Below are 119538 nucleotides of genomic sequence, written 5' to 3' on the forward strand. Positions count from 1 at the left end.
ATTACACTGGGAGGGACTTTAGAGAGTGAACCCAGATCCCTCTTCTTACATAGAGAAAAAGAGAGGACCAGAGAGAGTTAGCAGCTCACCCCAAGTCTCACAGACTGAGTGGTAGAGGAAGGTCAAGGTCGCCTGCTTCCTAGGCCAGTATGCTATCTTCCACTAATTCATGGAGTCATTTATTTCAAACATCTTAAAGAGGCAGAAGTATGGGATGGATCAGTCCCTCCTCAACTGAACTCCCCATCTCCTCCTGGTAGGAAGATTTGGTTTCAAACCCTAATTTGGCTGCTGATGCCCTCTTCACTCTCAGTGGCCTCAATTCCCTTTTCTGGAAACTTAAGGTTATGGAATTAAGGGTTCCTGTGATCTCTTCCACTTCTAAGGCTATGCCATTGGCAAGATCAATAAGCTCCCTTGCCCCCTTTCCTATGGCATTGTCAAATCAGGGCATACCCCAATTAGAAATGCCCCCTCCAGGCAGCAGTGACTTTGATAGGGAAGAATTTTGTTATGGGGGGGAGGGGATAGGGGAGGGGACTTGGGATTTGCCACTTTGGTTCTCCAGTTTTGCTCTGAAACATTTAAGAACAGAGAACTATGAGCAAACCAAACATGTCTTGGAACTGATCACCACGAGGATGGGTCCCCACCTTGTCTTTGGAGACCCGGGTTTGGTTACCCTCAGCATTCCGAGCTTCCCTGGCTACAATTTTCCTTGTTTTCTGGGAAGGGGGCCAATGGCTGCGAAGTTATCTGCGGTCTCTGGGCTCCTCCTGCTGATCAAAACTAGAATTTCTCGATTTAAGCAAAATGAGGTCACTCCATTGAGAGAGTCAAGAAAAGGAGAAGCCCAAATGCGAATGAGCTGTAGTCCCCATTAAGACAGAAGGAGCTAGAAATGCATTAAAAATGAAGTCCCTCAGAAGACCATTTCTCGTCAGGAACCTTCAAGAATTTGTTCCCTGGTAACTTTGACTACAAAGATAGATCTAGAAAGAATTCCTCAAGGTGATCATTTCACCAGCCACGAATGAGCCTCACTTCTGTCACTTTTCATTATTTTTTGCCAATGGGGTGGATGTTGTTGCCGTTGTTCAGTCCTGTCGGACTCTTGGTGACCCCAGTTGGCGTTTTCTGGGCAGAGACCCAGAGATGGTCTACCATTTCCTTCTCCAACTCATTTTACAGATAAGGAAGTTGAGGCAAAGTGAAGTGATTTGCCCAGGGTCACACAGGAAGGCTGGGTTCGACTCTTGGTGATCTTATTTGGGGTTTTCTTGGCAAAGACACTAGAGTGGTTGGCCCTCTCCTCTAGTGTAAAGTGGTACTTTCATTCTATTTTGATTTCCCCCAATTTGATTATTAGTGAGGTTGAGCTCTTTTCAAGTAATTATTAACACTGTTTCTTCTTTAGAAAATTATCCATTCATATCCTTTGACCGGGATGTGATCGAGAATTTTTTCGGGGTGGCTAGGTGGCGTAGTGGATAAAGCACTGGCCTTGGAGTCAGGAATACCTGGGTTCAAATCCAGTCTCAGACACTTAATAATTACCTAGCTGTGTGGCCTTGGGCAAGCCACTTCACCCCATTTGCCTTGCAAAAACCTTTAAAAAAAAAAGAATGATTTTTTTTCATTTTTGTTTTTGCAAGGCAATGTGGTGAAGTGACTTGCCCAAGGTCATACAGCTAGGTAAGTATTAAGTGTCTGAGGCTGGATTTGAACTCCAGGGCCAGTGCTCTATCCACTGTGCCAGCCCCCAAGAGTACTTTTGTAAATTTTTTAACAGTTTACTTTGTTTTCAAATAGATGTATTTTATTTTAGATGCATTTCTAATCTGACCCTCTTACTGCCTCCCCCTACAAACACATTGCCCATATAAGGGCAGATTTCAATTCTGGCTCACCTCTTTGGCAGAAGGCGGGCCATGTCTCATCATTGATTAGAGTTCGAAAATTTGTCCAGATTATTTTTCTCTAGAAAGTGGTTTTTCAAAGTGTTTTTCTTTGTCATTTTATCGATTGTTCTCCTAGTTTTGCTATATCAAACGCAAAGAGATATTCCCAGTTTGCATTGAAACTCTCCATTTTTTCATTTCTTAGCACAATGATATTCTATGACATTTGTAGCTCACATTTTGTTGATCCATTCATTCCCTGAGAGGATAGCCCCTTAAACTCCCAAGTTTTAGCTGCTATGAAAAAAGCTGAAACAAATATTCCAGTAGACGTGGATCCTTTTCCTCTTGCTCTCTATAGAGTTTAGGCCTAATTGAGGGCCTTTCCCTTCCCCTTCACCCCACTCCCCATTAGCCTAGGAGGGGTCCAGCTAGGTCAAAGAATATTCAAAATTTAGTAACTTCTGGGGCATAGTTCCAAATCTCGTTCCAAAAATGACTGGACTTATTCATGACTTGCTATTTTCCTATTCTGTCATTTTTGCCAGATGCCTATGAGGTTCCACCTCAGAGTTAGTTTAATTAGTAAATCTCTAAGTATTAGCTGGGCAGCTAGGTGGGGTAGTGGATAGAATACCAGGCTTGGAGTCAGGAAAATCTGAATTCAAATCTGGCCTCATATACTTCCTAGTTGTGTGACCCTAGATGAGTCATTTAATCCTGGTTGACTCAGTTTCTTTATCTGTAAAGTGCTCTAGAGAAGGAAATGGCAAACTGCTCAGTATCTGTCAAGAAAATCCCAAATGGGATCCCAAAACGTCAGAACTGAACAACAACTTCAGTTATTTAGAGCTAGATAGCTCAGTTTATACAGTAATTGCCTTGAAGTCCGAAGGCCTGGATCCAAGGACTCTTATTAACTGTGTGACCCTGGACAAGTCACTTAACTTCTATAATAATAGCATCTACCCCCCCGGGCTATTGTGAGGATCAATTAAAATAATATTTGTAAAGCACTTTATTGCCATAAACTATAGATATTTGAGGTTTTTTAAAGATTTTATTTATTTTGAGTTTTACAATTTTCCCCAATGTCAGCCTTTCCATTGCTTCCATGGCCTACATTGATCCAAATTGAGTGTGATGAGAGAGAAATCAGATCCTTAAGGAAGAAACATAAAGTCTAAGAGATAGCAAGATCAGACAATAAGAGAGCAGGTTTTCTTTTCCTAAATAGAAGGTAATAGTCCTTGGTCTTTGTTCCAACTCCACAGTTCTTTCTCTGGATACAGATGGGATTCTCCATTGCAGACAGACCCAAATTGTCCCTGGTTGTTGCCCTGATGGAATGAGTGAGTCCATCCGGGTTGATCATCACCCCCATGCTGCTGTTAGGGTGTACAGTATTTTTCTGGTTCTGCTCATCTCACTCAGCATCAGTTCATGCAAATCCCTCCAGGCTTCCCTGAATTATTTGAGATTTTTTAAAAAATACATATGTGTGAATTGCCTATTGCACTTTAGGTCTCATATTTTTATTTAACACAGGGATAAGGACAAGACCTGGATCTGTGATTTTATTGGAATGGAGGTTTCTGGATGAGGAAATTTCTTCTCTGCCTTCTTTGTAGCTCCATCTTGGAGAGAGAATGATCAGTGTAGGGAGAAGGGACATGATTTTCAGGGCCCCAGAGCCCAGATTTGGCAAAGGCAAGACCTGAGCTTCAATCTTCTTGACTCCAAGGCCAATAGCAGATTGGGCAGAAAATTTCCCCAATCTCTTCTTTTTTTTTTTTCCTTTTTCTTTGGATTGTACATATTTTGGTGTAGATTAATGTTAACTTTTTGTAATTTTGCAGTTGGGTACGTCTACCTTGTCCTTGGTAATTCCTCCTATTTATTCAATGACAGGGGTGAGGGATGATGTGTATGTATGGGAGAGTCATTGTCTTTCCCCAACTAGGCTAATCACATGATTCCTTTTACATTTCTCCTACATTTGTATTTATCATCCAACTGTAATTCATTGAGGCATATGTATGCTAAGTGGGTCAAAATCCAATCAAAGAGGGGCGGCTAGGTGACGTAGTGGATAAAGCACCGGCCCTGGAGTCAGGAGCACCTGGGTTCAAATCCGGCCTCAGACACTTCATAATGACCTGGCTGTGTGGCCTTGGGCAAGCCACTGAACCCCATTGCCTTGCAAAAAGAAATCCAGTCAAAGAGACTAGGAGTTGGCTTCCTGAAGTCCAGTAAAGTTAACAAATTATTATTGAATTGTATACACAAAAGTCTAATGAGCAAAATTTCCAGTGAGAGAGGAGAGATGGCAATCAGCGCACCAAAAGTCGGGAACCTTATGTGAGAAACACATACTTGGACACACACACGCACACACAGCGCCTAGCAAATGGGAGACATGAAAGCACAAAGATGATTATCTTCAAACAATGAGCTAAACCCACTTTAATAACTTAAATAGGCCAATCCTAAAGGAAGCCATAAGCCATGGCAGGAGAGAATTATGCAGCCCAAAATAAACAAACAAGCCCCAAACCTGGCCCATATGGTTTCAGAGAAATGCTTTCAGATTTTCCAAGAACAAATAAATCTTCTCATTGTTACATAGAATAGAGATCAACATAGAGGAATATGGCTCGTTGCCCAGTAACTCTTGAGAGACATGCGTGATAGTAATCTCAAAGCCTGGCAAGGAGAATATGAATAAAGAAAAACTGCAGACCACTTTTGCTGATGGATAGGGAGCAAGTGGCATAGAGAAGGTGGATGATCCATGGGGAAGGTACAAAGATTTATGAGGCTTCCCAAGATCACCCAGCTATATGTGTCAGGGACTGAATTTGAACCTTGCTCCGCCTGGCCCTGGTCAGCCTGACTCCAGGTCCAGGTCTAGCTAGTACTCTGCCTCCACACTGCCTCAAAAATGGGAGGGAAATACAAAAGTGACAGAAAATAGAGGCTAATAGAGCATGCTAATAATCTAAACCATATCTAGCCTGACCAAGCAGGACCTCATCAGATTTGCAGTTGCGATTGTTCAGTTGTTCCTTTGTTCCATTGTTTCAGTTGAGTCCCCCGCTTGTGACTCTTTGGGGTTTTCTTTTCAAACCAGAATACTCCCATAAACCTCCTCTTCTTCCTTTCGAGGAGACTGGAAGCTCCTTAAGGACCAGGAATGTTTCCTTTTTGTCTTGGGATCTATGACTTCTGAGGTGTTTTTTGTTTGTGTTTTGTTGCTGTTGTTGTGTTTTGTTTTTGCAAGGCAATGGGGTTAAGTGACTTGCCCTAGGTAATTATTAAGTGTCTGAGGTCAGACCTGAACTCAGGTCCTGACTCCAAGGCCAATGCTCTATCCACTGCGCCACTTAGCTCTCCCAGATCTATGACCTCTAGTGATATTTCTGTGCTGTAAATGTGGATTAAATGTGTAATGTCTAATTTTAACCTGATTCCTGAACTAGCTGAAAGCATATCTCAATCCATGGAGTCCATCCAAAGACACTGGATCGACTGGGAAAGCATTGGCTATAGACAAGAGATATGTTCCAATAGTCTGGGGGGGGGGGGTAGCCTCAAGTTGCTAGAACGGGGAGTTTTCCCAGAAACCCAAACTTGTAGCCTCGGAAGGGCTCCTCCCTGCCTCCTCCCGTTCAGGAAAGGAGGACTGCCCACTTCAGAGTGTCTGGAGGTGCTGAATTTCCCATCTTCCCATTGGTCCCTAAGCAGCATCCCTGGCTCTGCAGAGCAATGTCTGTACCATCTGGAGCCAAGGACGAACTGGGCCCATGGCTCTCTAAAGAGCCCAACAAAGACATTGCACTATATTCAAGGAAACCTTTCAACTCACCATAAATAGGGAGAGAACTTTCAGCATCCAGGAAGAGGGCGTTACCTCTTTGTCACATGTATTCCTTAAACTTGGGGATCTTTCCCCCTTGACTCCGTAAGTCCTTGTGGCAAAGGGCATATACACCTTTGGACTTTTGGATACCAACTGATCATAACTTCTTTTTGTAAATACCCCTAAAAGCTGACTGATGAAAGTGATTCTCCCTTGCCAGTCTTGGAGGAACCAAGCTGCAGGGGTTCAATGCATGGCAGGAGAGAATCACCTCTGACTCCTAGGGGAACCTCTAGAACTTGGGGGGAAAATGTGGCTTAGTTTGACTGACAGACCTAGTTTATCAGCCAGTGCCTCGGAGCTTACACGGGTTACAAATTACATAAGAAAAACCATCAAAAAGAAATCCAATTTGGGGGCCGCTAGATGGTGCAGTAGATAGAGTGCCAGCTCTGGAGTCAGGGGGACCTGAGTTCAAATCCAACCTCAAACACTTAATAATTACCTAGCTGTGTATCTTTGGGCAAGTCATTTAATAAATAAAATTAAATTAAATTTAAATTAAATAAATAAATTTAAATTAAATAAATTAAAAGTAAATTAAAATTAAATTAAAACTAAATTAATTAAAATTAAATTAATAAATTTAAAATTAAATTAAATTTAAAAGAAATCCAATTTGTAATAACACAAAATAAAATAAATATTCGGGGAGCGACCCAAAAAGAATCACATAGGAACCCAATCAGGGCATCCATAAAACTATAACCGATAAAAGAAAAAAGGGCCCAAATTATTGGAGGCCAAATTTAGTGTTCAAGGGTGGCTTAAACGGATGTAAGAATGGCAATACTCTCCTCACTTTCTTTGTCTAGTCAGGGAAATGCCAGCCCAGATTCCTGACTATGATAGGACAAATCATTGAAGTCACACAGTTGCCTGAGAAGTATAGAGAAAACTAGTCCCCCCATTCTACCTCATTTAGGATTGGTTGGTTACAGAATCAGGGAGGAGTAACCAGGACATTGGACTTGGCATTAGGAGCCTTGTATTCATATCCTACTTCTGACACTAGTTGGGGCACTTTGGCAAGGTTGGTCAAACCTACTGAGTCTCAGTCTCTTCATCTGTGAAATAAGGATAGTACTTCACAGGGAAGTACTGTGGAAATAAATGAGATAACAAGACGAGAACAGGTGGGACGAGAGGCACTATGGCCAAGCCTAGAGTTCTGCAGATTCTGCTTCTGCCTTGCTTGGGCTCTGTTCTTTTGGGGAAAGCAGAGGGTCTCTGGGGAAAGAAGACTGAATCTGCAATGGGAGGTCATATACTAGATCCTGGATCTGCCACTTACTACCTCTTTGTACCTCAGTTTCTTCATCTGTAAAATGAGGGGCTGGATCCAAGGACTTCAAAGGTACCTTCCAATTCTACATCTGTGAACCTAGATCAGTGATTATTCCTTATTTTAGAGCAAAATGTACCTTCCAGGCTTCCCTCCCAATAAGGAATCTTTATTTTTAAGGTTTTATTTATTTTTTTTGGCAAGGCAATGGGGTTAAGTGACTTGCCCAAGGTCATACAGCTAGTTAATTATTAAGTGGCTGAGGCCACATCTGAACTCAGGTCCTCCTGACTCCAGGGCTGGTGCTCTATCCACTGCACCACCTAGCCACCCCTCAACAAGGAATCTTAATGTATCTTGATAAATACCCTTTTTTCCGAATGCCATCCAAGACTAACAACTACCTAAATAGTCCAAAATCAAAATTCACTCCTAAATAAATGCTATACTATGCTAAGCTCAATAGTTGTAACTTAATTCATTTGAAATGTTCTTTCTCTCCCACAAGATCTATGAGAATAAACTTAATAGAGTCATGCAGAGCAGTTTAGTATGAGGTCTTGCTAAAATCCTTATAGTGTCCCACATAGAATATTCATAATTATTTTATAATTTTATATTTAGTTCCCACAGCGACAGGCAGAATTTTTTAATTTTCTAATGATAAAATATAAACTTGCATCTGGAGTTTTGGAGGGCAAATATCATCACTTATGTGAGAACTTAATGAACGAATCTAACAGAATATTATAAATAGTAGATTCAAGTGCCCTGAGGATTCATAACATTTTGTCATTGTTAAAAGGGTTTGTGGAACAAAGTCCTTCAGGACCCACAGACAGAGATCGTCTGTCCCATTATCATCTCCTCCTCTCAGAATTTTCTTTCACCAAAGATTGGGTGTCATTTCTCCATGAAGCCTTCCCGAGCCCCTCTGGGTGTGATCACCTTTATCTTATATTTGCTTGCCTATGAATACATTAAATCCTCTCAATGGATGAAAAACACCTTATGTAAGGTACCAACTGGGTCAAGGAATCACAACATCCAGGTTGGAAAGAGAGGCAGAGGCCTTGGGTCCAGAAGTGCTGACTAAAATTCCCACCAGTGAACATCCGGCCTGGTCTGAAGCCTCCAACATCTCCCAAGGAAGCCCCAATGACTAGGGCTTCTGCCTTTGCCCCATGCTTCCTTCTTCCTTCTCAGGCTAAACAGAATAAAACTAATCCCTCTTTAACTCAATGACCCTTGAAGGACAGCTCTTAGGTCTCCCTCCTTCCCTTCCTCCCCCAGTCTCCTCAGAGAGTGTCTGCCACATGGTCTCCCTTGGCCCAGTGTCCAGGCCCTTCACCTCATGAAGCTCTTTAGCTGATCAGTACCCTCCCTAAACCCTGGGGACTGGAATGAATGATCAGTCCCCTGGCCTGGAAAGGAGGCAAGGGGACATTCACTCCCATTTCCAGGAAGCTCAGTATCACTCAGTTCAGCCCATGTTCTAGCCCTATGGGCTTCCATTCTGTATTTGGGAGTTGGGCCTTTAAATCCATAGGAATTGGAATTTGGGAAGGTTCATTTAACAAGAAGGCGTCCACATGGGAAACACCAAGGACCTGCCTCTAGGCAAAGACACAGCTCACATCCGCAGAGAAAGAACTTGACGGTTGCTGAAAACAGACCGAAGTACACTTTTTACATTTTATTTTCTTGGGGATTTTTTTTTGCCTAAATTTTCTTTCACAAGATAACTATTATGGAAATGTTTTTCATGACTTTATATGTGTAACTTGTAATGAATTATTTGCCTTCTTAATGAAAGGAGTGAGGAGAAGAAAGAAGGGGGGGAGAGAATTTGAAATTCAATGTTTTAAAAAATGAATGTTAAAAATTATTTTACATGTATCTGGGGGGAAAATACTAAATAAACTTTAAAAAAGAGAAGAGAAAAAGGGACTATGCTCCCCTACTATGTTTGGGAACAGCTTGTTCCCACTGGCCACACAGCAAACAGGCAGTGTCTTTAAAATGGCAAACTGGGACATTTGAACTAGGTCCAGAGAAGATGCAGGTTTGGTTTGCCTGCAGATGGCTGAAAAGACATGGACTATCTCCACCACCACCACCACCACCACCTCTTTTAGGCCTGGGGACCCCAAAAATGAGCTTGGGGTTTTATCTTCATCTATTTGGTCAGTACTTCCTTTTGGGTCCTAGGCACAGGCCAGGATCAGAGCAATGACAGTCTTGGAAGCAGGCTTCCAGGTCAAGTGTTCCTATCAGCCTAGCGGGGAAGTCCTGAAAACCCAGAATGTGGTGGGATGGGCTTTGCCCTGGTAGTCAGGTGAGAACATGCTAAATAAGACTTAAGTTAAGCTTTGAATTTAATCTGCTTCCTTCCCCAGAGGCTGAAGTATGCAGGGGTGGGAAAAAAAGGGATTCCCCCCTACCCCATGTGCTGAGGGGGAGTTGACTGATTCTTTATTCATAACATGCCTTTGAAATAAATATTCCTCTGGTAAAAGCCAATTTGACTGAAAAGTAGTTAAATGGAACTGGGGTGCAGGGAATTCCTGGCATTGGTTGAGGAGTGGAGTCAGCAGAAGATAGATCAGATCCCCTTAAAGGTACCAGAGAACCTGGGGGGAGGGGTTAAATGTAGCATGCTTAGCCTTCAGGCTTTGGGATCAGGGTATTCACAGTTACACAAGGATAAGACTTCATTTATTCCGATTTAATTTCATCTTCTTAAATCCAGCCCAATATCTAGCCTGCTGAGAGATTTTTGTATGTTGACTCTATCATGCAACTTGTTGGCTCCCTTCCAACTTCTAATCTTCCTCATTATTTAAAGAGCAGACCTCATTAAAGGGCCAAGCTCAAATTCCTGGCAGACTCCACTGGAGACTTTCTTCCAAGATGTTTCTGATCTGTTAATGGCTGCTTTTGGGGTCCATCTTTCAGTTAGTTCTGAAGCCACCTAATAAGAACTATTATCTCTATAGGAACTGTATTGGATGATCTGACTGGTGGGGTGGGCAGCCAGTGGTGTTCATCATGGTGGCAGTCTCTCTGCCCAAGGAAGGGTCCCCTCCCTTAGGATTCAAGAGAACTGGAGGCAGGAGGTCTAGAGGCAAGATGGCAGAGTAAAGGCCGGGAATGACTCAGCTCTCCCCAATTCCCTTCCAATCAATGCTAAAATAATGCCTCAAAATGAATTCTAGAATGGCAGGATCCACAAAAGAATAAGGTGAAGCAATTTTCCAGCTCCAGACAACTTAGATGATCAGCAGGAAAGGTCTGTCTCACTGGATTACTCCCTGGCAAGCTAGCAGCAAGCCCTGGGAGTGACTGCGGCAAAAGGTCAGGGGATTACTCATTGCTGGCACCAGGAGCAGGACTCTATTGTGTAACCCATGCACATTTCTGGGTCAAAGTCTCAGAGTGAGGAGAAGCATTAGTAGGAGCAAGAATTCTGGTCATATTCCAGAACAGAAAAGAGTGCTTGTGATCACTCACAGCAGAGAACAGATCAGGAGAGCAGTAATCACACCTTGTCTTATATCATACCACCTTGTAAAAAGTGAAAACTTACAGACCTCCATAACTAGCTCTGAAAATAGAAGCATGAAAAACATTAAACATGGGACAGGGACTCCTCGAATCTGGGAGCAGAGTTCATCTTTAACATAAAGTTAAAAGTCAAGAAAAAAAATTAGCAAACAAAAGCAAAAAACACATATATATAGAAAATTACTTTATAACAGGGAAGATCAAAATGCAACTCAGAAGAAGACAATAAAATCAAAACTGCTACATGTACAGCCTCAGAGAAAAATGTGGATTGGCCTAAGCCTCCCCTCCCCTCAAAAAAAAATCCTGAAAGAGCTCAAAAAGGAGTTTCAAAATCAAATAAGAAAAATAAGAGAAAAATTTGGAAAAGGTGTGAGAGCAATGCAAGAAAATCATGAAAAAAGTCAACAGCTTGGTAAGGGAGGCACAAAAGAATACTGAAGACAATAATACCTTAAAAAACAGAATAGGCCAAATGATAACAGAGGCACAAAAATCCACTGAAGTGAAGAACTCATTAAAAAGCAAAACTGATCAAATGGAAAAACATGTGCAAAAGCTCATGGAAAAATAAAAAATAGGAGCGGCTAGGTGGTTCAGTGGATAGAGCACTAGCCCTGGAGTCAGGAGTACCTGGGTTCAAATCCGGTCTCAGACACTTAATAATTACCTAGCTGTGTGGCCTTGGGCAAGCCACTTAATCCCATTTGCCTTGCAAAAATCTAAAAAAAAAAAAAAAAAAAAAAAAGGATGCACTGGGAGAAAGGAGGAAGAGGAGGTAGAATGGTGTGAAAGAGGCATGAAAGCACATTTACAGTGAAAGGAAGAGTGAAGGATGGTGGGCAACACTTGGACCTCACTGTCATTAGAATAGGCTCAATGAGCAAATAACATACACACTCAGTTGGGTATAGAAATCTTACTCTAGAGGGAATCTGTCTTATAAAGGGAGAGAATAGGGGCAGCTAGGTGGTACAGTGCTTAGAGCACCAGCCCTGGAGTCAGTAATACCTGAGTTCAAATCCAGTCTCAGACACTTCATAATTACCTAGCTGTGTGGTCTTGGGCAGGCCACTTAACCCCATTGCCTTGTAAAAAACCTAAATAAAATAAAATAACATAAAATAAAATAAAATAACATAAAATATAAAATGAAATATAAAATAAAATAAAATAAAATAAAATAAAATAAAATAAAATGAGAGAAGAGTGGTAGAGAACTGATAGAGGGCAGATTAGGGGAGGTGGTGATCAGAAGCAAAACACTTTTAAAAAGTGATAGGGTGAAAGGGGATAGAAAGAAAAACAGGGAAATAATAGGATGAATGAATAATAGGAGGAAGTGTAATACACAGAGTAATCATAATTGTGAATGTGAATGCCATGAATTTACCCATAAAATGGAAGCAACTAGCTGGAGCTGTATTATGTCTTGGTTGAAGAGAGCATAAAGTTAAACATCAAGAAAAAATTAACAAACAAAACCCAAATACATAGAAAATGACTGTGGTGACGGGGAAGATCAAAACACAGCTCAGGAGGGTTGGCAGTGTAGGGTTAGGAATCGTGATCTCAGACCAAACAAAACCATAAATAAATCTAATCAAAAGAGATAATCATCAAAACTATTTTTTTGCTAAAAGGTACCACAGACATTGAAGCAATATCCAAAAACAATTACAAGTTTCTCTGAGGCCTCATTTCTCAAATAGAGTTTTAGTATGGACCTAAGTCAGATTTCTAAAAGCTATTCCCCAATTGGCAAATGACTACAGGATATGAACAGTTTTCAAAAGAAGAAATCAAAGCTATCAACAGTCATAAAAAAATGCTTTAAATCATTGTTGATTAAAGAAGTGAAAATTAAAACAACTGAGGTATCACTTTACATCTATCAAAAACGACAAATGCTAGAGTGGATAAGGGAAAATAGGAACATTGAAGGAAAATTAATGTATTGTTGGTGGAGTAGTGAGCTGATCCAACCATTCTCCAACCATGGTGAACAATTTGGAACTATGCCTAAAGGGCTCTGACACTGTGAATACTCTTTGATCCAGCAATATCACTACCAGGTCTACATCCCAAAGAAATCAAATAAAGTAGAAAAAGATCCACAGGTACAAAAATATTTCTAGCAACTCTTTCTGTGGTGGCAAAAACTTAGAAATTGAGGGGAATGCTCATCAGTTGGGGAATGGCTGAACAAGCTGTAGCATGTGATTGTGTGGGAATATGATTGTGAGCAATGATGAGAGGGGCTGTTTCAGAAATATATGACCTTTATGAAGCAAAGTAAGAAGAACCCAGAGATCATTGTGCATAGTATCCGTATATTGCAAAGGTGATCAACGGGGAAAGATTTGGCTGCTCTGAGCAATTCGATGTTTCAAGACAACTTCAAAGGACTCTCGATGAAGAAATGCTGTCTTGTCCATTGAGAGAGAGAGAGAGAGAGAGAGAGAGAGAGAGAGAGAGAGCCAGAGACAGAGAGAGAGAGAGAGAGAGAGAGAGAGAGAGAGAGAGAGAGAACAGATAAATATTGTAAATTGAAATAATTTTCTTATTTTCTTGATGGGGGTGACTACTATGGAAATATGTTTTACACAGTTTCACATGTATAATTGACAGCCTAGTGCTTGCCTTCTCAGTGGATGAGGGAGAGGGTGGGAAGGAGGGAGAGAATTTAGAAACTCAAAATCTGAAAAGAATGTTTAAAAAGATAAATAAAATGTTGTTTTTAAAGAGGACTAGGGACTGAATGGATCACTGTAAAATACCATCCCAGTGTCCCACAAGAGTCAGGGATGAGACCCGAAAGCTATGCTAGTCGCCTTCTACCTAAAGCAGCCCAGTTTGGCCAGGGCTTTTCAAAACTAAGGCCCCAGAACTGACTCCTCACGCGGTACGGCAGGGCCTCGAATCTGATAGACGCGTAGTGTGTTGACTGTTCCAAGAGATGCGTGCTGGCCCTAAGAGGACCATCAAAAGGAAACGATAAGAACTGATTCCCAAGCCATTTCAATCCAACTCAGTGAGTCCTTAGTAAATGCCTCCCGGGGCTGATGTGCTGCTGGGGGCTAACCCCCACATGAGGACATTCACTGGGGCAAGGGGAGGCTGTTTCATTTCTTTCTCTGCATACCCATCCTTTGGCACAATGCCACATACAGAGTAAACATCCTCTCTAGAAATATCTTGGAGTTGAATGGAATCGAATGAACCTTGCCAAGAATAGCTAGGGCTTGGTCAGCGTGGTCAAGGTCCCTCTGATCCCAGTCTGGGGCTGGTGCTGATTTGCCTGTGGCTGGGATGGCCCCGATGGCAAGGCATTTCAGGGGCAACACCTGGCCTCTGAGGGACGTCCCGAATGTGTCATCTCTAAAGTCTTGGCCGGTCCCATCTGGGCTCAGGAGCTTCTCCCCAGGCCCAAGTGAGTCACGGGGCCCAAGGGCTGGAGTTGCTTTACCAGATCTCCCCCCGCCCCCCCAGATTCAGGAAGTTACCAGCCCACGTGTTCAGTGCCAGCAGAAACAAAGCCCCAGGAAGGAGCTGTGGCTTCCTGCCCTGACGACTCAGGGCCATCCTGGAGTGGTCCCTCCTGTCACAAGTGAGCAAGCCAGCCAGGGGGCAGCTGACGGGGGACCCCGGACCCTGGCCCAGGTGTGTAGAGACTGTCTGTGGCAGGCTGGCCCCGGTTGGCTCCACCTTCCTTTCCCTAGCTTCTTTCAGTTTCCCTCTCCTACTTCCCTTTAGAGGCTTGGAGGGTTCTGCTGACACTGGGGAAGCGCCCCAGGAGGCCTGGATCGGGACATTAGGCCCCAGTTTGGGGGAGAAGGAAGGCTGCTAATGCTCCATTGGGTCTCACATGGCTTGGGGGAACAAATGCTGCCTCTTGAGTCAGAGGAGCACAGTTCAAATCTCAGCTTTGGCGTTTTGTGGCACTGCTGCGTCTCAGTTTCCCCCCTCTGTAAATGAGGTGGTTGGATGAGGTGGCCTCTGAGTTCCCCTCTACCTCAAGAGCCAAGACCCTGAGATACCCTGTAATATTAGTAACAACAACAACAATTGATGCCTATTTGGGGCTTTAGGGTTAACCCGAAAAGGGTCATTTGGAAGGGTTCCTCAAGCCAGGGTCACCCCAGGGCCCCCCTACCTGGTCTGAACTTCCAGATAGTGTATGAATTGTGATGTCCAACTGGGAGACCTTTCCTTCATGCATCCTCCTTTTGCTAAGTGAGCCCCACCCTGAGCCTCAGTTTCCAACCCTGTCATAATGTGGACACAGCCTTCCTCTCAGGGTTGCTATGAGGATGGAAATCGTGGCTCTTAGCAGGGTGCATGAGAAGGGAAAGGGTTTCAAACAAGATAGTATCTATGAAACATACAGATCAGCGCTTAGCACCTCACCGGGGCTTACTCAATGAGTGGTTCCTTGCCCCTTTCTTCTCAGCCCATCCCCCACCACCCTATTGACCTCTCCGGGGCCCACCAGGGTTCCCAGATCCCAGCAGCCAAGGGACTGGACTGTTCCCAGCAGGTCACATTTCCTTGGCTGCGTATGAACAAAGGCAGCTCCAGAAGGAGCAGAGGTGGGGCAGGCAAGGGTGATTGTCTCAGGTAAGCTGAGGAGGAGATTGGAGCAGGGGATCCATGAGGCCCTCCCCAGTCCCGTCAAGGTCTGACCCTCTCTCTGACTAGGGAAGAAATGTGCAGAGTGTTGCCGGTGATGTGGGTTCAAACTCCCTTTATCGCCTGTGGGAGCTTAGAGAAGATATCTCCCTTCTCTGTGCCTCAGTTTCCTTGTCTGTAAAATTAGGGGATTGGACTGGATATTCCCAAAGGTCCCTCCCAGGACACAAAGTTCTATCTTCATGTCAGCCCAAAGGAATTCACCCAAATGCAGGTTCCAGCTGCAGGGTGGGCCAGACTGCCCAGACCTCCTGAGGGATATGACCCACCTGGGCTTCTCTGCACTGGGTTAACCCCCTCGTGCTCGGTCCTGGGCAGCCCAGGGCAGAGGGATGTTGAGTGACTGGAGATGAGGGTGACAGCATGGGAAAGGGCCCTGGGAGCTCACGGCCAGGCAAGGGAACTGAAAAGGTAGCCTGGAGAAGGGGGCACAGGAGAACTGTCCCAGAGAACGGGGAATTGGAGCAGAGAAGCAACTTTGGGCTTCCCTCTGGGAAGAGCGTTCCAAAATGGAGCAGGTTTCCTCAGGAGGTAGTGAGCCCCGCCTTGCTGGAGGTATTGGAGCGGAGGGGAGCTGACACTTTGTTGGGGGCGCTCCTGGGATAGAAGGGTGGGGTTTCAGGCATGATGACTGATTAGTGGAGGGCAGTGAGCCCACCCTTCTTCTCTTGGATCCGTCCTTACAAGCAGGTCGCAGTTCAGCCCAGTGAGGGCCGCAGAGACAGGGTCTAACCCTCTGGATGCAGAAGGCCCTCGGAGGCCTCAGCCTGAGCAGGGAAAGGAAGGGTCACACCTGCCTGGGGCCCTGTGTGGGTCCTCTCCTCTTGCCTGTCCTGCAGGTTGGAAATTCCAGCCCAAGGGGACGCCCACAGCAAGCCCTGGCTGCCCCCCTTCCCCCAGTAGTGGGCCTCAGTCTTACTAATAACAAGGCCACACGTCCCATGCTGCCCTTCTGCCAGCATAGGATCCCTATGTTACTATTAAGGTTTAATTTATAAGAACAAGATTCCTGGTATTCCTATCAGAGAGCTTTTGTCCTCACAGCAACCCTGGGATATGGCTGCTGTTAGCCCATTTTATAGATGAGAAAATCGATGACACAGAGGATAGACTTAGTGTCTGAGGCAGGATTTGAACTCACACCCCAGGTCCAACACTGTCATTGTGGTGGCCCCCAGCTGCCTGCTCAGGAAGCCAGACTTTAGCAAGGGCTCCTCCCTCCTCTGCTTGGAGACCCTCTGAGGCTGCCTTCCTGACAAAAGTCATCTCTATTCTCTCCTGACTGTTCTCTGGGATTGCCAACCAGGCTCAGTCCTCCCCGCAGAGCAGCCCCAACACCCTCAGAGATAAAGAAGGCACCCCCCTCCCGTGCTCCCTTCCTCTGCTCCCTGGACAGAGGGAATTTCTGACCTAGGGGCTGGGGGCTTGGGAAGGGCCTGAGGGTGATAAGATGTTGATGGCCCTATATTTTGATTATTTATTTTATATTTTTAATATTTTGATAGTTGCATTTCAATAGAATTTGTTTCCTTTAATTTTGTGAATCTGAGAAGGGCACCCTTGGGCCCTGGACTGTGGCAGCCCAAAGTCTAGGTGGAGCCTGGTTGTCCAGTGATAGGAGATGACCTTTACCCTCTTGATCCCTCCCTCTACCACTTACCCCCACCCCAGTGACCATACCCAGAGGAGTCCTCCAGAGGGTCCTGGCTCCCCGGGGCCTCCTGCCCTGGTCTGGCGCACACATCCTGCCCACCTCCAGCCTCCTTCCTTTTCTTTTCCTCCTGTCCCTGGGGAGCCTCAGTCCCCGCCCAGCCCAGCACCCTGCAGGCAGGTGGCCCACAGTCAACAGGACTTTGGCACCTTAGGTGGCCCGCTGCCACCAAGCCGGCCCCTCTGCTGTCTCCCCTTGCCCAGATAACCTTCTGCGGGTCTGGGCCAGAGGCCAGGCCCTCAGCCAGGCCATGATGCGGGCAGGAGCCCCTCTCCAGCAGGGGGGCAAGGCCCAGGGAGGCCTCCACAAGGAGACCCCAAGCTCTCCAGGACACCCGGGCCGGCACTTTGTCCTCCGGATAACCTATTTGCTGACAGCAGTGGAGCTCACCTGCCTCTTCATGCAGTTCTCTATTTTGCCGGTAAGTGGTCCTGTTTGGCGGGGGGGGGGGGGGGGGGGGGGGGGGGGGGGGGGGGTGAGGGGTCCCAGTCCCAGGGATCTCCCAGAGGGCAGCTCTTTCTGCACTAGCCCAGGCTCCCTCCCATACACCCCTGAGCAAGGGCTGGAGCCCAGCCAGGGCTGGTTGTGGGGGGAGGGAGGCCAGTCCTAAGCAAGGACACAGCGGACAGAACCCTGCCCCTTCCCCTCTGGGCCTCCATTTCTTCATCTGTATTTTGAAGGCAATGCACACCATGGTCTCCTGGTCTCTGAGGTCCATGACCAGCCCAAGGCCTCTGTGGACTGCAGACTATCTGTCCACATCCTGTTCAGGTGCAGAAATAGCGGAGCCTCTTAGAGGACTCTGGGTCACTCAAGCACAAATTGGCTGATTGACTTTGGGCAAGTCACACTCCCTGCCTGGGCCTCAACTTCACCTGTTATGGGGGATCATGAGGCCTGTCCTCTAATGTTTGTGCTCCATTTCTGAAGACCACATCAGGGAGGTGATGCCAGGACAAGAACATAAATTGGATTTGAGGTGGGGCTGCACTAAGTCCCCAGCCTCACTCTCTCTTGCAGAGCCACCTGAGACCAATGGCCAGATATAGATCTGGACCACAGGAGACGGCTCTGGTGTGAGGCAATGGGTAAAGTGACTTGCCCAAGGTCACACAGCTAATAAGAGTCCATTGGAATTCCAGTCCTCCTGACTCCAAGGCCAGTGCTCTATCCACTGCAGCACCTAGCTGCCCTCCCCCGTCTCAAGGTTGCTATGAGCTGCAAGGGAGAGAAAGATCCTGAAAGAACTTTGTGGATGAAACATCTCCCCCTCCTTCTCTTCTCCTTCTCTTCTCCTTCTCCTTCTCCTCCCTTTCTCTTCCTTCCTCTCCCTTCCCCTCCTCCTCTCTCCTCCCTTCCTCTCTGCTCCTCTCCCTTCCCCTCCTCCTTTTCTTCTTCCTTCCCTTCCTTTTCCTCCCCTTCTCTTCCTCCTCTTCCTCCTCCTCCCCCTGCTCCTTCCCCTCTTCACCCTCACTTTCTGGAGGGATCCCCTGAATCTAATGAAAGGCTCAGCCTGGGAGCCCCAGGAGTGGGAGGGTCCTGGGAGATGGCAGAGTCCAACCCTTTCACTTGATAAAGAGGGCAATCGAGTTCTGGAGAGTGAAAGGAACAGGACCAATGTGCCAAGCCGGCTCTCAGCCCAGGTCTCCTGATGCCCCAGCTCAAGGGACAGCAGCTGGGGCAGAGCCCGGGACCCAGAGGGAGGCCTGGAAAGAGTCCCTGGGAAGAGTCTGAGGCTCTTCTGTCATGACTTTTCCCCAGAGCAGTGAGTGAAATGGCCCAGGCCCATTCATTCTGGGCTAGCAGAAGCTTGGCTGAGTGACCTTGGACAAGTCCCAGAGGCCTCTCTTGGAAAGATGGCCTTGGAGTGATTGGGAGTGAAGGAATGACAAAGCAGCTGTGTGACCTGCATCCTGGTCTGGCACTGAGCCATCGGTCCATCTCGGCCGGCCGGAGCCCCCATTCTGAGACCAAGGCAGCTCCTAAGGCGGTTTCAGCCACAAGTCAGAGGGAAGGTCCCGTGGTTCTGCCAATGGACAGGCCTTGACTTTAAAACCACTTTAGGGTGTCTAGGTGGCGTAGTGAATAGAGCACCGGCCCTGGAGTCAGGAGTACCTGGGTTCAAATCCTGTCTCAGACACTTAAGAATGACCTAGCTGTGTGGCCTTGGGCAAGTCACTTGACCCCATTTGCCTTGCAAAAACCTAAAAAAAAAACACTTTAGCTTCTTCATTGACTCACTGACTGTGCCAAGGACATTCATTTCTGGCTCTCCCTGAAGCTGCTGGGGCACTCCCAGAGGGAGGCCTTGTCCCTTGTCTACAGGGGCTGCTTCAGATGTTGGCTTCCCAGGCTTCCTCCATTCAGGGCTGGTGGTATGGAGATGCTCGAGGCCAGGATGCTCCCCCTGCCCCCCCACTACCACCACCCAAATCTGCTCCCACCTGCCCTGCCCCTTGCATTCTTGGAAACCAGGCCCTTCCCATGCTTGATCTTTCCTCAGACCCCCTGAAAATACCAGTGGTCTCATCCCCACCCTCTTCTCCCTCCTCACCTCTTCTGCCAGGACATTAGTCTACCTTTGATGTTCTGAGAAATATCTGGACTGCCCAGCTTTCATGGGTGGCTGGCTTGGAAGATCATGACCTCTCACTGTTCCACAGTGAGGAATTCCTCTCCTTGACCACAGTCTCTACCCTTTCTGCCTTCTGGCCAACTCAGTGCCCCCATACCCAGTCATACCCCTCCTGTGACCTCCCTGTTCTCCCAGCCTATGTGCCCTGCGTTGGCCTTTCATCCCCTTCTAATATTGGCCCTTGGGCCCAAAGATTCTAGGATAATAGATTTAGGGATGGGTGGAACCTCTGAAGGCCTCTGGTCCTACGCTTTTACTTTGGAAAAAAACTGATTCCAAGGATGTTGAGTGACCCAGGGTGCCAGTGTGTGAGCTGGCATTGGACCCCAGGTCCATCACTCTGCCCACTCTCCCACACTGCCTCAGGTTAAGCAGTTCAGTCCTAGACTTTCATGGTCTCTTAAAGTCCTTGTGCTTTGTCACTGGCATCTTGCCAAGCCTTAATCCTATGGTGACCCCAACATTTGTTCTTTTTTCCAGTTCTCAAACTGTTACTGAGGTGCCCCCAGGACATGTCTCAAGGCCCCTCAGAGTCCGGCCTGAGAGAGTCCCCTCGCCCACTCTCCACAAGTGCCACCCCAAGGCTTCTCCTCTTCCTAAAGCTCAGATACCACCTTCCCAGCAGAGAACACCACATCCCACCTCCCCAAGACAGTCCACAGAGGACCCCTCCCCTCCCATCTCCATCCGGTTGAACAATCTGGCCATTACCCCCATTGTCTCCCCCCCAAGGTTAAGGTCTTATCTGTGCTCTTCAAACTAGGCCTCTCTCTGCCTACTTTATCTCCCCCTCTATCTTGACCACTCCCCTGGCTGCCCACAAGTTTGCCATCTTCAGCTTTTCTAGGTGTTCCTTCCCCCTCTTCCTCTCTCTTTCCTCTCTCTTTTCTCTATCCCCTTCTCCCTCTCCTTTCCTGTCCCCTCTGTACTTCCCTCCCCCTTTCTTTTCTCGATCTTTCTCTCTCTCCCTCCCCTCCACCTGGGATCACTCCACATCTCTGTGCCTCAGTTTCCTTACTTGTCAGAGAGGATGAATGACTCCTACTCAGTCTTTCTCAGAGGTCATTGGAATAGTTTGATAAGAGAAAGGATACCCTGATGCCATACAAACAATAAGACATGGGGTGTTTTCTGGATTTCAGTATCTGGCGAAGAACCTGGGACTGGACTCAGTGGGCTTTGGCTACCTTCAGACCATCTTTGGGGTTCTCCAGCTCCTGGGAGGCCCTATCTTTGGCAGGTAATATAACTCTTCCTCTAGAGATAGGGGAGTCAAGACTTCTGAGGCCCCTTGTTGCCTGCCTCCCCTGGGAAGAGAGAGCACAGAAGCACAGGACTGGGGAGCTGGGAAAGAGGGGGTGCCCTCTGAACTTAGACTCAAAAGTCTTTGGTTCTTAATCTCAGCGTTGAGGTGAATTTGATGGGTGACTTGGGTTACATTTCTGCTTGTGAAAGGATGGGATTGGACTCTGCCCTGAGAGGTCTCCCTGCTGTCTACTAGGGGGAAGAGCCTGGGCTTTAGGTTCGGGCCTGAGGGGAGGGTTATGTCTAGGACAGGTGGAAAGAAGTCAGCCAACTGGAACTAGTTAGGACGCTCCTCCCCCTTCCTCCTTCCTCCTCCTTTCATTCCTCCCCTCCTCCCCTTCCTTCTCCTCTCTCTCCTATCCTCCCCCTTCTCTTCCTCCTCCTCTCCTACCCTTCCCCTTTCTACTCCTCCCTACTCACCTCCCATTCCCTTCTTCTTTTCTCCTTCCCTCTCCCCTCTTCCCCCTCTCTCCCCCTCCCCCTTTCATCATTTTGATCCCCCCAGCTCTCCCTTTCCCTTCTTTCCCTCTCCACCATGATCCCTCCTCCCACTCTTTCCTTCTCCCTCTTCCTGCCTTCTCAGGACCCAGTTTCCTTCCTTCTGCTGTGGTCAGCCGAGGGTCTAGCTCTGATGCTCACTTGATGTGAGACTTTGGAGAGGTCACTTTCTAGGTCCTAGGCCTTTGTCAGATAAGAGGGTTGGATTAGGTGTCTCCTAAGGTTCCATGGTCCCGTGATCCTAGAACATCCCTGGAAATGTCAGAGTAGGAGACCTTAAACCTCCTAGGGGAGCCTCTAGGGAACAGGTGTGAGGGCTTGCTTGATGTTCCTGAACAGGGAAGTCTTATGTCTCTGTCTCCTCCCAGGTTTGCTGACCAGTGGGGGGCTCGGGCAGCCCTGACCCTCTCCTTCTTGGCTGGTTCTGGCCTCTACCTGCTTCTCTCTCTTGCCACAAATGTGCCTCTCCTCATGGCATCCCGGATCCCAGCTCTGTTCATGCATGTGCTCCCAGGTACTGGGGCTCCTATACTGGCCTAGGGATACAGTGTGGAGGAAGAGAATATCATGTGGCCTGGCCTTGGGATTTGGGAGAGAGGCATAGGTGGGGGTGGAGAGGGATAGAAAGATTTGGAAAGGAGGTATTGGAAGGGGCCCCTCATTCCTTGGGATAGTCCAGCGCCCACCTTTCCTGAACAGCTCCAGCTAGAGGGAACATGGGCCCCAGGCTCAGAAGATTTACACCCAGATTCCTTTCTGCCACGTACTACTTGGGTGACCAAAAACAATGACATCCCCTTCTCTGGGCTCTATTCCCTTCCTATAGAAACAAGAGCATTTGACTCTACAGCCTAATCTGTCAAACAATCAAACAGCAGGCTTCATCAAAGCCTTTTCTAGATGTTAGGTGCCAAAAATCAAAGTGAAAGGACACCTGCCTTCCAAGACGTCACAGTATTATGGTCAGAAATGTGATCTGTCTTTGACCATGTCCACAGTACCACTTGCTTGCTGGGGAGTGAGGAACCAGAATTCTCCACAAATCTGTAGCCCTGCCTCAGACTAGTCGGAGTTCCCAGGGACCCAGGGACCCCTGGAGACCAGCAAGCAGGTTGTGCTTTAGACATGGTCAAAGGTAGGTTACATGAGTAAATATAGAATGTATGCCTAAGAAGGCCCCACTGGAGGTGAACGGAGTTTTAAAAGGAGCTAAGAGTTCCAAGATGCAGAAGTGAATAAAGTGTGTATTCTATACATAGGGAACAACCTGATCAAGGGTGAGGGGCTTTCAGAGTCAGTCAGAGAAGTTTATATTTTATCCAGAAGATAAGAGAGAGCAATGGGGCTTCCTGAGCAGGGGAGTTTCATGGTCAGACCTATACTTTAGGAATATCACTTTGGCCCCTGTGTGGAGGATGGATGGGAGACAAAAGAGACTGGAATCAGGGTGACCAGTTAGGAGGCCGTTGCAATGGTCTAGACAAGAGGACATGGAGGCCTGAACTAGGGCAATGGCTGCCTGAGTGGAGGTGGAGGCAGATAGTATAGGGATCAAACTAATAAGATGTGACAACCGATTGGCTATGGCAGCCAAGTAAAAAATGGAAATGAGAGGAATTTGGATGATTTAAAGACTTCAACAGAAAGAGGGAAGAGCTAGGAAGGAAATTATGAGTTCTGTTTAGACATTTCAAGTTTTCAGTGACTTTCATGACATCTTACTGGAAATGTCTAATGCATAATTGTGACATGTGACTCAAGTTCAGATGAGAAAACAGGACCAGAGAAATTAGAAATTGGAAATCATTTGCATCCAAATGATTATTGAGCTGGTGCAAAGTGATGAGGTCCCTGATAGAAAGTGTATATGTAGAAAAGAAAGAAACAAACCTCTGGGTAGTTTGGAGATAACCACAGTTTGGATGTCATGGAAAAAAAGTTAGCAAAAAAAGACTGCAAAGGAGCAGAAAAAAGCAAGAGTTGTACTATGACACCATCCAGGAGAAGAGGATGAACAGTAGGATCAAATCCTGAAGTGAAGGAGATGGTCAAAGATCAGGAGCAGGAGGAGGAAGCAAAGCAACTCATATCTTCCCAGAAACAAAAATGGAGGAAGCGATCTATGTGAGACATGATGGAGAAATCCAAGGATCTGGCCAACCTCCCTGAGTTCTTTTCCAGCCCAGGTTTACATAAAAAGTCCAGCCTTAGAGAGTTGGGGGCTGGAGGGAGATTTGTACAAATCAGTACAGTGTAATGGAAGCAGTACTGGGAGAATAATTTATACAAAACAACAACACTGAAGACAAATTCTGGAACTCTGTTCAAAGAATTAGGAACTTGACTAGTCTGAGGCAAGACCACAATTCCACAAGGCCCAAGATGAAACATGCTAACAATCTCCTGAGAGACAGGGACTGGACCTGGCACAGTTTGGGATTTCCAGCTTTGAACATGGACAATTTAGGAATTTGTTTTGCTTGACTATTACAAAGGTTTTTAGTGTTCTCCCTTTTTAAATGGGGAGGGAGGGAGGAGAAAAGAAATGCTTACTAATGTAAAAAATAAATTAAAATGAAAGAACATAATGAAAGGAAGATCTGTGATAATGGTCTAGATAAGAGAAAGAAAAGAGCTATTCATTGAATTAAGTCCAAAAATGCATGCTCCTCTCTCATCACACTTTTCTTCTCTGTAAACAATGGGTGGGGGCACCAGCCCTGGAATCAGGAGGACCTGAATTCAAATGTGACCTCAGACACTTAATAAATAGCTAGCAAAGTAACTTTGGGCAAATCACTTGACCCCATTACCTTACAAAAACAAACAAACAAAAAAGAGAATAGGTGGGAATCAAAGAAAGGAAAAAAAGTATAAGAGAATTGGTGGAGGAAAATATATAATTAATATCACATAAATGTCATTGGGATTAGTTCATCCATAAAACAAAAGGAGATAGCAGAATGGATTAGAAAAAAGAATCTCACAATAGTTATTTAAATTAAATACATTTGAAATCTGAACATTTGCAGGTTAAAATAAGCAGCTGGAACAAAATCTAATATACCAGATAAACTTTGAAAAAGAAATTTTAAAGTTAAGGGAAACAATCATAATCTCAGACAAAGGAACAACAAAAATAGATTTGAATAAAAAAAATAGAAGAATTATATTATGTTGAAAGATACCTAAAATACTGAGTTAACATTACTACTTAAATTGATAATAAAACTAGAATAGTGGTGAGCACCCTCAATGTATCCCTTTCAGATTTAGACAAGCCTAAGGAATTCTATTAAAGAAATCAAGAGTAGGGGCAGCTAGGTAGTAAAATGGATAGAGCATTGGCCCTGGAGTCAGGAGCACCTGAATTCAAATCCAACCTCAGACACTTAATAATTATCTAGCTGTGTGGCCTTAGGCAAGCCACTTAACCCCGTTTACCTTGCAAAAACCTAAAAAAAAAAAAAAATCAAGAGTGAATACTAGAGAATCACAGAATTTAAGAGCAGAAAGGGACCATCTGGTCCAATCTATAAATGAAAGAAATCCCTACTATGGCACACAAGATAGCTACATTTAGCAATTAAGAAATCATTGAGGGCAGCTAGGTGGCATAATGGATAAAGCACTGGCTCTGGAGTCAGGAGTACCTGGGTTCAAATCCGGTCTCAGACACTTAATAATTACCTAGCTGTGTGGCCTTGGGCAAGCCACTTAACCCCATTTGCCTTGCAAAAACCTAAAAAAAAAAAAAAAAAAAAAAAAAGAAATCATTGGTAACTCTGGAGAGGGCAGTTTAAGTTGAATGACAAAATCAGAGGTTGATAACAAAGAATTGAGAGGTGAGAGGGCAAGGAGGTTCTGCAGTTTTTTCTAAGAGTCTGAGAAAGGGGGGAGGCTAGGTGATGCAGTGGATAGAGCACCAGCCCTGGAATCAGGAGTACCTGAGTTCAAATCTGGCCTCAGACCCTTAATAATTACCTAGTTGTTGGCACAGTGGATAAAGCACTGGCCATGGAGTCAGGAGTACCTGGGTTCAAATCCGACCTCAGACACTTAATAATTACCTAGCTGTGTGGCCTTGGGCAAGCCACTTAACCCCAATTGCCTTGCAAAAAAAAAAAAAAACCTAAAAAAATAATCTGAGAAAGGAAGGAGAGTTGCTTGACAATAGTTTAAGGGATCACAGGGTCATGTGAGGGTTTTAAGGGTGGGGAGGCAGGGGTGGTGTGTTTATAGGCAACAGGGAAAGAACCAATAGATTTATTAAGAGAGATTAAAAATGAGAGACACAGAGAGAAAGAGACAGAAATGGAAAGAGAATTAGAGAAACAGAGACATAGAGAGAAACAGAAAGAGAAATATAAAAAGGAGGGGGGAGATTATAATAATAAAGACAATCTATTAGAAAAGAGAGTATAGGATAATGCTGCAAGTATAGAAGTTTGCTTTGTCAAGAAGGGTCACATCTTCATAAAAGAGTGTAGTAAAGGAAGAGAAAAGAAAGAGTAATATGAAATCAGATTGATTTCACAGTTTTGCAATGTAGGGAAGGAGAGGGAGCTTGTGATGAATGATTTCTATTTTCTCAGTCAAGTATGAGATGAAGTCCTCACCAGAAAGGGTGGGGTTCAATGGGAGGTGCAGAGCAAAGAAGCTTTGGGACAGTTGAGGAGAGCAGGATATTATGGAGGAGTAAAAGGATTGCCTTGCTACAGGGAGGGCTCAGTTTAAATAAGATACCATAAATTTGTAGTGACCCCAGTCAACACATTTCATAACTTCTTTCAGGTCTTGTCAGATGAATAGGAGCAGGGGAGATAGATGATGGAGGCAATCCACAATTGAAGTTTGTTGAGGTTTAAGCAGTGCAGGAATTGAACAGATACGAATGGTGAACTGTTTAATTATGCAGTCAAGATTGAGGAGGGAGGTTAATGAAGCCAAAAAGGGGGAAAGGTCTGAGAGAGCAAAGGAGGATTGAGGAGTTGGGACCAAAACGGAATTTCAGAGAGAGAGACATAGGGAAATAAAGAATGATAGGGATGATTTTCTAACCCTAAATCTGTAATTCTATTATAGAAAACAAGTCAAGAAATATTTATTGTTTCCAAATCTGTCTTGGTTAGACTGCAGAGGAGAGCATACCTGAAGTCTGCACTAGCAGACCAAGGTCCTTCCCTCAGGGAGTTTACACTCTCCAAAAGATAGAAAAGAAGCAGCCCCCTAGCCTTGGGGACTTGGGTCTTTAGGGGGACAGGAGATACAAACCCAGGCTCTCTCCTTGGAATTGACTTCAGGGAGAAAGACAGAGGAGAAACATCCTCAAGCCCTGGCCACAGGGAACTTCCAGTCTTCTGCACAATATTGAACTGACTGATTCTATTCCCCTGTGTTCAGCCGAGATAGTGGAATAAGGCAAGAACTTGCCTGCCAAAATTCACTTCCAAACAACTATAGAATAATACCTCACAATGAATGCTGGAGCAGCAGAACCAGCAAAAAGATGGAGTGAAAGAGTTTCCAGCCCAAGACAACTTGATAGGTCAGCAGGAAAGTCTTTCTCACTCAGGTAAAAGGGGAGTGCAGTCCAGTGCAGGTGGTGTCTGGACAAGTCATCAGAGAGACCCTGTGGTCCTGCAATGGCCAGTGACTCGAGCCCCATGGCACCAGTTCAACAGGTCAGTTGCATATCAAGCCTCTAGCACAGCATGCCAATGGCCAGACTCCATTGCCCCAGTTCAGCAGGTAAGTAGCCAAGAAAACAGGCCAGTGGTCAGATCCCTGGCACCTGGTGCAAGAAACTTCATACAGTGCCCTCTACACCCCAGGATCAGCACTCAACTTTAAAAAACACAAAATACACTGGAAAAATGAGCAAAAAAAGGCCAAAAACAGAACTTGACCAAATCATTGGCATTTCTTTTTAATACCAACAAAGTCCAGTAGCAAGAGATAGAGAAATTCTTAAAAAACTGTAAATATATGGTAGTAGAGAAATACCAAAGGAGGGAGTTGCGATCAGCAATGGCAACAGTGGAAAAATATGGAAGTAACTTTTGTGATGGACTTATCATAAAGAATGTGATCCAGGGAGGCCAGGTGGCATAGTGGATAAAGCACGGGCCCTGGAGTCAGGAGGACCTGAGTTCAAGTCCAGCCTCAGACACTTGATAATTCCCTAGCTGTGCAGCCTTGGGCAAGCCACTTAACCCCATTGCCTTGCAAAAACCTAAAAAATTAAAATTAAAAAAATTAAAAAAAAAGAATGTGATCCACCCATGACAGAGTTGGTGGTGTTAGAACACAGACTGAAGCACATTTTTATTATTTGTATTATTATTATTATTAATATTATTATTATTATTATTATTGGAGGGGGTGCAGGGCAAATGGGGCTGGGTGGCCTGCCTGGGGCCGCATAGCAGGGTAACCATTGGGTGTCTGAGGCTGGATTTGGACCTGGGTGCTCTGTCCGCCACCCAACCACCCCTACTATTATTATTATTACTATTTTATTTTATTTTGGGTCTTTTTTTTTTTTTTTTTTTGGTTTTTGCAGGGCAGTGAGGTTGGGGTGGCTTGCATGGAGTCACATAGCTGGGTGATTTTTGAGTGTACAGGGCCGGATATGGGCTTGGGTACTCCTGGCTCCAGGGCCTGTGCTCCATCCACTGTGCCACCTGGGGGCAGCTAGGTGACGCAGTGGATAAAACACTGGCCCTGGAGTCAGGAGTACCTGGGTTCAAATCCGGTCTCAGACACTTAATAATGACCTAGCCGTGTGGCCTTGGGCAAGCCACTGAACCCCATTTGCCTTGCAAAAACCTAAAAAAAAAAAAAAAAAACCACTGTACCACCTGGCCATACCTACAATTATTACTATTTTTTTATTTTAACTTTTTCCTCTCCCCTTTACTTTATCGCTCAAGCAATTCTATATTTTTTGGGGGAGGGGGTATTTTGTTTACTCTTAAACAAGAATATTTTATTAATGTATAAAAAACATTATTTGTACACAATGAGAATAAATAAATATTAAATTTAAAAAACTGTAAACGTATAAAAAACTATAAACAATATAAGATACTTGGGAGTCTACCTACCGAGACACACCTAGAAACTATTTGAACATAATTACAAAAGATTTTTTACATTTATACTAGTCAGATCTAAACAGATCTAAAATTAGAAAAAATATAAATTTATCATGGATAAATTGAATCAACATAATAAAAAATGAAAATTTAACCTAAATTATCAGTGCCATGTCAATCAAACTACCAAAAAATTATTTCATAGCGCTAGAAAAAATAATAACAAATTTTATCTGGAAGAATGAAAGGTCAAAAATATCAAGGAATTCAATAAAGACCTAGTTATAGATGTCTGACTGTTTTATAAAGTGCTCATTATCAAAATTATTTGGTACTGGCCAAGAAAAAGAGTAGTGGATGAGTGGAATGGATTAGATACAGAAGACACACTAGAAAATGACCATAGTAACCTGGTGCCTGATAAACCCAAAGATGCCACTATTTGACAGAAACTGCTGAGGAAACTAGAAAACGCCATGACAACAACATGCACCATATTCCAAGTTAAGGTCAAAAGAGTTCATGATTTAAGCATACAGGATGATACCTCCAGCAGATTAGGAGAGCATGAAATAGGTTTGCCTGTCAGATCTATGATAAGGGAGGAATGTACAACTGAACAAGATATACAGACCATTACAAAATATACAAAATGTTACATTAAATTAAAAATTACATTAAATTAAAAAAGATTAAAAGAAAAGCAGGAATCTGGGAAACAATTTTTACAGCAAGTGTCTCTGCCAAAGATCTCATTTCTCAAATATTTAGAGAACTGAGTCAAATTTATAAGAATACAAGTCATTCCCCATTGATAAATGGTCAAAGGACAGAAACAGGAAGTTTTCAGATAAAGAAATCAAAGCTATTTGTAGTCATATGAAAAAATGCTCTAGAAAAATTGGGCAGCTTTGAAAACAAAGTGCAGTATTTATTATATATGTTTTCTTGGAATGAAAATTTATTATTTTATATTGAATTTTTTATGTTCTGTGTACATAGCAATGGCTTTTTTTTCTTTTCTCATTTTGTATTTAAGCTTAAAGTGAAAAGTTTGGATAATAAAACAATAAAGAGAAGAAAAATATTTTTAAAAGAAAAGAGTTCTAAATCATTGTCAATTGGAGAAATGCAAATTAAAATAACTCTGAGATACCATCTCACATCTACCAGATTAGGCAATATGATAAAAAAGGAAAATGATTACTCTTATAGTAGAAATTTGGGGCACTGCTGCATTGTTGGTAGAGATGTGAACTGATCCAATCATTCTGGACTGCTTAACCTTGCTGAGTCTGTTTCCCAAAGAGATAAAAGAGGGGGAGGGAACATAATCATAACAAAATATTTATAGCATTTTTTTGTGGTGGCAAGGAATTGAAATTGAGGAAATGCCCATCATTTAGGGAATGACTGAACAAGCTGTGGTATAAGAATGTAATGGAGAACTATTGTTCTATAAGAAAAGATGAATGGGGCAGCTAGTTGGCACAGTGGATAGAGCACTGGCCCTGGGGTCAGGAGTACCTGAATTCAAATCCAGCCTCAGACACAAATAATTACCTAACTGTGTGACCTTGGGCAAGCCCCTTAACCCCATTGCCTTGCAAAAACTTAAAAAAAAAAGATGACTAGATAGATTTCAGAAAATACCTGAAAAAACTTATTTGGACTGATGCAAAGTGCAGGGAACAGAACCTGGAGGATATTGGTCACAGTAACAATATTACTGTACAATGAAAAAATGATGTGAATGATTTAACCCTTCTCAGCAATCCAAGAGAATTCAAAAAGGTCTCATGATGAAGAAATGCTCTCCCCTTCCAGAGAAAGAACTGTTAGGGAACTGAATACAGATTGAAAGAGATTTGTTATGTCTCTTTTCATAATATGACAATAGAGAAATAAGTTTTGCATGGTTATACATGTATTACCAATATCAGGGAGGGAGGAGGGGAGGGATAGAGGGAGAAAATTTGAAACTCAAAATCTTAAAATTGAATGTTAAAAATTGTCTTTACGTGTAATTAGAAAAAATAAAAGATAACTCTAAAAAGATTGAAGGGACCCCTGAAACAATCTGTCAGCCAGTCCACAAGCATTTATGAATGGGGGCCAGGCCTTGTGATGAACCCCAGACTGTGACACTGTGGGTCCCTCACACTAGGAGTCAGGGGGTGGGGGTTGGGGGGAGGTAGCTGGTCCCTGATGATTTCTAGGAGCAGAGAGGAAGGGCAGGCATTCCAGGCCATGGGAATAATGGGAGCAAAGTCATGACCCGGGAAGGATCTACTATGGGAAAACCCTGGATTTGAATCTGAGAACCTGTTATGCTTGAACCTCAGGCACTGCAGCTTCCTGTAAAAGTCCTTTGTCCTCTGAGAGCTTCAGTTTTCTCCTCTGAAAAAGAAGGGGGGTGGGGTGAGTTGGGTGAAGTGGTCCCAGGAGCCTAACATTTAGGACCCTAGAGGCTGCTTACTTCAATTTCCTCTTCTGACAGAGGAGGAAACCCAGAAAGGGGAAGAGACTAGTCAAAGGTCATACTCAAGAATGGAGGCAGAGTCACCCTTGGAATCCAGGTCCTAGAATCACAGATCTGGATCCTGTCCGAGATTCACTTCTCAGTTTGCCAGTGAGGAACCTGAGGCTCCAGGAAAGGAAGGGACTTGTCCAGGGCCAGCTCTCTAGTAAGAGTCCGAGGTAGGATTTGAACTCTGATTCCAAATTAGTAACTTTAATGACTGTCCATATTACCTCCTCTAGAGCCGGTGGCCTATGATCTTAGGACTGAAGAAGCAGGTCAGGGTCAGAGGGTGGAAGGCCTTAAATGCCAGACTGGATGTGAATAGAATCCTTTAGTCAAGAGAAAAGTCACTGAAGATATGGGGTGGGGGGGGGGGACAGCAAGTATAGGGTTAGAGTTGGGCATTAGGAAGATGAAGGTGATGGCTTGGCCAGGAGGGATTAGAGAGGGAGTGGCAGGACAGAGACTGGAAGAAAGGAGAGGTTGAATTAGAACTGAGAGGGGCTTCAGAGGCCACTTTATAGATAAGGACACTGAGGTCCAAGTGACTTGTCAAGGTCATCCTCAGAGCCAGGAAAGATTGATCTTGGGTAGAAATCGTGGGAGAGGAAGGACTGAGAGAATGGCCAGGCCTTGGGGACCAGGAGGGACAACTCTGGTCTCGAAATGAGGTAGGCCAGAAGCTCCCAGGGGACCAGCCCAAGAAGGTCCTTACCTTTGTCTCCCTTTTTCCCAGGGGCCCAGATGGTCATCACAGACTTAACCCCCCCAGCAGATCGCCCAGGAGCCCTGGGGAAGCTGGGTCTATGCTTTGGAATAGGAGTCATCCTGGGCTCCTTACTTGGAGGGACATTGAACACCAAATTTGGGTGAGTGACCAGATGCTGATTGCCTTGGACTTTGTGCTTCTGGCATGTAATGAGTGGCCAGAAGAACACTGGCTCTGTGGGGTTCCGGAAGTGGGGGGGCGCGGCAAGGCCAGGCAAAAGTTTCTGGCAAAGGGGGCTGGTAAGCGGACGCTCTGCAGGTGAATCCTGCTTAGGGAGGGAGGGTGGCAGAACAGGCAGGAAGACCCGTCCTAGGATAATGAACTAGTCATGTTTCTTTGTGCCTCAGTTATCCCATGTGTAAGTAAGAGTGACACCAGTAATACCCGCCGGCCAGGGTCATGGGGAGCCAATGAGATGATGGATGTAATTTCTTAGCAAACCTAATCCCCTTACGTGAAGGTCACTGATGGTCAAAGACTTTGGTAAATAGACTTGAGAGTAAAGGGACTATATCCTGGCCCCAAGGACCTGATGGGGGGCCTTGCCAGAGGGGATGCCAGGGAGTGGAAGTGGATAGAGACCAGAATAGAATTGGAGAGATCAAACTTGTCTTCCCAGCTAATGCCTCATGCTAACAGTCAACCTTTGACCTTTCTGGGTCTCAGTGTCCCTGCACCTGCCTATAAAAGGCTTGTTGTCCTAGAGAGTGAGGTTTCTGTAAACTGGAAAGCTCTGAGACCTTACTCCTCGGCTGACCTTGGGCACCTTGCTCTCTTCTCTGGGCCTCACTTGGCCCATTTATAAAATCAGGAGTTGGACTCTCTTCAGGGTCTGAATGCTCTTCTCTGTGAGTGGGCATTTGTGGAAGGAAGGAGGGGTGCCCGAGGGAAGTTGGAGATTGGCTGAGCCTGCAATGGCCCTCTCTGCCCAGCAGAGGGTGGTGCCAGTCACTCTTGCAAAGAATCTTCTTTTGACCCTCCCTGCTGGACACTCCATCCACGGTATATGTGAACCTGCCCCAGCCCCAGCCTCAGACTGGCCCCAGAAACAGCCAGGTCAGCCTGGTTGCCCAGGCCCAGCCCTGCCAGGGAGCAGACCCAGGTGCCCTGGCTGGCAGCATTGCCAACATCTGAATGGCTATGGGACCCAAGGACTCCACCAGACCCAGAGTCAGGCCAGGTCCAATGAGAGGAGGGAACGCTAAGCCCAGCCCAGAGGACCCCTCCTAGGACTCACCTCCAAGGGAAGTCTGGAGACAGAGGACTTAGAGGATTTCTCTGGAACTATCCACAAGACCCTTCCCTATCCCTGGATAAGTGGAGGAAGCAGAAAGTAGCAGGAATTATAGCATCAGGGAGGAGCCAACAGGGTCTGAGCTGAGCTGGGAAGGAGCCAGCCTCCTAGAGACCCAGACCCAGGTAAAGGAAGGAGCCCTGGCTTCGAGGCCTGGCTGTGCCTCAGTTTCCTCATCTGTAAAAGCAGGATAATGTTATTCCCCCAAGCTTCAGAGGGTGTTTTGAGGAAAGGGTTTTGTAAATGATAAGCTATAATAGAGACATGAGCTGTGTGACCATGAAGAAAATTATTTCCTTGCTCAATGCCTCAGTTTCCTCACATTTAAAATGGGGATAACAGATTATTATCTGTACTTTTGAAGTCTTTTGTGAAACTCTAATGAAGTGCTGTGTGTGAAAATGCTTTGCTGTGGATGACCTTGACCCCTTCAATCACTGCTGGCTTGAGGAGGGGAGAGGGAAATTTTTTTTTTAGGTTTTTTCAAGGCAATGGGGTTAAGTGACTTGCCCAAAGCCACACAGCTAGGTAATTATTAAGCGTCTGAGGCTGAATTTGAACTCAGGTCCTCCTGATTCCAGGGCCAGTGCCCTATCCACTGTGCTGCCTAGCCACCCCGGGAAAAAATTTGAAACTCAAAATCTTATAAAAAATGAATGTGGGAAAAAAAGTGCTTTGTAAATTGTGAGCTCATTGTGGTGGTGGTTGTTGTTGCTGATGCATCTGCATTGACATGGCCCCCCCTCAGGGCTCCCCTGGGAGTGGGGACTGGAGAGGTTGATGCAGGGAAGATGCTGGGACCTAGCTGAGGAATTCTGGTGTCCAAAGTGACTCCATTCCAGGATGGGAGTGGTCTTGGATTGATCCCCTTTCCTCCAGGTTCCCCCTTCCCCCAACTGCTGGTTTCCAGCTGCCTGACCTTGCCCATTGATGCTGGTGTGACAGGAGATGACATGTTAAACTTAGAGGTCACCCACCTTGGGATGGGAAGGACCAGGACGCAGCTTGCCCATTGGAGAATACCTGAGCAAGGCGCTAGGCCCCTCCCAAAGCACCCCACTTTGTCCAACGTACTACAGAAGGAAGGGTCAGTCCCTCCTCAGGCTCTCTCTCTCCTGAACTCTACCTTCTCTGTCTTTCTTAAGCCATGTGCTCCCAGTCTAGGTCGTGCTGGAACACCCTGGGCCCCCAGATCAAGCCATGTCCTTAGGGCTCTCTGTTTTCTCTCTCTCTCTCTCTCTCTCTCTCTCTCTCTCTCTCTCTCTCTCTCTCTCTCTCTCTCTCTCCCTCTCTCCCTCTGCCTCTGCCTCTGCCTCTGTCTCTGTCTCTGTCTGTCTCTCACTCACCCCTCACCCAGCCTGTCCTCAGAGTGCTTGTCGCTTTTTCTAGGGGTTTTCATCTGTATCCATTGCAGCAATCTGTACTAAATCCAGAGCCGTTTTAAACCCCAGGGAGTTCATGAATTCTTTCAGTCCTCTCCCACTCCAAAGTGCCTGGGCCTGGCTCAAGCTCTGCCTGTCCTCCTCCACTGGGAAGGCTGAGCCTGGACCAGTCACACTTAATCACCAATCAGGGGGTGAAGTGTTCAGTCGCAAGTCGTAAGGGAGTAGAATTTGGCTTCGGGTAGATCGAGATGAGACGAAATCTTGGGGTTGCAAAAGTCAGACAGAGTCTCCTAGGAAGCAAAAATGGCCGAGGGGCATTCCACAGGCTGTCCACTAGATGGCACTAGCCCCTTCCTTAATTCCCAGGCTTGTCAGTGATGGGCTAAGCAGGGGTCCCCCTTCAGCCCCTCCACCCTGTGGAGTCTGGCACAATCCAGTGGAGCAGTTCCCAGCTCTCTCAAAACTACCTGTGAGAGGGGGCGGCTAGGTGGCATAGTGGATAAAGCACTGCCCCTGAAGTCTGGAGGACCTGGGTTCAAATCCGGTCTCAGACACTTAATAATTCCCTAGCTGTGTGGCCTTGGGCAAGCCACTTAACCCCATTGCCTGGCAAAAACCTAAAAAAATAAAAGTAAAGAAAGAAAAATAAAACAACGTGGGAGAGGCCTTCCATGAGTCTGTTTCTTTGTTAAATGAAAATAAGAGCCAACACTTTCTGCCTTGCATGCTTTTTTTTTTAAGGTTTCTTTTTTTGCAAGGCAAACGGGGTTAAGTGGCTTGCCCAAGGCCACACAGCTAGGGAATTATTAAGTGTCTGAGACAGGATTTGAACCCAGGTACTCCTGATTCCAGGGCCAGTGCTTTATCCACCTAGCCACCCCCTTGTATGCTTTTTTAAGAAAACCTGCCTTCAAATCCTACCTCTGACACCGTGTGATGGTGGCCAATCACTCTAAGTGAAACGACTTGTGAAATGGTTCTGAGGAATGTGGGGTGTTTGGCTTCCCCAGAATGTAAGAGGAGAGTGCTAGTTTAAATATATCTATAAGCATGACAAAGATGGGGTCCACCTGCATCTGTGCCTGTGGGCAGGTATGTGGGTGTAAGGCAAAGGAGTTGACCCCAAGCTGATCAGACCTGCTCCATCTGGTCCCAAGCTGAGCTGGGGTCCTCGTCCCTTTACAAGTGACATATTACTATACACTCCCCTGGGCTCATTAGTATCATGACCAGAGCAGGGAGAACAGCTTTAGTGGTAGAGGGGTGAATGTATCCATTAGATTGTAACCCTGACCAATGGGCAGCACCAAGGGGAGGAACAAGCCTTATTAGGGTTTTGTTGAGTCCTAAATTCGTGATCATTTCTCCAGAAGAGACCTGAGACGATCTCTTATAATAAGACTGGGCATTGTCACAATTTGTGGCCTTTTTCTGCAGGAAAACTGGCCCTGCTCTGCGGAGAAGTTTCATGATAAAAGTTGCTTTAATCACTCTGGACTAAGTATTTATAATTACGAGTCATTTATAACAATGGCCATATGAGGATATCAGTGTCAATGGGAATATCCAGGATTGTCCTGGCCTGGGCATTTCCTGTGGGACTATGAGCAAAATATTCTCCCTCTGACTCTGTTGGATTACGGGGATACAGATCTTCACACTGTTCCCTTCCTGAAGCTGTTGGGGCAAATGTGCTTTGTAAGTTGTGACCTAGGGCATGGCCTGCGTCATTGGTGTCATTGTGGTTCCCCTTCTGGGCCTTCCTTATCCATGGAGCTCAGACAAAACTGACGCCAAATTCTGACCCCTTGATTATGTCTTCCTAGGGATGCGGTAAATGCTAAGGCTTACACTCTGTGGTGTTTTGGTTTTTGTTTGTTTGTTTGTTTTTTAGTTTTTTTGCAAGGCAGATGGGGTTAAGTGGCTTGCCCAAGGCCACACAGCTAGGTAATTAATTATTAAGTATCTGAGACCAGATTTGAACCCAGGTACTCCTGACTCCAAGGCTGGTGCTTTATCCACTGCACCACCCGGCCGCCCCTCATTTTCTTGCCCAGTGCCTATGCTGTCCTTGTAATACTCTGGAATTGATCACTAGGTCCACACTCCTCAAGGATATGGCCTTTCTATAATTCCTGGTGGTTTTAACCTGCACCAACCTCTCTGCATCTGTAACCAAATTCTCACGGCTCAATTGTTATTCAGTGCGTTATGGAGAACCCTTGGATGCTGTTCTTGCCTCTTGGTCCTTTCCTGGACCCCACTTGGAGGGAAAGCAATAGTAGTTCCATTGGCTAAGTGGTGAGGACCGAGTCGCACTCAGATCTCTTCTGGAGAAATGACCATGAACTTAGGCCTCCACAAAACCCTAATAATGCTTTAAACATTCTCCTTGAAAAATGTTCTTAACAATTGAAATAATATGTGGCAGGTTTTTGATTTCTGTAAGTCCAATTTGATCTCACATACTCCCCTCCACACCCCGACATCAAAAAGCTCCAGAAACTCCCTGGTGCCCCTAAGATCAGATACAACACTCTGACACTGAGAGCCTTTCTAATCCCAACAAATCTTTTTAAACCTCATCAAACATGCTCTCATCCAGACACAGGCCTTGTCCATGTTCTTCCCACATAGCTTCATCTCCACTCTCTGGGCCTTTGCTTAGGTTGTCCACCATGACTAGAATGGGTGTGTAACCCTCTGCATTTCATCCTTGGAGAATCCCTAGTTCCTTCAGAGTTCTGCTTAAACTCTTTCCTGCTTCCACAATCTGCTGGTGCCCCCTAAAAGATTTTCTGTTTGGTCAACACTAGCACTTTTATGGTGTCTCCCTGAAAGACTGTCAGCTCCTTTAGGGGAAAGATGTTCAATTTGCATTCCTAGGACATGGGGGGCACCTGCCACAGAGGAGGCTCTTAATGCTTGGTGTTTGTATTGATTGATGGTATTTCTATAAATGATGGGTTTTATGGATGGCATGTTTTAAGTAGAGCCGCCTGAACCTCTAGGATTCTTGTCGTAACTGGATCTGTTGCATGTGTCGTCATACATGAATACACCAGGAGGGCAGATTGGAGCCTAAAGCTTTGTGATCATTGACAAAGGAGTTTTACTATTATAAAATCTTCATCATCATCATCATCATCATCTTGTTCTCATCTTGTTTTGATGGAGTTCTGATAAAAAGAACCGAGTTGTCAAAGAGTTTTTGGATTTGTTGCCTTCCTGCTAATCCTGTTTTGGTTTTAATGCACAAAATGATGACTTTTTCTAATTGAATAAACATGGTGAGATGGAAGGTTGCCTTTTGCAAGCTCCCTGAAATCAGAGGGAAATTAGTGTGTGAAGAAATAAGTGAATAATGGCTACATAATCGGAAAGTTAATTGAAGAAAGCATAGATAAATGATTGCTGGTTAGATGACAAAGAATGAACAATCTAGAATAGCTGGAGTAGTGGATGGATTGCTGCTCATCTTTCTGAGTTGAAATCCAGTCTCAGACTAATTATGAGACCCTGGACAAGTTATTTAACCCCTGTTTGCCTCAGTTTCCTCATCTGTAAAATGAGCTAAGGAAGGAAATGGCGAACCCCTCAGTATCTTTGCCAAGAAACCTGAGACGTGGCTAAAACGACTGAACAACGACATATGATGAACAATCAATAGATAGAACAGTGGATAAATGGAGAAAGATAAGTGAATGGACATGGATCGACACAGGATGAGTGAAGACAGAGGTAAGAAAATAATGGACAGGGGGATAAATTCGATGTGTGTTGTTGAGATGAATGATGGATAGATGATTGGATCAGTAGATAAATGATAGATAAGAGATGACTGGATAGAGAAATGGCAGATGGATGGATGGATGGATGGATGGATGGATGATAGATATACTTCTCTTGGATCATTGAATGTTTTGCTGAGAACAGTCAGTCAAGTCATTCCCAGTTGATCAGCATACAATGTGGACAGCGTTCTCCTGGTTCTTCTCACCTCTTTGTATCAGTTCGTGTGAACCTTTCCAGATTTTTTTAATCATTTTTCCTTATGACACAATGGTATTTCACCACATATACCACTTCCTCAACTGACCACCTCCCCTCAATTTCCAATTCTTTGCCACCACAAAAGAGTATTGTGTAAATAGGTCCTTCCCCACCCCACTTTTTCCCCTCTCTTTGGGATCCAGATCTGCCAGTCGCATTGCTGGGTCAAAGGGTTTGCCCAGTTTTTTAGTCTTTGGGGCATAGTTCCAACTTGCTCTCCAGAATGCTCGGGTGGCTAGAGGAACAAGAGTGGACAGGACTAGATGGCTCAAGGATGGGCAGTTGGATCTCTTACCACTAGAGGGCAGGACTGCCCCGTCAGAGGTCCAGTCCTCCAGCTCTGGGATTGCAGTCCCAGCCTCAATCGTTGGCTCAGAGCTATTAATAGGCCAAAGTGGAAGTGGGGACTCTCCCCTCCCTGACGGCTCCCCTGACAGGCGCAGCATCAGAGTCCCTAGTCCTCTTGGCCACTGGGTCTTAGTTTGTTTTGTTGGAATCTTGGGGGGGGGGGGGGGAGATGAAGACAAGTCCGAACTGGAGGGGTAAGCTAACTGGATGGCCCTGTTGGGTAGACCTTGGGCCTTGGCCCGGCTCCAGCTGGGGCCATAGGAAGCCCCAGTTCCCGGCTGGGAACCAGGGAACGTGGGTTGGAGCCTTGGCTCGGATGCCACCTTCCCGAAGGACCTCAAACAAGGCTCTCCTTCTTTGGGCCTCAGCTTCCCCATGGATGAAGAAATGAGAGGCTGTTCCCAGCACCCCCCGAGGCTCCTTCAGCTTTCATGTTCTATGGCCTCTGTTCTTCCCAGATTTCTCACAAGGAGGAAGATTTCAGTTCAGGAGAAAAGAAAAGCCCTTTCTGATGCTCAGGAAAGGAAAGTCCCAGAAGCAGTGAGCTCCCTGTCTTAGAGGTCTCCAGCTGAGGTTGGATCCCGTCAAGGAGGGTCTTGTTGGGCTAGCCTAGCCAGCCACTCTAGGACACATTGGCCCCCCAACCCCAGACTCCCTAGGGTAGCTTTCTGGGCGGCCCAGACAGAGGCACCTGGCTTGCCCTCATCAGCGAGAGGCAAGGTCGCATTTCCTCCCCTTGATGAAAGAGGGACTCCGTTTAGGTCATCTGTCATAGGACCTTAGCTCTAGAAGGAGCCTTGTGGGACTCAAGGCCAAGCCCTTCTTGGTCAGAGGAAGAAACTGAGGCCAACGTGATGAATGACTTGACCAAGGTATCCAGTGTAGTAAGGGTCTGGGCTAGGATTTCTGTTTCATTTTCTGTGTGTATAAGGGATTCAAAGCCCAGGCTCCCTCCCTTTCCACCTCCAGGTCCAGGGAGAGTTCCTGGCTGGGTCTGACCCACAGGCTGCAAGGATGCTAAGTCCTGGCCTTCCCTGTAGGGTCTTCTCTGGCCTGAGCACACAGGAGCCTTGGGCTTTCCCACAGGCCCAGTTTAGCTTCTCTCTGCCCCCTGCCCCCATCCTGCTCCATCAGGACAGAGGCTGATGTCAGACGAAAGGCATTCTCCTGCCCACTCCACATTTTTCCCAGCTGAGCCAAGCGCCCCCTTGACCCCCACAGCAGCCCAGTATGGAGGAGGCATGCCATTTCCTCTTGGTTTGGGGGGGATGGGGTAGGAAGATAGGAAGGCAGCTTTCTGGCCCCCCAACTTCTCCCACTGGGACTTTGTGAGTAGCCCCAGGATTTGGGGAGCTAAGGGGCTCCAGAGGCCTCCTCCTGAAACCTGTCTTCCCACCCAGAACCTTAGGCCTTGTGTTTGGAGACAGTCTCTGCCCTAGTCAGAAAATGATGACCCACAGAGAGTGTGAACCAAGAGAAATAGCTTCCAAGTGAGCTTCCCCAGGCTGCTTTGCATGGGCCTAGTGGGTTGGAGGTTCTAGGTCCATGATGTCTTCTACTGGGGCCCTTGGGATGAGCTGCCCACTCTGAGCCTGCTTCTGCAGCCTGAGAGCCCTTTCTTAGGAAGGAGGGAGGAGCAGCTGCTCAGGACTCCCTCCCCCCCAGCTCCCCCCGGGTCTTAGAACCTCCACAAAGCCCAAGGGGCACAGAGGGTCTTGTCTAAGCCAGGCATGAAGTAGGCATTTGTCACTGTCTTGGGTTAAATTGGATCTGAGCAAGGCTGTTGAGAGGCCAGGTGAGAGGAGGCTGGGGATCACTGTCTTGGGGTCAGTCTTCCTGCATTGGAAGAGAACCCCCTCAGAGAGGTAAAAGGAATGGAGTGCAGCCTGGTCCAGGGGAAGGGGGTGCTTGGTCTGAACCCCCTAGCTCTGCTAATTTCTTCCTGTGAGACTAGAGAAAGACCCTTCTCTTCTCTGAGTCTCAGTTTCCCTCCTTGTAAAATAAGCCCATTTGAACTGGATTAGTCCATATAAGGCTCAAAATCTCTTGACCTTAGGGTCCCTCCCCATTCTCCACTGCCTTCATCCAAGTCTGGGCTCCCCAACTTCCAGAGAGGCCTTTCTTTCCTCTAAGAAAGCATCTGGATCAGGCCCAGCCCCTTCTGGAGGTGACCTTTTCCAGAGCCCGGGGGAGGTAACTAGAGGCCTGGAGAGCCCACCCCTGGGGTCAGGGAATGGGCAGCCCTGGGGGCTTTCTCCTCTTTGATGGAGGCTGTGTTTCCTTGGATGGCATGTTCAAAGCTACTGTTCAGTCCCCAGGAAATCCGGCCTCTCCCCCCACCCCACCCACACACACACACTTAGACAGACACTCTTGCTTCAGAGCAGCTTAGAGGAGGAAAGAGAGGAGGGACAGTGGGGGGGGGGGGAAGAAAAGGAGGAGGTGGTGCCTAGAGAGCTGGAGGGGGGAGGGGCACCATGGCTCTTAGGACCCTGGAAGCAGAGACTAGTTTTCTGTAGCAATGCCAGCTGTGCCCTTCACCCTCCCCTGCTCTTGTGTCAGGGGCAGAGGGTCCTGAATGCAGGGTCTCATTAGAACATACCACTAGATGGGGGATCCTGCCTCCATGCCTGATCCTGGGCCTCAGTTTACCCTCCATAAATGGAGACAAAGGTCTTTAATCCACCTTGCTCACAGGGCTGCTGGGAAGAAAGCTCTGCCAACCTTTGGACTCATTGAATGGGCAGGGATGAGTGTGTCAGGGGCCAGGGTGGGGTCACCTGGCTGACCTGCTTGCAGATGTCCCTGCCTTGGGTGGGCCTTGGGTGATCCCAGCCCTAATGAACTTTCTAGGCCTCATGGAGAGGAAGTGAACCTTGGCCTCCAAGGCAAGGTGCCAGTGATAGGAGGGGCCCAGCCCCTGCCCAAGTCCAGGCCAGGCTTCTCTTCCTCCCCACCGGAAGGGCTGATAAGGAAGACTTTCATTCAGAAAATTCCCAGGTGTCCTTTCATTCATACTTGGAGAGGAGGGGTGAATGGGGAAGCCGCGGGGCCAACCTTGCCCTTCCCCTGCCTATTCCATCATTCCACCTGCTCTCCAGGCTCCCTGATTTTCCATTTCTGGATCTTTGCCCTGAACCTGAAAAGGATGTCCCCTTCACGCCCCAAAACCTTCCCCATGCGCAGACTCTTCTGTCCCTCCTTCTTCTGAACTCTCCCATTGCAAGAAGCAAAGCCTGCAGGGCTGGGATTGTGGCTTGGATGTGGGGGGTGATGATGAAGAGCTGGCAGGAGCTCCCCGGGTCACCTAATCCCCTTTCCTCAATTAGGAGGAATTCACTGTGGGAGTCTCAACTTCCCCATATACCAAATAGGAGGGGTAGGGTGGACAGATGACTTTTTTTAAAAAAATTACAGAAAATAGTCCTTGGACGTTGTTCAAACTCCAGAGTTCTTTCATTCCCCATGGCAGATCCCCTAAATTGTCCCTGGTGGTGGCACTGATGCCACAATGTTGCAAGGCCATTAAGGTTGATACAGTGTTGCCCTGGTTCTGCTCCTCTTGCATCAGTCCATGCAAATCCCTCCAGGCTTCCCTGAATTCCCGTCCCTCCTGGTTTCTTAATAGAACATAGTGTTCCATCACATACATAGACCACAGTTTGCTAAGCCATTCCCCAACTGAAGGACATTGACTTAATTTCCAATTCTTTGCCACCACGAACAGAGCTGCTATGGATATTTTTGTACAAGTGATGTTTTTACCCTTTTTCATCATCTCTTCTGGGTATAGACCCAGTAGTGGTATTGCTGGATCAAAGGGGATGCTCATTTGTGTTGCCCTTTGGACATAATTCCAAACTGCTCTCCAGAAAGGTTGGATGAGTTCACAGCTCCACCAACAGTGTAATAGTGTCCCAGATTCCTCGTATCCCTTCCAACATTGAACGTTGTCCTTTCTGAGCATATTGGCCAATCTGAGAGGTGTGAGGTGGTGCCTCAGAGAAGCTTTAATTTGCATTTCTCTAATCAGTAATGATTTAGAGCAATTTTTCACATGACTAGGGATTGCTTTGATCTCCTCATCTGTAAATTGCCTTTACACATCCTTTGACCATTTGTCAATTGGGGAATGGCTTGGTTTTTTTTTATAAATTTGACTCAGTTCTCTGTATATTTTAGAAATGAGTCCTTTGTCAGAAATACTAGTTGTAAAAATTGTTTCCCAATTTATTATATTTCTTTTGTTCTTGGTTACAATGGCCTTGTTTGTTCAAAAGCTTTTTAATTTAATGTAATCAAAATTAGACAGATGACCTTTAAGGTCTAATTCTAAAATCCCCAACTCTTTTCCAAGACTGAGGGGTGTTCCAGAAACATCATTGAATGAATGAATGGTTGGTTGGTTAAATGTACTTTGCAAAGCACACTAGCCTCTTGGCCTGAACTGCTATATTCTCCCATCACCTCCCCTCCCCTCCCCCCCAGCCCCAGCAGAGACTGACCAACCTTTGGAGATTTCTGCTGAGGAGCAGCTACCACTCCACAGGCAACTCCTTCCACTCTCGGACAGCTCTCATAAATCTGACCTTGGGGCCTTGGGACCCTCCCCCTAAGACATCACTGGCTCTGAACCAAGCGGCCAAGGACAAACCTTCAGGCGTTGACAGAGAACTGCCAAGGTACCTCCCTCCAACCTGGCCATCCTCCTTGGGGGCACTTTCCGTCTTGGCTGGCATTTCTAGAGTATTTGAAGGCAGGGACATCCGCTTTTCAAATATTTTCTCATTTGATCTTCACAATGACCCTGGAAGGCAGGTGCTGTTATTAGTTTAATTTTACAGTTGAGTAAACTGAGGGCAGAGGTTAAGTGTCTTGTCCAGGATAGCATAGACAGCAAGTATCTAAAGCTGGATTGGAATCCAGGTCCTCCTGGCTCCAGTTCCATCAGTGTATCCACTAGCTACCCTGCTAAAACTCAATTTATTTTGTACAATTTTTTTTTAGCCTTTGCAAGGCAAAGGGGTTAAAAGAATTACCCAAGGTTACACAACTAATAAGGATCAAGTGTCTGAGCTAGGATTTGAACTCAGGTCCTCCTGACTCTAAGGCCATCGCTCTATCCACTGTACAATTTAACTTGCATAAGGCCTGTGCCTTAACCTGAGACACCCCTTTCCCCCCTCTTCATAAAGAAAAAGATAAGGAGACAGCTAGACCAACCACCAAAGAGACAAGGATATATCTGGATCTCTGGGGTGGGGGGGGTAGCTTCCAGCCTTGATTCAACTGGTGATGAGGAATGTGCTCCTAAACTCAGTAAAAGAGGCAGCTCAGTGGATAGAGCACCGGCCCTGAAGTCAGAAGGACCTGAGTTCAAATGTGGCCTCAGATACTGAATAATTATCTAGCTGTGTGACCTTGGGCAAGTCACTTAAACCCCATTGCCTTAAAATAAAAATTATTTTTTTAAAAAAAAGGTACTCAGCAAGAAGAAAAAAAGAGAAGTCAGCTAGGTGGTGCAGTGGATAGAGCACCAGTTCTGGAGTCAGGAGTACCTGAGTTCAAATTCAGCCTCAGTTACTTGATACTTACTAGTTCTGTGACCTTGGGTAAGTCAACTAACACCATTGTCCCACCAAAAACAAAAAAGAAAGAAAGGGATTGGTGCCTCAGTGAAAGTCATCCTCTGGACCTAGACAGATGGGGTGTGCTTGTCACTCCCTCCAAGGCAGTATGAGGTCCTTGCAAGCAATAAGGCTGTCCCCTAATTTGGATGAGGGCCAGACATTTGGTTTTCGGGGCTTTTTTCCAGAAAGCTATAGGGTCTATCAAGAATAGTCTATTAGGGGCAGCTAGGTGACACAGTAGATAGAGCACCGGCCCTGGAGTCAGGAGGACCTAAGTTCAGACACTTAATAATTACCTAGCTGTGTGGCCTTGGGCAAGTCACTTAACCCCAATTTGCCTTGCAAAAAAAAAATAGAATGGGTCTATTCATTTCCCATCTCTGTTGTCACAGAAAGAAAGGGGCAATTATTGAAGCTCTCTAGGAAGCTTCTGGTATCAAAGGTTCAAGGCATAAGAGATTACAGAAAAGGGGGGGGTGTCTAGAGGAGAGACAGTCTGTCCCAAGAAAGAACAACTCGTCACCTTCCTCCCATCCCCCCCCCCAAAATCCAAAAGATTTTCAGATTCCACAATAGCAGTTAAGATTTGAACCCAGGCCCTTTGACTTGAAACTAACTTGCTTTGCCACTTCCAAAGCTGTGATTTCATCAGTCTAAGAGGTCTGGAAACTCCCTCTTTCTTGTTGAGGAGTTTCGGTCTTCCGTGTGATTCTTCCTGACCCCATTTGGGGTTTACTTGGCAAAGGTCCATGAGGGCTTCACTGTTTCCTTCTTCAGTTCATTTGACAGATGGGGAAACTGAGGCAAATAGAGTGAAGTGACTTTTCCAGGGTCACACCACTAGGTAGTGTCTGAGCCAGGATTTTAACCCAGACAGAGGGCTCTAAGGTTCCAAGATCAGGGTTCCAACCACTGCCGCTTAGTTGCCCAAACTTCTATTGAATTCAGCTACATGGCCATTCTGTAACTCCCTGTCTTGGAAAGTTCCCCCTGGAGTCCTGGGGGTCAAGAGCCTGACCCCCCCCCCCCACCCTGCAAGTCTGGGACAGGGAAGGACTTTGATCCAGGCCAGCTTCTGAACTCCAATCAGAAGAGCTGATAGAAATCAGCCCCCCAGAGAAGAGGCCCACAAGACTTCAAGGGCTCCGGCCTTCTTGTCTGTCCTGTCTGACACTCCATGATCCCATTTGGGGGGATACCAGAGTGCTTTGCCATTCCCTTCCCCAACTCATCTAACAGATGAGGAAACTGAGGCAAACAGGGTCACAATGCTAGTGAGTGGAATTCAACCTCTGTCTTTCGCCTCCGGGTCCGGTGCTTTGTCCACTGTGTCGCACCCCTGCCCCCCAGAAACCCAAACAAGTCATCAAACACTTTGATTCCTGCCAAACAGAGGGATAGGGCAGCCAGGTCAGTGTTTGCACAGAATCTTATGAAAGGGCACCTCCCCAACTCAAACACTGAGGCCCCACTTGGGAAGAAGGCAGAAGAAGCTCCAGGAAAGTGTGAACCCCAACAAGCCAGATTATTCTGTTTGATGATGAAGCCAGACAGCCGTCCAGGTGCCTCCAGGAGGCTGGGCCAGCAGAAGTGCTGGGCCACCACATTGGACTCCACCGTCATCCAGCTCCCCACCCTGACCTTTGCTCAGACATCATGACGCCTCCTTAAACTGAGGTGCTCAGGACTGAACCCAAGCCTCTTCAGAGGCTTCCTTTATCCTCCTAAGTCTCCCTGACCCATTTTAAGGGGAGAACCACCGAGGCCCAGGGAAGGGAACAGCCAGCCCAGGCCATGCTCGGTTCCCAAGCTGGTTCCCAGGAGCCGTGGGCACACCTGGCCAGGAGGAGTCTGGGAAGCTAGCAGGGCCTGGGGCCAGTAGAGGCTGGTAGGACCCGTCCTGCCAGCTGGGCTGGAAAGGCCAACCGCAGCCATGGCCTTGAGGCACTGGGCTTCCGGTCTGAGCAAATAGAGCCGGTGAGCTCACATATCCAGGAACAACTCAGACCTCCCCCTGCCCCCTGTGGCCAACGCCATCCCAGAATGGGCCCCTGGTCATGGGGGGAAGCATGGCAGACTTGACCCTGAGTCTGTCCTTCCCTTCCCTTTCTTGCACCCCAAGGTGCAGAAGGACTAAGAGAAGGGGAAAGGAAGAGGTGGAAGTCCTCCCCAACCCCTGCCCCCAACCCCCCCCAACCTCTGCATCCACAAGACTCAGAACAAGGAGTAGCATCCATTTGGGGCTGACCATGCGATTCAGGAGGGGAGGGTCCTCCAGGCCACCCCACAAACCCCTGGAGGCCACATAAGAAGTCCTCTGGGCCCATCTTACAACTAGGGAAACTGAGGCAGGGTCCAAACCTGGGTGTCCTGATTCCAAGCCCAGCACATGCCCCCCACCCCAGGCTACTTCCTTTCAAGCAGATTGGGAGCTTCCTTCTGAGTCCTCAGTGGAAAGCCATTTGCCTCCAGGCCAGGTAGAGGCGGGGGCACCATGCCAGGCCCCAGATGCCAAGAACCCTGGTTCCTGTTCTAGGCCTATGAGCACAGAAGAGTCATTCCAGAGAGCTCAGGGCTCTTCCTGAGCCTAGCTCCCATGGCGGAGGTGGGGGGACTGGAGAAGGCCCAAGGCTCAGATCCCTCCCTCCAAGGCCGGGCCTAAGCTGGTGAGATGGGACCAGAATTGTCTCCAGGCCAACTCACATCCAAGCTTGTCCAAACTTGTCCCCAAAGACAGTGTTGACGCAGGGGAGAAAGCTCCCTGAATGCAGGAGCCCCGGAACCTGTCACCTTCTCCATGGTGACCCTCCACCTCCAGAATGACCCACAGGAAAAGCCAGCTCACTGGCTTCCTCTCTCTGGGCCTATTTCCCTCTCTGTAAATGGGAGATGTAACCCCACCTTCCCTCCCTGTCCGGATTGTTCTGAGGAATAGAGAAAGGAAGGAAATTGGGTCTTCCCCCCAAATAGGAGGGGACCTTGTGGGTCCCCTCCCTGAAATAAACCTTCCTCTTCCTGCCAGAGTGGGCGGTCAGTCTTTTACACAGTAGTGTGAATTAGTGCAGTCAGCTTCTTTCCCTAGCGGCGCTCCCAGTGGTCTCGGCTCTCTCTCTGGGTCACCCAGGGAACTGGAGGTGCCCTCACTCAGACAGGTGGTAGGGAGGTGGGGGAGCCAAAGCCAGAGGCCACCAGGGGGGTAGAAAGGAAGTTAGGACGGGGTCCAAGGTAAACAACTCATTTCAGTTTTGCCCAGAGTTGGCTGGTCCTTGGCCCAATGAAGGGCCAGAACCCTGAGCCTCCCCAAGGTGCCACATGGAGATGCTCCTTCTAAGCTGGCCATTCTCCCCGGTTCCCCCAGGCCTGGAGGCCTTGGCTCCTGGCAGATGACTGGACCCTGGGCTGACTCAGACCCTGGCTCCTCTCGCCCTTGCTCTGGTGGGTGGGCCAGTGACCACAGAGGGAGCACAAGCTCTCTGAGAAATGTGTGTGGAAACTGAGGCTCCGAGGGGCCGAGGCTGAGTTGCCCAACAGGAGCCAGTTGTGAGTGGACAAGCTGGCGTGGGAAGCTGGGCCCTCTCCCTCCCAAGCAGCCCCTCCTCTGCCTCCCCTTGAAATGGAAGGCTGGGAAGCCGAGACCCTGGGAGTGAATCCCACACAGCCTTTCTAGCCCAAGGTTAGGCCTCCTTGCCTCTGGGGAGCCTCAGTGTCCTTGGGTCCAAAGTGACCAACTTGGATGATCAGTTCCCAGGCCTCCCTGACACTGCTGAGGGCCCCCTCCCCGGGGAGGCCTGGAGGCAGCAGCTTGTCCTTCACTGCTTGGTGTGACACCCCCTGGCACCCAGGCGTTAGTGGCCATCTTTTGGGATGATGCCCTCACCATCTGCCTGCTCTCCGGGGGCCGGCTTTGCTCAGTGTGCCCGCCAGGGTGCCAGGGAGACAGGGGATGGCGGTCAGGCCTCCTCCCCCACCAGAAGGCAAATGCTAGTCTTTGGGGGTTCAGAAGAACCCCTGGTGCTGAGAGGGTGACGTGAACTGAGACCCCCCCCACCCTATGTAACGAAGTCAAGCCCCCCAGACCAGGAACTCCCAGGCCGTCCTGTGCATGGGGCCTTGGAGAATCCTGCCCTGATGGTTCCACTCTACTTTCCAATGGTCAACCCAAGACCTGTTGGGCCCCTCGCCAGAGATGCCCTTCCCTTCCAATTCTGTGAGCTGGTTAGCCCAAGGTGCATTTATTAAATACTTACTGTTTCACCTCCCCCCTCCCACCATGGCTTTCACCTTGGTCCCCATCCCTCATCTTTCCCCTCTCCAATCCATCTTCTGGCCAGCTGTCCCTCCAATCTCCAGTCTCCAGGTGTTCTCTGATAGTGCCCCACTCTACCCCCCAGCTCCCCCAGCCTCCTTCCACTCCCACTCTCTGCAGGAAGCCAGGCCTTCCCTTGGGCAGTTCTCTCTAATTTTGCTCACCTGGATAGAACTGTTGGCATGCTGTGTCCCCATCAGAGATTGTGGGCCAGCTTAAGAGCACAGGGTCCTGGGGTGCAGGGGATAGAGCATTGGCCCTGGAGTCAAGAGGACCTGAGTTCAAATTCAGCCTCAGACACTTCATAATTACTCAGCTGTGTGATCTTGGGCAAGTCACTAAACCCATTGCCTTGCAAAAATTTAAAAAAAAATTTAAAGGAGCCCAGGGCCTGGCCCCTGTGGGAGCTCAATACAGGCAGACTGATGCTAGACTCACAGGCCAGGTGGGAGCCTCTCCCAGGGCAGCATGGGGAGGTCTGGGCCTGCAGCCCCATAGGAATCAGGAAAGCCCGAGTTTGGCTCTGGCCTCAGAGCCCCTCGGCCTGACCCCAGAACAGAACCTCTCCTAGGCCAGGACGGAGCCTTCGGGGCTCCATCCCCCAGGGACCAGCCGCTGCTGGTTCCGCTTCGGGAATTGTTGATTTCTCGAGCAGGTTGTGGGTCATTAATATTTAATTAATTACTAATCGCAAAGGTTGTGAAGATTCACGTAACCATCCCTTGGGTAAGAAGCTGGAGGAAGAGCCTGACTGTGGCAGACCCCTCCTCAGCCAGCCCTTTGTGAGGCCTGACTTGGTTTACCTATGGAGTTTGTTTGACCAAGTTTGATCCTTAGGAAATGTGTGAGATGAGGATCCTATTGAACCGCGTTTGTCCACATCTTAGGCCACTGAAGGAAGCGGGGATGGGGGCTCTAGCATCTCTGTGATGGAGCATGTTGTCGTTCAGTCGTGACCGACTCTTTGAGACCCCCAACCCCAGTCTGGGGATTTTCTCCACAAAGACACTGGAAGAGTTCACCATGTCCTTCTCTAGTAGATTAAGGCTGGCAGAGTTAGGTGACTTGCCCAGGGTCATGCAGCTGATGTGTATTGGAGGTCAGATTTGAACTCAGGTCTTGCTGACTCTGGGCCAGGTGCTCCCTGTATAATATTGGGACATGTAAGAGGATCCTCACTCTGATGGAATTCTTCCCCTGAGAGGCCTTGTGGGAATCTTCCCGGTGGTTGGTGGTTGCCTGGGGCCAGAACCTCTGCTGGCGGAGGATAATAATGGCACCGCTCTTCCCTCCATCCTTCCTGTCTTGTGGTCAGAGAGATTGGGCAGCGCGTTCCCTGCCACGTGAACTCACAGAGGAACCATAGCAGTGGGCACTCTGTAAACGCAACGGCCTGGACCCGACTCTTGCGGCTTGGGCCCCACTTGCTCAGAGCTCTTGGGGGGTCTCCTTCTGCCACACTTCTTGTTCTCATGCCCTTATCCTCAACCTTCCCTGGCAGCCTCAACACTCTTCTGCCCCCCCACCCCAGCAACCCCTGCTCTGCTCAGAGGGTCTAGGGTTGGCTTGAGAGCCCAAAGGGGCCAGGTAGGCCATGCTTGGTTGGGAGGGGTCCTATATGCACAGATGGCGGCCCCACCTTAGGGACTGTGGGCAGGGGAAAGGCCATCACTGACCACCCCCTGAGCCTCCCCTCAGACCAGGGGACTTTAGGCAGTGCTCCCTCCTTTTACCCACTGAGGGCCTGGCCCAGCAGGGTCAGGTGACCATCCACCTGGTCAGTAGGAATTCCAGGTAGAATGTGAACCCCCAGGGGATCTGGACCCCAGGTTCACTGCCCCCCACCCACTGCCTCTCACCTCCTCACCCAGTGGGAGTGGGAGGATCCCTTCTGCTCCCTGATGCTGCTCCCCAGCTCCTGGGGTTGGTGAGAGGGAAGGGGACATGAAATCTGACTGCAGACCCCCCCCCCGAAGCTGGGGAGAATCTGTAGGAAGGACAGTTGGGACAGGCTTCCTGGAGGAGGCCCCCCTCTTCCCTCCTCTTTGTGGGTGGGTGGCTCTCTTACCCACCCCAGGGAAGGGTAAATTATCTCCCCCAGATTCCTTTCAACCCAAGAGCTAAAACTGCTTTATGAGCTTCAATTAGCTTGGCTTCCCAGCTCCCTGGGTGGCCATTCCCCTTTTATGAGTGGGTAAACTGAGGCTCCAGACTAGTGATGCTTTTCCCTGGCTTTCCTTGCGGCCAGGCAGTTCCAGGCTGTTCTAGGGTTGGCCTTGAGGAACATGGGTGGGCTTCCCCAGGAGGCTTGTGACCTGGAGCTGTCATCTAAGAGGCTGCCTTATCCAACGCGCTATTGCCAGATGGGCAATAACGCCAAGTTGGGGAGTATGTTTTGGGACCATAGCTAACCCAGTTTCTCTGACCCCCCCCCCCCAGCTCAGGCTTCATTTGGATACCTCCAGTGATGGGGAGCTTATTACCTTACGAAGTAGCTCCTTCAAACTTTAGGTCTCATTTCTGCCCTGGGATCCGGCTGTTTCCCTGTGGCTTATGTTCATTCCCCCAGCCTGTCTAGACTCCTTGGTCCTGTCACTGCCCAGATACCCCAAGACCAGACAGACTTTCAGGATAGACTCAACAGGGACAGTGGGACAACTCTGATGGGAGCTAGGCCCCATGCTAGACCCTACAGTCTGCCCTCAAGAAGTTCATGGTCTCAAGGGAAGTTAAGACAAGGGAAAGGCCCATAGCCCAGTCTGACCCTGGGGGGGGCGGGGTCAGCTCTGTTCTTGGGCCTGGCCTAGGTAGAAGGGAGCTCTGGGTAGAAGTGGCTGCCCAGGGCTTCATTCTGCCCCAGCCTGGCACCCTCTGAACCAACCTTGCCCATTGAGTGACCATGGCTGCCCCATTGGGGGAGACCCAGTCAAGGGCCTGGGGGCTTCAAAATGGATCCAGAGCATTACTTTTCCGTAAGGACATTGCAAGAGCCAGGAGAGAGGAGGCAGCTCCAGAAAGAATCTGGGTTCAAATTCCTGCCTGTGAGAGGCAGTTAGGTGGCACAAGGGATAGAGCACCGGCCCTGGAGTCAGGAGGACCTGAGTTCAAATCTGACCTCAAACACTTAATAATTGTCTAGCTGTGTGACCTTGGGCAAGTCACTTAACTCCATTGTATTAAATAAATAAAACTTTTTAAAATAATTCCTGCCTGTGGGATCTTGGCAAGCCTGGACCTCTTAATCTTGAGTCTGTGACCCCCTTTGGGAAAGATACTTGACCTGGGGCTGCAGCCCCTACTCTGGCAAAGGAGAAGACTGGACCAGAGTGCCTCTGGAGGAGCAGGGGTGCGGGCAAAGGCCAGAGGAGAGCAGCCAATGAGAGTGGTGGGCAACAGGGAAGGGGGATTTGCTTCCTCATGGGCCAGAGAGGAATCAGGGAAAGGGTCCCAGGGGAGGGGGCCCCTCAGACCAGACTAGAGGAACAGGCCTCTGGGTTAGGAGAGGAGGCCAGGGTCCCTCAGCACCTGCTGGGTAAGGAGCCAAAGTTCAGGAGGGCATCAGGTAAGGTGAGGGAGAGGCTAGATAAGCGTGGAATGTTGGGTGGAGCCAGATCATGGAGGGTCTCCAATACCAGGCTGAGTCAGGTCTAGTCTGCAGGGAGCAGGGGCCACTGAAGGAGGCGGCGGTGCTTGGATCAGGGGCCAGGACCGTGGCACGCCCATGGTCCTGGCCCCTGTGGAGCCAACCTCTATGTCTGGGACTCTCAGGTCTAACTGGCCGGCCCTAACCTTTCTCTGGTCGCCAATCTCCCGCTGTCTCTGGGACGTCTTGGGCTGGGTGACGCACAGAATCTCAGACTCATCATGTCCCCCTGTCGTTGCAGCCCCCCCTTTCCCCCATCGCCCAGGCTCCACGTTGACACCTCACTTGCGTTTGTAGCATGTCCAATCCCATGGTTTCTATCTTTGCAGTTTCACTTGAATACGCCTCCTTGTCTCCTCTGCTGTGGCCAAGACCCTGCTTGGACAGATGGGGGGATTTGAACTGTCTCCTTCCTGGGCCCCAGGTGGGATGAGGCCTTGGGCCGGGAGGGGCCTGGTAGCAGCCGTGGCATTCTCCCCACCCTCCCAGAGAAGCCCCAGATGGCGCAAAATCTGCTTTGAGATCCCGCCGACCTTTCTACCTGTAGCACATCAAAGAACCAGGAAGGTCCTGCCCACCTGCTGTGGAAGGGTCCGGAAGGTCAGACAGTCAGGGCCAGTCTTATCTACCCCAGCCTTGCCCCATCTTACAGAGGAGGACATCGAGGCCTGGAGTTTGCCCAGGGCCACACAAGCACTGAGCAGCTGACCCAGATTTGAACTTGGGGTTCCAGACCTCCTTTCATAGCCCCTACTGCCTCCCCAGGGCCCATCTCAGCACCTGTAAAACAGCTGGAGATTAATTAATGCTCTCTGATTAACTCATTGATTCTGAGTGCAGAGCTCCCTTGGGTGTGACCCGAAGTCTGCCTGCGTGTTCCCCTCCCAGGAAAGGCCTCTAGAGCCCTGAAGCCTGGGGCGGGGGCACTGTGCCCAGGATCTCATGGGCTGCCTGGGGAGGAGGGCGCAATCTTGTTCCCCTTGGCTCCAGGAGGCAGAAGCAGGAACCTGAGCAGCTGCAAGGAGGCTGGAGCCTTGATGATAATGAGCTCCTCATCCTTGGGAGGTAGTGAGTTCTCCATCCTCCAGAGAGAGAACTCCCTGGCCCTGACAGGTAGTGAGCTCCTCATCCTTGGGAGGTAGTAAGCCCCTGGACCTCAGGAAGTAGTGAATTCCCTATCCTCGCCCATCCTTGAGAGGTGGTGAGTTCCCTGTCCTCAAGAGATGGTGAGTTCCCCATCTGTGTGAAGTAGTCAACTTTCCATCCTCAAGAATGCTCAAAGAGGTTGGAAGAGATTCTGGTCCAGGTGAGGTTTGCACTCAGCGCCTCTGAGGTCACCTCCACTGCCATGAGTCCAAGATCCTGGGGCTCGGGGAGAAAGCTCATTGGACAGAGGAGCCCAGAAGAGGGAGGGGAGGCACTGATGGGTTAGCATGCTTTCAAGGTCAGAGGCAAAGATGAAGTTGACCATGAAGGCTCCAGCCTTGGCCTTTCCTCTCTTGGGAGGCAACCAAGCACAGCTCGGGAGACCCGACTCTCTTTGGGATGAGCAGAGGGGGCCGGCGGACAGGGCCTAGCCCAGGCCAGAGGGGCTGCTGGATGGGGTCTAGCCTTGGAACCCCGTGGCCCTGCTTCGGCTTCCACTCCACACTTTACCCGCCGTAGGGCTGTAGCCAGCCCGTGTCCACTCTCTTGGCCACTGGAATTGGACTCGATGACCCATGAGATCGTTTCCAGGCCTAAATCTGCTCTCTTGTGACTTGTTTAACATCATGTCCAGAGACAGAGACAGAGAGAGACAGAGACAGAGAGACAGAAAGGCAGACAGATGAACATATAGACATGTAGATCTATACAGAGAGAGGGACTAAACCAGGATTTGAACCGAAGACTCCAAACTTCCTCCAGTCTAGACCCCAAGACAAAGTCCCCGCTGTCAGCTCCTCCCTGAAGCCCCCATGGCGGTCATTAGTTAAGACGGCATCTGACCATCCCACTGCCTAAATATTTCCTGCTTGACCAAAGGCCAGGGCCTGGTCAGTACCCCGATGCCACAGGAGACAGCCCGGCCTTGAGGCAGGAGGCCTGAGGCTGTGACCCCACCGACCTGGTCTCTCCCGGTGGCAGCTGCCTATCTCCAAGGTTTGGGAGTAGAGGGGGCAGTCTGGCTGGGGGGACAGATGGGAAAAGAAAACCAGTCCCCCTCCCCCAGAAGTCTGGGATTCTCCCTCTGCCCCAGGCACAATTGCTCCGAGATCCCAGGTCCTGGGTCCAAGCATGGCCTGGTTGGGCCAGGAGGGACTCTGGTCCTGGCCTGGGGCAAACCCACTGAGGTAGGGCCAGAGGCAGTGGGGGTGGGAGAAGGAGAGCAGGAGGTGGGAGGGGTCTGGCTTCAGCTCTGCCTCTCACACCCAGTCTGAGACTCAGTTTTTTCATCTGTAAAATGGACTCCCCCTGCCCGGTCACCCAAAGCCCACTCTAGCCCTTCCTGCCCCAGTCCTAATGTGGTGCCCAGGATCCATGGCGTGGCTCCCCTTCCCCCCCAACTTTCCTGTCTTTTGCCACCCACAGGTCCCCAAGCTTTGGTCTAGGCTGTCCCTGTAATGTGTTCCCTTTGAGAAGCTTTAGTTTACTTTTTTAAAAACGTTATTGATTTATTTTTAAATTTATGGGCCAAAACAGTAAAAATAATTACACAGGAAACCGCAAACCTACTATGACACCAAAGAGACCACAAAATGATCATGGAAATTTCTAGTTTTCTTCCCCTCCCCCCATGGCTATGATTTGACACAAGTAGCTATATATGATCTGTAAAATGATCTTCCCTACACTTCCATTGCTCAGTTCCTTCTCTGGAACAGATAGCATCTGCTGCCCGGGACGCATTTATGATCATCTCCGTGGCCTCTTTCTCAGTCGCTCCTCCAATCCAAAAGCTGCTACTGCCATCAACGCTCTCTTGGCTCTTCCTTATTTCGTATGAGCCCTTCCACATTTTTCCAAGAACACTCCTCCCAGCCCAGCGGTTGTCCCTCAGGACTGTGAGCCACCACACATCTGGCCATTCCCCAAGGGATGGCATGCCCTCCCTGCCCAGGTCTTTGCCACCACAGAGAGAGCTGCTGCCAGGAGCCTTTTAGAACCTTTTTCCCTGATCATCCTTAATTAGAGATAAGCCCTCAGAGCAGCTAACGTGAGGGACAGGGAAGGTTGACCAGTGATGGGGAAGGGGGGGAAATGGGACCACAAATTCATTGTTGGTGGAATTGTGAACTGACACAACCATGGTGGAGGGCAATCTGGATTTTGCTGAGCCTTGCCTTGCTCCAAGCTCAACTCAGGGGTCTTCTCTCCCCAGGAAGCCTCCCCCCACCTCCGGGTGGGCCCGGGCTCTCACCTCCTCAAACCATCTCCTACTTCCTTCTCTGTACCTGCTGGAGCCCTGCGGGGAAATGAAAGCTCCCAGAGGGCAGGGCCTGTTGGAATTTTGTTTGTGTCCCTGGGCTCCCAGCTCGGGTGCCAGCACATAGTGGACACTTGACCAAGGTTCTATTGAGGGAAACTAAGTTCCCAGCACCCTGCTGTCTCCAGGCTTCCTCCAGGACCCCCCCCCATTCCTACCTGAGCCCTACAGAGAAGCCCAGGGAACCCCACTGTGGGGCTGGGGACCACCCTCCAGTCTTCATCTAAGTGTTCCCTGCCCTCATTCATTCTGGGACATGGGCCCTTTCTGTGACTGGGGATGATGGAGAAGAAAATTCCAAGGTTAACTCTGCTGCCCCACCCCCACCTCCTCCTCCTCCCAAAATAGTCCAGAGTGTGGCATGGTGCGTCATGGCCCAGCCTGGTCAGTGGCAAGTTCTAATGAGCTGGGAAGACAGAGCTGGTGTTGTTTGGGGCTGTGGTGACACAAGTGACCCCAGGCTGAAGCCCTGCAGAAGGGCCCCTTCTCAAAGGCAGGCTTCCCTACTGCCCCACCATGGAGCAAAGGACCCTGGATCTTGGTCCTTTGAGAGGCTGGGGCTTTCTAGAGGGTGGTGGCAGAGCCCCTGGTTTGACAGGAGAGATCACTGAGGTTGGGAAGAGAGAAGGAGCCATCCAAGATCACGGCGTTGAGGGCAGAAGGGCTAGAGGTGGCCTGGGCTGCAGGGAGGCCTTGGGGTGGGGGCAGACACTGAGATGGCCAGTTCTTGGCAGCCAGATGACCAGCTGCATCTGAAGTTCAAAAGCACCGTCTGAGGCCTCTAAATGTCAGCACCCTGTGGCTGCGTGCCAAAGGCCCCACCCTAGTTACAGCTCTATTTCTTGGTTGCTGGATTTTAGTGGTCTAGGCTCTCCCTCCCCAGGACAGCTCAGTGGATGGTCTCAGGAGCTACCAGAACTGACCACATTCATCCCATGGGGCCAGCCTGGGGCTGAGGCTCTCAGCATTTGGTGACCTCCCTCCCAGGCTGCCCTCAGAGACTTCCCACATCCCCAGGAGTGGCAGAGAGCTCAGGGAGCCCTTCATCATCAGGAGGCCCAGTCTCCCCCCAATTCCTGAGATTCTAGGGGAGCCCAAGGCAGGGGAGCTGAGCCCCAGTCCTTCCTGACTGGGATGACTAGCCACATTCTTGGCTCTAGGCCTCCAGATCTGCCCAAAGACTTTGACTTCCCCAGAATCACTGCCTTTCCCAGAAGGCTCAAAGAATAGGAAAGCCCCCCTCCCACAATCCCCTGCAATGGAGCTGTCTTACCGGGTGAACGGGATGATGCAAGGTGATGTCACTGCAAGACGTGTCCCGGCTCCTCTCAAGAAGGGACATTCCTCTTTGGGGGGAGGGGCACGGAAAGCTCCTGAACTCTTTCCTAGGGATCCCTGGCATCTGCCCCATACTGGAGCTGAGGATCAAGGAACATCCCTAGGGAGGTTCTCAGGTTCTCTGCCCTGCCGCTCTGCCAGGGTGCCAGAATGAGGAGGGGTAGATGAACTTAGTCACTTCTCTTTTCTTTCCTCTCCTCAGTTAATAGTTTCATCAGAAAAAGAGCCTAGGGATCCTAGTGGGCTGGGAGCTCAGTACACATTAGCAGGGCTATCTGCCATCGCCGAGGGCCCAGCTTCCAGAATGGGATGTGACAGTTGCTGCCCTCTACCATGTCCAGACCATATCTCTGGTCCTGTGTTCTTGCCACATATTAGGAAGGACCTGACTGTCATCCACAGGAGGGCAATCAGGATAGGGAAGGGTCTGGAGACTTCAGAGAAGACTCAGGAAAGACGGAGCTGTGGTCTTTGAGTATCTGCAGAGGCCTTGTTCACTGGGCACAAGGGTGTGGATGCCAGAGCTATCGGGAAGGGCCAGAGTCGGGGAGAGAGAAAGAGTTATGGGACAGCGGAGAGGATGGCCGAGGGCGCTCCCCAGAGGTGGTCGCACCCATTTGGCCAATGAGGACATTGAGTCTGAAGCATCTCAATTGATGGTCAGGGCCGTGGTGGGAGGGGAGGAAGGAGGCATTCTGGGATCTCAAAGTCGCTGCCAGAGACTTCCAATGATTCACCCGGGGAGGCTTGTAGTTGGCCTTCTCCCAGAGAGCCCCCCACCAAGTTATTCTGCTATAGATGGGCAGATGGGGTGCCCCCTAGGGTCTTCCCTCCATTTCATCTCTTCCATCCCCAGGGAACTTGCTCTTCTCTGCTCTCCCCCCACCAGAGACCCCGCTTCTAAATGACCTTATTCCTGTGATGGGGACCCACCCTCTGCCCTCTGCCCCTCCATAGGCTCTGGACAGCCCTTTTGTCCGTCTAGCTGGGGCCCGGCCTCCCCTCTGCTCTGGACTCAGGCTTGGGGCCTCCTCAGTAGTCCCAACAGCCAGAGCTGGCCAGGAAACTGCCCCCCACCCCCAGCCCATCCTCAGATCCAGCACACACAAACTGTGGGAGTCACAAGATGGGCTTATGAGGCATCTTTCCACCCTGGCCCCTGATTGGATTAGGAGCTCTGGGGATCCTGGCAGGGGGGTGGGGGAGAGGCAGGGCCGGAATTCCCAGTCACCCCAGCTGGTCTGTCTAGACACTGGAATTTAGAGCTGGAAAGACCCTAGAGACTCTCCACTCCTGAGGGGGAGGAAGTGTCCAAGATGACATCACCACAGGATCCCAGACCCCAGCCCATGGCTCTCCCTGCCCCCTCCCGGCCCCTTGAGGACAGAGCTGGAGGGTCTGGCTCCATTGGTGCGCAGCACTTCCCGAGGCTGGGTCCGTGTGTGCTGCCATTGCCACTCACTGCCTACTGGAGCACAGAGCCAACGTTGGCCATGGCGTCCGGTCCCCTCTTCCCTGAGACCATAACTTGTAAGAGGCAGAAGCCTCTAGGGTTCTGAACCCAAGACCCCAAAGGCAGTGTCTCTCCATTCCTTCCATCTCTATGAACACCATTCCATAGAAGCTCTCCTGACCATCCTGAGCACCATCTGGTGGCGGGGTGGGACGGGGGGCTCAGGCCAGAGGAAGGCTTTGACTCACCCAGGGTTACCTGGCTAGTCTGTGGCTGAGCCCCATGAGCTCGCAGGCGGCAGCTGGGCCCTGGGGGAGGTCGGGGGGGTGGGGAGCTGGTGGCCATGGCTTCTGCTCTGTGGGGCCAAGGTCTAGCACCTGTCTGGAGCATCTGGCTCCAACCCCCCCCCCCACTGTAGGGATTAAAGGGCTGGGGTCCCAGGCTCAGCCAGCAGACAAGAGCAGCTGGGTGGGCCACCCAGGAGGGAAGCACACCCCTAACCCTACAAGAAAACTGCACTGACAATGCCAACACCTACTGTGTACAAAGCCCAGGGCTCCTCCTCCTAGCCCTGCCCCACCAACCCGCCCCTCCAGCCTCCAACCTCCCAAGGCCTAGTGGGCCTCTCCCCATGCCCTTGTCATGCGCTGCCCTATAGGACATGCCTCCATGGGGGTCCACTGATGGGGGCTCTGCGCAAGCAGGTGCTTAATAGCAACAATAATAATAATATTTGTCCATTTTCTGAGACAACCACGGCATCAGGGCGGTGAGGCCAGGACAAGCACGTGCACTGGATTTGACTGGGGGGGGCTGTGCTAAGTCCCCAGCCCCACTTTCTCCTCCAGAGTCTTCTGGTCCAGTGGCCAGAAGTGAATCAGGACGACTGGAGATGGCCCTGGATGGGAGACAGTGGGGGCAAGGGACTTACCCAAGGTCACCCAGCTAGTAAGAGTCAAGCGTCTGAGGCTGGATTCGAACACTCATCCCCTGACTCCAAGGCCCCTGCTCTATCCACTGCACCACTGCCCTTTAATAAAATGTTTGGTGAATGGGCTTATTTTGTCTCAGACTTCTCTCCAAATGGCCTGTTCCTCCAAACAGAAGCATTAAGCCCTTATGGTATACTCTGAAGCGAAGGGACAAAGACCAGAATGAGCCAGGAGCCCCCTTTGGGGTTGTTATTCTTAAGGCTGTGAACAGAAGGGGGACCCGCCTCGTTCCGCTTGGCCCGGAGGATCCAACTAGATATGGAGAGGCCAACAGGGAGCTTCCTTGGGGGCGAGCTGTCCCTGCGTGAAGGGGCCTTCTGCACAGAGGGGGCGACCCCCTTCCTTGGAGGCTTTCTGGCTGAGGTTCGATGATGCTTTCCCAGAGAGGCTGAAGAGGAGGAGAAGGGGCCCAGTTTCTGGTACAGAGTTGGGGGAATTGGACACTCAGGCCAGGCTCTGTGCTGTGGGGAGGGGGGGCAAGGATGTGGGGTCAGGGAGGGCTGGTCTTCCTTGGGGAGCTGAGCTTCCCAGTTGTTTTGTGAGGGGTGGGCAGCTTGGGAAGGGCCAAGGTCAGAGGCCCCAAGTTCTGCCACTTAGTAGCTGACTCAGCAAGGGACTGAAGCTCCTGAGCCTCAGTTTCTCATCTGTGAAATAAGGCCCAGTAGGCCCAGAAGGTTCTATCCATCTGCTCCGTCCATCCAAGTTCAAAGTAGTAGCCCCTCCTGCCTCTGGAGGGTGTACTCTCTCTCTCTGTCTCTCTGTCTCTCTCTGTCTCTCTCTGTCTCTCTCTGTCTCTGTCTCTCTCTGTCTCTGTCTCTGTCTCTCTCTATCTCTCTCTCTCTCTCTCTCTCTCTCTCCCCTCTCCTTTCTCCTCTCTCTCTCTCTCTCTCTCTCTCTCTCTCTCTCTCTCTCTCTCTCTCTCTCTCTCTCTCTCTCTCTCTCTCTCTGTCTCTGTCTCTCTCTCTCTCTGTCTCTGTCTCTCTCTCCCCTCTCCTCTCTCTCTCTCTCTCTCTCTCTCTCTCTCTCTCTCTCTCTCTCTCTCTCTCTCTCTCTCTCTCTCTCTCTCTCTCTCTCTCTCTCTCTTTCTCTGTCTCTCTCTCCCTTTCTCTCTCTCTCCCTCTCTTTCTCTCTCTCTCTCTCTCTCTCTCTCTCTCTCTCTCTCTCTCTCTCTCTCTCTCTCCAGAAGCCTCTGCCCTGAGTGGCCTTGGCCAGCTCCCTGGGCAGAGGTCTGAGGAGGCCCTTCACCTCCCAGAGTTCCCATAAGAGATCGGTGGCTCTTTACTGAGATGAGGCGAGAAGACCAGCTGTAACCGTGGCCCACGGAGGCCCTTGCTAGCGTGGACTGCCAGGCCTCAGTGGACCAGCCAGGCAGGAGCCATGCCCTGCCCTTAGGGACAGTTGAAGGCCCTGACACTTCTTCATGGGGAGGGAACCGCAGTGGCCCTGGGGTCCTAGGAGGGAGAAGGAAGGCCCTGACTGACTCTTATTTCTGAGGTCACTTCCAACCTCCAGTGAGGAGGCCAGCCTGTCCTTCATGCCCTCCTCCTCCTGACCCTGCCCAGCTTTGATGCCAATTGTAACTCATATTTCCGCAGTCCGTCCCAAGAGCTCTGGGAGCCAAGAGGGCAAACATCATTGTGCCTGATTTGTAGAGTGGGAAACCGAGGCACAGGCTGGGGAAATGGAAACATAACTTGTAAGAGGCAGAGTCAGGACTTGAACCCGAGCCCTCTAAGTCAGTGTGCTTTCCTTTTCACCAGCCTGGATGTACACCATTCCAGTGGTCCAGGGGTCAGGTCTCAAGCAACTCCCCTGACCACGTGGGACATCATCTGCCTGGGCACTCTGCATCTGCTCCCTAGGGCAAAGGCCAAAGAATAGATGCTGTGCCCCCAACAGAAAACCCAGCTGCTGGGGGCCGAGCTCTTCTGGCCCCTTCAGAACAGGGTCACTGGTGACCAGATGCTGGTTTCTGCCTGGCTTTCTCCTGTCCAGAGCCTCTGGGAGTGCCAGGCTGGGCAGGAGGGCAGCTCCCAGCACTCTGGCCCAGTCATGCCAGGGGCAGCCTGGCTCTTGGGATAATTTTTAATTGAATGATTCATTCACTTGGGAGAAAATGCCTCCTTGAGGAGTGAAAGACCCAGGGCCCATTGCCAGGCTGGAGTCGGCTGCTTTGGAGCTGGTGTCCCTGGGGGAGGGAAGGACTGCAAAGCCAGGGTGGGGGTGGGGGCACTGGGGGGGCAGGTCGCGAAGGGCTTTGAAGGCCAAATGGAAGAGCTTTGCATTGAAACCCCCAGTTTACTGAGTGGGGTGACATGGTCATTGGATGACTGAAGGACTGGAAGGAGGGACACTGAGGCAGGCAGCCCCTCCAGCAGATGTGATTATTTATCTTTGTCGATATTCCTTGACTGACTTTATGTAGCTAGCAAGCTGTCCACCCCCAAAGCTACCTGCGGGCCTTGACTGGCCTCTGACAGTCCCAAGGAAAGCTTCGATCCCCCCGGGCTTGTTTGGGGTCCCCCCAAAGCTTGAATTTTGAATTCTTTCGACATGGCTGCTCCCCCTCTCAAACTGCCCTTCTCTTGGAGACGACCTTCTGCCTCCAAGAGACCAATCCTCATGCCCTTGTCTTTGTCCTTGTCTGACCTCCATCCAGTGTCACCTCACTGACTCCTCGGCTCTCTTCTCTCCCAAATGATCAGACATCTTTCTAGGCCATTTCGGATTTGGGCTTCACTCTCTCCACTGGTCCAGGTGTGAGGTGAGGGCAGCCTATGCCACTGGCAGCAGTCTCTAAAGAGGGAAGGGGTTCAGTCCAAAGATGGGGAGGGTCGGGGACAAGGAGGAGTCCAGGAAGGGGAAGGGCTAAGGGGAAAGAGAATAGATCCATCCAGAGCAGAGAGATCAGAGGTCAGTGGAGACTGAGGCAGGAGAGGGAGGTTTGAGAGACGGGAGCCGATGAGAGACCTTCCTCCCTGGCCTCAGTTTCCATCTGTGTATGACCAGACTCCCAGCCCTGATATTAAGACCACAATAGTCCAGCCTCAGTGGGGGAGAGGGAGGGAAGGAGCTGTCCATCACCCAGTGTCCAAGGATGGCTCTGCTCCAGATGACCACCTGTCAAAGGGGTTTCAGCCAGCGTGGGTGGATGAATGGGGAGCCTCGGGGCCAGGCCCCCTCCCCTGCCGGCCTGGGAGTCTGACGTGCCAGGACTTCCGGAGCTGGGGCCCCTCATGACCAGGGGCCTCCAGGAATGTGGAGCAGCTGCCCCCAACCCCATCTGTCATGGATCTGCTGCTTCCGGCCTCCCCCTCCTGAGACTGGGCTGTCGCCCCCTGCCCCCGCCCCAAGCAGCAGCTGGCCCCAGCATTCCAAGAGGCGACAGGCTGAGAGCTGTGGCCCACCCTGCCTCCCACCCCCCCACCACAGGCTCTCTTACCAATGTCAGGAGCCCCCCAAAGGTGGAATGAGATGCTCACCTCCATCCTGGGAGGCCCATGTGGGCAAGCCTCCTCAGTGGCCTGGGGCCTCATTGAACTTTGTATTCTCTGACTGCCCCAGAACACAGGACCTGTCCATCTGGACACTGAGTGGCCAGGAGACCTGGAAGACCAACTGAGTCATGGGGAACCCCAAAGCCCCGGCCAATCCGTGAGCTGCCTGTGAACACGAGTCGGCTCCCCAGGTCAAGCAGACCCAAAGCTGGGCCCCCTGCCCTGGGTGACAGATTCCCCATCTGTAGAGGGGGAAGAGCTTGAACTCGTGGTCTCCAGGACCCTCCCCGCGTGGGCAGCTCATGTCCCAGGTTCTAAGGCCCCTCCCTCCTTCCCTCCACCCCCCGCCTGACTCTAGAGATTGCTAGAACTAATAATAATAAGCCCATCGGTTCCTTGGGGTTTATCCAGCACTTTACAAATACCCTCTGGGGGCGGCTGGGTAGCACAGGGGATAGAGCACCGGCCCTCCAGTCAGGTGGACCTGAGTTCAAATCCGGCTTCAGACACTTCATAATGACCTAGCTGTGTGGCCTTGGGCAAGTCCCTTAACCCCATTGCCTTAAATAAATAAAAACAAATTTTAAATCCCCCACAAGAATCCCAGAGGTAGATTTTTTTTAATGCCCATTTTACAGATGAGGAACCAGTGAAAAAGAGGTCACTACCTTCCAGGCAGCTCCCTCTACCTCCCTCCACTTTCTCCCAGGGACCCAGGGGCAGCAGGCTGGGGACCACCCTCTCTTGGCCATGGATGGAGGAACGACATCTCACAGATCTCTGCCCTCCCAAGCCGAGGCCAACCTGGGGAGGCTGGTGCTCCTGGAGCCTCTGCTCCCACCGGGCACCTGGACACTCAGGGCGCTCTCCCCATATCTCTCTCCCTTCCTCTGCCCTCCCTCCATTGTCCAACACTCCCCATCCCCATCCCTGGCCTACTGGAAGTCACTCAGCACCTGGGAACTGAAAAAAGCTAGGGGCTCCCTCCCCCATGCTGGGCCTCAGTTTCCTCATCTGTCTAGCTCAGTCCTTGGAGAGTCTCTGACATGGCTAGGAAGGGGCTGTGGGCTTCTCCTGCAGCCCAGACCCTCCTCAGTCTCTGGGAGCTTTGGGCCTCCCGGGCTCTTCCCTGTGTCTGGGGCTCTCTCTGGACAATGCCCTGGCTTGGCTGGCCTAGTCCTAAGGCTTCTTCCCACACCGCTGTGGGGTTTGGGTTGGCCCAGGACCAAAGGGACGCTCACTCCAATGGGGTTTCAAAAGAGAAGCGGGAAGGGAGTGGGGGTGGGGAGAACTGGAAGAGACCTCAGGGGTCATCTGGCTCCACGGTCTCATTAGACAGATGAAGAGACCAAGGCCCAGAGAGGGGAAGGGGCTTCCTCGGCATCCTCCAGTTAATGATAATAATAATACATGGCATTTGGTTGAGGGTCCATAACGCTGAGACCAACCTCCCCATTTTACAGATTTTAGAGACTGAGGTTAGAGCAGGGGCAGTAGGACCTGGCTGGAGGAAGTTCAGAGGCCAGAATCTGATCTCTTCCTCTTTTGGGGGGGTAAACTGAGGCCTAGAGGGGTTAAGTGGCTTGTTGGAGGCCGTGGTGGAGGCTGGAGCCAAAGCCATGCCAAGTTTTCTGCCCTCTAACCAGGCTTGGCCCTGCACCCCCCCAGGCCCCTTCCTTGTGGCCTCTGGAGGAGCCCAGAGCCCCTTTCAGAATCTTGAGCCGTCAAAGCCTCCCAGCACCCCCTCCCCCACCATATCCCAGCTCCCCCTCCCACTCCCACCCTCCGTCATTGCCCAGGGGCCAAAGCCCCCCTGGGGTCAATCCTTGAAGGAATCTGTGCAGGCTGAATGGGACCTTTATGGGCCAGACTTCCCCAGGAGGAGTGAGCTGTGGCCCCAAGACTGTGCCCCCCCAGCAGGGCTTCTCAGGGGGCTGGGATTCAGCCAGAAGGGAGCACTGGGCTGGCCCACCCAGATGGGAGGGGAAGGGGAGGAGGATGGGGGGCAGAGGAGGAGGAGGGATGATGCCCATAATCCTCCCCAGGCCACCAAATCCCAAAACAAAAATTGAGAGGCCTCGAGTCCTGTTCTTCCTGAGGCAGCTAGGAAGAGCAGGTATAGCCCTGAGCCAGGAGTCAAAGACCTGAGTTCAAATCCAGTCATAGACACTAACTAGCTGACTCTAGACAAGTCACTTTATCTCTGTTTGCCTCAGTTTCCCCAGCTACAAATAAGGATTCCAATGGCCCCGGCCCCCCCCAGAGGCACCCCCTCAAAGGGTTGTCCTAGGAAGCAGATGATGTCTTACCTCAATACCTCCACACAGTAGGTGCTCCAAAAATAGTTATTGCCTTCACCTTCTCATCCCCCCCCCCCATCCTGAGGAAGCCGGTATCCCCTCCTACAGGAAACTTCCTCTGATTTCCCCAGTCATTAGACAAGCCCCACCCCCACAACGTATTTCATATGAATTTTGCTGAATTTCCTGGTCTTAGAACGTGGTACCTCCCCTCCCCCTCTTCCAGGGGATTCATTTTTCATCTTTTTTCAATCAATAAGTCTCTGGTAAAGACCACCAGGTGCCTGGCCCATCCCAGGCACAGTGGGACACCCCCTGCCCTCAGGCACCACAAGTGCCTAACCCCCCCACAGCCAAGGCCCCTGACACTAGTGGCACTCAGAGCTCCCTACGTTGGAAGGACGCCCATATGGCCAGTGAAGGCCAGATTCAGATCCAGGCCCTCTGACTTCAGGCGTGGCTGCCATTGGGATGACTGGGGGAGGGGAGAGAGAAGATGACCCTCTGAAACTCATGTTTATCCTTTCCCAGGCTCTACGCCCCTGCCTCTGTCGCCTTCTTGGCAAACATCACCTGCACCGTGATTAGCTTCATGTGCATCCCCACAAACACCAAGGTCACTTCTGAAGTCGAGGCAACCCCATCAGGTATGCAGATTGGGGGGGGGGTGTAAACCTGAGCCTCAGTTTTCTCAGGTCAATGTGAAGCCCCCATTCTGATTCCCTGGATTTTAGGGCCTCTGAGTGAATGTGGGTGGCCGGTGCATCTGGGAAGGGAGAGGGGGACTTGGTTCCCATCTCAGTACGTCAGAGCCTTGCACCACACAAGACCAAGGCTATAGAGTGAGTTGGGTGGAATCCCTGCCCTCCAGCTGCTTCTGGTCGAAGACAGACTGAAGGATAGAGAACTGGGGACGATTCTCTAGGGAGAAGCAGAGCAAGCTTCCAGCCCCCTGGGGTTTGGCAGCAGGGTCAGGGCAAGGTCCAAACGGATCTTCAAAAAATCCACAAGAGAAAATGAAACCAGTGCGAGTCCTGCCCAGCTGACATTTTGGTTTGCTGTGAATAATGTGAGTTTGGGGTTTGTGTGTGGCCCTTTTCTGGCTTGTTTAGTTCTCTTTCTAGTTGGTTGACTTCTAGGGGGGCAGAACTTACCTTACAAAGCCTCCTGCCACCAAAGGAAGCAGACTAGCCTGGGGAAGGGGCTGGCTTGGAAGTCAAGGACCTCTGCCCACATGTGCTTGGGCAAACACCCAACACCTTTGAGAGGGGGGACTTTTCATTTTTGGTGAGAGGATAGGCTTTTGGGGTCCCCTCCAGGTGGTTCTCAGGTGCCAGAAACCCTTTTGTGTCTTCTATAAAAGGGGCACTCATTTAGGCAAGGCAGGAAAGGGAAGTTTTGACCACTTGAGAGAATAGGTGGGCAACCTTTAATCCCCCTTTGATCAAAGTCCTCATGTCCACTGACAGGTGCACATATTCAGGCAACCAAACCGGAGGGCCAACTCTGGGAATCTCTGGTGGTGGGTTTTCAAAATGGGGCACGTTCGGGTAGTATGGCGACCACGGTGGGACCACTGGGCTCTCCGATCTCCCAGACCTGCTTTAATGAGATGACAGCACGGGTCCCTCTCTGGGATGGAGTGTGTGTGTGTGTGTGTGTGTGTGTGTGTTTGGCTGGCTTCCCTCTGCATCACTGCCCGAGCCCACCACTCCCCTCCATTCATAGAGCAGCCCTTCCCCCACCAATGGGCCCATCAGAATTAGGCTGACATGCCATCCTTCACCAGTCCCTTGGCACCTCAGTCATGCCCAGTCTCTAGTCTAGGCATCTGCCAAACCCTGAGCTTGGCACAACTTTGTATTGGAGTTGTAACTAAGATGAGGTGAGCAGAGTTTTGTCCCATAGTGCCCAAAACTACAGCAGATGGAAATAATTGAACTTAGTTAGCAGGACCATAGACACTATCGGGGCTCAGGCCTCCCCTGGCGCAGAGCCCACCCCCAGAATTCAAACTCAGGTCCTCTGGCTGACCCCAGGTCCAGCTGCTTTTTCTGTGATGCCTCAAACACCTCTGTTTATCTAGATGGAATTGAATTTGATAAGCAAATTCTAAACTGTAGTAGCAGCAGCTGCTGCTGCTGCCTTAAGGTTTCTGGAAACACTTTACACATATGATCATGGTCTGGGAGGGAGGGGCTCTTCATATGTTCATTTTATGGATGAGAAGCTATGGTCAAACTGTGCATTGAAGTAGGACCTAAAAGGGCCCACTAAAGTCCTATGATCTTGGAAATGGAAGGGACCTTGGAGATCCTTTGGTTCCTTTTATGGAGACGGAGACTGAGGGTCAGGGTGGCTCTGTGGCCATTTTGTCGGGGCTGGGCTGTTAACCAGGTCTATCTTGTGTTCAGATGAAGTTTCAGATGGCGATGCATTTGTACTTGGGCAGTCTTGGGTTCCAGTTCCTGCATAGCCCTGGGCAGATAGATAGGTAGCTTCCCCTCTCTGGCCTCAGTTTCCTTCAAAATGTGGGTGACAATAGGGGTTCTCTCTCCATTCCCTCTGCACTGGCTCCTCTGGCCAGGACAAAGGTGGTCCAGGGTTCCGAGTGGAAAGGCTCTTCTTTGCTGTCTATGTCCTGACGACTAAATGGACTAACACTAGATGGGCTGGTGAGGTGGGGAATCAGGACGGATGAATGACCAGCACCCCTGGAAGCCCGCTGGCCAAGTGGTGAAGGGGCTGAGATCAGCAGAAGGAATGCCTCCCCCACTCAGGAAGTACCTGTATCCTGCAGCTGGGAATGGTGGATGGTCCCAGTGATGGGAGCCCCTGGTCTGGGCAGCCTGGGTCCGCCAGCTCCTGGCTCAACCTCCTTGGTTGTCTCCCCAGGCAAACCCCCAACAGCTGGAGTGTTTGATCTGAAGGAAATCGCCCGCCTCCTGGGCCTGCCTGGGGTCCGGCCCATTTTCTTCATCAAGATCCTCTCTGGTTTTCCATCAGGTGAGTCCGGGTTAACCTCCTTGTCACCTAAGAGAGAAGCAGCAGGGAGGAGAGCCCCTGGCTGGGTCATGTGGAAGCGGGCAGAAGGCTGGGCCCTCAGACCCTCAGACCCTTCCCCTTCCCCCAGTCCTTCCCCACTGTCTGTCTGGGCTGGGCCCCAGAAAAACCCCAAGCCCCAACTGTTCCCTGTCCCAGACAGAAGTGACCCTGTCCCTCTCACTAAGAGCCTCACCCCCTCCCCAGGGTCGGTGACTCCTTGGTCAATCGGGGCCCTTTGTCAAGCACCTCCGCTCTGCCTCCCGTGGACAGCCCGGCTGCCAAGGGGCAGGTAGCCCTGTCAGCCTTCCTCCAGTCACATGTGAGGAGCCCAACAAGGTGCTGAAATGGCGATCCGAGGATCTGCCACTGATACTTGCCTACTGTGTGACCCTGGAGAAGTCACTTCCCCCTGGGCCTCGGTTTCTCTGACTGTAGAATAGATGTGAGAAGACTCATGTGCCCTTTTTGCCAGGACTGTTCTCAGAAGGTGGTCTGGGTTTTTGTTTGTTGGTTTGTTTTTGGTTTATTTGAGGCACAGTTAAGTGATTTGTCCAGGGTCACGCAGCTAGTATGTGGCTGAGGTCAAATTTGAACTCAGGTCCTGCCCCTCAGAAGGTGTTTTCTAAATCTTGAAGCTGCTGATAGTGGGCATCTTTGGCAAGGGTCTCCCAGGCTGGACCATTACTGATCTTGAGGGCATGTGAAGGTTTATATCTGCTTCCCCTGCCACCAACCCCCTATGGATGTGATCATCACCATTTTTCAGCTAAGGAAACTGAGTCAGGGAAGCTGATGATTTCCCCGGGGAGCTTCTAATCTGCAGGGAAGGGGTTGGACTGGCCACCCCTCCCCTATCCAGGTGCCAGGAGAGACTAAGTCCCCAAAAGGTCCCCAGGGCAGAGTTTCCCTGTCCCTGGTGCACAGGTGCCCTTCTCCATCACTCCCCTGGGCAGAGCCATGCCAGGCAGCCAGGACACAGCCTCTATCTGCTCCAGCCATCAGCTCCCTTCCCCGTCTCCCACTATCAGGTGGCAACCAGAACCCCTGAGAAGCAGCTTGTGCCCAGACAATGGGCCTCTGTGCCCCAGCCCCCAGCCCCAGAGTCTAGACCAGAGGTGTCATTGTGGATGGGAGGGAGGCGCTGGGGCTCCAATGTTCCCTGGCTGGGCCTGCCCTGCCCCACTTCTCCCTTTGTCTCCCTCCTGTGTCCCTGGGCTGCTGCTCATCTTCTGTCCTTAGCTGCCCCAGAGAGCTCACTCCTGTCCCCCCACAGGGGAGCGTGGAGACCACCGCAGTCCCACAAGGAAGCCGGACTCCCTAGAGCTCTACATGGGGCCAGAGACAAAGGCTAGAGAGGGCTTGGGGAGAGCATGGGCCATTCACCACCTGGGTTATGTGGAAGCGGGCAGGGGGCTGGGCCTTGGACAGATCATTTCCCGGCTCTGTGCCTCAGTTTCTTCATCTACAAAATGCTGGGTCAGGCTCCAACTTGAGTTCTAGGCTCCAGAGCTGCTCTCCAAGCCTAGGGAGGCTCAGCTGGTGGAGGCTTTGTGAAGGCTCTAGCTGAGGTGGGGAAGGTGGGGGCTCCTGCTCGGGGCGGGGGGGAGGCTTGGCTCACCGGACTCACCCAAGGGAGCCGCTGATTTCTGTCCCACGGCTACCACTGTGGGATCTTGGGCAAGTCCCTTCCCTTCTGGGACTCAGTTTCTTCCTTGGGAAAAGGGGTGATGATAATGCTTGCCTTGCCCAGAAAGGCTGGGAGGGGAGAGACCCCTGTCCCTGGTCCTGCTTCCTCCACACCTTCCCCTCCCCCTCCTCGCACAGCCCCTCACTGGCCTCCCTCTCCCCCCAGGGCTCTTTATGATCATGTTCTCCATCATCTCCATGAATTTCTTCGAGCTGGAGGCTGCCCAAGCCGGGTACCTCATGTCCTACTTTGGGGTTCTCCAGATGGTAAGTGTGGGCCCCAGGCCTCCTCTGACACTGGGGGAGGGGCCAAAGGACCAGGTGTGACCGGGAGCACATGGACTGCCAGGGCAGCTAGGTGGTACAGTGGATAGAACACTGGCCCTGGAGTCAGAAGGATCCGAGTTCAAATCCAGTCTCAAACCCTTAGTTGTGATATGACCTTGGGCAAGTCACTTAACCCCATTGCCCTGCAAAAACCCAAAGCCAAAAGCAAAAACAACAGAACATGGACTGTCAGAGCTGAGAGAAACCTTAGAACATCGGCGTGGGAGCTAGGAGGTTCTTCTGAAGAACATCTGGCCAAGCGACGGCTGGGGAGCTAGGATCAGAGCGGGTAAGCCCTCTGCCCAACAGCACACAGCCAGGTGATGGCAGCTGGGAGGCTGAGCAGGCGCCTTCAGGACAAGGTCCCTCCCGGATTGTCAGCAGAGGGGGGCAGCCAGGCCTGGCCGGCAGCCACCCTGAGGACACCCTTGGGTCCAAAAAATGAATTTTCCATTGCAGAGTTTACCCCTTGGGGAGCCCAGGCTGCCAGGGGGGTGGGAACACTCCCGAAGACAAAATGGGCCAAAGCCATCATTAGCTGCTGAGGTTTCCCTCCAGCCACTAGCACCTGGGGCTTGGCATGGGAGGAGGGAAAGACCCTCTGGCACCTGGGACACAGGGAGGGGAGACCTTCAGGACGGGGGTCCCCAAGAAACCAGGTTGACGGGCAGGACAAATGCCCACATCTGAGAAGTGACTTGGCACTGATAACCAGGAAGGATGGCAAGGCTAGTTCCCAATGCCCGCAGTCAAATCTTTGATCCGCAGTCAGTGAACTTGGCCTCAGTCCTGCGGCCCACATAGGCTCCTGAGGCCGAGGTCCTGGCATGGTGCTGGCCCCCAGCCCAGCTCTGCCCGTGGCCCTGGCTGCCAACCTCTGACAGCAAGGATGTTGAAATGGAGCTAAGACTCTCAGTTGAGAAGGCTAAGACCACTGGACCTCCAGGAGGCTGGGCCTGCAGGAGTCGGACCCAGGGCCAATGCAGCCCTCCCCGCAGCAGCTGACTCCCCAGCCTGCTTGTGGTCTCAGGACACTGTTCCCAAATGTCAGAGAATGAGCTCCCCATCCTTGGAAGTCTTTGGTCAGGTCACTTATTGGGAATGCTGTGGGGGCAGAACAGAATCACCTCCTTAATACCAGGTCAAGGAGGGGCTCATCTCCATTTTACAGAGTAGGAAGGGGAGGCTTAGAAGGAGCTTGTCCAGGGTCAGAACATCATGGCTTTCACTCCCAAGTTCCCTTAACCATCTTCCTCCGGGGGGGGGGGGGCTGGGGTGTAAAAAGGCTTGAGGACGGCCCCATGCTGAATGGAACCAGAGCTCCGACCCTCCGCGGCCCCCTCACGGGCCCTGGCACGCTTGGCAGCCACCCACCCATTCCTCCAGAGACCAAAGGCAGCCGGAAGCCCAACCCACACCAAATGCTGTTGGGAGATGGGCCGTGGCAGCTGCTCCTGGGGCCCAGGGGCTCAGTGCACACAGATGTCGCCATTGAAGAAGCCACACTTGTTTGCCTGCGGAAGCAGGAGCCGGTGGACCTGCCTTCCTCACAATGCCCACTGTTTACATTTGATAAGGTTTATTGAGAAGACGGCTCATTTGACCAACAGCCACTCTCAGGGCCCCGTCTGGCAGTGAGCTCCCTGTCTCTGAAGAGATCCAAGCTTGGGGTTACATTATTAGGTTGGAGGCTGGATGAATCTCTGTGTGGGAGTCTCAGTCCCTCTCTCAAGCCTGCTCAGCCAAGAGACTGTTCCTCTGGGGTGTCTGGGGGGGCATGGCAGCAGGCACATTGACAGACATCTCTCCCTGCAGGGAGACTTGGGGTGAACCTGAGGCCTATCAGAATCATTGGCTCTCACTTGACCCCAGAGCACCAGGCAGACTGGGAAAACAGAAGGGTCTGAATTTGGGAGAAAGCTTAGAGATCATTAGACCAATCTCTTCTTTTGACAGAAGGGGAAACTGAGGTCCAGAAAGCAGGGAGGAACTTGTCCAAACTCACGGAGGTTCTTTGACTCCAAGCTTGGGGCTCCTGTCATTACCCCACCCAGCTGGCACTGCCCCATGGGTAATCTCTTATATCTCTACCCTGGTGGAGTATCTCTGGTTTGGTCTGGTCAAAGGATCCAAGCCTGAGGCTGCAGAACTGGCCTTCAGCCTCCGGTCACTGGTCACTTCCTGGGTTAAAGGGCCAAGGGAAATGCTTGGGGACAGAGGAAAGCAGAAGTGGGCACTTGGCCTCATGGGAAGTCTGCTGGGTTATACACCCCTGCCAAACCCCAGGACCCCAGAGCGTGGGATAAGGGCCCAGTGAGAGCTGCCAGGCCCAGTTCAGCATCTGCTTACAGTGGGACTCAGACCAGCTCAAACACCATTTTGACAAAATAGAACCAAAGAAACACCAGAGGAGCCTCGACACACTCCTGACTCTACCCTTGCCAGTCTGCACCTTGGTACGTCTGTCAGATGGATTCCTGATTTAGGTCACAGGCCCAGTCTCCGATTCATCAGACTTTATTAAGCATGAGTCAAAGCCCCAGCCCTGGTTCTGACCCTCAGAAAGTTCCCCACAGACAACTGAGACATCACCTGGACAGGGTCATCGAGGAGGCTGCAGTCTGAGGGAAGACTCTTGGAAAAGAGAGGAAAGGAGGACCCACTTGGAATTGGGGAAAGAAGACAAGACTTCCCAAGGAAGCAGGGTCTCCAAGCAGGTCCTTGGGGGCTCACAACTGCAGCAGATAGACCCCTGATGCTCTGTACAAGGCTGGCCTCTTGTTGCCTCTTTAAAAAGAGACTCATAATAACACCGACCTCCCTGAGTTGTGAGAATCATATGGGAGAAAAAGACAGACAGACAGACAGATAATACATACATACAAAGATGAAGATAGAAGGAGACCAAGATATGAATATACAGATGAAGACAAAGCTAGAAATGGATGATGGACCAATAGATAGATACAGCGTGATTTGCCAGCCTTGGTAGCCATCACATTGATTCATTATTATCCATGATTGTCATTCCACGCAGGGGTAGAATGGGAGTAAAGGAGCACAGAAGGCTAGCCTCATTGGGGGAAGAGGGTAGCTTGGGCCCATTTGACTGGATCAGAGTGTGGAACAAGAGCTTGGGTAAAGTCACAAGAGCCAGTGTCCATTCGTGGGGTGCATGTGCTTGGGCAGCCAAGTGTTAGGCAAGGACAGGGTCCAACTGGGTCTTTTCAGAGGAGGGAGCCCAGAATGCTGAAGGACTGAGGTCAAGCCAAGGAAGACCTAGCTGAGGGAGCTGGGGTGTGCAACAGAGATGAAGGTGGGGGCCATGAGCACGTGTGAATATACCGGAAGGATCCGCCATATCCCCTTGCCCAAAGGGCAGATCTGTAGATCATGGGGGATGGGGCACTGCAGAGAGGCTCATTCAGAAGTGAAGTCAGGAAAAATATCCCCAGTTTGAATAGAAGACTGTATAAGCCTTTTACCCCGCCACTCCTCTATTGGACACATGGCCCCAAAGAAGTCAAAGACAGAAACACAACTCTTATCATCTGCCAAAATATTTATAGTCATCTTTTGGGGTCACCAAGGACTGTAAACAAAGGGGGAACCCAAAACCTGGGGAATGAGTGGCAAACTTTTGGTGTACCCACAAATGTAATGAGGTATTATTGTGCAGCAAGACACAGAACTGAGTGGAATTAGAGAAACATGGGAAGATTTGTATGAACAGATACCAAGCAAAGCAAAGAGGTGAGGAGAATAACAGGCACAGGAATTGCAACACTGCATGGAAAAGATCATGAAAAAGAAGGCGACCTCTGGGAGGGAAAGAAAGCAGCCTTCCCTCCTCTCAGCAGTAGGGAAGAGAGGCAGAGACTATGAGGTTGCTTGTCTTTGTCACAAGGGAAGGTTCAAATGGGAAAAGGGTGGGCAGAGAAGAGTGAGTCCCAGGCCCTGCCCAAGAGGCTGGCATGTGGAGGGAGCATCCTCAAGGTCTTAGAACAGGCACCAGAGGACTATGGCTCAGGTGATGAGTTCCGGGAGAGAACAGAGCAGCCTCTCAGCCTCCTGAGATCCCAGGAGGAAGTGAACTTGTATTAGATCCTGGAGGAAACAGGGAGTCAGCACCCAGAGCTCTTTGAGCAGGGGAGTGACCTGGTGAGTCTGGGCTTTGGATGACCAATGTTGAAGTAGTGTGGAGGACAGCTTGGAGAGGGGAGGCCAGTGAGGAGACTGCTGCAATAGTCCAGGTGACAGGTGATGAGCATACTGGAGAGCGAGTACTGGCTAGTACCACAGAGTTAACCAGCTTCCCTTTGTCCCTGTGACCTGTGTAGGCAACCAGGGTGTTGTCTCTGTGTCCCTCATACAAAGGATTTCCTTCCTCTGCCAGTGGCTTCTGCTGCTGCTAGGTCTGGGCCGGCATCTAGCCAGTCTTAACTCCCATTGCTCAGGTTACATCCTCCCCAGAGACTGGGTCCCAAGCTGGGGCCAGTGACTGCATTGGAAACCTGAGCCCCCTGGGAGGAAGCAGCTCTCATCTGGAAAAAAGGGCCAACCCCAGCAGCTCTGCCACTTTTAAGGCTTCTTCCAGGCCCTTAGGGCCTTTCTCTGAAACCTGAGGCCCAAACTAAATCATTCATTTTAACAGCATTTATTAGGCACCTGTTGCATGCCCTCAACCCAAAGACAAAATGGCTCTCAGGGTCCTTCCATAGCTTAGAGAATAAACACAAGGATTTTTTAAGGACAGAAGGAACAAGAACACTTAGAAAGATCTGGAAAGACTTTGGGGAGAGGAAGGTTGGGGCAGGTAGCTCCTGAGTTGGAAGCTAAGGATTCTTAGAGGCATGGGGGACAGATTATACAAAGGATCAAAGATGGGCCCTGTGAGAAGCAAGTTTATCTGGAAACAGGAATAATTCTTAAGAAGAAAGTAAGAATCTGACTTCTCAGGACATTGTATGCCAAGCTGAGAAGCTGATACTTTATCCTAGAAGCAAAAAAGTAGCTCTTGAGAGGAGGGTATGACCTGGTTGGACCTGTGCTCTTAGAAAGTTGTTGAAGGGAAGAGAGACTCGAAGCCAGGAATCCAATAAAGAGGTTATGCCAAGGGTCTCACCTGGGATGGTGGCTGGGGGGGTTGGATACTGGAGATTTCAGAAGGGTTGTAGAGACAAGATACTGGTAATTACAGAAATAAAGTGCTGTTAAGACAGGTTGGCCCTAAAGCTATGAGCCTCTTTTCAACAACCTGGGAGGCTGGGAGGATGGTAGTATCTTCAATAGAGACAGTCAGGGAATGTGTCCCTATGTAATAGATGCATGATCCAGTGTCACTGGACCGCAGATTAGTGGGTGGGGACAGGTAAGGTAAAAGAAGACTGGAAACTTGGGGTCTAGACAGGCCGGGAAAGGTTTTAAAAGTCAAATAGCATTTCTGGTCTTGCTCCTGAATTAAATAAGGAAGTATTGGAATTTATTGAGGTGAGGAGAATGACATGGTGGGACCTGCACTTTAGGAAAATCACCTTTGAAAACTGCATGGAGGATGGAATAGAGTGGGGAGAGTCTGAAGGCAGGTAGACCCACCAGCAGCTATCGCACTAGTCTGGCTGATGAGGGTCTGCACCAGGCTAGGGGCTGGACCAAAGGAGAGAAGGTATTGGAGAGATGGTACAGAGAAGAAATGGGCCAGAGAGGCCACAGGGGAGAAGTGGGCCGGGGAGGCCGCAGAGGAGAAACGGACCGGAGACAGTAGAGATAAAATCGATCAGAAATGTAGCAGAGGTGAAGCTGGCAGAACCAGGCAACAGACCGGATGTGAGGGGGAAGTGGGGGGGTTCCATTTTGGACATGTTAAGTTTAAGATGACAACTGGACATTCAGTTTGAGATGTCTACTATTGGAGATCGGAGATTTGAGGTCAGCAGGGAGCTTAGGGCAAGAAAGGACAATTTGGGAAACACCGACATAGATAGATAGATGGTGACTAAATCCACGAGATTGAGTGAGCTCACCAAGCCAAAGAGTACAGAAGAGGGCAGAACCCTGAGGGATACCTAGAGCTAGAGAATGTTACCTGGGTGAAGATCCAGCGAAAGATTTACATAGCAACTGTACAAGGCTTTAGAGTATTTACCCCAAAAGAAAGACCTTGTAAGTTACCTCAGCCCCATTCTATAGAACAAACTGAGGCCTGGAGATATCCAGGACCTTGTCCATAGTCAGCTCACATGAAGAGTGAACAGCATAGCTCAACTCAAACTCATGTCTCACCCTCAGGGTCTATGCTTTCTTTGCCACACGATGGCTTCCAAATGTGGCATTTTATAGAGGAGTCTATTGAGGCCCCAAAGAAGTGACAAGATCTGCCCAAAGTCATACAGCTGGCTGGGGCCAGAGTCAAAGCTGCAGAGGTTTATCCTTGTCTTATGAATCCTTTGGCATCTGAAGTTAAAGCTGCCCTCAGGCACACCTGGAGAATGGGAGCTGAGAGAGCTAGATGCCTCAATCAAGGTCTGTGTAACTCTCCCTGGACTCAGGAGAGAGCTGAGATCCACAGAAGCAAAAGAGCTGAACTGGGCAGGAGCTCGTTGTACATCTAGAACATCTAATGGGGAGCAATAGGGCTAGGGTCATGCTATGAGTGAGTGGCGGGGCGCAGATGCAAAGCCATGCCATATTCAAGTCAGGGAAAGGTGAGGCCCTGCAGCACTACAAGCTCCCCTGTCTGCAGTGGGTGGGTCCCAGGTGTGGACTCTGCTCAGGTCAAGACAGATTAGAGACCGTTACTCACTTCACAGACATGAGAAAGAGAACTCCCACTTTAATTCAGGTCTTACAACATACATGAAAGGCCGGTTCCTCCCTGGCCTGCTGGGCCCCAGCCCTAGTTTTATGACAGAAGCTGCTGAGTCACCATCATTCAGCCAGGGGAGGCCTCTTGGGGCCTTTCCATCCCCAGCTGCCTTGTCTCTCCTCTGGGGATTGTCCATAGATCTGCTGGGGTGATTTATTCAGTGGTGTCTCTTTCCTGCTCGTCCTCCAGTCACCTGAACTACCCCTGGTCATTTCCAAGAAGCTAACAAAAAGCTAACTTTTTTTTTTTTTTAATGAGCATACTTCTGGGGTGGCTAGGTGGTACAGTGGATAGAGCACCGGCCCTGGAGTCAGGAGTACCTGGGTTCAAATCCAGTCTCAGACACTTAATAATTTACCGAGCTGTGTGGCCTTGGGCAAGCCACTTCACTCCATTGCCTTGCAAAAAACAAACAAACAAACAAACAAATAAATAAATGAGCATACTTCTGACCGAGGTGAAATCTTAAGCTACCAATCCTTGACACCTTAGTGTAAACAAGTAGGTAACCATGGGTTTCCATCCATTGATAATAGTAACTAAACTGTTGGGAACATTTTAATTTTTAAATTTATTTTCAAATATTTTCTAATTATGTGTAAAAACAATTTTTACCATGTGCTTTTAAAATTTTTGAATTCTAAACGCTCTCCTTCTCCCTTTCAATGAGGAGACAGGAAATTTGATAAAAGGTTATAAGGCATGCAGTCATGCAAAACGTATTTCCATATTAGTCCTGTTGTGAAAAGAAAACGCAAGCAAATGAAACAAAACAAAATAAGACAAGAAAAATGAGGTAAAGAATCTGCTTTGATCTGCTCTCAGCCTCCGTCAGCTCTTTCTCTGGAGGTGGGCAGCCCTGTTCCTCCAGAGTCCTTCTCTGGAGGTGGGCGGCCCTGTTCCCCCGGCGCCCTTCTCTGGAGGTGGCAGCCCTGTTCTCCCAGCGCCCTTCTCTGAAGGTGGGCAGCCCTGTTCCCCCGGAGCCCTTCTCTGGAGGTGGGCGGCCCTGTTCCTCCAGAGTCCTTCTCTGGAGGTGGGCGGCCCTGTTCCTCCGGTGCCCTTCTCTGGAGGTGGGCAGCCCTGTTCCCCCGGAGTCCTTCTCTGGAGGTGGGCAGCCCTGTTCCTCCAGAGTCCTTCTCTGGAGGTGGGCAGCCCTGTTCCTCCAGAGTCCTTCTCTGGAGGTGGGCAGCCCTGTTCCCCCGGAGCCCTTCTCTGGAGGTGGGCGGCCCTGTTCCTCCAGAGTCCTTCTCTGGAGGTGGGCAGCCCTGTTCCCCCGGAGCCCTTCTCTGGAGGTGGGCGGCCCTGTTCCTCCAGAGTCCTTCTCTGGAGGTGGGCGGCCCTGTTCCTCCGGTGCCCTTCTCTGGAGGTGGGCAGCCCTGTTCCCCCGGAGTCCTTCTCTGGAGGTGGGCAGCCCTGTTCCTCCAGAGTCCTTCTCTGGAGGTGGGCAGCCCTGTTCCTCCAGAGTCCTTCTCTGGAGGTGGGCAGCCCTGTTCCCCCGGAGCCCTTCTCTGGAGGTGGGCGGCCCTGTTCCCTCGGAGCCCTTCTCTGGAGGTGGCAGCCCTGTTCTCCCAGCGCCCTTCTCTGGAGGTGGGCTGCCCTGTTCCCCCGGCGCCCTTCTCTGGAGGTGGGCGGCCCTGTTCCCCCGGAGCCCTTCTCTGGAGGTGGGCGGCCCTGTTCCCCCGGCTCCCTTCTCTGGAGGTGGGCAGCCCTGTTCCCCCGGAGCCCTTCTCTGGAGGTGGGCGGCCCTGTTCCCCCGGAGCCCATCTCTGGAGGTGGGCGGCCCTGTTCCCCCGGCGCCCTTCTCTGGAGGTGGGCGGCCCTGTTCCCCCCGGCGCCCTTCTCTGGAGGTGGGCGGCCCTGTTCCCCCGGAGTCCTTCTCTGGAGGTGGGCGGCCCTGTTCCCCCCGGAGCCCTTCTCTGGAGGTGGGCGGCCCTGTTCCCCCGGAGTCCTTCTCTGGAGGTGGGCCGCCCTGTTCCCCCCGGCGCCCTTCTCTGGAGGTGGGCGGCCCTGTTCCTCCGGCGCCCTTCTCTGGAGGTGGGCCGCCCTGTTCCCCCGGCGCCCTTCTCTGGAGGTGGGCCGCCCTGTTCCCCCCGGCGCCCTTCTCTGGAGGTGGGCGGCCCTGTTCCTCCGGCGCCCTTCTCTGGAGGTGGGCAGCCCTGTTCCCCCGGCGCCCTTCTCTGGAGGTGGGCCGCCCTGTTCCCCCCGGAGTCCTCCCGGGCTACCTAGAATCATCGCATGGCTGCTTGCTACAGTGTTGATACAATGTTGCTGCTCCTGGTTCTGCTCTGTCGCTCTGCATCAGGTCATGGGAGGCTTCGGGGGCCTTTTAAACCCAAGGCTCCGAGAGGCTGAGGACTACAGTTGGCAAATGGAGGAGACAGGATTTGAACACGGGTCTTCCTGCCTTCAGGTCCTGCACTGTCTCCATTCCCCTGGGCTGTCTCCTTCTGACTGCATCCTCTTCAGGGTGGAAGAGGGTGGCTGGAAGGCACTGGGGCTGAAGCAGAGGTTGGACCTGAGTTCAAATTCAGCCTCAGACACTTACCAGGGAGGTGACTCTGGGTGAGTCATTTGTGCCTCAGTTTTGTCATCTGTAAAATGAAGATAAGAAAAGCACCTGCCTTACAGGTTTTTTATGAGGACCAAAGGAGGTGACACTTTGCAGACCTTCAAGTATGGTGGAAATGCTGGCTACTCTCATCATCCACTGCCTGTTTTCTCGTGGCCCTGTCTCTCCAATTTCTTCCCAAAAGGACAATTCCCCTGTAGAATGAGGAAGCCTAGCTCTTTGGGGGAAAGGGCCCCCAAGCCATCCCGGGCTCCACAGCACTCAGACAGACAATGCCCTGATGCCCAGACCACTGACTGGGAAACTCCTTCCTCATTCTCCCATGTGATGATCCCAGCCTTCAGCAAACTTCGAAGCAGACAGGCAGGCATCTTGAAAAGGGGCAACACCTTGCAAGGAAACTATCTGTCCCTTAATCTATGTGGGTCCCAAGCCACCACTGCTCCTGCCTGCCAGCCTCCGAGGCCCTTCTCACACAGTCTCTGAATTAGGGAGGGGGTTGAGGAGGAGGCTGGCTCTGAAGCCCAGGGCCCTCCCATGCTCCTGAGAGAGCCCCTGGCATCTCCGTCGACGCCCAGCTCATGGTACTCGACTTACCGAAAACAACCCTATTCATGACAGATCCAAATTTGCTTTCTTTAGGTGGTCCAAGGTTTGGTCATCGGGCGGTTGACTGAGCGGTACTCCGAGGGTGCCTTGCTTCAGGCCAGCATCCTGGTCTTTGGTTGCGTGGGCCTGGCAATGGTGAGACTTGGTCATCCCCTGGCTCCCTCCCTAGCCCTGGGTGTCCATCCTCAGTGTTCCTCTTTTGTTGCTAAGAACCTTGTAGAATTCTAGGAGCTGGAAGGATCCAGTAGGTGCCAGAACCAACCCCATCCCTCCCTAGGGAAAGGCAGAAATGGAGGAGTCCCAGGAGGTTGAAGGGAGCAAGTTAGTGGTTTGACCTAGGACACAGATATCAGCCCTGAAAGGGAACCTGGAAAGCATCCAGGTTAATCCCCAATTTACAGATAGGGAAACTGAGGCCAGAAAGGGGAGGAACACAGAGAATCAGTAGTAGAGTCCTCTGCTTTGCCCTCACCCCAACAGTACCTCCCCCAGCTTTGGTTGCTACCAAGGCCAGAGGCAGGAGGCTACGTCAAGGAACACTGCAGAGTCCTATTTGGTCTAACAAGAGGCCAGGGCCAGGGACTCCCTGGGAATGTGGAACCAGAAGTCCTGGCAATGCCAGGGGCTGGTTCTCCACAGTCTCTTCCCCTTTCTCCCTACCAGAAGGCAACAAAGCCTGGGAGAGGCGGCATGAAGCGAAAGCTAGGAAGGATCCAGACATTCTCAGGCCTGGTTAGATGTTCCCAAGCCTGGCAGAATTCCAGGCTGGACCAGACAGACTGACCCCCAGGGAAATGGAGGAAGTGGGCTTCTGAGAATTCCCCATCCCCCTTTCCACACCAGTGGCGCCAGAATCCACAAGCTCCTCCCCAGCCCATACCCAAATGGACCCATTCTCTTAGCCAGGCCAACTGAGAAGTTCTTTCAGCCTCCCCAGGAAGTGTCTCCCACCGAGTCCACACAGTCACACGCTCCATGCACACACTCACACACACTCCCAAAGTTACACACACTCACTCATGCACACACTCATGCACACTCATCCCACACTAGTACACACTCCTCTTTCTCATACATAGTTATTCCGACATTCTCACACACATTCTCCTCACATGTATTTATGCACACTCACACCTACTTTCTTATGTGTACACACCCTTACACTCTCACACACTCTCATACACACACACTCATTCTCTCTCCTCTACTCACACACATTCCAACACACTGAGAAGCACAGTTTGTTACTCACACTTTCAAGCCTGCACACATCCCCACACTCACTCTCTCACACCTACATTGTGATAAATAAACACTTGTACCTATCTAACCCATTGTTTTATATACACACACACTCATACACACTCACCCTGTTATACACACACTGTCACACAACTATTCTCTCATACACATTTTTCTCCATACTCAGACACTGTTACGTATATTTTCTTGCACACTCACACCATCACACACACATTCTCTCCTACATACACCGATTCATCTACACACATACACACAGCTCTGATCACCACAGACTTGGTTCAGGGGTGGGGCAGGGAACTCTAACCTCAGAGCCCCTCACCTGACCCAGGAGGGTCTGGTGATCTCTAAGAGGCTCTTCCATCCCACAGGCCCTCATGACCAACGTCTTCCACTTTTGCCTCATTGTCCCCGGCCTGGTGTTCAGCCTCTGCACCATGAACATCGTCACAGACAGCATCCTAACCAAGTCAGTGCCCCCCTCAGACACAGGTAAGAGGCAGCGAGCCAACACAGTGCCAGTTCCCAGAAGAGGGCGAGGGCCCCGTGGATGTGTGGGAGAGGCTGGCACAGTCCTGCCAACCTCAGGAGTATCTGAGAACCTGCCGATCCCAGAGCCGCCCCATGGCAGAACTCAGGTGTCTGGTGCCCTACATTCTCCCTGAACCCCCTTTCCCACCATCCACCAGTGCCACCCTGATCAAGTTCCCAGTGTAAAATGGTGAGGTGAGGTTGGGCTGACCCATACTCAACTGATAAAGAGATATATCTCTGGAGAAAGACAAGCAGCCAGGCAGCCTTGGGGAGGGAAGCATCCTAACGGGGAGGCCAACCTGCTTAGAGAAGAGATGAGGTGGGTGAGAGCCTCTTTGGGAGTGGGGAGCAATGGGCAGCTACAGAGAATTCAAGAGAGGGTGAGGGAGAGTCAAAGCATTGCCCTGGCAAAATCAATCTGGTCCTAGAGGCAGAGAGACTTGGGCAGCTGTTGGAATAGTCCTCACCAGATGAAGAGGGCCAGGGTGAGGAAAGGGAAGGAGAGTCCAGCCTCTGACCCTTCCCAGCACCATCCCCTGAGAAGCAAGGTAGTCCAATGGTTAGAGTCACTCTGGGTCTGCCTGGGCCTCTCTGTCTCAGCCACCAGCCCTGCCTGGAGCCCTTCCCTAGGGCCAGCTCAGCTTGGGGGCTCCATCCTATCCCATCCCATCCTCCCTGTATTGCTGTGGAGAATCCTGGAATGTTTCCTTCTGGGAAAGAAGGGAGAAGGCCATCTTCATCCACCCATTTGGTAACCCAGCATTAATTAAGCACCTTCTGTATGCACAGATCCATTCTGGCTTATGAGGCTGATGCAGAGGTGAGATCAGACACATCTCATCTCTGACCTAGGGAGCTCATCGCCTCAGAGAGAGACTAAGGCACAAACTTGGGGTACTAGGCACAGAATTCAGAATGAACAGACATCCGGACAGAGCCGTGAGAGGGTTGGGCAAAGATCATTGGTCACAAATATTTCCAGAGATGGCAGCCTTGAAGGATTGGTGGGGATTCTCTAGGCAGAGGGTAAGGAAGGAGTCAGGCCCAGCCAGTGAGCAGTCATGGGAAGGCTTCAGGGAATGGGCCAAGCTGTCCGGTTTGATTGAGCCAAGGAGGTGAGTGATATGCCATCGGGTGAGCTGGTTCTGAGTTGTGCACTTTGCTGAGGAGGCCAGGGGAGCCACTGAAGGCTTGAGAGCTAGGGAGTATCCTAACTAGATCTGTGTACTTTCTGGCAGTGGATAAAGGATGGATTGGAGTGGAGTCAGCTGTCCAGCAGGTGAAAGTGGGCACGGGGGCTGTGTTTGGGGGGTCAGAAGGAGGCAAGGGTGTCTCTGCCCGAGTCCCAGGAGATGTGGCTGCAGCCTTCAAGGCTCCAGAGGGCTGTGGGGAGGAGATATTGTTCCCCCATTCTAATCATATGCACAAGCCTGGGGTGCTTCAGAGTCAGGCAGGTCTTGCCCTCAAGCTGCTTCCCTTCTGCCAGAGGACAGAAGTAGTGGAGAGAGAAACTTGGGCTCAGGGTCAGAAGTTTCCTGTCCCCAAGGGGCCGGGGCTGACAGGGAGGTGGTGAGCTCCCTGTTCCTGGAGGTGGAGCCCTCTTTGGGAGGGGGGAGCAATGGGAGCAATGGTGCAGGGCAAGGCAGACCCCAGAGTTCTCTGAGGGCTTCAGCTTTCTGAGATCCTCCACACTTCTTGTGTCATGCCATCTCTGCCTCAGTGGCCACATAGGTGCCCAAGCAGCCCCTAAATGGGCAAAGGCTCGCCAGGTCAGGGGCACTGGGACAGGACTGAGAAGGGCCCTGAAAGCCAAGGCAAAGGTGAACCGGCCTGGACAGATGGGAAAAACTCTCCATCATGTCCTCACCTCCCCAGGCTTCCAGTCCACCTGGAAAGCTCTCCAGGGACCGGCCCCCCCAGGAAATGGTGCTGGGGCTGAGAACGGGGGATGGGTCACCAGCTGAGCTGGCCCAGAGCCACTGGCAGCTCAAAGGCTCTTTGTGAAGGGCCAGCAGGCAGCTTCCTGTCTCCCTCCTCCCTCCCTCCCTGCTGCTGGGTCTGAGCAGCCCCAAAGCAGCCTCTATCCCCGGGGGCTGCGGGACCTTGGGCCAGTCCCTTCCCTCTCAGCTAAAAAGTGTGGCGATTGCCAAGGCTCCTTCCAGCAAGCCCAGACCACGGGAGACAGATGGAGGGCAGTCTGGTCTGGGGCTGAGAGCATGGGTGAGGATGGGAAAGCAGGCAGAGAAGGTGGGAAGATGGGTATGGGGTGGGCAGGTCTGAGAGGCTCCCCTAGGCCTCGAAGCTTTGAAGAGTGAGAAAGCTGTGGAGTGGCCGAGGAGAGGGAGGGCATGGAGGTGGGAGGACCTGCGTGAGCCATGGCATGGAGGTAGGAAGGAGCGTGGAGGGCAGAGGTGGCTGGGCTGGCTGAGGAGGATAAGGGGAGGTTAGGCCAAAGAGCCCAGCTAGCACCAGAGGAGCCTGAGCCCCAGGGGTTCTTGGGGCCCTCAGGAGTCTCGAGAGGGGGAGGAAGCAGAGAGGGAGGGTTCCTTGTCCAAGGAAGCTGGGGGAGCTGGGGTTGTGGGAGGCCCCGGGCTGGTCCGCTGTCCTTTGCCTTCAGAAAGAATCAGGCCCTGGGGCCCCGGGCTGGGCCCTGGGAACCTGCAAACATGCAGAGGGCTCAGCTAATTGCTCTCGGTCTGCTGGGGCAGCACCCAGCTGCCAGCAGTGTGGGCGTCTTCCCGGGAGAAAGGCAGCTCTTACGAGGCCTGCCACCCATTTCTGCTGCTGGGTGGTTCTCTGGCTGCCAGGGCAGGGCTCTGCCCACGGAAAGGGGGCCCTGCCCAGGGCCAGGCTTCTCCCCCAGCTCTCCCAGGCAGCCCCAGGAACCCCTGGCCCCCACCCCAGGTCGCAGGGCTGCTGACTAGGGGTGACAGAGGGGCACCCCTGCCTTGACCAGAAGTCAATGAATTCGGGTAGCCCCCCAAAATCGCACCAAGTTTAAATTGGGAGGGCCCACTGTGTCCATTTCACAGATAAGGAAACTGAGGCTCAGAGAGGAAGAAGCCCAGGTGAAAAACAGGGATGGGCTCAAGATTCCAGGGTGGGTCTCCTGCTGCCCCTTGCTTTGCCCCAAGACCCCCAGGCATCATTGCCTCTGACTCTGGCTCTGGCCTGTCCCTCCTGCCCCCATCACTGGGTGACCAGGGCCTCTCTGGGTCCCTGGCCCCAGGCCAAGGGGAATGGCCCCCCCATCCTTCAAGGCTCTCCTCTAGGAAGTCAGCCCTGATTTCTCCCTCCTCAAACACTCTCTGCTCTCCATTCCCAGCCAGTATTATAAGCATACATTAAGCACCTACTACATACAAGGCCCCTGTGAGGGGATACTGATGCCAAGACAAAACAAGGCCCCTCCTGGTGCCCATCGCTCTCTGTGGGGGGCATCCTCTGGGCCCATCTTGTGGTGGCCAGTGGAACCCTAGGCGCTGGGCAGGGCCAAGGCCAGCGGGGCCTGGCTAATTGTTCATTGAGATGAATTGGTCAAGAAGAGAGGGCAGGCTGACCCGAAGGTGCGGACCTTTCCCTGCTGCTCCGGGAAGCACAGAGCTGAGGCCCACGGGCCCCTGCTGGGAAGGCTGGAGTCACCCTGAGCCGTCAGACACTCCCTTGGGACGCTGTCCCCCACCCCACCCCCACACACAAGGCCGGCCTGGCTACCTCCCATTGTGGGGATTCTGAGTGTATGTCTGCCCCACCCCCACCCCCGGGGCAGCTGTTTGCCCAGCCGCTGCCCCTGTCTCCATGGCCACAGAAGTAGCCAGGCTGCCCCCCCCCACACACACACAGGGAGCAAGGGTTTGGGCTGCAATCACTCCCTGAGATGAGATAGCCTCACACTCTGACCTGGTAAGGAAGGACCCGGGGCTCCCTTGTCCTCCCCTCCCATTTTATGGGTGAGGAGACTGGTCCAGAGAAGGAAAGATCCTGCCCAAGGGCACACAGCAGGAGAGGAAGGATCCAGACTTAGCATCCGGCCCTAGAAGTGACGTCTCTCCCTTCCTCCACTGGGAAACCCCCACCCCCACCCCCACCCCCCAAACCCCGATCGTCAGAGCACACCAACATGTTTGACCACTGGCTGATGCCCAATAGTTTCCCAGCAGGTCCTGGTCGGACCTGACTGACAGAAGCTGGGCCCGTCCCTTGGAGGAAAGGCAAGAAAGGAGCAGGCCCCATCTAGGGCCCAGGACCGTGTGGCCAGGAGACCAGGAGGCCTCCATAGTCACTGAGGCGAATACTGAAGCCGGAGATGAAGAGCTTGGAGGTCCATGGAGGCCCACTGAGGGTCATGAGGGTCATGGGGGCCCATGGAGAATCATAGAGGGCCATGGAGGGCCATGGAAGCAAGATTCTGAGTTGGGGTGAGGGGCTGCACCCTCTGGCTCTGTACCCCAGCAGGGTCCTGCTGTCCCCAATGGACCAAACCCAGCCTGCAGCCTCCCCAGCCACAGGAGGCTGAGTGGGTTCCCTCCAGCAGATGACACTATCGTCCTGCAAAGCCTTGGGGTAGAAGGGAAGTGACCTTGGCTCTGGAAGGTTCCACCAAAGGAATCCAGCCTCTGCCAGTCCCTCCAGGCTGGTAGGCTTTAAAGTGTCGGGTGACAGATTAGGCCTCTCCTGTGCTTGGTGGGCTGGGGGTGCTGCCTGGCTTCAGGAAGCTTATGGTCTAATGACCTAATAGAAATAGAAATAAAGAAAGGTAGTGAGTTATGATGACTGAAGCTCCGGATTTGGGGTCAAGAAGACCTGAGTTTGAATCCTACCTCACACACTCTTCGAGCCTCAGTTTCCCCAGCTGTAAAGTGGAAACTAAAAAGAGCCCCCAATCCAATGTGTTTGATAATAAATACCCCTTGGCTGAGTCCATCACTTTGCAAGCCCACGACCTAAATGCTAGTCCTGATCATGAGAAGGAGCAGGTCAGGCTAAGGGGCTTGGCCACCCCCTGCCAGGTCAGACCCACCCAGGAGAAAACTGACTCTGAGGGTGCTGCGAAAGACCAAGGGGAGTGGGGAGAGCCTGGGCAGGGCTCTGATAGTCCAGGAGAGAGGCCCAAGAGCTAGACGTAGGCTAGCCATTGGCCAGGGAGAGCTCAGCCGTGGATGGGCATGAAAAGTAGAGCCCAAGGTGAGAAGAGGTTGGAAGTGGCAGGGGCACTGGTGGCAACACCATTAAGGTCCTGAAGACCTAGTTGTCTCTGGCTGCTGGCCCCAGTCCTGGACTCCAGCCGGAAGAGACACCTGTGCTGGCCTGGCCTGAGTCACTCCTACTCCTGCTGAAGACTTCAACAAAGCTCACCCATCTCCCTCCAGGGAAAGGAGCACGCTGTGAGGATGGTGCCAGCTCTCCGCTCTGATAACATCTTCCTTGGCCAGCCAGGACCAGAATAATTGTTCCTCAGAGAGCAGAATCAACTGCCAGTCATCTCTGACCCTGTTTCCCTGGCATGCTCTGTGACCCAAGAGCTGGGGGCAGCAGGAAGCTCCTGTGGGCTTGGCATCTTGGCATCCAGTGCATCCAGGACCTGGCAGCTGGATCCCTCCTGAGAGCAGCCTTTGTTCTTAGCACACTACCTCCTGTCATACCATCTCTTGGGAGGTCGATTGATGGCTATGATGACTATTCAGAGGGAAAACTGAAGCTGGAGGAGGAGAATTGACTTACCCAAGGTCACCTGGGGCCAGCCCAGAGGCTATCTAGGCCACCCAGTTTGTCTGAGCTCATATCCCCCTCTTCACCAGAGTTAACGTCTTAATCAATGAACAAGCGTTTATTACCCACTGACTGGGCCCCCGGGGAGCTCTCCGTCCGATTGGGCAAACGAGGGTAAAGGCGTGTGGGACGAACAAGGAAAACAAGGTGGAAATAATAGAACGCCCGGAGTGGATGGGGGACGTGGGTCCCAAACAGGGCTTTGAGGGGGAGAGTGAAATGGAGCCTGGAGCAAATGTCTCCCTTGTTACTTCCACTGGGTGGGCAGAGTCCTGAGACCAGGGAGGGTGACCTCTCTCCACTGAGATCCTGCAGGGGCAGTTCTCAGTGTATGAAGGTATCGGGGCTGTTTCCTATTCCCCTCTCCCTTTGGGACTTGGAAAGGTCACTTCTTCTCTGGGCCTGTTTCCTCCCCGGATTATGTGCTGTTCAGCCCTGAACTGGAGATTCTAAGCGCCCCAATGGAGAATAAAGCCTTACACAGGGAGGATTGGGGTATCTGTTGTCCCCTGGTTGCGCTACCTGATGGACATTTTCTCTCCTTTGACCCCAGGCACCATGTTGGGCATCTGTGCTTCCGTCCAGCCGCTGACACGGACCATCGGCCCCACCATCGGCGGCCTCCTGTACAAGAGATTCGGAGTCGCTGCCTTCGGTCACCTGCAGTTTGCTGTCAATTTTCTTCTCTTCTTGTATCTGTGCAAGAAGAATGTTCCCCAGAAAGCCAAAAGAGCACTGTGATCTTTGCTCCACAGAGGAGCTTGCTGCCCCTCACACCCCCCCACCCCGTCATCCTGATAATAAATGCCTTGGCCTCTCTTCCTCCTCCTCCTCCTCTTCCTCTTCTTCTCCCCCTCCTCCAAGTCAATCCTGTGACCAGAAACAAGGTCCAGAAAACAGGTCATCAGGGTCAGAAAAAACTGGAAGGGACTGATCTCAAGCATGAACTTTGAGCTGGCTTCCAGAGAGGAGGCAGACAGGAGCAGAGGCCTCGGGATGCTAGTCAGTCATCACACACTGGTTAAGCTCCTACTGTGGGCTCTTACCTGGGGTAGCAAATAGAAAAATGACACTGCCTTTGCCCTCCAGAAGATGCTAGTCTCTAGGAGGGCCCCGATGTGTAGGAAACAGGAGAGAGATGAGGGATCCAAGGAGAGAAGGCGGCATCTGAGTTGGGCCCTGAAGACTTGTGAATGAATGGGGTAGGGTGGAATGCATTTTGAAGCATGGGGGACTGGATGGACAAAGACTTGGAGGTGGGAAAGGGCAGGTTAAAAACAGGAGACAAGAGCAGTTCAGCTTGACTAGAATGTGGAGAACATGATGGAAGTGTGAGGTGGACTAAAGCTGGCAGCGAGTCCAAGGCCCTGAATGCTAGGGGCAGGAGTTTCTCCTTCCCCTATTAGGTAATAGTAGAGGCTTTGGAATCGAGCAGTGGGTCTGTGGGGACATTTTAAAGGTGGCTCTGGTGATCATGAGAATAAGAGAAGGCAGGGAGGGAAGAGGAGAGGCAGCAGGAAGGAAGTTGGAGGGGAAGCAGGAGGCAGGGAGGAGGGAAGAGATCACAGGAGGCAGGAGGCAGGGAGACCAGAGAAGAAACTGGGGGAGTGGAGCAGAATTGGAGAGTCGGGGAAAGAGAACAGAATTAGCCAGAGCAGGCCTACCCATAACCCCCATTCTGGGCTCCTTCCCACCTACCTTGGCTGGAAGCTGAGACCCCCCCAGTGTAAGAACCCAGTCAAGCAAACTGAAGAAAGCTTGGAGTCCTTCCCAAACTTTCTTTTTTAAAAATTTTTATTTAAAGCAACGGCATTAAGTGACTTGCCCAAGGTCACACAGCTAGGCAATCATGTGACTGAGGCTGAATTTGAACTCAGGTCCTCCCAACCAAACTGCCCCTCAAACTTTCTTTTATAGATCAGAACAATGAGTTCAGAAAGGAGGAAAGTCAAGTTACTGAGGATTTATTAAGCACTGACTAGATGCCTGCCATTGTGCCAGGGCTTGCCCTAGGACCCCAAGCTACTTAGTATCAGAGCCCAGAGTAGAACCCAAATCTCCTGACTGCCCTACGACAGTTCTAACCACACACCCTGCCACTTTCCTATGGATGTGAAGAAATAAGGGTTTGAGTCTGGGGGAGAGAGAGCTGACTCAGGCAGAACAGGTCAGGGACATATGGTCCAAAATGGAAAGTGGCTTCTAAGACTCCTGGGTCCAGAACTTAGAGGATTCTAGGCTTCAGGGTCATTTGATTCTTGTTTGACAGCAGAGAAAACTAAGGCCAAGGTCTTCCAAGTAGTTTATGTCAGAGTGGTAAATTTGAACCCACAACCTTTGACTTGGAAATCAGAGAGAGCTCTTCCCCTGTACTTTGGAGGCCTGAGAAATGGAAGGACCGGAGACAATATTGCCTCTGTCTGGCAGTATGTGCCCACAATGGGGATTGTTGAGATCTGGCCCCATTTGTGCTTCCTTCTCTGAGTCTCTTTGGCTCTTGGGTGTGTGGGCCCCACTGGGGAGGGACCTGTACCAGTTCACAGGTTGCTAACACAAAAGGCTTCTTTGGGCCTGGGGCCAAGAAGGAGAAGTTTCCCCAGGGAAGGTTTAGTTTATTCAAAGTGGGTCCAAGGGTGTGGAACCTGAAGCTCTGGACAGTTACTGGCCGGGTGGCACCTCTAGGATCTGGTCTCAGCCAACCAGTGCTGAGGGAGGTTCTGGGAAGGCTCTTCTCCCTCCCCTCCCCTCAGGCTGCCCTGCCTTCACCCAGGACTTGGTCCTCTCTCCCCTAAAGCATCTCCTCACGTCCACCAGGCAGGAGCATCTCCCTGCTGTGCCCTCATTCAGCCAATGTAGCTCACCAGAGTAGCCCGGGGTGGGGGGGCTCCAGGGACACCAGCAGGTCAACCATCCTTACCCCAAAGGAATGGAGCTATGGTTAGGTGACTCACCAGCCAGCCAACCAGCCATCACCATTCGAGGTTCAGGGATGTGCCCTGGAAATGCAAAGACCAAGACAAATATCCTGGCATCATTTCCTAGAGGGGGGAGCCTGAGCCTCCAACCAAGGGGCAGGAGCAGAGTCCTCTTCCAGTTTCTGAGGCTGCTCAAGTACCTTCCCTGGTCAAGGCAGTTTTCATTCATTCACTGGCTCCTTTGGGGGGGGGGTCCCCAACAATGCACACTGCAGGAGCTGGGAGAGGTGTCCTAGAGAGCTCCTAGATGAAAAGGTGAGGGAGAGTGCCTGACTGGCATCTATCAATAACCATCTGCAAGGGAGAGGCAGTCGGTGAGAGTTCAGAGACAAGTCTGGGAGGCTGGGCCAAGATGAAAGAGTTGGGAGAAGGGCTTGGCTGTGGAGGGCTTCCCACCATTCCCTCTGATGTCCAACGAGCCCCATCTGCCCCTGAAGGCCCCGGAGCTCCCCTCTAAGCACGGCCGCCTTTGCCCTCCTTGGCAATAACTTAGTTCTCCCCAGAAAGCGAGTCTGGGCACGGTGGCTCTGAGGCTTCCAAGCTCGGAGCTTAGGCTGGAGGAGAGGGGGGAGTGAACAGCCTGGGCCGAGTCAGTGGGGTCCCTGGGGAGTAAGGTTGTGGAAGGGAGGCTCGAGATGCTAGGAAAAGGGACATCAGAGAGTGAAAGTCGATGTCTGGGGAGGGACTGAGGAAGCCCATGGAAGCCTGGGCTTATGGTACCAAGCTCCGTGGCACTGTGGCAATGAGAGCATTAGTCCATGCTCTGCTCCTTCCTGCCCCCTGCCCAAGCCTAGGAGATCCCTTCCAAGGTGATGACAACACCCCCATTCCAAGAGCATCAGATGGAGGTAAAACAGGGTCCCACCCTTCCCCCACCACTGCCTCACCCTCCTTTTCTACCTTGGAACCTTGGAACCCTGCTGGTCCTTTCCTCCCAAGAATATATGATCCATGCCCATGGAGGGCACCAAGAATCTGAGACCCTACCCCCGACTCCCCCCACCCCCACAACCCAGACACACACACACACACACATGGCTCCTGGGTGCTGCTCCCACAACTAGCTGGAAGCCCAGGCCAGGGACCCAGGCTGGGAGTTGAGACCCACCCTTTTGGGCTCAGTCACTGACTCAGCTCGGTGACCTTGGGTTGGTCTCACCCAGTTACCCCATTCCCAGCCTCGGGTTTCTGCCCTTGGAAAGGCAGGAAGTGAATGGCCACAGTCCCTTTGATCTCTGATTTCCCAAGCCGACTCTTCCAGTTCCAAAAGCAGGAAATCTTGAAAGGAGGGATTTTAGTCCCGGCCCAGCCAAAGCCTGGGGCAGATCAAGCTGCCGGAAATGGGGTGAGGGAGGCCCAAGGTCTCCCAGTGGGCGAACCAGGCTGGCTTTTGTCCTCTTGGGGTTCCCCGGCAGCCCCATGGCCTGCCCCAAGGAAGCTGAGCAGGGGCTCAAGCCTCTACTCTGGTCCCCTGGGGTACTCCCCTTGGCCACCCCCATCTGCCACCTCCAGCCCTCCCAAATCCCATGCCAAATGAACTTCAGGAGATCAAACCGGCTGATAAAAAACTGAGTATTTCAAGTCATTTATTTGGAATGGACACAGTATGAAAAAATATTAAGACAGAATGCGCGAAGCCAGTCTCACTGAAATAAATATAAATATAGATACCACAAATAACTTAAGCCCTGGAGCGCCCCTCCTGGGTGCCCCTCCTGGGAGCGGGGTGCCACAGTTTGCACAACTCATAAATAGACGCGGCTTGCCCCCCTCCCCAGGTTCCAGGGCCCGGCAACCGCTCCCCACTCCTGGGGTGTCTGGGTTCCACTCCCCCCAAGTTTGGAGCCAGGCAGAGTCCGTGGCAGCCGGAGTCGTCTTGGGGGGCTCTCCCCGCCGGCAGGGAGATGCGGCTCTCCTTCAGCACTTCTTCCTTCGTGGGCTCCCAGGGGCCCTTTCAGTGCAAAGACAGGTCCCCACTGAGGTCCAGCCAGAGGGCTCTAAGGAAGAGAAGAAAGAAACGGGTCAAGGTTAAAGTCGGGGTGGGGGGAGAGGGGAGGGGAGCTTCCATCCCGTCTCAAGATTCGGAGATCACCTGAGAGCAGGTTCCTGCTCCTCCCCATGGGGCGGGGGAGCTGGCTCCCTGGAGGCCGAGGAAGACCTCGCCGCGGTCTCCCATCTCCCGGCCTCGGGGTCCCTAATCTCCCGTCCGCCAGCCCCAGGAGGCCCCCAGGCCGCCGCCTCCAGGCTACTAGAAGTGGGGTCTTTAGCCCTGGGAATACCCTGCCCCCCATCTTTTTCTAGAATTCTCTTCCCTCCTCCCACGAACCACACAGAGACTCGGAGATGGGAAAGGGGGAGGGTCTTAGAGACAGGAGAGAAAGCTTTGGGGACCCCGGCCCGAGAAGAGCCCGAGGTTTTGCCCGTGGAGGTTGACTCTGGGACTGATTCCGAAGCCCCGAGCGGAAGACCATAGGGTCTCAGTGGACCTCGCTCCCCAGGGGAAGCCCGGTCCATCCGCCACGCCTCCGGGCTCTCCGCTCCAAAGGCTGCGGGGGAGCGCGGGGGCGCCCCGCTTGCTCCCTGGCCCATCGGAGAGCCGTCCCCCCAGTTTGCACCGCCGGCGCCCGCCGGGGCCACCCGGCCGGGGAGGGACAGGCCTGGCCCGGGGTCCCGCAGCCTCACCTGGGGCCCTGTCGGGGCGGCTCAGGGCGCGCGGGCCAGCCGGCTCTCGGGCGGCCCGGCCTGCTCCCGCTCCCGCTCCCGCTCCAGCTCCTGGCGGCTCCGAAAGTCCTCGATGGCGCGCTGGTTCTGGAAGTCGATGAGCGCCATGGTGATGGAGGCGTTCCAGCAGCTCTCGTCGGGGCAGCGGAAGTCGATCTCCTTGCGGTCGCGGGTGACGATGGTGAAGTAGACGTGCTTGGCCGTGCGCTCCACGCAGTCCACCTTGAGGATGGAGTGGAAGCGCAGCTCCTTGGGGCGCGCGCCGCGCCGGGCCCCCGCCGGGCCGTCGGGGAAGAGGCTCAGGCCGTCGGTGCTCAGCACCACCAGCTTCTTCTTCCACAGCTGGAACAGGCTGTCGCTGCGCTTCTCCAGCTCGCCCTCGCGGAGCACGGCGCCCGGGACCTTCATGCCGCCCGAGCCCACGGCCCCCGGCCCGGCCCGGCCCAGCCTGCAGCGCCCCGACGGCAGCAGAGAGGCAGCGGCCGGGGCTGGCCCGGACGAGCGCACGGGGCGGGCGGCCCGCCGGGAGATCGCACGGGAGAGCGCACGGGGCGCCCCGACGGAGCGGCGGCCGGGAGATGGAACGGGGCGGCCGCGGCTGGAGGCAATCTGGGGGGCCGGGAGCGGGCAGCACTGAGGCCGCCGGCTTCCCGCCGCGCCTTTATCTCGGGGGGCACCTCCTCCCGCCCCGCGCCCCGCCCCGGCCCCGCCCCGGCCCGCCCAGGCCCGCCCAGGCCCGCCCGGGGCTTTCCATGTGCGCGCGGACACCGGCCGGCTTCGGGGCCGGGCCCACCCCTGGGTCCTTCCGGGCCCCGCATCCTCCCCCCGCCCGCTCTCTTCCCCATCTGTCGGCCCGCCTGGCCTGCCTCCCTCCTGGCCCAATCTCCTGTCGCCACCTCTCGGCGGCCTCTTCTCCTTGGCTCCCTAGTCTTCATTCTGCTCCCTTCTTTGCTCTCCTTCTCCCCCTTCCTTCCCGCTTTCCCTCTCTCCTTCCCTCTCTCCCTGCTTCCTTCCTTCCTCTTCCTTTCTCTTTCTCTTTCTTCTCCTCCCCCCTTCCCCATCCACTCTCATTCACCCCCCTCACTTCCTGTGACCTCCCTTCCCCCAGACTGTTCCCCGGCCTCCCTCCCTGTCTGCCCATCTCAGAGGCGTGGACGCTGCCCAGGAATGTGGCTCCTGCCTCACCAGCCCGGCCCAGGCGTGACTCATCTCCCTCTTCCCATCCCTGGAGGCCTGAGCCTGGGCCCCAACTCAGCCATACTTTCCCTGGGAAGAAAGAACTTCCGCCCCACCCAAGCCCGAGTTGGACTGAACTCAACTTTGGGTTCCTGGGAAGCTGGAGGCTCATCCCCGCCACCCTCTGCAGTCTAACTCAGCTCATACCCAGCAATCTGATCCCTCTAGCAGACCATGCTCCACTCGGGGCTGTCTGGGCCTCCCAGGCTGCCCACTAGGCGAAGCCCCGGGGGCTCCCGCTTCCTCCCACCGGCTCACCCCGGGCCCATCCAGGTGCCTGGGCCACACTCCCCAAGCCCACTGTCTCTAAGGCCTCCCAGGCTGGGCCAGTAAGCTCAGCTTGACTTTGTCCTGGCCCCCTCCAGCTCATCAATGCTTGTTGCCCAAGTGGTTGCTAGAAACGTCCGAGGCTTTCCTTCCAGGGTCTCCCTGGAGGTCTCCCCACACCCCCTGAGCATTCCCCATCCAATGGAATATAAGCCCCCAAGACCCAGTGGGGACTGCTCTCTTAGGCTCTCCCCCCCCTGCAACCCCTCCAAGGGCCAGGCACTGCCTCAGTCATGCTCCAGATCTCTGTTCCCCAACCACAAGAGCCCCCTGGGGAGTCCGTATGGTGGAGGAGAAAGAAAACAGGCTGGGGAGCCAGAGGAGCTGTGTTCCGATTCTGCCTCTGTGGCTGCTGGAAGCCTCACTTTCGTCCTCCAGATCCCATCAGTCTAGGGTCCAATAACCTGATCAGAGAAGAGCCGAGCTCCCTGAGCCACATGCTTGTGGGGGAGGAAAGGGAGGGCCTGGCCCAGGGGCTGGTAATGGGGAATGCTTATCCATAACCTAGCTCTGGTCACTTCCACCTTTTAACATTGCTGGGGGGACCCCTTCAGGCAAGACAGCAGGAGGTAGGAACCCTAGAACCCCCTGGGGTGGAGTCTCCACCTTGGAAAGCTTAGCTATCTAGTCATTGATTAAACTGTAGGGGAGGGGAGGAAAGGAAAAAGCTTTCACCAAGCACCCAGGTGCCTGGCTGTGCAAGGAAAGGGGCTCTAGGTGAGGCAAATAGAAATGGTGCTCTGGGTTCCAGTTCCACACTCCCCTCTGATATTCCGTTTTTAGTTTCAGTTCCAGTTCCTCTCTGGGTTCTGACGTTCCATGTTCTTGGTTACAATTTCCCTCCCAGCTCTGATATTCCAGTTTCCTGGTCCCTCCCAGTTCTAATATGTGATGTTCAAAGGTTCTCTCTAGTTCAGATAGTCCATGGTCCAAGGTCTCTCTCAACTCTGAAATTCCGGATTCTCTGTTCTACAGACCTTCCCTGTTCTAAATATTCTCCAATCTAAGGTCCCTACCAGTCTCTAAGGTCAAATGTTTTATCTTCCAAACCAGGGTCCCTTCCCAGCTCTGATTTTCCATACAATATGTTCTAAGGTTCCTCCCAGGCAGTTCGGACATTCTATGTTCTATGGTCTGAGGTTCCCATGGTTCTGATATTCCATGGCTCCTCTCAGTTTTGACATTCTGTATTCTAAGGCTCCCCACAGTTCCAGGATTCCATGTACTGTATTCTAAGGTTCCTCCCAGGTCGGACATTCTGTGTTCTGTGTCCTAAGTTCTGACATGATCTAACATGTGTTCCCTCCTATCTCTGAGGTTCTAGGTCCCAGGGACCCTCTGACTTTGACATTCTGGCTTTCAGAGTCTACCTGTGATAATTCTTTGCAGCTCCAGTTTTCCTGGTCTCAGTGACGTGAAGTGTCCGCTCAGTCATCCTCCCTGGACTTAATGATTCTAGAGAAGAGATCGAGTCATTTCAGAGTGGTCTTGGAGCTTAGGCCCTCTCTCGGTCACTTTGTATCCAAGGAGGACCACAGCCCTGTCTCTGCCCTCCAGGAATTCACAGAGGGCGAGGAGATGCCCATGCCATTAATGACACCTTCTATCTCTGAAGGACTTTCCCCGAAGCCGCCAGGAGATAGGACTTGAAGGGTTATTATCTCTCGCTCAGAGCTGGGGCAGCAGACTCAGAGAAAGGATAGGAAGTGACCTGTGATCACAGAGTTATGAGTCAGGGTACAAGCCATCATTCGGACTCAGGAATCCCAACTTCAAAGTCAGCAGGTGCCTTTGCCATACCTCCCTAACTCGCAGGCAGGTAGATGGTGATGAGTGTCAAGAAAATGCTATTGGGAGGGGCAGAAGGTCTGGTCATGGGGGAGTGCTCAAAGCTTAAGGAAAAAGAGAGAGAGAGAGAGAAAGAAAGAAAAAAAGTGAATGAATGAATGAGTGGATGAACAAATGAATGAATAAATGAGTGAAGGAATAAAGAGGAAAAGAGGTAGGGGTGGTGATAGAAAAAAGTCATCCAGCTAGGGTGAGATCTGAAACCAGATCTGGTCTTGAAGCATCCCCAGGTGGCCTGGACAAGCAGGGCCCAGGACGAGCAGGGCCCAGGACGAGCAGGGCCTGGGCCAACCAGCCAATTTCTGTTGGAAATTCTGATGATTCTCTTGGAAGACTTAAAAACCTTGCCGGCTCCCTTGCTGCCTGGTATTCCATCTTCCTTTGTTCCTTTTTTTAAAAAAAAATTATTCATTTAAGTCAATGGGGTTAAGTGACTTGCCTAAAGCCACACAGCTAGGTAATTATTAAGTGTCTGAGGTCACATTTGAACTCAGGTCCTCCTGACTCCAGGGTCAGTGCTTTATCCATCATGCCACCTAGCTGCTCTCTTTACTCCTTTTTTAAAAGAACATTAAATCACCTGGGAAATCACCTGAGGTTTCTCTGGGATATTTGGTGAACAGGGGCTAGGCCAGAGTCAGCTCAGGGGCCACCCTTCTCTACCCGACTCCACAGTGGTCTTCCTCAGCCCACCTTAGGAACCCTCCAGCCCTCTTTGTGCCCTCATCTGTGAGATAAATGGATTGGAGGAGCTGGTCTGGGAGGCCTTTTCAGTCCTCCCCCCCCAAAAGCAGCAGGACCAGAGGAAAGTTAGTGTTTCCCCAGCAAGATAAAAGCGATTCTGATGTCTATGGCCATAGAACCTTTTCCAAAACCCTGAAGTCCAGAGTTCAAAGGTCCCTTGGACCATGGAGTGATGGAGGAGGGAGAAACCTTAGAACAGAGGTAATCTCATCTCTTCCATTTTTTCTTCCACCTCCAAATGTACAGAGGAGGAAAGTGAGGCCCAGAAAGGACAAAGATGAGAGACTGGGAGCTAGCATGGCCAGTTCTCTGGCCCAGAGTCTGCTGTGGTTTCTGATGGCCCTCACTCCAGTCCCTCTGGGTCAGGGACTTCAGGTGTTATCATACCCATTTTACAGATAAGTGAGGATGAAGAGGGGAAGTCACTCACTCCAAGGCCCCAGAGCTAGGCAGGGCGGGAGCCACCACCCTTGGCTGCCTGGGTCGGGAAGCCCCGGCTGACATCATCCCCTCCACTCCCCTCTGGTTGCCCTGACGTGTTCCCATGATACCCCACATTGGACTTCCTGGGGTTGACACTTTCCCTCCTTGTTCCCATTTTCAGAGGCAGCACCAAAGCCTTTGATGCCAGGCCCTTCCTGCCTCCTGGTCCCATCCGGAGACAAGTGGCAGCTGGGGGCTCTGGGAGGGCAATGAACAATGGTGGTCTGTCTGTAGCCTCCGTTGGAAGGGAGCTTGGTTATTTCCACAAAGGCCCTTTCCTGGGCCAGGGGAGAGAACCCATCTCCGCCCCGCCCCCCCAACTGAGGCCTTCCTTGGGACACAGGATGGGGATTCAGATGGCACCACCAGTGGCTCCTCCTGGCCCTCTGGCTACAGCGAGGAAAGTGAGATACGCCTCCAATTCTTCCAGAGCTGCTGCTACTGCCCAAGCAGGCCCTGCCAGGCTGGGAAACCCATAGGTTGGACTGGGTCTAAGGTTGGACCAACCCAGAAAAGCAAACCAAGAAGCTGTAGCTTTGACCCTTACCTCCCCAGAACCCTTTGTGGTTGTCACAGAGACCATCTGTTGAGAGGGGTCAGAGCAGACTCGGACACACCCTCACAAACCACTTGATTGGGCCCAACCCTCCACACTCACAGCTGGTCTCCTCCTGGGAAGCAGAGAAGACTTAGTCTGTTCATTGTTCTCTCCTCCAAGTTTGACTGTGATGGGGAAAGGGAGTCTGAGGCAGGTGCCCCTCCGGCTGCTTCATGATGGAGGGAATAAGGTTGTTCCTGCCCAAGTAGCCTCCGAAATGGCCCAGCCAAAGGTCTGTAGGTCTGCCCATTCAGAGGGAGCCGGGCTTTGATGCTCTGATTGTGCAGGGTCTCTGTGCCGGAGAATTCTACCTGCCCATCTCCATTGCCATGGGAATGCTCATGCCCTCTGCCAGGATGCTCTTGGACACTCTGAGGGAGCTCTGACCCAGTTCTTCAATTCTGAAAAGGGAAGTACAATCTCAAGTAGAGGAGGAGAAAAGAAGAGGTGGGGGACACTTCTACCTCCCTGCCCCCAAATAAGTGTGGGCAGATGGGGCAGGAGGCTTGCCCCAGAACCAGGTCAGCAGTGCCTACAAGTGTGGTCTACATGGGCATTCTCCCTCAGGATGGGCAGGCCAGGCCCTGGCCACAGACTCCCCATGCCCAGAAGTGGGTTTTCTGGAAAGCCATTTTCTTGCCAGTCTGGCTATGGGTTTGGGCAAGGGCTGGATATCCAGCCTGGGGTCTCACTTCCTCTGGTCTCAGAGCCCCAAGGAGACTTAGTCTCTCCCCATGGATGGATCTGCCTGTAAGAGACCCCACATGGAGGTAGAGTCACACGCATGTATAGGCCGATGAATGTAGGTCTCAATGCAGGTGTCCACACAGATGCCTTTGTCTGGAGGTTGGGACGCACCTGTGACCCTTGTGATGTGTGCAAGGTAAGAAGAGCTCTGATTGGGGGTGGAGGATCTGGGCTGAAGAGCTGCCTCTGATGCTCACCTGCTGCCTCTGGCGCCTCAGTTTCCTTGTTGAGAAATGATCAACCTCAATGACCTTTGATGGTCTTCTAAGCTCTGGCCTCCAACCCTTGATGCCTCCGGTTTTAACCAGGTCCTCTGACCTCCAGATCCAGCCCTTTCCCCCAGGAGACTTCCTTCTTAGGGGAGATGGGAGATGAGAGACAAGAGACAAGAAATGGGAGATGATGCGATGAGTGATGATGAGATTGGGGAGATGGAGACCCAGGGCCAGGCCTGGTAAAGGAGGGGGCAGAGTGTCTGTCTGTCTGTCTGTCTGTCTGTCTGTCTCTGTCTCTCTCTCTCTCTCTCTCTCTCACACACACACACACACAGAGAAAGGGCTTTAGAGGTTCAAGCTGATGAACTTCTCTTCTGATGGAGGCCTTTTCCCCTAAAGGACATTCAACCTCTAAGGTGTCAGGGGTCTGAGGAAGGAAAGTCCTCCCTTGGGCCCAGCACAGTGAGAGGCCTGGGGTCTGAACCAATAGAAAATAAGGAGGCTGAGGGTAGAAATGACTTCGTTTGGGTTTGACTCCCAAGCCTCTCATGTAGTGGGGCTCAACAAATTCCCCATAAAGTGGTTTGACTGGGGTCCAACTTGTCAAAGAGAAAGGGGGCCCCCGCTGGAGTGGCCTGGCCTCTGGGGCCTCCAGCTCAGCCCAGGCCTAGAGACTCCTCCCACCCTAAGATGTGATGGGGAGGACACGGACCACTGAGCTATTCTGTTAATGATACCCTTGGCCATGGGATGTCAGCCTCCTGCCTCCTCCAGCTTCCTCTTACCCAACAACTTGCCACACTGTGCCTTGTTGCCACTGGCGGAACAAACCAGGGATACCATTACTACAGGAAAACTTGGGCATTGGCGGTCTAACAGCTGGACAAAATCTGGGACTGCCCAGGCTCAAGCTCCCTTCCTGGCCATGGGGTCTCATTTAAAAAAAAATTATTTATTTAAGACAATGGGGTTAAGTGGCTTGCCCAAGGTCACACAGCTTGGCAATTATTAAATGTCTGAATCCAGATTTGAACTCGGGTCCTCCTGACTCCAGGGCTGGTGCTCCATCCACTGTGCCAGCTAGCTGCCCCATGGGGTCTCATTTTAGAATGCAGCCTCCTTGAGGGCAGAGACCGCCTCTGAGTCACAAGTCCCAAGGACAATGTCTAGCCCAGAGAAGTCTCCTGATTGGACCCTCCGGTCTCAGAAGGCGGAAGGCTGGTGTTCTAATGCCACCTCAGGAGGCACTTCCCCCTGTCAGCCTCAGTTTCCTCAACTATCAAATGAGGGGGTTGGGCCAGGAGGGAGATGGACTCTGAGGTCCCCTCTCAGTTCAGAATCAAGATTTCCGGCGGGTCCAGAGTAGGGTCCTGGGGAGGGACTGGCTGGACCTGACTCCTGCCGGGAGCTCCCTGAGGTCAGGGCCGGGCTCCCCAGGTACCTCACATAGCAAGTGAGCCCAGAGCCTGGGGCTGAGCAGAGAACTGAGGAGCTGGTCCTGGGTGCCTGGGCTCACGTGGGGGGAGGGGCAGGGGACCTGGCCCATTTCCAGAAGTCTCTGCTCTTAGGCAGTGGGGCGGGGGGAGATCTGCAGGTCTCTGCCCGGTGGGCTGCCAGGTTTGCTACTCTCTATCCTATGGAGTCCCCTCCACGTCATCCTTCCCGGGGAGAAGGTGGGGCTCCCAGAGGGGCCGAGCCTCCAGGTTTGGTCTGTGGGCCGACAGGCAGCAGGCTCAACCTGTGCGCCGCTCTGAGTCAGGGAGATACGCATCTTGGACCTCATCCTTGAGTCACTTCCTCCAGCCTCCAGCTTTAGAGCCTCTTCCCTCATAGGACAGACCTTGGATCATTGCTCTGCCGCAGGACTCCCAGGCTGGACCAAGCCGGGGGCTCAGGGGTGGCAACCTCCGAGGGCAGGCCCTTTGAGCTGGGGGGCCGGAGTCCAACGCTGGCCTCCTCTCTGCCCCTCCCCCATCCCAGCCTTCCCCCATCTCCTCTCCCTGGGTTAGGCTTCAGAAGAAATTTCTGTGGGAGAAGAAACCCCAGGGCCAGGAGGGGGATAGGAATGGCCTGTCTTCACAACTCCAAGGGCTGGGAAGAGGCACCCGGCCCCAAAGGGCAGAACAAGGAGAAATCGGGGTGGCTTGGAGGAAGGCAGGGGTTCCCTTTCACCCTCATCCCTGGATAGTCACTTATTTGGGGGAGGGGAGATTATTGGTCAGCATGAGGTGGGTGCCATGGCCTTTGAGGATCCTTCTTTCTCCAGGATTCTCCCAGGTCTCATCCTGTTCCCTGGGGGTTCTGAGGTCAGTGGGAAGGGGCCGGAAGCCCCATCTCCGGCTCCCCCACAACTCCCAGCGGCCCTGGCCGATTTCTGAAAAGGCTCCAAGTTTCCTATGGGTCAGCACGGTGATGCCTGAGGATCTGAAGGGCCCGGGAAACTCATGCTGGTGACTAAGTCCCCGTCACCCCACAGCAGGCAGTGGGAGGAAGAAAGTGAGATGCCCTCGGGGAGGCCCCGTCCACACCTGGTTTCAGCCTTTACTCCCTGCTAAGCCTCCCAGGCCCCAGCCCTGGGCTAGGGATGTCTGAGGCCTCAGTCTTCCGGCTTCCCTGCAATCAGGAGCCTGTAGAGCCCCAAGAGGAGGAGCCCCGGGTTCTGTCCCATGACTCGGGTCCAGAACAGCCACCCAGAGCCCGGGCGGGGGGGGTGACTGCTGAAGCCAAACTGGCCCTAATCTAGGATGAGCTCATGAGATGGGGGGGTGATGACTGGAGGCCAGAGGGGGCACCTCAGTGGGCATCTGGGGGCCCTGCCTTTGCATAAGGGGCAGGAGGAGGGGAGTCCTGAGGACATGGATCAACTGGAAAAAATGCAAAGGAGGGCAATCAGGCTGGAGAAGGGCCTGGTGCCATTGAAGGAGGAGCTGAGCAGCTTTAGCTTGGAGAAAACTGGGGGTCACAGAACTATTGGAGGGGCTGTCACATGGATGAATGAATCCGATTTGTTCTCTCCACCCCAGTCCTGGGACATAACCAAGATTGTGAGGGAGGGGGGAGTTAGAGGCAACCCCTCTAAGGATTGGAATGACCCCAAAGCAGCCAGGCAGCTGTGAAAGGCAGGGAACGCCCTGTAAAATGGGGTGACTGGTCTACCCTGTATCTAAGAGTCTGATGGTCCGGGCCTTCACATGGGCATTTTCATGGCACCCCTTTGTAGGCAGTGTTAGTCAGGTGGCTTTGTCCATGGCTGAGCCTCTGAACATCAGGCTAGCCCAGTAAGTTTGGGGGGAGACCATGCTGTTCCCCCCACACACACATACACATACACAGTCATTGATAGACTCCCCAGGCCTAGGGCCATCTCAAAGACTGTTCACAGAGCTGGGGTGCCTCTAGCCTCAGTCATCAAGATCTACCTTGATTCCCTGGCCTCAGGGGGAGAAAGCTTTGCCATGAAGTGGGGGGCACAGCACCATGACAGGGAAGAGTCCCCCCAAATGTATCTAATTTATAACCTGCCCTCCCGCCTCTCCCCCCAAATGGGCACACAAGACCTTCACTCTACTTGGCAAGGATGTTCCAAGGAGCTACACTGATGATAGGCCTGATGGGGCCTTGTAGTCACTTAGTCTGAGCCCCTCATTTTACAGAGAAGGAAACTGAGGACCTGCAAGATCAAGAGACTCCCTCAAGGCCACCCAAGCGGTGAGTGACAGAGAGGAGATTCCAACCCAGCTCCTGGGACTCCTGGCCCCATGGCCTTCCCCGGCAAGGAAAGGCAGCGTCCCAGTCGTGTCCTAGCTCGGACCCTTCCCAAAAATCCATCACACAGGCCCTGGGATCACCTGTCCTGACCCTGGCCAAAGCCCTGGGGCCCAGGCTGAGCCTGGGACTGCAGGAGGCCTAGGTGGTCCCAACGGTTACTGCCCCCCAGCAGGGGCAGGGGTGAGCCTCAGGAGACCCCCCTCCACACACAGTGCAGGGACTGGGCTAGGGAAGAAGAAGCAGGAGAATTGCTGTCGGAGGGGCCTGGGCTCCTCAGTCCTGTTCTGAAGCTCCCTGCACCCTTATAAGACCTGGCTTCATCTTGGACCAGAGCCAAGGTCCCCCCAAACTGCCCCCCCCACCAGCAGAGAAGGCTTCTGGCCCTGCCAGTCGCCTCCAGCACCCACTCCCCAAGCTGAGGAGAGCCGCTGGGGCCCTAATTACCCCCCAATTTGAATGGAGGAGGCGGAGGGAAGCTGGGGTTCTCACCAATTTCCCTGCCTCTCATAAAAGGTTCTCCTCTGTAATTATTCCCCTGTGGGTGTGAGCTGGTTTTCCCTGAACCTGCTCTCCCCCGCCAGGCCCCTTGGGACAGACTCCCTCCCAGCTGCGTGGGGAGGGTGGGATGGGGCTGAGCTGGGGGCTCCTGGGGACAAGGAGGAGGCCAGAATTTGAGCGAGTCCACCCCTTGGCCACGGGGAGCCAACGTGGCCTCCATTGACCACAACTCACTTCTCTGGGGTCCCCAGAGTGGGGAGGAGCCACTTGAGCCAGGTTTCCACCAAGCTGGTGGAAGGTATGGCCCCTCCCTGCAAGATGGCACACCCCAAAGTCAAAGGTGGGGGCACAGATTTCTGGTGAATGGTGCAAGGCCTGGAAAGCAAAATGACAGAAGGGGAATGCCCCCTCCCCCATGCAGTCCCGTGAGATGAGGTAGAAAGCCCCCACCCCCTCCTTTGCCCCTCCCTCCTGCAGGGAGGAGGACTTGGGCTTGGTGTCCATGGTTGGGAAGTGGGAGGGGCTGCCCCAAAAGGGGGTGGGCACCCCCTGAGACCTGCAGGCAGTCTGGTGGACCAGCCAGACCTGCTGCCTAGGGCGCCCGGGCTGGCTCTGAGGGCTCCCACCTCCCATAATGCTTTGCCCCATCTCCCTCTACCTTATCCCAATGGACCCAGCCACACCATCATTTAGTCAGTCTGCAAATGCTCCCTGGGCGAGCACCCCCTTTCTGAGCCTCCCCATGCTCAGCGGGGGGCCATCTGGGGCCATAGGCCTGCCTGGAGGGTCACCAAGGTCAGCCAGGAAAAGTTAGCCAAGCCCTGATGCAGTGGAGTAGAGGGGCGGGGCAGGAACTGGGTTCAAGTCCATCTCCAGCCTTCCAGGTGATCCCTTGAAGACCTCGATCTTCTCCTGTATAATCGAGGCAGCTAAGCCCCCAGCCAGCTCTGGTCTGACCCAAGAGCCCCAGCCTCAGAGGGAGAAGCTGCAGGTGGCATTGGGCTCCGATTCCCTCTGAGCCTTTGTGACTTTCTGCCCATGACCCTCGAGTCAGGGACCACTGGCCACCTCCGATGCCCCTGGAGGTGGGGGCAGGGACTTGGCTTAGAGATGATCAGCCCTCCCCGGAGCACAGGGAGTGGCATCCATTGGGCATCCCGGTTCACCTGAGACCGTACGAGGTGAGAGGAGCTGAAGGGGAGCTGGAGCCCCAACCCTCCCTACAACTGAGTGGCATCAGAAAGCCTGGGTTTGAATCTGGGCTCTGGGTCTCAGTTTACCCATCTGTAAAATGAGGAGAGCCTAGATGGCTTCCAACTTTGACATCAGATTTTTTGACTGTTTTTTGGCCTTTTTGCATCCTCAGCATTTAGAACAATTTCTGGAAGACAGGAGGCACTGAATAAGTGTTGATGGAGAGCAAGGGGCCCAAGTCCTAGCCTCCCCCATCCCAGCCCCCCCTCCGAGAGCCTGGCATTCTGCCTCAGCCCGTGTGACTGTGAAGGCCTCCCAGCACGGCCGGCCACCCATCGGAGACAGGCCCAGATGTCCATCGCCCACTGGGCTCGTTCTGAAGCTTCTTCCTGTTCCCAGGCCAGGAAGGTCTCCAGGTGGAGCCTTCAGCTGGGGACAGAGATGCCACCTCGCCCAGACGGCTGGCAGATTGGGTGAGGCCAGACCCAGACCCCACTCTGAGCCGGTAGAAGGTGGCATCCCCAGAGTCACTCATTCATCTCAACAGTCTTTGGCTCTCCCTCCACGCCTGGCGCAGGCAGCTGGCATCCAGGGCCTTGCCTATGGATGACAGGAACCGGGCTGGTGGCTGCTCAGCCCACCCCTGCTCTTGGGGACCTGAAGACAGGTACATACCCAGGCATACAGGAGCTCAGAGGGGAGAGGCTGGGTCATTCAGGGACCCTTCAGTCATCATTTGGGGGTGCCTGATAATCCTCTCCAACGTGGTTATAAAGAAAGGCTCTGAAGGGGAGATGGGAGGAGTCATCAGCTGTGGCACTGCTGGGAAAGGAAAACCAGGGATGAGACGTGTGTTTTTTAAAATGAAATTCAAAATATCAACTAGCTCCAAGTCACACAGATCCCTGGGGCCCTCCCCTGGAGACCTCCGGGGGTCTCCGTCGGATGACTTGGATATGGTTCAGTCTACCTCACTGCACCGCAGCCGTGGCCCCTCTCTTCTCATCCGGAACTCAAAAGCCAGAAGAGAGACTTTGCCAAGGGATTCCCTAAAATTTAGGCAAACTAGAACCACGTTCTCCTGTTCTAGCGCTCTCGCGACTCCATCAAAGGAAATGAAATTTGTTGGTCTGCCGCGTTTTTTGGAGTCATCCTGGCTCCCTGCGACCGCTGCCTCCTTTTCCCCCCGGCCACTAAGCATCCCTTTACTATCTTGCTGAATGTTCCCAATGGCTGAAGACAGGAATTCCGATTGATCGGACTCTGCTTTTCCCGTTGTGGAAAATTAGTCCCCCTGCCCTGCTCTATGTCCTTGATTTCTGAGATGTCCCCCTGCCCCGCGCCGGCCTCCTCGTTCTCAGTGAGTGAGCACAGCAGTCACCCCCTCGACAGACCTCAGGATGTCATTGCCCTCGGCCGGGGAACGTGGGGTTCTTTTACTCTCGCCATGTTCATCCGAGACCCCGTACCCCATCTCTGTCTGTAGACATCTGAATCTCTAGCCACCTACCAAGCCCGGTCTTGACGTCTCCACCTCTCCGAGGCCTTCTTGGATCCCTGGACTGGTCCCCAGCACCCCTGGGTCCCGCTGCATCACTTTGTTTATACTTGTCACTTCCCATTCTTCCTTGGTCTGTGCCTGATGGAGATCTCCAGAAGGAGACAGAGGCGAGACTCAGGAGGCTTGAGTTCAAAGGCTCCCTTGCTACTCCCCCCCCGTGGGGAGAGGTCCCACCTTTAGCCAGGCCGCCCAGGGCCCAACCGGCTTGCCCGCCAGTCCCTCCAGAGCCCGCACACCCACTCACACAGAACACCCCTCCTTACACATACATACTAGCATGCTCATTTACACAGACCAGACAGACTCATTTATACTCACACATACTAACACACTCATCCATCCATACACACACTAACACATGCATGCACATTCACACCCAAGTGGAGAAGATGCAGCTCTAAGAGGGGACCATAGGTGAAGGGGAGTGGCCAACCTAAAGGTCCCAAGGTCCCAACTCTACACCCCTTGGTCCCCTCCCCATTGCACCAGGAAGTCTGGTTCCTGCCTCACTGTCCCATTCTGGTCTTGAGAGAATACAAGGGTTAGGTGGACACTCGTTGAAATCTGTCCTTCCTGAGAAATCCCCTGGTGCTGCCTGGGATCGGACCCCATCCTGGGCAGCCGGCTGCTCTGCTCCCACATAGGGTCAGCCCTGCTCCGGGGAGCAGGAATGGGAAGAGCCTGAGTCAGTGACTGCCACTGCCCATATTGGGGGGAGAGGGCAGCAGCTGGGCAGGGAGCAGAGTCCAGCTTCACTGAGACTCAGCCACGAAGCCCTCTCAGAGGCCGGAAGGCACGGCCGGAGACCAAAGTCCCCTCTGGGAGCCAGAGGAAGCGTGGGAGGCAGGAACCTGACTGGCCCTGCCCTGCCGATCCCTGCCCTTCTTCTAGGATCCCTGGCAACAGCCAGAGCTATGGTCCCTGCTCCCCATCCTTGGGGGTCCTTGTGGGCCCCTCCTCCCAGAATGACAGTCCTGAGAAGGCCTTTGGGTATTTAAAAGGAATCCAACCCCCTCCCTTTACAAGGGGGGAAACTGAGGTACAGCAGAGCTGGGACTTGCCCCAGGTCACCTTCCAGCTAGGTGCTAGGGAAAAGCTGTCCTGAATCCAGCTGGGAGGCCCAGAAAGAAAGGGGGGGGGGATCCTCCAGCCAGGGCTTCCTGGAAGTCGCCCAGTTTTTGTCCTGCCTTCCCAGATCTTAAAATCTAACGGGAGGGGCGGCTAGGTGGCATAGTGAATAAAGCACCGGCCCTGGAGTCAGGAATACCTGGGTTCAAATCCGGTCTCCCACACCTAGCTGTGTGGCCTTGGGCAAGTCACTTAACCCCATTTGCCTTACAAAAACCTAAAAGAAAAATCTAATGGGAGAGACTATGTGCCCCAAAGTCACCACCCACGTGTGCCTGCACAGGGTGAACCTGGATGAGAGAAGGGAGCAGCAGGGGGACCAGGCCACACCCCCTTACCTGAGGTCCCCTCCTGGAGCTGCATCAGCCTATGGGAATGCACCTTCCCCACTCGTGCGCATGTGTGTGTGTGTGTGTGTGTGTGTGTGTGTGTGTGTGTGTGCATGTGAGCACATGCATGCACACCCACCCAGGTCCTAGGGAGGCTGGCCTCAGGGGCTCTGTGCCCCACACTCTGAATGGGGAGGGGCCCCTGGGAGGGGCTCGTGGTCTTTGTGTGCCAGGGGACAGAGATGGGGGCCCTGGCTTTGATCTCTTCCTCACCTTCCTCCTTCCTCTTCTCTGTGATCATGAACAAGCCTAAAGCTAGGACCTGGAGGATCCTGGGGGATCTTGGGGTCTGGTCCTCAGACCCCCTTTCTTTTGCCTCCTCTCCCCTTCCTCCCTAGTCCTCCTTCCTCCTTCCCACCCTCCGTCTTCAGACCCTCCCAGCCTCCCTTGGGTCCCACAGGCCTCCTTGACCACACACTGTTAAAAGCTCTCTCCAGAGTTGCGATCAGTAAGGCAACGGTGGAAAAATATGGAAGTAACCTTTGTGATGGACTTATCCTAAAGAATGTGATCCACCCGCGATAGAGCTGGTGGTGTTGGAACACAGACTGAAGCACATTCATTATTATTATGTTTTGGGGGGGTGCAGGGCAAATGGGGCAGGGTGGCCTGCCTGGGGCCACAACAGCTGGGTGATCGTTGGGTGTCTGAAGCCAGATTTGGACCTGGGTGCTCCTGGCTCAAGGGCCAATGCTCTGTCCACTGCACCCTGGCCATACCTACTATTTTATTAGTATTATTATTATAATTATTAAATTTTAATGTTTTCTCTCTATCGCTCATGTGGGTCTATATTTTCTTGGGGGGTATTATATTTACTCTTAAACAAGAATATTTTAGTAATGTATAAAAACATTATTTGTACCAAATAAGAATGAATAAATAATTAAAAAGAAAAAAATTTTTAAAAAAGCTCCCTCTAAGGAGCAGCCAGTGTGGTCACTGTCCGGGTTGAAGGCTGAAGTCTTTGCGGGGAGCAGCTTGTGTATGGTTAACGCTACTGGCCTGGTGGGGGACAGAGCAGGAAGGGGAGGCCCCTGGGAGCCCCAGGCACTGTGAGCTCTGTTGGGAGCCCCCAGACCTAGGGCCTGAGTGAGGCGGCAGAGATGTGTTGCCAGGGAGAATTGGCATCCACCCACCTGCTGCCACCCACCCACCTATGTACACTCAGTGATTCACCTGGAGGCGGAAAACACCACCCTTAGACAGGCAGGCCCAGAGGGGGTAGCAATTAGGGCCAACGCCCAGCCCCAAGAGGCTCCTATTTTAGGAGGGGATTTTCGGAGGAAAGAAGAAAGGGAGGGTCTTGGGAGAACAAAAACTGGATGATTCCCCCACCACCACCAAAAAAAACCCCAGTATTTCCCCCGTGGGGTCCATCTTACAGGTGAGGAAGCTGAGGCTGGTTCTGAGCAGCTGGGGGGGGGGTATGGCAAAAGGATCCGGTCCTCAACTTCCCAGGGAATTAGCTGAGCCTGAGAAGGGCAACAGGGGCTCCAGGGCAGGGAAGGTGAGGAGCAAGCCAGAAATGACACCAGGACAAGGCCTCCTTCAGCCCTGGCCTGTGGGCAGTGAGGACAGCCACCCTCCTGCTCCCTCAGTGTGGCCTGGCCTGGGCTCAGCAGCTTGGAGAAGACTTTGGAGGTCACCGGAGTCTAGGGAGCCAGTGTCAGAGCCAGGCTTCAGGGTTCAAATCAAGTCATTCCACCCACTAAGGACTGCCTGTTCCTGGGGCCAGGGACCTGAGAGTTGGGGGGGGGTGAGAAGGAAGAGGGCAGATGAGAAGCGCCTACTGTATGCAGTCACTGGCTGTCCCGAGCCTTTCCCAGGGAGCACCTCACTCCATCCTCACAACGCTCTGTCACCCCATTTTACGGCAGAGGAAATGGAGGCAGGCAGAGAAGTGACTCATCCAGGGTCACCCAGCAACGGAGTGTCTGGAGCTAGATTGGAATTCTGGTCTTCCTGACTCCAGGCCCGGATCACTCTCAGAACACTGAGGGGAGAGCAAGACTAAGCTGGGAAAGGCCCTCTGAGAAGGCCACTCGTCCTCACTGAGTCGCTCCAAGCGATTCTGTTCTCATTTAGAAAATGAAGGTGATATCTAGAAGACCTGCTGCCGGTGAAATGGGGATGAGGGTCCGCCCTGCAAGGGGGCCACCTTGTGGTCCCCCTCATCGTCATCATCATCATCACTACCATCCTCGTCCCCATTGTGACTGGCACCCGGGTCAACATCACCACAACTCCACCATCACCATCACCATCACCATCATCATCCCCATGGTTACTGGCACCAATGTCAACATCACCATGACAGTTGTCCTCATCCCCATCCCTGTGCCATCGATGCCACTATCATTGCCAAAGGAGAAGGCAGCACCCTGAAGCAGGTCTCTACCATCTGGGTGTCCCGGGGGGAAACAGCCCTCCCTGGCTGGGAAGCACCCATGTGACCAAAAGTCAACCTCTTCACGTCTCGGGGCCTCAGGCTTTCCACTGACTCGGCTTGACTTGGGGGTCCCACAGGCTCCAGGTAACCCCCAGAGGTCTGAGGAGGAGCCTGTCCCTGGAGTCCCAGCCCCCCAGACTCATGACCTTGGCATTTTCCTGGACTCCTCCCCCTCCTCACTAGTCAATCAGCTTTGGAGGGGGTGCCCTCACTCTCTGATGCTGCCAGGATCAGAGTGGGAATCTTCTGGGGGGCCCTCTTCCTCCTTTCCAGTCTTTCCCTCCTCTACCAAGGGATCTCCAGGTGCCAGTCCCTGGTTTTTCATTTGGGGAAACTGAGGCCCAGAGGGGAACTCATGGAGTTGGTTAGTGGAAGACTTTGGGCACCTTGATCTCCAGGTTAAGGCCCTCTCCCCTACGCCACCCAGAACCGGGTGCTGACTGTGCCAGCGTGTGTGGGTATGGAGGGTTGAATGCATACATGTGCTGTGAGTCTATCTGTGAGTGGAAGTGTGTTTGGGATCTGAGTGGGAGTCTTGTGACGGGTGTGAGTGTGTGTGTGTGTGTGGTGAAGCCTGAGAGCTCTGGGGAATCCTCCACAGCCTTTCTGGGATGGGGTTCCCTCTTGGTTTTCGTGGGACCTGCCCTCATCCGTCTCCCCTTCCTCTCTAAAATGAACAGCCAGAGAGATCCCATCTGGCTCCCAATGGGGACCCTGGCTTCGGGATCCTGGGAAATATTTTACCACCAGCTCTCCGAGGGGCTGCTAAGTTTATCTGCACCCAACCATTTCCTCTACCACTTTATTACGTTTAGACATTCAACAAAACAACATGCAACCCCCAGGACTGGAGGCTTTGCCCATTTCCAAGACATAACTGTTGACACTGAATATTTAACGAGGGGTTCTCGGAGGCCAGCTTGGCAGTCCTCCTCCCCTCGGTGGGCTTGACCCCATGACCCTAATATCCCCCTGAAAAAAGCTGTTGGCTCCCGCTGCCTCTGCTTCTCTCCTCCCTCACCCTTCAGTCCTGGGTAGCCTGGTTCCCACCCTCTGCCGAGTAACCAGAAGACTCTTGTCCAGCCGGGTAGGTGAAGCTCAGGCCCCCTCCCCTCATTCCCTCATTCCCTCATTCCCCTCCCCCTGGGGGTTCTGGGCCTGCCCCTCTCTGGCTCTCCTGCCCGAGGTCCCTTGCTGGCTCACGGGCCACAGCCTAACTGCCCCCCAACTGCCAGTGCTCCCCAAGGTTCTGCCCCAGGTCCCCTCCTCCCTTGTATTCTCTGGCTCCGCCAAAGGCTTTGCGTCTCTCCCTGGAGATCCCTGCCTCTCGCCTTGCCTCCCCATTGACCTCCTGGACATTTCACCCCGAATATCCTAGAGATGTCAGTGACTCAACCCACCTTAGTCCTCCTGGCCAAGGCCAGGGTGACCAAGCCACCAGAGAATCCCAGACAGTCCCAACTGAATGAGGACCATTGAGGCCAATCCCTCCTCGACAGCACCCCTGCTGTCTCCAAGGTGGCATAGGCAGGTCCAGTTGGGTGCTCCCTGTGAGCTCAGGCAGGTGAGTCCTTGGGACCCTGCAGTACCTGATGCTAAGAAATAGGGACAGTGGAAGGGGAAGAGTTTCTAGCAGAGTCCGAGACTTTATGAGGTCCCGGCCGGGGGTGGGGGGCTGGAAGTATGACCTATTAAGCTAGAAGAGACCCAGACCCCTCACTCTGCCCTGGAGGCTTTCTGGGCCAACCTGGAGGAGGGTCCTGCAGTGCTGGCCCATGGGCCAGGGGGGTGAGATGGGGTAGGGGTTCTTCAATGGCTTCCTTTGCCCCAGGAGAGGAACCAAGATTGGCACCCCCCTCCTCCATTTTACAGGCAAGGCTCTGGGTTGGCCCAGGTCAGAAGGGCAAGATTCAGAGCCAGGCTTTGGGACAGTGAGGAAGGGAGGATGGGGTCACCAGGCCACCTGTAGAATCCATGAACCCAAGAAGGGCAGAGACCAGCCCCCATTTCCCACCTTCAGGGGCCAAGCAGGGATGTGTTCCATCAGCGAGATCTCCCCCAGCTGTGATTCATCTGGTTGCCCTGGCAGAGCTTCCTACTTCACCTTTCCTCAAAACCCCTCGGTATGAGGAAGATGAGGATGGGGGGGGTCTGATGTCACCAGGGCACCCTCTCAACTCTGGAAAGTGGGAAGCACAAGTGGTATTTCCCCTTCACCCCACTTTGCAGATGAGGAAACTGGGGCTCCAGAAGAAGTCATTTGCTCATGGTCACACAGCCACAAAGTTCTTTGGAAATGGTAGGATGCATGCCTTGTCTCTTCCACACTCATTGCTCTTCCTCACTGCTGCTCAGGGGGTCGGGGACAGAACTGCCAAGTGGGTAAGCAGAAACAGAAGCAGGTGGATAGAAGTAGAATTGGGGGATGGATGGCTTGGGAGACAGGAAAGGGAGCCAAGGATGGCACGGCAGCCCAGGGATTGTTGAAGGCTTCATTCCAGGACTTCAAGGTCAGTGAGGCTTCTCGGGGGTCAGGCCAAATGGCAGCTGAGTGGGAGACCTGAGGCCAGGTGAGGTCTTGGGGAGGTAGGGACAGGAGGGAGGAAGATTTGATCTGGGGCATGCCCCTAAACTGCCTGACATAGGCCCCAGGCCCTGGTAACTGGTGCAGGAGGGGGAGCAGCTGCTGCTTCTGCCTTGGTCCCCACTAGCCCAGAAGCTTCTCAGACCCTCCTGGCCCGACAAGAGCCGGCATCCCAGAGGGTGGTCTGGAGGTCGGTCTCGGGTTCCTGTTTGAAGCTCCCAAAAGAGGTGCTGTTAGGGAACAGTGATAATTGCCAGGCGACAGTCCCCACCGGGCCCAGAGAAGAAAGAGGCATCAGCCAAAGAGTGTGGGCAGATGCAGTGGTCAGCCCAGCAGCCCTGAGCAGGACAGGAGTTGGGCAAGGGCCTGGTGCCGGGAATCTGATGGGCTTGAAGCAGGAACTTGGTTCTAGTCTTGGGGGTGCCATCTCCTTGCCCCCAGGGATACCATCTCCTCACCTCCCCGGGGAATCTCTAGGCCTCAGTTGACCTACTTTTAAAATGGAGCAGTCAGACTCCCTGCTGGACCTTCCTGGTCCCTCTCTGCTCCACCTGAGGGGTCCCCAAATTCTCGAAGGATCCCCCTCATGCCCCCAGTCCTCACTGGAGAAACTAGGTGCCCAGAGAAACTCCTCGGCCTGCATTCTGCCCAGGGGCCGCCCTCTGATAAAGGTGATTGAGGTAGAGCCTCACACTCCACTCACTTCTAGGAACAGGAGGTTTTCCAGGTCCGCTCCAGATGGGTCATGGGAAGCACAGCGGGTTCCCTCGTGGCTAGAGAGGGCAGGGAGTGGTAGCAAGAAGGCCTAGAATTGGGGCAGGTGATGCCAGCACAGATGGAGCCACCCTGGCCCCCCAGGGCTTTCCGTTCTTGTGAGCATCTGGAAGATGCAGTGGGGACACAGCAGACACCAGGGACCTCTGGAGAAACCTTTAACCATTGGGAAGCTGTGACCTGCTCAACAAGGTGGCAGGACGACAAGATACCTATGAAAGGCTGGAGGACTGGGCCACACACTGCTTGGGAAAGCACCCCTCCAGGCCCCAGGCTTCTCTTTATTCTGCACTCCTGCACCTCTGGCTTCCAGGGCAGGGCACAGGCCTTGCCCAAGACTGGCTCAGCACTTGATGCCCCCGTGAGGGGAAGCAGAGGATCCAAGGATTCTCCCTGGCCATCCCAGCAGCACAAGAGGGGTCTGGCCTAGTCCAAACAGCCAGGTAGGCCCCCCAGATGGGCACAGCAATGGTCCTTCCCAGGGCTTTCACACTTGCCTCAGATGAAGGTTGAGGATGCCAGGCTCATTCACTCATTCATTCATTCACTCATTCACATTCACCCAACAAACGCTCTGCTGACAAAGATACAGAGGGTGGGTCGAGGATTGATTGATGATCTCCCTGCCAGCATTTCAGGACACAGCACAGACCCCAATTCTGGGGCAGGTGTGAAAGAAGCCACACACCTCACACACACACGGACACTAGAATGAAGGCGCTTGCCCATTTTCCCTGAGCCAAATGGGGCAGGTGTTACCGTCTGTTGAAATAACCATGTGTTTGACAAAGTGGAAAAACAGAAATGAATCAGGGAAAATCTATTTGATAAAAATGGCTTGAAAGCTGGAAAACCATTTGGCAAAACTGAGGTTAAAAGAGCACTAAATAGATTTGAAATAGCCTTTGAGAATCCTAGCATACCTGGGATAGCCCTGGGGAGATGTGTGGCTGACCGCCATTCCCTGTTGATTGCGAAGGTCAAAGGATAGGAACAGTTCCCAAAAGGATTGCCAAGTATTCACAATTGTAATAAAATAAATTCCTAAGAGAAAAACAAATGGAAACGTTCTTGAGGCTTCAGACCACTCTGCAAATGGGCAAAAATTGACCAAAGTGGCAAGTCATTGTTGGAGGGCCTGGGGAAAGATGGGTAAATGGAGGAAGATGGGCACATGGGTGCATTGTTGGGGGAGCAGAAATGGTGCAAGTACTTTGAAGAGCAATTGGAAATGATGCAAATAGTGATTCAAACCTACTCTTTGTGAACTAGAGACTCCATTTTTGGTATGAGTCTAAAACAGAAAAGTTGGGGGGGTAGCAAAGTATTGGAAACCATGTCCATCAATTAGGGAACAGCTACATGTGGAGGTACACGAATGTCATAGCATGTGGTGCTTGGAAAGGATACAGAGAAGCTAGAAGGGCCCCAAGCAGGGGAGTTAGCAGAGTGAAGAGATGATGTCCCAAATTAAAAATGCAATTACAAAGAAGTAGATGAGGGAACACCCCAGCCCTGCCTGGGTGGAGGGAGGTGCTCAGGGGTCATCCCTTGACCAGGTTGCTGACCCTCTGCAAATTCAATCTATCGTGGGGATGGTTCCTGGGAGGGATGGGCACTTGAGATATCACAGGGATATGAAAAAATGACCGGGGGGGGGTGGAGCCAAGATAGCATCATTTCCTGGGAACGCCTTCCCCCCAAAACTCCAAAAGCCAACAAATTATGATTCATCAAAATTTTGAGGGGCATAACCCACAGAAAGACTGATACATTTTCCCAGTCCAAGATAACTTAGAAGTTCCACGAGAAAGGTGTGTTTCACCAGGAGTGGGGATTGGAAAAAGCCCCAGTCTCAGCACAGTCCAGGAACAGCTTGAAGGGGCCAGGAGAGAATTCTGCTACACCAGAATGAGTGTAGAGTGAGGAACACAAGCCGCAGAATCTGCAGCAAGAATCTGGAGAAAGCAGTCTGCACCCCCAGAGATGGTAAGAGAAGTTTGTAGAGATTGCTCTTCCTCAGGGCAGGACTCTGCTGCTAGCATACACTCAGATCCAGGTTGCAGTTTGGGCTTCCATCCGAAGTAGCCAAGCTGGATCCCTCCTTACAGCTCCAGGGCAGAGGGAATTACTGGGGCCATCTACATATCAAAGCACAGGCAAGAGAGCATAAGACCTTGGAGGAATAAAGGTCCCAGTGGGGTGTCCCCCCCCAAAAAAACCCCAAAGCCTTACAAGTGCTGTCTTGGGCTGAGGAAATGAGTAAACAACAGAAAGAGAATCCAACCATAGAGAACTGCTTTAGTCCCATAGAAGATCAACACTCAGATGACAAAATCAAAGCTTCTGTATCCAAAACCTCCAAGAGAAATAGAAAATGGGCTTAAGACTATGGATGAGCTCATAAAAGACTTTGAAAAGCAATTAAGGGAGGTGGAGGAAAAATTGAGAGGAGAAATGAGAATGATGAAGAAAAATTATGAAGACCAAATCAACAGCTTGGTGAAATACAAAAAAAAATACTGAAGAAAATGTTAAAAACCAGTTTAGGACTAATGGAAAAAGCAAAACAAAAGGCAAATGAGAATGCCTTAAAAGGCAGAATTGGCCAGCTGGAAAAGGAGATAAAAAAGCTCTCTGAAGAAAATAACTCCTTCAAATGCAGAATGGAACTAAAGAAGCTGATGACTTTGCAAGAAATCAGGAAGAAATAAAACTCTTCCAAAAAAGTCAAAAATTAGAAGAAAATGTGAAATATCTCACTGGAGAAACAACCAACCTTGAAAACAGATCCAGAAGAAATAATTTAAAAATTATTGGGCTAGGGCAAGCTAGGTGGCATAGTGGATAAAGCACCGGTCCTGGAGTCAGGAGTACCTGGGTTCAAATCTGGTCTCAGACACTTAATAATGACCTAGCTGTGTGGCCTTGGGCAAGTCACTTAACCCCATTTGCCTTGCAAAAAAAATTATTGGGCTACCTGAAAGCCATGATCAGAAGAGCCTAGACTTCATTTTTCAAGAAATAATACAGCAAAATTGTCCTGAGATCCTAGAAGTTGAGGGTGAAATAGAAATCAAGAGAATTTACCAGTCACCTCCTGAGATTCCAAAAGAAAAACTTCCAGGAATATTATAACCAAATTCCAAAACTCCCAAATTAAAGAGAAAATTCTAAAAGCTGCCAGCAACAATTTAGCTACTGAGGCCCCATAGTCAGGATTACAAAGGATCTGGCAGCATCCGCATTAAGGGTTTGTGGGGATTGGAATATGATATTTTGGAAGGCAAAAGATCTTGGTTTACAACCGAGAATCAACTACCCAGCAAAACTGAACATCCTCTTTCAAGGGAAAAGATGGACTTTCAATGAAACAGGGGACTTTCAAACTTTCCTATTGAAACAACCAGAGCTGAACAGTTTGATCTCCAAGTACAGGACTCAGGTGAACCACAGAGGGGGTGGATGAGAAGGACTAATTATGAGGAACTTAATGATACTGAACTGTTTGTATTCTTGCATGGGAAGAAGATACTGATAACTCATATGAACTTTCTCATAAGAGCTGTTAGAAGGAGCATGTATAGCCAGGGCACAGGAAGGAATGAAATATAGTAAAAAGATGGAGTCAATGGGTGATAAAGGAAAGTACTGGAAGAGAAAGGAAAGGAAGTAGCTAAGATATTTCACGAGTCAAGAAAAAGCTTTTATCAATGGAGTGGAGGTGGGGAAGGCAAGGGGGAATGTGTGAGCCTTCATTCTCAAGAGATGGCTCAGAAAGAAAATAAGATACACACCTAATAGGGTGAGGAAATCTATCTTACCCTAGAGAAAAATGAGAAGAAAGGGATGGGATAAGGGGGAATGGCAGGAGGTAAGGGGGAAATAGGTGATAGAAGAGAGGGAAGATTGAGGGAGAGGGTACTCAAATACAACATACTTCTCAACAGGGACAGAATGAAAGGAGAGAGAATAAAAATAAATGAGAGTGGGGAGGAATAGAGTGGAGAGAAATACAGCTAGTGATAGCAACTGTGAGAAAAATATTGAAGCAACTTCTATGGTTGACTTATGACAAAGAAGGCAACTCACCCCATAGACAAAGCCATTGGAATCTGAACATAGACTGAAGTACAATATTTTTTTCTCTCTATTCTTGAGGTTTCTCAAATTCTGGGGGGAGGGGGTATGTCTACTCTTATAACACATTCAATTTCGATCAATGTATGGCATGGAAACAGTGTAGAAACCATCAGACAGCCTTCTGTGGGGGAGGGGGGAATTGTAAAATTCAAAACCTTACCAAAAATGATAGGTAAGATAATACTTTTGCATATAATTGGAAAACAAAATGTTGTTAAAAAAATTATCAAAACTTATTTGGAAGATTGTTGAGTGGTTTCCCATTGTCCATGGGTTCAGGGGTCTCATCTTCAGGTGTGCCAGGTGGGCTTACACCCACTCCAACCCCAGTTCTTTGTTAGGGGACAAGGGCACCCCTGTGGTCTCTGCTGGGAAGAGGGCCTCTTTTCCTGTTGGGGGAGCCTCCTCTCTCCCCTTCTCTGATCCTGCTGACACGGCAGCACAAAGTGGTGGTTTAAGCTGCTGGCACTGACTCTGTGATCTTGGACACTCCACCCAGCCCTCAGTTTCCTTCTTTGTAAAATAGGGACAGAACCAGACTACATTGTGTCTCACAGGGAAGATAGGAACCTGCTTCAGGGTCTTCCACTGAAAATATCTGATAAAAGCTGCTGTTGAATAAAAATGTGCAAACCCTCTGATCCAGCAACACCACTACTGTGTGGTCTACACCCTGAAGATGATGAAAAAGGGTAAAAACATCACTTGTACAAAAATATTCATAGCAGCCCTGTTTGTGGTGTCAAAGAATTGGAAATCGAGTGTCCATCCATTGGGGAATGGCTTAGCAAACTGTGGTATGGGTATGTCATGGAACACTACGGTTCTATTAGAAACCAGGAGGGACGGGAATTCAGGGAAACCTGGAGGATCTG

General features: G+C 51.8%; 2 protein-coding genes and 1 long non-coding RNA gene across 4 annotated transcripts; 1 reads left to right on the forward strand and 2 right to left on the reverse strand.

Annotated features, from left to right (window-relative positions):
- The first annotated feature begins 13981 nt into the window (after positions 1-13981).
- SLC67A1 (solute carrier family 67 member 1) lies at positions 13982-89104 on the forward strand. Its single transcript, XM_074230812.1, has 11 exons — positions 13982-14108; positions 17282-17499; positions 20856-20953; positions 21885-22030; positions 31877-32009; positions 66146-66261; positions 68510-68620; positions 70512-70612; positions 80749-80850; positions 82347-82467; positions 88832-89104. The coding sequence occupies exons 1-11, from the start codon at positions 13988-13990 to the stop codon at positions 89017-89019; spliced, it is 1455 nt and encodes a 484-aa protein (XP_074086913.1). The 5' UTR covers positions 13982-13987; the 3' UTR covers positions 89020-89104.
- A 3718-nt stretch (positions 89105-92822) lies between these two features.
- PHLDA2 (pleckstrin homology like domain family A member 2) lies at positions 92823-99608 on the reverse strand. Of its 2 annotated transcripts, XM_074230813.1 has the most exons (4): positions 98560-99608; positions 96908-96992; positions 93936-94583; positions 92823-93250 (listed from the first exon to the last, which is right to left on the reverse strand). In XM_074230813.1, the coding sequence occupies exon 3, from the start codon at positions 94380-94382 to the stop codon at positions 93957-93959; it is 426 nt and encodes a 141-aa protein (XP_074086914.1). In that variant the 5' UTR covers positions 94383-94583; positions 96908-96992; positions 98560-99608; the 3' UTR covers positions 92823-93250; positions 93936-93956. The 2 variants fall into 2 exon arrangements, with proteins under 2 accessions (XP_074086914.1, XP_074086915.1); XM_074230814.1 differs by lacking the exons at positions 96908-96992; positions 98560-99608 and having other exon boundaries at positions 93936-94703.
- A 6581-nt stretch (positions 99609-106189) lies between these two features.
- LOC141518630 (uncharacterized) lies at positions 106190-110685 on the reverse strand. The gene is made up of 3 exons (XR_012477242.1): positions 110504-110685; positions 107143-107282; positions 106190-106454 (listed from the first exon to the last, which is right to left on the reverse strand). It is a non-coding gene; the product is annotated as an uncharacterized LOC141518630 (long non-coding RNA).
- Positions 110686-119538: the final 8853 nt, after the last annotated feature.

The sequence above is a fragment of the Macrotis lagotis genome, chromosome 3 (genome assembly GCF_037893015.1).
Source record: "Macrotis lagotis isolate mMagLag1 chromosome 3, bilby.v1.9.chrom.fasta, whole genome shotgun sequence".
Taxonomy (NCBI): Eukaryota; Metazoa; Chordata; class Mammalia; order Peramelemorphia; family Peramelidae; genus Macrotis; species Macrotis lagotis.

Excerpts from the sequence above, each read along its gene's own strand:
- PHLDA2 (XM_074230813.1), bottom strand. The coding sequence starts at position 94,382 with ATGAAGGTCCCGGGCGCCGTGCTCCGCGAGGGCGAGCTGGAGAAGCGC.
- SLC67A1 (XM_074230812.1), top strand. The coding sequence starts at position 13,988 with ATGGCCCCGATGGCAAGGCATTTCAGGGGCAACACCTGGCCTCTGAGG. Across the intron at positions 80,851-82,346 it reads GTTGCGTGGGCCTGGCAATG|GCCCTCATGACCAACGTCTT; the intron begins GTGAGACTTGGT and ends TCCATCCCACAG. Across the intron at positions 82,468-88,831 it reads AGTGCCCCCCTCAGACACAG|GCACCATGTTGGGCATCTGT; the intron begins GTAAGAGGCAGC and ends CTTTGACCCCAG.